Source organism: Centruroides vittatus, unplaced genomic scaffold (genome assembly GCF_030686945.1).
Source record: "Centruroides vittatus isolate TY-2023 unplaced genomic scaffold, ASM3068694v2 contig_3134, whole genome shotgun sequence".
NCBI classification, from domain to species: domain Eukaryota; kingdom Metazoa; phylum Arthropoda; class Arachnida; order Scorpiones; family Buthidae; genus Centruroides; species Centruroides vittatus.
This window is the reverse complement of record NW_027122020.1, coordinates 1-104741: the sequence shown is the minus strand read 5'-3', so window position 1 is coordinate 104741 and position 104741 is coordinate 1. Positions and strand designations below refer to the sequence as shown.

General features: G+C 31.6%; 2 protein-coding genes and 1 long non-coding RNA gene across 3 annotated transcripts; all 3 read right to left on the bottom strand.

Moving 5' to 3' along the window:
• Positions 1 to 17968: 17968 nt before the first annotated feature.
• Positions 17969 to 73552, bottom strand: LOC136973326 (mitochondrial potassium channel ATP-binding subunit-like). Its single transcript, XM_067268060.1, has 18 exons — positions 73399 to 73552; positions 68790 to 69117; positions 60255 to 60422; positions 59985 to 60130; positions 58237 to 58312; positions 57542 to 57682; positions 49455 to 49540; positions 47361 to 47458; positions 42143 to 42248; positions 41041 to 41113; positions 40842 to 40961; positions 34911 to 34983; positions 27474 to 27607; positions 24253 to 24324; positions 24004 to 24182; positions 22951 to 23009; positions 22485 to 22573; positions 17969 to 18246 (listed from the first exon to the last, which is right to left on the bottom strand). The coding sequence occupies exons 1-18, from the start codon at positions 73488 to 73490 to the stop codon at positions 18145 to 18147; spliced, it is 2142 nt and encodes a 713-aa protein (XP_067124161.1). The 5' UTR covers positions 73491 to 73552; the 3' UTR covers positions 17969 to 18144.
• Positions 73553 to 88043: 14491 nt separating this feature from the next.
• LOC136973327 (uncharacterized) lies at positions 88044 to 89297 on the bottom strand. The gene is made up of 4 exons (XR_010880473.1): positions 89266 to 89297; positions 88996 to 89190; positions 88600 to 88908; positions 88044 to 88106 (listed from the first exon to the last, which is right to left on the bottom strand). It is a non-coding gene; the product is annotated as an uncharacterized lncRNA (long non-coding RNA).
• Positions 89298 to 101816: 12519 nt separating this feature from the next.
• LOC136973325 (piggyBac transposable element-derived protein 4-like) lies at positions 101817 to 102944 on the bottom strand. The gene has a single exon (XM_067268058.1). The coding sequence runs from the start codon at positions 102942 to 102944 to the stop codon at positions 101817 to 101819; it is 1128 nt and encodes a 375-aa protein (XP_067124159.1).
• Between the last annotated feature and the right edge of the window lie 1797 nt (positions 102945 to 104741).

Below are 104741 nucleotides of genomic sequence, written 5' to 3'. Positions count from 1 at the left end.
AACAGTTATATCAAAAGTTCGCATGTTCTCTAGAACATTTAATATAACGGTTTTTTAATTCGATAGTACTTTTAATTCGAACGTAATTCTAATAATAAAATAATTCTTTTTTTATATTTAAAATTGAATTCTGTGCCCCAAAGGAAATTGTACATTGAAACTTTATATTGTATTCCTACATTTACTAGATTGAAATATGTAAATAAATTTCCTTTATTTTGCCTCGCTGTCTGAGTACTTTAATGCTAATCTGTTCGTATTTTGCCTTCAACTGTTTTGGTAACCCTACTTTTTCTAAAAATTCTTTCCGCTCTGTGGGCACTTAGAGGGCCTCTTCTAGCAGGCCTATTATGGGTTCACCGGGCCCACGATGGGGCGACCGGGTAGTGAGGGACGGGGCCCGACATATCCGAACGGACTACTCCCCGAATAATTCCTGGAGATTTCTCGACCCGTCCGGATATGATCCCGGATCCCCAGAGCGGTAGGTTGTCACCTTAACCGATCGGCCATCCGGCCGACTAGATAGAGTCTTTCGGCGATAGTTGCCAATTGATTCAATCGATTCAACACTGGTTGAAAAATCCCAATTTTCAAGGGACGATCCGTCCCGTATATGTCGAGCCTCCGTGCCTCGCCACACAGGTGAGTCACGGAGGCTCGATATAACACCTTTACAATGAGGCGTTATATAAATGGCTAGATTGCCATATTTACTTTTGATTCTTACCACTTGAGCGCTAAGAGCGCTAAGCAACGTTGCCAGATTTAACTACCAAAATGCTCTTGTTTTAGTTTGGTGTAAAAAAAATCATTCGGTGCATTGCCTGCTTTTTGGGGTTACAAAATTTTGACTTGGCTACATATGTTATTTAATCGTTTGTTTCGGTCTGGAAGAGCAAAACAATAATTGTCGTTTCAGTAACTATTAAAATTATTGCAAAAGGAAATTAATTTTTATAGTCCATGTTGGCAAGAACATTTCTTGCATAATTTATTGCATTCTTTGCCACCAGTGATAAAATTGTAAAAGACGTAGAAAATATTCACTGTGATATTTCATAACGAACATATCACACAGCTCTGATAATTTTATTAGTGAAAATACCTTTTATAACACAATAACCGCAGAAAATAATGAAAATTTATCACCTGATATAACCTGTCCAGTTTGTTAAAATGAAACCAGTGGAGCTCATCAGTGTAGTTCCTGCTTTAAACCTGTTCATCCTATTTGCGGATTGTCTGAAGGAAATGAAGGTTATGGGTCAAAGAATATCTGTTTTATATGCAAAAGCGAGCATTATACTGTATATAAATTAAAAGAGAAGAAGTGCATAAAGGAGTTAAACGGGCTGCAGAGAAGATGGTTGACGATACCGCTAAGAAACTTTTCCTATTAGATACTAGAAAAAGTATTCTTCTTAATGTATCAAAAATATTTGGGAAATATTTTTCATTTCAGAAACGGAGTTTACAAGGTAAGGACTAAATTCGGAATAATTAAAAATTGGGGTTCTGTCGTTACGAATTACAGGAGTCATCGAACGATTATAATGATGAAATACCAGTAGGATCAATATCTCTGTGAGAAAGCGTGACTAACTAATTATTATTTGGTGGTCAAGGATTTCAAAACTGCTTATGCAAACCTGCAAAAGTCAGTGCCATACTAATATGTGCGATCCTTTAAAGTTTGATGGGGACCGAAGTCCCCGCCAACCACCGGGGGGCAGAGCCCCCCACAAGGGGAAGATTGACCCCCTGATGGCCGCAGTTCCAAAAACATGCCGTATTGCTGCCGGCAAAGGCCCCAGCACGGACTTGATCGCAACCTTAATGGCTTCAATCAAACGGCAGTACCGTGTTCCTAAATGCTGCCGGCAAAGGCCCCAGCGAAGGAAAAAGTGCACAGAATACTACACATTTGATCTTAGCCATAAGGCCGAGAAGCGATATACTAATATGTGCGCCTGTTTTAAAAAAAAAGTTTTTTGAGGTTCTAAACATCAGTCTAGTTTATCTTGCATTAATAAATAATACATCTATTTTATACGTTTAACATTATTTTATAAGAAATTTAACGGTTTTAAAGTGTTTTCTCATTTTTTATAATTTAATTTTGCGCTGTTTATATGTCAAACTATCTCTTTTTGATTTTACAAAAGCGGCATATACATTACAGCAGGAAAATATCCTCGGAAAGGAAAATGTCAAGGTTATTTTTCAATGTGTTGTAGTTCCACTGAACCACATTAGATCAAAATACCTTGAAATTTTTAATGAAGTGTAACCAGGGCCGGATTATCGAATAGGCAAAGTAGGCAAATGTCTTTTTTTTTTTTTTTAAGCTCTTTCCGCCCTGTGGGCACTAAGAGGGCCTCTTTTAGTAAGCCCATTATGGGTTCGGCCAGGCCCACAATGGGGCGACCGGGTGGTGAGGGACGGGGCCCGACATATCCGAACGGACCATCCCCCCGAAAAATTCCTGGGGATTATTCGACCTGTTCGGATTCGATCCCGGGTCCCCCAGAGCGGTAGGCTGCCACCTTGACCGCTCAGGCAAATGTCTAGGGCCCGTAATCCGGAGGGGCCCGGCTTCAGTGCAGAAGATTTCTCTGTTTCGATTTAGAAACTTGAATCGAAATTCGATAGGACAGAAAATGCCGTATTTAACAATTCTTACTAAGCTCCGCCCGACTAGCCATTACCTAAAAAAAAAATCAACAGCCACTCGCGCGTCAGAAGTAATGTACGCCACGAGATCTCTCGCGTCACCTACAAATATTCCTAGGGCCGCGTCTCGTGGTAGTACTGATGTATGGATGGTTATGATTTATTTTCTAAATCTACACTTATACGTCGCGACATCGCATATTCGATATAGCGTTCAAGTTGCTCGAGTGCGAAGATATTACAATTCAATAGCGTTTTATAAAAGAGTTAAAAAGTTATGGGTGACACTACGATATCCGCACCGGGTGTCACCCATGCTAGCTACGCTAATGTCACATTATATAAGATTTGTTTAGATGCAACTTATTTAAATGGGGCCCCAATTTAAATTTTGTCTAGGGCCCGCTAGAGGCTTAATCCGGCGCTGAGTGTAACTCAACATAAAAAACTTCTGGGTTGGAAAATCAGAGTATCCTATTAGAGGCCTGACTAGAATGTTGGATAAATATTATTTATTATAATTGTGTTTCGCGTCAAATAAAAAATTCATCGAGATTAGCTAAGTAGAAATTGAAAAAAGTGAAATTGGAGATTTACCTAGAAGCGAGAGATATGCGGATGAAACATAGGAAATGCGGCTGCACTGCCCATGATAAACCCAACCGACAGTTTTCTTTATCGTCTTTATGTTATTCTTTATCTTTGCCTTCTCTTTTGAAATGTCGAGTTCAAAAGCAAAACAAACTTTTTTTTTCTATCACAATATGGCGGTTTGTTCTATAGTGACGCTACTTCCGGCTTTGTGTGATCCGATAGTAGCAACAAAGCACTGCCGCTCGAATTGGATATTATAGCTCCATGAAATTGTTGCAAGCTTTCTGACCTCATGGACCACTAAACTCACAATTTTGAATACCGCGGACCACTATCATAAATTTTCTTTTAAACGATACAAAGTCTGTAGAACAATGATCATAAAAGTTCAATTTTACTATATTAATATGAAACTCGCTTGTTTAATTATAACAAATAAATGCAAGCCTAAAGTTCATTGCTGCTTGTTTGAAATAAGTTTATGGATTCTTAGCGTTTTTCCACGAAGGACCGCAATCGCGCTCGCAATATTGTTTATTGTTTATTGATAACGGTCACTTCATATTTGGTTGTAGATTCGAATAAAAAACCCTCCCAATGAGTGAAAAAAAGCAATTAAACATTTTGCATTTCTTTCGTAGTACTTCGCGTAACCTTCAGTTGATCAATATCCAAATTTCTCATGGACCACCTAAATTTTCTCGCGGACCATTAATGGTCCATGGAACACCGGTTGCCAACCGCTGGTCGAGGTCACCGGCATTCGCGAAACTACAATGGTGCAAAGTTGTTCGGCCGAACCAGAACCCGGAAGCCAACAGCGGCCTGAACGTATCAAGCAAACAGACGATTCTTTTTCTCAGTCAAGGGTTATATGCTTTTTGGGAAATGCTGGGCTTGTCTTAGGTGGCGGAGGTAGAATTGGAGCCCACATTTTGAATCATGTCGCGAAGTGAAACCCTAATTCTGGTGAAACTAATACTCTATAAGTACGCCCAGGAATTTTTCGGGGGCGGTCTGTTCGGATATGTCCCTCATCACCTGGCCGCTCCCTTGTGGCCTGGCCGAACTTATAATGAGTTTGCTAAAAGAGGTCTTCTTAGTGTCCACTGGGCGGAAAGAATTTAAAAAGAAAAAAATACCTCTGTACACAGAAGAGTCCGTTTAACCTGGTATCATAAACGTCGACATTGGGATTTGAATGAATAGGGCAATGTTCTGTTTAAAGACGAGTCCAGGTACAGTCTACAGAATGACTCTTGGCGGATTAGAATCTTGAAAGAGTGGGGAACATAACATTTTCCCGTGATCATCGTGGAGACAGATCAGTTTGCAGGTTAATAGTATCATATTCTGGAGCGGAATTACACTTAATGGTCGCACTGAGCTCCATATTTCTGCTAAGAATGCCATTACTTCAAGAAAGTATTAAGATACCCCATCTGAGACTTTTCTGATGTGCTGTGGACGCAGATTTCATTTTCATAAGCGATTTTGCCAGCGAATATTTGGCTGCACTCATCAATAACTTTCTTGGCAGTGAAGACAAGACATTGCTGGACATACCATGCAACGAATACCTTCGGATATAAATCCCATAGAACATGCACAGGACGCTTAGGAAACGAATTGCATCCCGCCATAAGAGGAGGAACTTCAAGATACTCTTATTCGAAAACGGACTTTATTCCCAACAGAGCTGATAAACGATGTTTTATCCAGCATGAACAATCGCCATGAAGTTTGTACGCGTATAAGAAGCAACAAAATGATACGCTTTTGTTGTTTTTTGTTTAGCGTAATTTAGACTGAAATTTTTTCAATTGTTTTGTAGCGTAAAGAATACAATGTTTCGCTTGAATGTTAATAAGTTCCATGTTGGTCTGTTCGGTAGTTCCTGAGACCAAAGTAATGCTTATTTTTTTGAAGGTTGGATGATTTCAGTTTATTCACGCAAAAAAAAAACTGTGTGCAAAAAAAAATGTGTAAAATAACATTTTACACATTCTTTATGTCGGTATACCTTCTATACTGTATACTATAATTTATACTATCATTTACTATTCTGTATATACTACTTAAATAAATACAACTCTTTAATTTTAACGTTAATAATTGTAGTAAAATTACATATTTATTATATGGACTTATTTGATAAAATGAAATATAATAATTCGAATCTGTACATTATCTAGAATATAGTCCAGTAAATGCACCTATTAAATTTTATTCTCTATTTCCTGTAAGATAATCACCGGACAGTGACTTCGATATAATTCCATTGTAAAATGATATACTCTTGTTAAGAAAATATTCAAGATGTAATCAATGTTTTTTCAGTTTCAAAGAATATTTTTATTTCTTTTATATACACACGTCATTATATCCCGCATTTTTTAACACAAATGAAATTTTTAGTATATAAAATATTTAATATAAGCCTATTTATGTCTAGTGTTGTAAAATGATTTCTATAGCTGGATAAATTTTACTTAAATTTAATAGTTTAAATATAAAATATATACTTTTATAAACTTATACAGCTATAGAAATTCATATTACAATACTAAACATAAATAAAATGTTTTATCAATTCGTGTGATAATCCAAGAGATTAAAACAATCGAAATTGAGGAACAGCAGTGTGACTTGATTTGATAATCCTAATATCGAGAGATTATTACCTTAAAAAGAGCCTATGTCATGCAGATAGAAGTTCTATCAAAGTATAATAATGTATATTTATATATATTATACAAATTTATTATATTTATATATATTATAATATAATATATATCTATATATATAATCGAGACGAGTTAATAATAATAATAATAATAATCAGTGAAGAGCCCAAACGGTTAGGAGTTGAAAGTTGAACTTTGGTACACAGTTAGAGTACGTCACGAGGACGCACACTAAGAAGGGATTTTTCGAAATTCTTCCTCACGGGGAGAGAGACAGGATTAAGTCTTAACACTTCCATCAACAAAGTAAGAGTTAAGTAACAATGAAAGTGTTAAGTAACGATGGAAGTGTCAACAATGGAGGCGATAAGAATGGAAGTGTCAACAATGGAGGCGATAAGAATAGAAGAGTCAAAAATGGAGGCGATAAGAATAGAAGAGTCAACAATGGAAGTGTTACGTAACAATGGAAATGTTAAGAGCCCAAACGGTTAGGAGTTGAAAGTTGAAATTTGGTACATAGTTAGGGTGCGTCACGAAAACGCACACTAAGAAGGGATTTTTCGAAATTTCTCCCCAGGGGGAGAGAGACGGATTAAGTCTTAACACTTCCATTGTTGATGGAAGTGTTAAGTAACAATGGAAGTGTCAACAATGGTAGCGTTAAGCCGGATGCACACATGCGGCGCGGCAAGGAAAAGCGGCAGAATGACGTCACTTTTTCTCGCCGCAGAGGTCTATTTCGTGCCGCTTTTCTCATGCCGCGAAAGTTGGTCGAATTCTATCTTTCGCGGCGGCCGCCGCCAAGACGCATTTCTATCAGCCAATAACATTTCGTCTGGCAGTCACGTGAGAAAATACAATCACGTGGTGTTTTAATGGCGGAAAGTTCGACGTGGTTAACCGAGATAACTAACATCAGAATAATGAGGAAAGAATAATAAATTTAACACAAATTCTACACAGATACAGTAATCATATATCATTTAATTTAAAGAACAAAACAACCGAATCTTACTCGAAATAGTATTCTTTATCGAGAGATCTTAATCGAAGAATAAGCCTATTTTGTACATCAGTTCTTTACCGATCCAACAAAATATCTCGGCAAGATTCTTGCCAATACGATATCTCTAATCCAAAACATTCATTCGAATCTTCGACGAAATCTTCCAGCTAAATAAAACGAGCCGTACAAAACAAAATTTGTAAACACGTGGATAGCGGTGCGTCGATATCGTTCGCCATCTTGAATACTGAACGCATACGCCGAAATGTAAACGGATTGCCGCTTGTGTGGTCGTGATGCCGCGCGGCGAAGACGCGTTTGCGTCACCGCTTTTCCTTGCCGCGCCGCATGTGTGCATCCTCCTTTAAGAGAAAGCGACGTGCAAGACGCATATACAGTTTTTTCGTTTTTGTGGGAAATCGAACATATTTTTAGACCCATCTAAAAGTCTAATTAGTCTGGAAACAGGAGTCCCAATTCTTGCATTCTGTGAAAACGGGTAAGGTTGACTATAACGTAATAATCTTAATTTTCGCTAAAACGGTTAGGAGTTGAGAGTTGAAATTCGGTACACAGTGTACCAAATTTAAGTACCAAAGTGTTAAGTAACAATGGAGAACAAGAGAAAGTGACTGCAAGATTTACGGGCGCTGGAGAAAAAAAAATAAAATGTATAATATGTTAGAACATATTCGATTTTCAAATTTAAACAGATTATTTCGGTTTTTCTCGACTTTTCTTCTTTAGAATATTCGATGAAAATCGAACGATATAATCAGAGCACGTCGTGAAAATTGAACAATATTAGAATATTCGATTTTCAAATTCGACCTTTCTTTAGAAATATTTAGTTTGTTGATGAAATTACTCTTTTTCTTCTGTGACTATAACGTAATAATCATAATCTTCGCTATCGTTACTTTTGCCCGAGCAACGCCGGGCCTACCTGCTAGTAAATATATATTATTATACTTTGTAATAATTAATAGATATTTATTTATAGGCTCTATTTAAAAAAAATTGTAGACCTATAAATTCCCACTGTCGTCTGTCCATCTGTCTTTCCTTCATCTCGAGAACAATGACAATGTTAGATAAATTAAATCCAAAACCAGATACAGAAAGTTTAGGGGACCCGATCAAATATATGTGAACTTTCGATGCAAACCGGAAGTCACGTTATTTCAATTCAAAACTTTTCCCCCCGATAGCAGTTAATAGATGACCGGCACGACTCTATTGTTAACGGAAAAGTATGATATATAGGGGCAAGACACTACAATACTAATTTGAAGTGGAGAGCATGTATTTTAAATTAAATAAATTAAAAATATGATTAAAAATTTCAGCCCGTTATTGTGACTGAAGTTATCGTTCAACGGTTTATATATGACAGTTCAGATCAGGGGTCCCCAACCTTTTTGTACCTAAGAGCACATTCTAGAATACCGGCCGGACGACGGGCACCATTTATTTTTTCAAGGTAAATTTATACTTGGACATAGTTAATAATACATACACATAATGTACAGAAAACATTTAATTCCAAAAATGTAATAAAACATACACAAGACTATTAACAATAATTTTTACAAAACAAGTAATTACTAAACAATGCATACAAAATCTACAGAGTATAAAAATTCTTTATAAAAAATATAAATCTGAAAGTAAATGTGATTTTTGGCATTGCATTTCATTGGCCATTGCTTCGTAATTAGGAGAGTATGATGATATTCCTGCTCGTAAGCAATCGTCAAGGTGTTCATCTGTAAGTCGTGATCTGTACTTTGATTTTATGATATTCAGAACGGACCGGTTTATTTCACTTCAGGTGTGGGAAATTTGGTTGAAGAAGATTTGGCGGAGGGGAAAAAGAGATCGGTCGCATTTCGCTTTGTGCTTTTATCTGTGTTGGACGCCATTTCTACTTTTGAGTGGTTAATCATTAAAAACGAAAAAACTTTTACATAGCATTTTATTGAAAACCGAAATATTTTTATTTTTATCGTGGTCGCACAGCGGCGGGCACACGTAAAACGATCGGCGGGCGTTATTGTGACTGCAGTTATCGTTCAACGGTTTATATATGACAGTTCAGATGATGAAAATTTGCACATTGTAAGTAGATCTTTTCCTATAAAAATCGTGTGCGGATTAATACTGGCTCACAAGATTTATTTATTTATTTATCATTAAGTGCATTAGTAATAAAAGGTCGAGGAATCTTTAAAGAGTTCGACAGCGAAAAAAGTTTGAGGACCTTTGCTCTAGAGTGAAAACCTCTTAAGCTGTCAAATTTAGCGTTCGAAGTATGAGGCACCATTGAATATATTTAACACCTTTAAAGCTAAATATGCATACAATATGGCACGCAAACTAATAAAAGTTTACCATCCGTAGCATCTCTTCACGATAACGCCGGAAACTAGCGTTTGTCTAAAGAAAGATCACATTTTATTACTTAAATTCAAGTAATATTCTCAGAAGAGTATAAACAGTGACAAACCTCCGTACGCATCGACGTCTCTTTATAATATCTTGATCTTCTCTTCACGATAACGCCGGAAACGCCTGGGTAAAAGGACATGCAAACTTAGCTGGCAATGAGGCAGCTGATAAACAAGCAAAGTTAAGTGCAAATTCTTTTTCCCCTCCTGAGTTCAGCGACATTCCCTACACCAGTATCAAGAACACTGTTCATGCTACGGCTATCAGCCTTTGGCAGAGGAAATGGGAGAATGGTAACACTGGAAGGATAACATTTTCTTTCGTCCCCAACATAGAGACAAGACTTAAACTGAAGCATCTTTCCATCACATATATAAATACACAAATTTTTACAGGACATGGCAACCTTGAGGCCTATCTTCACCGGTTTGGTCACAGAGACACTCCCTTATGCGGCTGTAACAAGACCTCAATACAAGACGTTCATCATTATATATTTGACTGTGATAACTTCACACATGAACGAGAACCACTTCTAAGGACTGCACTCTTCCAAGGACTCAACTGACTATGCGAAATGGACAACTTCGTGACGGATCAAAAACTTTTTAAAAGTCTCATGGACTTCCTTGCTTCAACTGGAGTGTTGGAATCTGACTCTCGATCATCACGACAGTGAGTTCATTTGTGTAGTGTAAACTTTTCTTCAACAATTGATCACAAATGTATATAATGTAAATACTACCTAAGTCGCTTCCACAATGTGTAGTGAGCGTGTGTTAGGTACATTTTCAATGTTACTAATGTACTGTTTGTTATTTAATCTCTGTATTTTTTATTTTATTTTATTTTATTTTATTTTGGTTTAATAAATCCGATGAAGACGCCCTCTACCTCCCTTTTTTCCGCCCCTATCCTATTTTCTGTATTTTCACCTTCGCCTTCTGCCTTCTTTTCTTTATTATTTTTTAAATGTCTTGAAAAAATTTATCATTAATTTCATATTTTATATGCATTACGACATTATATAAAAGACTTAATATGATTTTACGTTGAATAAACATAAATTAACTTACTTAAATAACTCATAATGTAGAAAAATATTCGCATTCGCAAAATTCTCATAGAAAATCTTTGATAATTAACTCTCGACAATCGTCAATATTATTTACGCGTATTGTTAACTTAACAATAGAAAACGTAAATACGTGATGCTAACCACACAGCGCTTGTTTACAGTGACGTATGTTAGTGAATTACTCGTTAATATCGAAAAGCTACAGTCAGTTGAAAAATTTAAAATAATTTAACTGCAAGGCAATGTGCCGACTCTTAAATGACAATAACTTGAAAAACACACAAAAAAAAAAAAACTAAATAAGGAGCTATTTGGCCTGGTCTTTTAATATGAAAAGTTTAATGTAAACATTTGTTTCTAAATAAAGTGTTAAGAATTCATTTCATTTAATGCATATTTAGAGTATTTGAAATCGTGGTTATATACAACGTGATATTCTAATAGTTGCCTAATTCTTTTTTCTTATCGACGAGCAATTATTTATTTCCACGTCGTTACAATGCCGGGCTGCAATTTTTAATCATATTTTTAATATGTTTAATTTAAAATATATTCTTTGCACTTTAAATTAATCGTGTTTTGTCCGTGCACGTCGTACTTTTCCATTATTAATAGAGCAGTGCTTCCGTTTAAGGGAAAAGTTTAATTAAAATAACGTGACTTCCGTGCAAGGCGGAAGTTCGTATATGATTAATCGACGCATTCTGCCTCTAGTCTTTCTATATCTGCTATTGGCTTTCATCTGTCTGTCTGTAATTATATCAACACACCTGAATTTTTTTCCGAGCATAAATTATCTTATTTCTCAAACGTTTTCAACTTACTTATTATAGGCCATCATTATTATAGGCTTATCATTACCATTCCAAAATGGAACGCAACATTTTTCGAATACCTTTCATTTTAAATTTAAAAGATTTGCAATAATTGTGTATACTAAATAAATGAAAAATAAATAAATACAATAAATAAATAACAGTAAATAAAATAGGATAAAATAAATTAGCACAAATAAATAAACACTGTAAACAAGGCTACTACAAGCTTTAAGGATTTTTAATGCTTTCTTCCAGTGGCGTGCCGTCATTGGAAGCGATGGAAGCGCCGATTCCACCTTCCAATGACTCTTCCCTTGTATTTTATAAAATATAAATTTTCATATTTTAACGTACTTTGCATTAATTAAAATTAATATTTTATTATAACTGCATTATGTATCTTTTACAAATTTCTATACTACATGTGAAAAAACGATAAGATTGCTATTGTATATTCGAATGATTCGGTGGCGGAAGGAGTGTCGAAACCGGGTCAGTTTCCAATTAGCCAGATTATATTGGCATTGTCACATGCGGTTTACAGAGCACCAACCTCACCCGGTTTAGCTGGTAGAAGCAACACACGCATAAAGCTTCTAATTTTATATCCCGGACGGGTTGTGGGCTGTTAGCCATCTGCCTGCTAGATATTCGGCCGCCCTCGCCCGATTATGTGAATCGTGAGTACACTAGATCAACGGCGGGCAACCCCCGGCCCGCGGGCCAGCTACGGCTCGCGAAAAGTTTCTATCCGGCCCGCGAGATCTTTAATAGATTATTAAATTGGAAAAATAACTAATTAATAGTTATTTTTCCAATTCTTTGTAATTTTCGAAAACGATAAGAGAAATAAATGTAGTAATTAACTTTTTATTTATTTATTTCATATTTGCAGACTAAAAAAATTACGAGTCACAAGAAGGCGTCAATTAACTACTACGGCGCGGAAAAAAACGTAAAATTTATTCTGGCCCATGTTATAAAAAGGGTTGCCCACCCTAGACTAGATTTATAACTTAACCCAACCGATAGGAATTTACTGGCATGTTTTTATGATAGTTCTGATAGTTGACAGGAGTTTAAAAAAAAATCCATTAAAGTATTTGATATATTTATTCTGCGTTTATTCTGCTCCCCCATCTTATATTACTTACGGATTTCAATGTTAAACCGGTGATATTACGATTTAGTATGTCCCATCTGTAAGGGGATGCAGAAAAAACGTGTACAGTACAATTCTAATACAGTGTTAAAAAATTAACTGTTACTTTGACAGCATCATTTACAACCAAATTTAATGAATGAGACGTACAATGGTACAAAAAAAAGCTCTAGAATTTATTTTCCTTAAATTTACGATTTATGTATCCGTTGTCATAAAAATTTCTTTCCACTTCTTTCCCAAGACTACAGATATTCGAGTACAAAGTAACCGGTTTCGACTTATTTCTACTTAAGAAGTAGTTAAATAATTAAGCGATTAGGGAATTAGAAACATAATAAAACCCTGATGAAAGAGCCGAAATTTTACTTAAACAGAAGCTTAACCGAACCAATCTCTTGCCGAGTACAGTGGGGTCTGATCTCTTCGTAATATTAAATATAATAAAGACAGAAATTTTTCCAGTTCAATGAGAGTGACCGAAAAGTTGTAAATTTTGGAAATCTCCGTGAACACTTGGTCCTAAAACGAATTAGTTAGAAAACGAACGACGGACAATCTGTTAAGTTTAACATATTTGTAAGTCCGCCGACCTTTAGGGGGGAATCGTTAATCCCGCGTCAGGAGGGTCTAGAGGGTCGTTCGCGTGTGGGTGTGAGGGAGGTGACACAGACAACAAGTGTCTCACAAAAAGTCGTTTATTTAGACGTAAAGAAACTTACACCTAGTACAGACTTCTTCTCGAACGATAAAATTTTTCGAAAAGTCTCAGTCACGCCGGCATTTTTTTGACGTCTTCTACTGTAGGCCCCGGGGCAGCAACATGTGGAGATGTTCGCCTCTGGTCACTGGTGGTCTGTCCTTAGTGGCACTAATTAGCAGATCGGCATGATGCAGGAAAAATAAATTGTCTTTGTGCGCGTATTAGCCGTAAGCGGATTCACAGTTTTTGTCCGGCCTCTCCGCGCGTAGAAGGAAAAAGACCTCTCGTCCCCCTCGCTCGGCGATTATCTCTATCTCCCTTTTTCGTATTGTTCATGTTGATTGGCTCTACGTCCCTCCTTTCTCGCTTCTCGATTGGTCCCTCGTTTGTCTCCAAGCGAAAAACGAGAGTCACGAGAAAGAGCCGCCTCGACGAATCTACTTGACACCCTCCGTTTACTCAGGATGGAAAGAATTGATGGAACTTTGAAACTTGCGCTCATATTTTCCTCATTGTTGTCTAGTCTGAGAGATTTTTGAAAGTTAATGCTTTGATATGATGTTTCTTTTTATTGAAAACCTCTCTCTTTTTTCAAAGTTTGTTGATCTAAATTTCGTAAACGAGCGACTTATCAAAGGTCCATCTCTGCTGGAGGACGTTCGTCTACAATTATTAATCATTACAATTATTACGTTTTATTTTACATTAGGCCCTTTTTGCCTTTCGACATCTTTCTCCTTTTTTTTATGCGCCGCGGTTTCAAATGACTAACGCGTCTGTCTAAACCGATCTTTGATCGGCTTTTGTCCCCTATAACAATGGACGAATTTCTAAATTCGTTTTAACAATCTTCTAATATAAGTAATTAATGTTAACCCGTTTTTGGGACTTCGCATATTTAGATTTTTACAGCTATGGTGAGAAATGTTTAAAATTTACAACCACCCCGTCGCGTCCTTTGATATATACTAGTGATGCGACAAAAGAGGCATTTGACATTGACCGGTATCGGCATCCTCGGGATTTGGCACGCGCACACGTACCTGGACCGTCTCCGATTCCATTCATTAGCCACTCGTAGGGAGCTATTTCGCTAAGTGGATTGTTTTAAGATTTAAAAAGTAAAGAATATTTTGTTATTTTTATGTACGTTTCTTCACAAAGTTATATTTAATTATAAGTTTCTTTAAAAGTATATTCGTACAATTGAAGAATTTTTTGTACTAGGTATGTATATTCGTCACACATTTTGTTTTATCAAGTAAGCTTTTTTTATAATTTTAATTTTAGCCCTTATATCGTGGCTAGTGATTCAAAAATTTATTTTAGAAAAGTTTTGGCTCGAGACCGTATAATGAAAAAGAAAACATTATTAAAAGAGAAAGACAGATGCCTAAATTAAATATAAATACGTCGACAAAAAAATTTCGACATTTTGACGATAAAATTTATGACGAATGGCGATTCTTTCGTAAAATTGAAGCAATTTGGAAATCAAAATAGAATAGAATTTAACATTGGTAGACAATATAAAATAAATATTGAAAATTATAACAAGATAATTACGATTAATAGATATATCTAAATTAATAGACGTTATATGTTTTTTCTCAAAGCGAGAATTGGCATTTAGAGGGCGTAGGGAATTTATTGAATCTAATAACGGAGGTAATTATATTGAACTTTCTTATTTATTAAGTACGTCGGATTTACTGGCTTATCGAACAAACGAACACGAACGGGCCCTGACGCGCAATTGGTTGCCCCTGTAAGGCGGCTTCTTGCAGAAACACAGCTTCCCTATCATCAAATGTCTCGGCACGCCACTGAACTTTACGTAATTGACGTCATTTGACATGTCAATTATTTCTACCTGTGCTCCCATTTGTTTAAAATGGATTGCACTGTTGTACGATTTATTGGGGGGTGATAAGGATGACTCAGGGGGATTTTGTTTAGCTCTAAACTAAAAAACGTAATCTCTGCTCGTTTAATTGCTTATTTTTAAATAAAAATATGACTTTACTGCCATCAGAAAATACGATTATATCGTTTATTTATGCCCTTCTAACGTTCTTATGTTTACATTACTGTAATTCGATCCAAAAAAGCGAAACAAACATATCTAGTTTCACTTTCTTTTGAATTTTCTCAGGTTTCATTGCCTGGCACCGATGACAGGCAGTGAAACCCGCTTGTCTCCAATCCCTTTGTAATTCGAGAAAAGGTCGGGAGTAAATGTTGATTACCTTTACAAAAGAGTGTCAATCACACTCATTTTTAACGTAAACAAACCGATAAGTGCTCTATTACAGCGTCAATTATTTGAAGTTTCAGCGAGTGACATTGGCTTTCTTTGTAACTGGTGAAGGGGTAGAGTTGGGTGTCAGGGTCACAGTAGTAACTGTTTATTCTTTCACTGAAGAGATTCATTTCATCCACCCCATTGCTAATACCAACAACGTTCTATTACCCCGAGTTCCAGTAACTACTTTGATTCTGTCGTCTGCCCTTTGTTTCTCTTTTTCTCTGTGTCAGCACTCATTCTTCCAACATTTAACAAAACACTTATTCGTTTAAATAACGTCAATAAATATGAAAATGAGCTAAATAGAGCTGAAAAACTGTCAGCTTACTGCAAGTTTATGCAATACGTTTTTGTTTATTTGTTTTAAAAAAAGACAGAAAATTATGACCTTTAATAATTCAAGTTAAGTTCCAAACAAAGAATACAATCTCACACATCAGTGTCAACTAGTTGTTAAATTTATGCAAAATCTTTCTTTTCAACCCAATAGCAGGATCTGTAGCTACAGATTCTTGGTTTACAAACCTCTTATGTTGAAAAATGATCAATAAATTCTTCATCTTGCTTTCTTGAGTCTCAGAGATTGTAGTCCTTCGTTAAGATGACTGCTGCTAAGTCTCCAGGTTGTAGCCCTATATCCAACTCTCATCCTATAATGATCCTTGACACGAAGTTGGGGTACTCGGTGATCTGTTTGTGATGATCAGACTAGAACTATTATATCAGCCCAGCATTTGATGTGATAGTTCTGATCTTGAGTCAATAGACAGGGGACAAATTTGGCAGCAATAAGATGCACGTCCAGATTGCTTGTTATGATCACCAGCAGTAAATGAAATACCGACAATATTAATAACTTCCCAGAGGATTATTATTATAAATTTTCAAATTTCTCCAATATTTTTGGGAAATGTTTAGGGTATGATCATCCAGACTTTTCTTCATTCTCCAGGAATATTTGGCCCTTTCTAAAATGAAAATGCCACTCAAAACATTGACTTTAGCCTATTGCTTCATTGCGATAGGCTTTACTAAAGCATTTCGAGTCTTTGTGGTAGATTTTCCAAGTTTAATGAAAAATTTAACATTGACTTTTTGCTCAATTTTCAAGTTTAATCTCAAATTGTTACAACATTGCAAAATTGCATATAGCAAGCATTCAGTTTAAACTCCTCAACTCCATGTGACAGACTGACACTCAAATGCCTAAGGAAGCAAGAATGGCAATGACTATTTTGTGCTCTTGGCAAACAGCAGGAACATTCGGTTTCTTTTTGATCCCATCACATATAATAATGATTATTTAAGAATTAAATGCTTATTATGGCTTTACATTTTAGATTTATAAGGGTGGATCAATAAGTAACCAGTCAATAAGCATATTCCATTGCTGTTGCTTTTGGCTGGTTAGTTCTTATATATCCTTATATATTACATATTTTTTCAAAAAATTATATTTTTATTATGTTTTGTATAAATAATATTGACAAATAGTTTTAAAGAAAGAGCTCTGCACAACTTTTCCAGTAATCAAACAAGAGGTTAATGGGACCAAAAAAAAGTAATAACTTTCATTTAGAGTTTCTAAAAGTTAAAAAGAGGCAAAAGCCTTTTTGAGAATAAGGTTGTGTTTAAAAAAAAAAAGCTATAAATGCCAATGAGTAAAATTTTCATTAAGCCTGACTCCACTTGAATATAACTCCCTGGATTTTAATCTCCAAAACGTAAAAGCATCACTACCCTATTTGTATAGTATCACTTCCCTATTTGTATAGTATTCCCTATAGTATTCTTGCCAAATTTCAAAATTTTTGGTCAATGGGTCCTGAGTTATAAAGCAAAATACAGGACAACGAAAAAAACAAGGAACAAAATTTGTGTTATGTTTTTGAAATCAGGAAACCTCAAAATGTAAAGAAATGCAAAAACGTCCAGGTTTAACCAACTATATTTTTACTCTATTCTATAACAGCTGAGTAAGTAAAAATTCTAGAATTTCTAGTTCTTATTTAAATTTGTTCCGAAAACACGATGACTTTGTCTACTTCATTTTTTTCGACAGCAAACTTTTTTGAAATTGTCTTAAGTTTCTCTTCCTAATGACCACTTCCATAACAAGGATAATGACTCCAAGTCCATGCCACTCCTTAAACCTCCATAAATTCCCATCTTTTCTGCTAGATCTAAATCACCTCTGAATTCTAGAATCTTTACTCCCTCCCATTCTATTTCCATATTTCTCTCATACACAACTTGACCTAAAACTGTGATGACCCAGGCTTTCTCGATATCCTTCTTACATTCTCGGATCCTGGTCCTCGATGATCTTTTTGTCTCTCCAATGATTCTCTATGATATATAAAGTAAATTACATTGAATTGAAAAATTTTCATTTAAGTTTTATAGAAAAATGAACACTTATGATTGAGAAGTTGTTATTATTATTATTTTTTTTGAAAAAATGTTTTTTAAGAAAACAACGTGCTTTTTAAACAAGGTTTTATTTTTATGGAGAGTTTTATATAAAAATAATTCATTCCATAAATTTCTTAATGAATTAGAAAATTTTTTACATGAATAATTAAATGAAAATCTGAACAATTATATACATTTAAATTTCACTTCATCACTTGTCATCGATATTGTTAGCAAATTTCTTTAATTTTCAACCGAAGGAGGATTTTCTTTAAATTCGTGCTGCTGACGAATCAATTCCCAATACAGACCACGCTTCTTCCTTAACATTTTGTGTGATCCAAGCTAAAAATATAATATACAATTTTAAAATCATTATTATTATTATTATTATTATTATTATTATTTCAAATAAAAAATATTTGAATTTTCTATATTTTATCTTTATTACAAATAAATAAAAAGTAGATAGTTTGTTCTGCAATTTTCTTTATATCAATATTAATTTATCACTATAATTCTGTACAAAAATATTAAAATTTTTATACAGAATTAATTGAAAGTCATAAATAAATGATGATAATTTTAATGTTCAAAAATTGTAAATAATTTCTATTTTCCGATTAATTTACGTAATATAAGTTTACAGTATATTAGTTATTTCTTTGACAATCTGGCTGATAGTTAAAATTAAAAAATGATTTATAATTGCTGTCTTGTTTGCTTACTGATCCTTAACAGACATTTTAATATGATTTATATACTTATTTTTAGCTCAGTTCTTTCTTTTTTCCCAACTATAAGTGCAGCTACAGAATCTTTATCAACAGGCACATTCAATCCCAATTTAATTTCCTTATCTTCTTCAAAAAATTCAAATCTGTATCGACAACTATTCTTTCTCACTTATTTCCTCATATTTTAGAACAACATTTCATCCCCACACAATGGAGTTGATCCATAATTTCTGTCCTACCCAAAAAGATCCAGACTCATTTTGTCTATATTTCTCTAGACTTGAAATATTAAAGATTTTCAAAATTTGCATTTACCATTCTACTTGAATAACTGTTACATCCAGAATTAATATTGCAGAACACTGAAATCTCACATCATATCCACTACAAGTAATCTCGTAGAAATACAATCAGAAATATTGTCAAACTTTGATTCAAAACTTCCTACATTCATCATCTATAGGGTGTATCAGAATGACGTTTTAAAAATTTGGGGGATTGTAGAGGATGAAATTTTGAACGTTTTGATATAAGGAACCCATAGCCAGAAATGTGATATAAAGTTTCTACAGTGGTAGGAAGTGCTTGACCGCCCTTCACTTTGGTAGCTACCCTTCCGTCCATTGACGTCATGTTATTGTTCTTGACTTCTTCCTCTGAGGTTATGTAAAGTCTCTTGTGTACGCAACACCTGTAGGAACAGTTCATGAGCTTATGGAGCACATCTTTATAGTATTTAATATCATCAGAGGGGAGTGTGGCATCTTACAGAGAGTCAGACAAAACATGGTTCGTCATTGCATGTGATGTAACGAAGTTAGTGGTCGTCACATTGAACATTTACTCTAAAGTAGTGCAGCCACTGATTCGATGTACAGTTTGATTGTACTCTACCGTTTTTTCAATAAAACTTGTCATAAATACTGTATTCTGCTGTTTCATTCAGCATACTGACCGCAAAGTGCAAAGTGCTGTAGAAACTTTATATCACATTTCTGGTATGGGTTCCTTACATCAAAACGTTAAAAATTTCATCTTCTACAATCCCCAAATTTTTATAACGTTATTCTGATACACTCTGCATATTGATATGGCAAAGGCAATTGATTTTCTAAAATTCTACTTGAAATATCATATTCCAAATTTGTTATAAATAATTTCATTTTATTCTACATAAATAATTTCTAAATAATGCACACATTTAAATTAAAATATTTGATTATCAGTTTTATGACTTTTCTCCTTTACTAGGAATATCCCAAGTCTCAATTCTCAGAAACCTTTTTTTATAGTTTACATTAACAAATCACTTTCTCTTCCTGCCTAATTCATTAATGCCAACACTGATGACATCCAAATAAATTCATGCCAATTAACTTTACAATATGACATAAATAAACTAAATTAATCCTTTAAAACATTAAATCTTCTAATAAATATTAAAGAAAACTAATGTAATACTATTCAGTTTAGTCAAATCACTGTTTAAATAATATCAATATCCAAATCAATCAACAGGATGTATAACTCGTTTCCCAAATTCAGAATTTGAGTAATGTATAACTTTTGATTTAAAACTCATCTTCAATATAAACATAACTTAATCAAACAACTCTCCTCTTGAGAGGAATGATCTTACATAATTTTAAAAGTAATATTTAATTGTTAATTGACTATGCTTTATAATTTCAGACATCTACTTCTCCTTCTCTACTGAAAAATTTAAATACCAAAATTTTAAAAATAGATTTTCTTTTAAATAAATTATTCTATCTGCTGATTCATCTAATGTAGCTCAAAGTAATCGAGGACACCGATATGTTACATACTTCAATCAATTGTTCACAATGGCTTGCTTTCACAGTATATTAGTTTAAGAATTCCATCTGCTTATACTAAAAATATTTCATGTTTCTATGTTCCTTTTTGTCACTTTAATATTACAATCAGATCTTTCTTTTTCCATTTTTATAAATAAGCTTTTAATATAAAAAATATGCTGCAGAAATTTGAGTATCATTAATGCAAATCCAATTGCAAAGCAATATTATATGATGTTTAATTTTAATGTCTTTATTTTATGCTTTTCTTATGTATTTTTATGTTTTGCTATGGTTTCATATTACTTTTATTGGAAATTATTTGTACATTATTTGGATGGGGAGTGTAATATTGTTCTCATTATACCATCTTTGTATTAAATAAATAAATAAATAAGTAAAAATATATACAAAAAGAATGTTTCATCAAATAAAAAATTGTATACTGTATAAATTGCAAAATCGTTTAATATAAAGTTTAATTTAAAATGTTTATATTTTTTAAGTTATATTATTACTATTTTTATATATTAAAGTTTAATGCAAATTACAATACTTTTATGAAGAAAAGTTTTCTGTTAGATGTACAGAATTTTATGAGAATCCTGGGAAAAATGACTGGCAGCAACAATTCATATACCGTATTAGCCCGAATATAACGCGATATTTTTCGACCATTTATTTTCCGTTAAAAAATCAACTCGCGCTAAATTCGGGGTTTAAGTAATGGAATGTAATATAAACAAGGGCATTTTCCTACAGAGATTGAAACGCTACTGAACGTCAGACCTAGCTCGACCGACCACTTCAAAACAACCATGTGATCTAGTTAGTAGGCCTGCACTTTTGTTTGCATAGCGCTACTATAGTAAGGCTATGTCTCCGCTTGTTCGAAGTTCATTAGTCACGTGATTTTTCGACCGCCTTTTAGTCACGTGGGCTCTCACAGACTCCATTCTTTATCTTAAAATTGTGAAATTTTTGGCTTCGCTCGAAAAATTATTATTACATCTTTCTTTTCTTTCTTTTCTCTACTTTTAAACAATGTGAAATATTTCTATATTGACAAAAATGCTTTATTTGTGTCGAATTTAATGTAATTTGATACGTAAAATGCAAAAAATAAACATATCAAATTTCAACTCGCTGTAATTTATCTCATGTTTCACCGATTGCCATCAAGTTTGTTTGTAAATGGGGAAGAAATATGACTCATTCAAGTTAAGTCAGTAGAAATTTCGTACTACTGCGAGAAAATTTGTCAATAGACCTGCTTTACTTCCTAACGCGAAAGTCAATAAACGCTAATTGTTTTATAACGCTATTTTCAAATGCTTTTTTCTGAGTTGTAAATTGACCAATTGACTAAGTTTTTATTTTGTTTTACTCAGAAAAATGTTGTGTTTAAGATTAAACAGATATTTTCTTTACATTTTTACACATGAACTTTAATTTTAATTTTTTATGTGATATAGTCGTGTGTTAGGCTTAACTCTATCATTGACATGAATGTAACCTGTGTTATTAGCTATAAATACCTAAATAAATGCTTATCTAATTGAATTTTACTTTCTTTGAATTCTTTTATGAGTATTATTTTTTTTAAAAATATCTTTATGAAAATTTTGGAGTCGCGTTATATTCGGGCTAATACGGTAATAATTGTTGGTTCTAGTGTTAAAGGTTAAAGGCATTAAAATGGAATATTTCAAAAGATATGAAAATTATGTTAATATTAGTTTAGTGATAAATATGAATAAATTTTATAGTTAGACTACAACATAAAATAAGTTAGTTGAGGCAATGTTGCCAAAATACTTTATTGTATTACTACTAACTTGCACTATCGTACTATAAAAAATGGAAAATTAAACTACTTTGTAGTTGATATCAAATTTAATGAATTTTATAAATTTTTTTTTATGGGAAAAGTTTGCATAAGTTCAAATTTATATAAGTCAAAGAATGCTTAAATGTAATTTCTTTTTTACTGTTTATTTGAAAAGCAAAAAGACATTTAACTTACTTCTGCAATTATTCCATGAGATAATACAGCTATAATATTTGCATTTTGTATAGTACTTAGTCGATGAGCAATTACTAAGACTGTCCTTCCTGAATATAATACAAAGTTTTTTAAATATTATACAATTTAACAATGAGAGAAACTAAATTATTCTATTTTTAAGAAAAGTTTAAAATTATTTTAATTTAATAATCTCAAAAACAAAAAATTCTTTCAATATTTATAAAAGTTTATAAAACTTTTTCACAATTTTCTTTAATTTTTATTTTAAACTTAAATAGAATTTTCAACTAAAAATAAATTTAAAAATTCTATCAATCTTCTTTTTAAAAATTGGAAAAATACTGAAACTGAATAATAAACTTATTATCTTTTATAAATTTTACAATTTTAAACTATTTACAACAAGCATATTATAAATTTAAAATGTTTCTTAAAATATTTAAATTAAAGAAGAAAATACAACCTTTTATTACACGATCAAGTGTTTCTTGAACCACTTTTTCTGATTCAGCATCTAATGCACTAGAAAAATATTTATATTAGTTTTTGGGTATATTTTTAAGATATATCATAATAAATTTCCAGCAATGAAATTTACTAAATAATGTATTAGCTTATCACAACACACCTTTCCTGTTGCCAAGATAGTTTTATTGAAAACTAACATTTTCGCCCTACTCTATAGGCCATTCTCAGGCTTAACGAGAAATTTTTATTTGAACATATGTATTATATTTAATGAAATGCCAATGTTCTAATTCGCTCATTAAGCCTCTGGATGGCCTATAGCGTAAGCCTAAAACAGTAGTTTTCAATAAAACTATCTTGACAACAAGAAAAGCGCATTGTGATAAGCTAATTATTTGCTGAGCATGTTCTGTTTAATAATGTATTTACATTCTATTTTCACATAACCGTATTTTACCATAACTGAAGATGATCAGTTAAACTGATGCTTTCAATCAGTTAAACTGATCTAAAACATTATTATTTAGTAAATTTCATTGCTGGATTTTTTAAAGGTGTGTTTTTTTGATTTTTTCCATATAGTATGTAGAACTAAAATCAGTTATTGCCATTAAGCATAAACGACGAGTTGAACCTGTTATTCTGACAATTATCTTTCATAAATTGTTCTGATATAGTGTTATTACTAATCCTTGTGATTGTAATGATGTATTGGAGAGATTTACTAGATTAAAATTACAGTATTCAAACTCAATTATCAATAAAGCATCTATTGATTTTATATTCTTACTCAGTAAATATTGGGATTTTTTCATATATTTCTATTATCATCTTAGTTACATTCCAAAACATTTTCTATTTAATTTCATTTTTCACTCATATTAATAGATAATATTTTGGAAAATGTTCATTAACAGTAAGTGCAATATGAAATTATTATATAAATTTGATAAATATTTAAAAAAACAAATATAATCTAAACTTCATTTTGCCATTATTTTAAAATCATTTTTATTTGAAAAATAAAATAAATTTCATACAAATATACCTTGTAGCTTCATCCAAGATTAATATTTTAGGATCTTTTATCAATGCTCGAGCTATAGCAATTCTTTGTTTTTGGCCTCCTGAAACAGTTACGCCTCTCTCACCAAGAACTGTATGATAACCATGAGGAAAACTGCATATAAAATCGTCAGCATTAGCCAATTTAGCAGCATTCACTACCTGAAGAAAAAGAATGATAATCTAATATATTTATTAAAAAAATGTGTTATAAATGGTCACTTAGTTTTACCTCTTCATCTGTAGCATTAGGATGACCATAGCGAATATTTTCCATAATTGATGTTGCAAAAAGTACAGGTTCCTAAAATTAAAAAATCAATTTATACATCCACTTATAAATTAAAAAATTAAAATACAATAATCCAAAACAAATATTCATTTAGTCATAATACAATATTCTCATACTGATACAATCTCATACAATCCGGCACTGAAGACCATATACTACCAAATAGCGAAGAAAAAGGATATCCGCTTAGCTTTCAGGAGATGCCCAACAATTTTCGAGTGGCTTAGGAACGGAAAAGACGCTCCAGATAAAAACAGACTTCCGGGAATATACTCTATACCCATCGCCGACCACAGAGATAACAGCGAAGCCATCTACATCGGATCCACCAAACGCAACATACAGACGAGGATCAAGGAGCACAAAGCGGACATATTACACCATAGACAAAACACCGCCCTAGCAGTCTATTCATCCGATCCAGAAATAGAACCTCTTTTCACCCGTGCCGCAATCATTCACCCCACGTTTCGACAAGATCACCTCAAATGGCTTGAAGCTATATACATCTTACTCAACACCCGCAGTAACACGCACTGCATCAATTTTAAAAAGGAGGTCATCTTATCATCGGCTTGGGAAGCCTTTCTCAACAGATCCCTGATGTAGTGCTATACTCACATCGCGCAAGTCTAATATGACGACATCGGCTGCACGCAACAGCGTTCCAGAATGCAAATTTTTCTAAATCAACAGTCAACTTCAACGGGATATTTAAATTTTGTAGAACAGAATTCCATTACGCTTGAGGAAGAACCGACGAGGTTCGAAAACGTTTGCGTTTTACAGAGAAAGAGGAGAGAAGCACACCGGTCAAAGGCACTACAGTTGTTGGTTTTAATTTATTTTCACTCCGGTGTTGTTCCTTTATATATTCTCATACTATTTTGTGATTTAAAACAAATACAATTCATTATAGGAGTGTGCCACAATACTCTCGCCAACAGTATTAAAAAATCATAAGTAAACAAAATTATTAGAAGTGATTATTAAACAATTATTGTAATTGTATTAATTAATGTAATTAATTATTTATTGTAATTTAATATACTTAATGTGTTATCAAGAAAATACTCAGTTGTTTTATTTTCAATCTTTAAAAGTTCTGTTTTACAAGAAAAAATTTTAAATTAAAAAAGATACCTTTTCTAAAATTGCCAAATTATTAAAATTTATAATGATACCATATATTATTCATACATGCAATAAATTTTCTTTATTATAGATCACAAACATTAAAACATACTGTAGTTTTGAAAAGAAGAAAAATACTTTTTACTTATTAGTATTCATTAATAAATATTCTGTTTCTAAAGTGATAAGTTTGAATGTATGAAAATAATAAATACACTAGAACAGGAACAATTTATCAAAAATTAAATTTTTGTATTAGAACAATTGAAATTATAAACATTATAAAGATTGTAAAATGATAACCCTTATCATGAAATTATTTTTATATTTATTTTCAACGTTTTTATTTTATATTTCTTTAGACTACTTAATTAACAGCTATGTTGAAAATTAAGGACATGAAAATTAGAGAAAAAAGCCAGAAAAACTTTTTTGAAAATGAATTTATAAATTGGCAAATATGATTTTAAAATATAATATAGTTAAAAAAATAATATCAGTATATTGACAGTTTTAAACTCAATACATTCATTTTTAATCTGAAATTTGTTACTCAGCTGAATTATAAGATTGACTGCCTTATAATTTACAATATTCATTTGAATAAATAATTTTATTATTTTAGCTTTTTCTTCTTCAATGCATTAAATGTTTTAATCTGTTACAAGAATTAATTTCATTTATAGATTAATGGAACCTTTATCTTTCTTTTCTTATCTCTTATTCATTTTCATTTACATATCAGTATGTATTAAATCATTATTTTGACTATTTTTAATATTTTATATCTATTTAATTGTCCTGCTTGTTTGCTATTTGTCTAATGCTTGTATGTTACATTGTTTTCTTATTTCTTTACTCTTTATTTCATTTATTCTTAGCTTCCCTAACAATTTTTCTCAATACATTTATTTTGTTTGCTCAAGTCAATTGTTTGATTTTACTTGTTCTGTTTTTGTTTCATTGCATATGTCATAATAGGAATAATAACTGATTTGTAGATTCTCCTTTACATTTCTGAGATTAAATATTTATTTCTCCATATTGTCAAAATTGTTCACCAATATTTTCAAGAAAAAATGAATACAATTAAAATTTTTTCAGAATAATTTTCAAAAAAATATAATATTGGCATGAACCAAAAGTTGTGAGAGACATTTTCATCAATATTTACAGGAAAACATGAATACAATTAAATTTAGACAATTCTCCTACTTTATAATTAGTTAAGGGTATCATGAAGAAACTCTCTTGTCAAAACCATTTCTTGATGATGTTCATCAAATCATCATCCAATATGAAATGCTTTCTTTAGAGGCCTAAGATATTAGTCAAAAGGTCATCATCTTATTTATATGATATCTATCAAGTAAATAAGATGAGTGCTCCAGGCTTCAGAAGCTTGCACATCAATTTTCTTGAATGGTAGCCACATTTTTCAGCATATCAACCATTAGCACTGCACTGGACAGCCTAAATGCACTTGGTTGGTCATATCTTCATAACCTTTTCTGAACACTTGTAACACTTTTGATCAAAAAGCAGGCTCTGCAACCCTCCACAACAAAAAACTGGATCACAGCTCATTGATCAGTTTTGGACACATTCAGCATTGTTGTATTCTTTGTTTCCTTCCTGGTGCACTGCAAATTCACATCCAGACTAACATACATGTAAATCATAAAATGGACTGTGCCAACCATCAAGATCAAGGTTGCTATATTTTTGCAACAATTTGATTTCCTTATGCCAACTCTCATATTTTTTGGCTCAGGCCAATAAACTGATAAAATTAAATTTTATATTACACTTATTTTTCATATCTGATAACAAATATTCAAGATAATTAACAATGTTTATTAAAATTATGTGGCAAGCAATTGGCTTATACTGATATCAATACCAATTATCAATGTATTTTTAATATTTATCATAATTTATTTACCTTATGAAATAACATAATTAAGTGCGAATTTATAATTTGTAGAAACTTTTAAAAACTTTTAAATTTAAATAATGAAACATACTTGACTAATAAAGCCAATCACTTCTTCCCTTAGCCAACTAGGATCAAGAGTCTTTATATCATAACCATCTAATAAGATACTTCCTGAAGATACATCATAAAACCTTTCTAATAATGCAGCAACAGTTGATTTTCCTGAAATTAAATTCAAATTATTATTGTTAAATTTTATTTCTACAAGAAAAATATTTTCAGAAACTTCAAGTTTATTCAAATGTATATTTTATACTGAATACCGAATAAATTATTATTTGGAGAAATTATACAATCATTAAAAAATATATTATCGAGAGATAATAGAAATTTCAGAATTGTTAAAAACAACTGTTTTTGTATAAATAAATACTAATGATTTTTCCATTTGTTTAAATACATATTTATTTTTTAACTTTAAAACTTCCCACAAATAATAGAAATTAGTTTAAATAAAATTTACATGTTTTAGTTTCTACAATTTTCTACAGTTCATGGTAACTATTGTTATAACACGCACGTGGTGATTTGTGATCTAACAAAGAGATGACAAGAAATACAATAAAAACGTTTTTTATTTTCACCTGTGGTCTTTACAATAATCAGGATTCTTATAGATTCCGATGCTCCTTGTAGTCCGTTCGTGCTCTTGTACGATCAATTAACACTAAACCCATACAGAACGGTTGACGCGATTCCCGCGACAAAAAAATAAAAATAAACGATCAATATAAATCTACCGCGGTACAAAGAAGTCTTATATCTAAAGAACTAAAAACTACTTATGCTAACAAATAAAAAAGGGAAGAAGGAAAAGGATAGAGAATAGGACGAGTATATCAATAGAATAAGACAAGAAGGGGTACCCAAAATTGGTGAACACTCTGGTGGTGGTGGTGGCCGAAATATTTCTTTCGTGAGGGTTGAGGAAAAAATGACGTAAATATCTTCAATCAAAAACTTTCCTATAACTTTCCAGAATTCCTGAGATCAAAATATTCAGTCTTAGCTTGACTAATGTCTCTCCAACTGATGCTAAAACAGTCTGGAGAACACTACACTGCGTCTTCTTCCTTCGACGCCCCAGCTAAAAGTAGCTTATCCTTTCTTACTTTTGCCCTCAGGGTTACCACCTTTCTTTTGTGTTCGAAGTAGGTGACTCACCACCCATACTAAGAAGCTTCTAGAAATTGAAAGACAAAAGAATCGAGAACAAAGAAGGAAGAAAGTATAGAAATATATACATATATATTAGATATATACAAATAAATATTGGTGTACTACCACACTATTAAATAATTACTTATAAAATCTTAAACTTTTTCAAATTTATATCTTCTGTTTTATTTATATCATACCTATATTTTAACATAAAAATATATCAGAAAAAATAAATAAAAATTAAAGAGCTGAAAGAAAAAATTAAGGTATAATAATTCTTTTTCCTTGAATGTAAAGATAGAATGTAAAAGATAAAATAATGCTGTATTATAATGTCTCAACTAATCAGAATATCTCTTCTTACTAGCTAAAAAAATGTGATATGCGGTATTGTGGTTTCTAAGAATTTTGATTTGGAGCAGGAGTGTATCCAGGTGATGCTAATGGTGGTGCAGCATACTCTTGATACCAAAGCAATCAGTTTTGTTACTTTAAAATAAAAATCCAGCAATGAGTTGCTTAACTTTCCCAGCAACATTTAAAATTTTCGAAGCACCATCTGTTATCATATTTTATTTAAAAACTTTTTATATTTTAATTATTATAAAATGGCAAAAAGCCTAATTTTCAGGGTAGGGATGGGTTTCATAAACAATTGTAAATGCTAATAATGAGTAAAATCATCATTAAGTCTAACCTTACTTGAGATATGACACGACTCTCTTTAATAGCATCAATCCCAATACACAAACCTGTAAAATTTCAGAAATTTTCGACAAAAAGCACAGGCATTATTAAACTTCAAAGAGGGTGAACAAAATTGTGCCCCTCACACATCAATATCCATACATACAGAAAAACCCAAATTTTTTTGCATTTCTTTACATTTCAAAGTCCCAAGTCCAAAATGTAAAAATCTTAGGAAATTATTTTTGACTGATCACCATACTTTTCCTGCTCTGTTATATATAACAGAGCAGGAAAGTAAAAGTAAATATAATAATGCATACTGCATGACTTAAATTAAGTAAGATTAGGTAACTAAAATAATCCTAAGGTAATTGAGTAACATTCTTTGGAAACACCTTGTAAAAGTGCAGCCGTAATTTATTAGCAAATTCGAACGTTAAGGTGTTTTTGAGTGTTTACAGATGTTAAGAAATGCAGTCTAAAGAGAGATTTTTTGGAAATGACAGAAAATGCATGCCTTAGTCCCTCTTGAATCACTTTGAGCAGCATTCATATCCTCAAAATCTTAGACATGCTCCTCGCTTGGAGATATGATTATAATTTGTTAGAACAATTAAAATGAGTGCTTTTATCAGTATAATTTAAAATTGCATTAAAGTACATAGTTTAACTCAATAGTGATGAATTTTAGATTAATGTATTAATTAATATTCCTTTGGATTAGTTTTACATAAAATGTATTATGGAAAATGACATACTGTATCTCATTTTTATTTGTATAAGTGCATCATGTTTATTGTTTAAAGTTTATATGAATTTTTAATTTATGGCAGTAATCTATTTTTAAGAAAGATTATAGTTGGAATAATAATAATAATAATAAAGTAAATTTATAATAAATTAATATTAATTTTAAGAAAATTCAGTTTTAATATATATTACATTGCATTAACAAGGGGTTTGCCCAAAGTGTATTCAATAACTTTGATAAAAATTTAGTCACAAGTACTAACCAAAAGATAATTTTTTCATAAAAAAATTAATTGTTAATAAATACTTCTTTATGAGATACTACTGTGACTGGCCATCTAAGTACTCAATGGTAAGATGGTGCTGTGTGTAGCCATTGTTTCTTGGTGGATTCCATTGACATAGCATTGACCATGTGGTTTGTGCACAAAAATTTTTTAAATTCCAAAATTAATAGTCTTAATGTCACAAGAATGACATATGAATAATTTTATACATCAATAAAACAATTGACTCCAATAGTAGCTCAAGAAATTGAACTGAAATACCAGATTTTGGATAAATAAAAAGTCTCACTCTCTTTTTGACAATGATATTAGTCTAATCATTACTTTTAGATATAATATACATGTGCGTAATACCAATTATGAAATTGAAACTAAACAGAAATGGTTTAAGACAGAGTACAGCTCAATTCAAGCTCTGAAAAGACATTTGGGACCTTATAAGAGCTGTAGAGCATACCTATAGGAGCAAAAATGTCAAAGAAACCATACCTCTACAAGTGACCCTTTGCGAGATACAGCCCTCCCAAAATCAGAGTGTATGAGATTGTGAGTCACTCCACTAAAACTATCAAGTTTAACTACTTAGCCCACACACCCCTATGCCAGCTTTGAGTAGCCCAATTGACTGTTCATGGATTACTTGATGTTATATAGTTTTAGGGAGGCATGGGAGATTGCCTCACCCGGGCACTGAGATGTGAGCAATAGCAAGCACCAAAGTGCATGACTACATGCAGAGTGTCAGTCAAGGTGAGCAATAGCAAGTGTTGTGATGCAGAGCATGGAGAATAGGCAGTATACTGATACATGTTAAAAACTGATCGTTGGAGCAAATATCTTATGAAGAGTTGCATATACAGGTATGGTTCCTTTGACTTTTCTGTTTGTACAAGGAGGGTCTACAATTCAGGAGGTTGAAAAACCCCTCATTTGGAACTCAAATCTTACCCAGAGTATCTTAATAGAAGACCATCTCATCACAAAACTGTCAAATTCTCATTTTCTTCTAAGAGTGAAGATTATTTTGGAGACAATTTCAATTATTATTTAATTATTAGAATAAATTATTTAATTAAATAATTATAACAGTCATCTTTATATTGAAAATCCCTATTGTACTAACTTTGTCAGATAAAAATAAACAAAGCATTATTAGCAACTAATTTTTCGTGAAGAATTACCTTCTGGTTAATACTTGTGACTAAATTTCATCTGTGGGTACACTTTGTGTAGCCTCTTTTGTACGGTGAAAAAGAAAGTTATCAAGGAATAAAAATTTTAAAAATCATAAAAAATTGGTCTTTTTTATGGGTAACTAAGTAAATATTTTTATTGTAATATTACTGTTAAATAGGTATCCACTGGATTCCTCTTTGCATAGCTGTTTTCTAATAAGTCCAGTTGTGGTTCTAGCAACAAATGAAAAATCTCTATGCATTGTTTTTTCAATACATATTTATTATTCCATTTGTTGTTACAAAATGCATTTTCACTGTAAATAGCCCTCTTCAGTTGTAACTAATAGAATACAATGTCCATAAAGCTTCCATATAAACATCATAATTTCAAACATGTAGTGTTTTCATTACACCAGTTTTAGCTGCCAACAAATAATGAAATTCATTAACAATCAGTTTGTGCATTTATATGTATGAAACTATACCACCATTACACTAGTTGCATATCTGTATTTAAATTAATATCATTCAAATTTTTTATAGAATATTACTCAATTATAAAAAATATGAATGATATTAATTTAAATACAGATATGCAACTAGTGGAATGGTGGTATAGTTTCATACATATAAATGCACAAACTGATTGTTAATGAATTTCATTATTTGTTGGCAGCTAAAACTGGTGTAATGAAAACACTACATGTTTGAAATTATGATGTTTATATGGAAGCTTTATGGACATTGTATTCTATTAGTTACAACTGAAGAGGGCTATTTACAGTGAAAATGCATTTTGTAACAACAAATGGTATAATAAATATGTATTGAAAAAACAGTGCATCAAGGTTTTTAATTTGTCACTGGAACCACAACTGAACTTATTAGAAAATGACTACGAAAAAAGAAACCCTTGCAGATACCTATTTAATACAGTAATATTATGATAAAAATAAAGATTTTTTTTCTTCTAAAATTTATAGAATTTTCAGTAATTACACAAATTATTATTTTATTAAGTTTTACATAGTTGTATAAATTTACAAATTTTAATTTTAATTAAAATGGGCAACATAATTCTTAGTTATGAAAGATTTGGTATGTTTCATAATTGTTGACAGCTTCATTTTTTAAAGTTAACAGATGTATTTTGTATTACACAAATTCAATAAATACACATGTAACCTTCAACATATATGGTTAACTAGTTCCACAAATACATCACATATATTGAAAATACACATATCAAAGTTAACAATCAATGGAAAATAAATTAATATGTGATTTAATTTTTTGAAGAATTATTAATTAATTAAAAATTTTAGGCAAAATGAAGTTTCACATGAAAATAAAACAAATTATGGAAAATAACATTAATACAGAGTATAGTCTAAGTTTCCCAAAAAACAAAAATAAATAAAAAATTTTCAAAATTCCTGCTATGTAACAGTTAGCAGAAGTGGAAAGAAGGGACTGGTTCAATGTTGCCAGCTTTGAACTCTGTTAAGTTGGTAACATTGAACTTTCATCAGAACACATTTAAATTAACTGAACCCACATTGATTAAAACTAGTGATGCAACAAATATTCGGTTACTATTTGGCTGAATACCTAAAAACAGGAGTAAGAAATAACAAAAACACAGTAAATTAATCATTTTGGTAACTTTTATTAATGCTGAACATACATTTCAAGTTCAAGAAAGTGCAATTTTTTGCTTATTTATCTAAAAGATCAAAGAAAAAGTAATATAACTAAGTTATATTTTTAAGAGATCAAAAAAAAGTAACAAATCAAATGAAAAACTACTTATTTATTACGTAGTTTAGTCATCTATACGAGGTGTGGCTATTGAATAACAAGACTGACGCTGCTACAGAAGAAGCACGCATGTACCAAACGCCAGCAACCAACAGCCGTTTAGCATGAAGCCTTCTCTTTTGAATGCAGTACCTCTCGCTTCTGTAAACAAATCCGTATAGCCATAGCCTTCTTTTGCATTAGAGTTGTTTTTTTGTTTTGCCAGAAAAATGTTAAGTGTAACAATAGAGCAATGAATTGTTGTGAAATTTCACATGAAACTTGGAAAAACCGCTACTGAAACTTATAATTTATTGAAAGAAGTGTATGGCAATTAATGTTTATCGTGTGCACATGTTTTTGAGTGGTTTAAGTGTTTTCAAGTTGGCCAAGATGTTGAAGATGATTCACATCCAGGTCACCCTTCCACGTCAAAAACAGATGACAATATCAAAAAAAATTGGTAATCTGGTCAAACTATTAATCAACACGTGAAGGTTGATTAATCAACTATTTATCAACCTTCACGTTCTTGCTGAACTCCGTGAAAGAATAAGGAAAAAACAACCCAAACTGTGGAAGGACAAGTCATGGGTTCTCCACCAAGACAATGTGCCGGCTCATTCTGCATTGTCTCAAGAGGTTTCTAGCCAAATACAGCATCCCAGTGTTAGACCATCGGCCTTATTCGCCGGATTTTGCGCCATGCGACTTCTATTTGTTTTCTAAGGTGAAATCTGCATTAAAAGGAACAAGATTTGAGTCCGTTGAAGCTGTGAAAGAGAACGTGGCACTCATCCTGAAGGACAAGAAGACTTCCAGCACTGTTTCAAACGATGGAAGATTTACATGGAGCATTGTAGGGATAGAGGAGGGGTGTATATTGAAGGTAATAATAAGTAAATATGTATGAAATCAAAATAAAATGTTTTACAGCATCAGTCCCGTTATTTAATAGCCACACTTTGTATACTCGTATAAAAGAACAAGTCCCAATAAGATAATTAATGCAGAGCCAAAACTAGTAGTGCTAGAAACTTAAAAATTTGAGTGTGTGTCCCTTTTGTAAAGTTTAAGCATGCTAAGAAAAGATTTTACGAAATTCAACCCTAAAGGGGTGAAAAAAGAGTAAAAAATTTGTATGAAAAGTTTTACTGCGTGGGCACATTAATTAGACTGAAACTTAGGTCATAAAATGTGAAAAAAATAATAATTAATGATTTGTAAAGCATTTTTATGAAATCATCCCTTATTATAAATTTGAAAATTAAATTAACTTTTGTTTCATTGTACAAAATTATTTATCATAACTGAAGTTAATAAGTGGTAAGTTATGGTGCAGAAAAATCAACTTTTCCGCATTTTTGGGAAGTTTTCGTATGTGCGTTAATCAAGCCGAATATTCGGTATTTGGCCTCAGGCCGAATATACTATTTGTTGCAACATTAATTGAAACCATATATATCAAGGGTTACTGTATATTACAATGCTAAATTTTGTGTAATTCAATGATTTATGAGTTATGTCAAATTTTAATTATAATTCATTTTTATTTAAGAATAGAAAAATAATATAAAAATAACAAATTTAATTATTTACCTCCACCTGATAAGCCACATATTGCAACAATTTTTCCTGATGGTATATGGAGAGAAAAATCAGTCAATACATTCTAATAAAAAGAAATATTAATTATATATATATATTTCTCCTATATTTAAAACATATTTTACATTTAAATAGGCATATATTACGTATATATATAGGAGAAATTATCATGAAAATAATTGAAGATATGAGTGAATGAAGGTGTAATGTATTCATCTCTCATATACCACCATGAAGAGATTTCAGAAATTAAACATTGTAATACTCTCTGTAACACACTATTTTGTGAATATATTTATACCAAAATAATTACATAAAAAACTTGAGCATCAATTCACTCAAGATTCAAGACATTTTGTAACATAACACCTTCAACCATTCATGTCTTCAATTATTGCTTAATTATTTATTCTAATGTAATCATGAATTTTGGTTAATCAATTAAAAATAATTTATTACTGAATTATTTAATTCACTTAAACTAATAAACAGGTTAATGATCCAAAAAATATTCAGTATTAATTGTAATTGGTTTTTTTAAATTCATATTTAATTACTGTAATTATTGAGAAATGAAATGAAGCATGTAATGCAGTGGTTTCCAACCTGTGGGGCACGCCCCCTAGGGGGGCGAGACTGTTGCAAGGGGGGCATGCAGCTGTTTCCAAAATATCATTTTCGAATACAAACCAAAAAAGTCGAATAGGTGTCAAAAAAATGAATCAGCAAAATAGATATACGTAATCCACAATCCTCGCCGCGAATTTTTCGGGTACAAATGCTAAAACATCCATCTATACTCTTGCTGGAACGAGAACATCTCGCTTTTGCGTTTGGAGCTGAGCGCGCTTTGAGTATTTATGAAATTAGATTGTTAGAAAAATTAAGGGGGCGCAACAATTTTTTTTTTAAAGGGGAGCGCAGGTACAAAAAGGTTGGAAACCACTGATGTAATGTCATAATATTGTATATGCCAAAAAAAACAAACTTTTCAGGAGAGGTAAAAAACATACATATTTTCAAATTGACTTCTAAAGACATAACTTACAAGCTTTCCATAGGAAATTACAGTACTTAATTAAAAAAAAAAATCAGAAGTAGAATTCTGGTTCATTCTTAATTTAAACCTTGTAATTAAATTAAATTGAATTAAACATTAAAATTATAAAAAAGTGATAACATGCTTAGTTCCAGTAACAAATACTTCACAAAAAGCTAACCTACAGAACATAGATTTGTTAAACTTTTGATAATAAATGAGGCAGATCAAAACAATCTTGCTTGTCTTTAAAATAGATACAATCTTGGTGCCCAGTCATGAGAATTAGAAAATAACATGACATTTAAAAGCATAAACTTTGAATTTATAACAGCATTTTGTGATGACTTAATTGTTTTAAATTAAACAGAGTCAATGTTTTAATTATTTGTAAAGTAGAGAAAACTATTATCAAAATTTAATTTATTTAATCTAAACCTATAACAAATGACACAGAGTCAATTATAATTCATAGTGAAAGACAAACCTGCTAAATACTCTAGTAATTAGGATAACAATCTGTAGGCACCAAGTAGCTTTCTACTTTATTCATATTATATCCATATGATGAATTCTGTCAACTTTAATCGTCCTTTTCTTAAATTGTTTATAAATTATATTTTTTTTTCCTTTAAGATGTAGCAAATAAACTCTCTTAGATGCAAATAATCAGTCAAAAAGCAAATTTAAAAAGATTTCAACATAACGCACAAAAATTTTTGTTTGTCTTTAGTGAATTTATGCTAAACATTTTGAAGCTAAAAAATATTCCATTTAAAATATAACATGAAATTTAAATATATATATATGCAATGGAATTATGATCACTTGGGATTTTCAATTTTTGATAACAATAATTGGTTGATAACATTAAACAGAAGATAAAAAATTTTCATTATTAAATTAAATTTATTACCAACAATTATAATACGAATGTGTACACTTAATACAGCATTACATATTTATATTATATATGCTACGTTTCTTATAAACAACTGTTTTTAACTGAACAGATCACCAAATTAAACAAGAGAAATCATAACAGGAATGTTAATCCCCAAAGATACACTTCAAGTAAAGATCTACAATATATGAATTTTCTAAGAATTCTTGTCATGTCCTTACAGTATGTAAAAGAATGTATGCTTTGGTTAAAAGTAAGTTTTGAAGAAAAAGTCCATTTAGTATGAATTTTCTAAGAATCCTTATCATTTTCCTTAAGTGTAATTATCACAATTGATAACAATAGCCAAAGTTTGATTATAATACACAAATTATATAAAATTTGTTTAAGAAAATTTGCTTAATCTTTTCATTAGCATGCTTCTATGTCAAAAATAATAACATATATACCTATTCCTCTTTTTGCATGGTGGATATGTTCCAAAAAATGGTGCACAAAAAAGTACAGTACATATATCCTGTAAAAAATGCTTGATAGGATCCACAACTTCAATAGAATGAAAAAATAAGCAATTTAAAAAGAAACATGATTTTTTATTCTAACATCATTTATCATTATTATTATTTGGACATAAAAATGGTAAATACAAGATAGCATAAGAAACATAAAATCAACACAATATTCTCTGATGTACAGTACAGTACATAGAATACTGTAATAAGCTTAAAACAAATAAATGAACTGTTTAGAAATATGTATTTTTAAAACCAATCTTTCAACAAAAATAGTAACTTTTTTGACAACAACACAATTTTAACAAAAAGTTAAATTTAAAAGTTTGAAATAAACTATTTTTTCTGTGTAAAAAATTTATCATGTAAAAAGAGGATTAGTTTTGTTTTGTCAACTGCATTTTTTCAAAATTGCATAAAAATAGACTGTTTAAAAAAAGGGATAGATGTGTGTAAACACACACAGTCAAATGGTGGTTTTGCCATATATATAACAGTCATTGAAACTTCACAGGCAGGTACTGTCATGTCTTGTCTATTTTGTGTAATTTTTTCATCTGTTTGGGTTGTGGTACTACAAATAAAAAAATTTGGATTCATAAAACATCACTTTTATAAAATGGCCTGTTGTAAACAGCAGGCCATTTTGTATTATATGGCTGTAAATGCAATATAACAATACTTCATCTAAATACAGTATTATCAATTTTCAAAAAGATAAAATCAATTGTTTAATAAGTGTTTTATTCAGTTTTTTTATTTTTAACAATTTTTAAACTGGATCAACACCTCACTTTCAGAGAGCTAACATACAAATTTTAACTTACTGATCAAAAAATTAAGCAATCAGGATAAAGTCCCCTGGGAAAAGAAGTGACTCCAGGGAAAGAGATGCAATCATCCTCTGGTAATTAAATTAAAAATTTTGTTTTTGCTGGGATTTGAACTAACTTAGCATTTGAAAGACAAAATTTTTCTCTCAAAAATTTCATAAAGCCTGGCTCTCACATATATATATTTTAACTTGAATACAAGATTCTTAAAATTCACCAACTGAATTAAATGTAAAACACTAGTTTAAAAATTGCTTGAATACTCAAATTCAGCATTTAAAACTATTTTAATTTTGAATTTTGGCTAATCTTGGTCATTCATTAATAGTATAAATCACAAACTGAAATTAAAAAATAGAATATTACAACATAAATGTTAATACAGTAGAGCATCGATTATCCAACTTGACTGGGGTTGGTCGATAACTGAAAAAACGAATAACCGAAAAGTATGAAAAAATATATTATTAGTATATCCCATGTAATTTGTATATTAGTATATCACTATTAACCTACTTTGCGTTGAATTTTCATCGATGTTAAGCCTAACAAAATTTTTTTAAAATAATAATCATCACTATTGTATCGTTAAAAATGATTTCTTTGCTTTCCACAAAATAAAGAATTAAGCCCGGTTTAAATACTGTCTTCCCTTTTATGGTCAAGCCAGTGTTGCCAGCTAAAACACGCAAAAATTTAACAAAAATAATATTAAAGTAGCCAAATATTGTAGTGCCACATCACTAGCAGACATTTGAATTTGCTGACTAGAACGTGGTCGGTTAACCGATGTGACGGTTAATCGGGGGTCGAATAATCGATGCTCCACTGTATTCTATTTTAAAATTTTTAAAGATTAATATTTTAAAATAAGTCATTTTATTTCATCTTAATCATAAACAATAAACCTTCAAATTATAATTTTTTACTAGTAATAATATAATTTTTATATTTGTCTTATTAAGATTAATAAAAAAAAAAAACTAGACTTCTTTCAAAATACAGTAGAGACTCGTAAATCAGAACCCTGGTAATCGGAATCGCCGGTAATCGACACGATTTTCAGTCGGACTGTGTCGTGCTGAATCGAACGTTTTTGATACTAAATTTACTTCTAAAGTATAATTTTCATGTTTTTATATTCTTCAATATATTTATTTTGTTTGTACAAAATGCAGAAATAATTTTTAATGATACGATAGCCTCGATTATTATTATAAAAATTTTCGTTGAGCTTAAAATCGATGAAAATTCAACACGAAGCGACACGCAACGGAGAAAAATTCAACAGGAAGCGACACGCAACGGAGAAAAATTTGAACATTGGACAGGTTAATATATTTTTTCGTACATAAACCGTAATCGGAAAAAATCCCTAATCTGAACAACCCCAGTCCCCAATTGATTCCGATTTTCAGTTCACTACTGTATAAAAAACACTAATCTCATACAATAATATAATGTTTCATATTAATACAATACATCTCAAAAGCTACAATTTATTGATATAAATCAAAATCTAGGGTAGGCATTGGTAAATCCTGTCAATATTACAAAATTTTCACATCAAGAAATAATCAAACACAGTAAAAAATCAAAATCAGAACATCTCTGGCAAACCAAACTAAATAAAATACTGAATTCATTTGGAGTATCAGACCTACTGTTTAAAGATAATATTCAAGACTGGAAATACAGTTATACTTTGTTAATGGAATTTGCAATCTCTAACTCCATAAATAAAAATCAAACCAACCTAACTTGTAGTATTTACAATCCCTGTATCTACAAATTTTAAAAATTCCATCCTCTCAACTGTACATGAATAAATCAATTAATTTCAACGTAAAAAGATTAATAGCCCAACTATGTCTCAATAAATATTCTCTTTTCATCAATGACATCTATATTAATTTTTCGAACAACCATTGCACATGGTGTAAATCCAACAACTTCTCAATCCACCATTTACTACAGGATTGTCAAGAACTTGCAGATATATGAGACTCATACAATATTACGTGAATACTCCATTGTAATCCATCTTCTGACTTCAGAAATAATCTGAATAACCTCAACAAAAAAGACCTTAATAATCTATACAACTACTTCATCAAGATTGTAAAAATACTAGAAAACTAAGATACAAATTCATCACATACTAATATTGTAAAATTTATTATCTTTGCATTGTTACTTCTGTTAAAATGACTTTTTTGTTAATATCAACAACAGGCTGATATGAAAACCAATGTATAATAATTGTAAATAATTAAGTACTTGTAAGCTGTTCCAATACTTTGTACATTTTTAATTAAATTATGTACTACCCTCTGCAACAGGGATGCTTTCCCTTCTGCTAATAAAACTTCTTAGACCAATTTAAAAATTTTAAGCTGGTTTAAGAAATTTGATTAATTTTATTTAACATGATGCATAAACAATAATGATTATGAGAGAAAAACATTAAGAGTGACACTAAAAAAAATTAGTAAATATTTATAAACAACAACAAAGATTTTTCTTAAAAATTGTTTTGTATAATCAGCTTTGTGCTTAAGATGAGATAAACTATATTGTTCATATAATTTGACTCATCTCATTTGTCTCAAATAGCAGACACACAAAACAAACCTGATAGGGGCGAGTCGGATAGTGAAAAGTGACGTTATTAAATATGACATCTCCTTCCAATTCTTCTTTGGGAATTATTTTTCCTTTTCTTAATGGATGAGTTGGTTCCATATTCATATACTTAAATTAAATAATGAATGTTAATATTTACTACATTTAAATTATAATGTTACTTGCATAAATAAATTTTTTCCTTTACCTGAAAAATTCTACTACCTGCTGCAATACCTCTGATATAATATCCAAATAACTGTGAAAGTTGTGCTAAAGATCTATAATAATAAAAACTCAAAGCATTAATTTTCCATAAGTTGTTCTTAAAACATTATTCTGCCTAGTTTAAATTTAAAACAAAAATTATTAAATCAATCTGTCTAAAGAGGTAATTTATTTTGATTTTATTATTTTTAGAGTATTGCATATTTTTTTTCATATAAGCATTAAAGCATTTAACAGAAGCATTTAAGAATTTTCTAGTTGTGGAAAAATATTTATGTAGTCAATTGTTAACTTTCTAGCAACATCAAAATCAAAATAAATTAATCTTAAACTGATTAATTTTAAATTTTTTCCCCAATTAAAAAAAATACAATAGTTAATTAACAGTTCAATATATCAAATAAAAAATTAATTTCTTTAAATAGATTATAAAATATTTTATTAAAAAAACTCGGTAACAAATTAAGAATTAGAAAATTGTCATATATTTCTCAGTTATAAAACTTAAAAATTTAAGCTATTATTCATTTATTTGTATGAATTAAAGATATAAGTGTTAAATGATAAGAAAATGAATATTTAAGAAACTTTTAGTTTCTTACTTAAATATTGTAAATAGAAATAAAAGCAGATTGACAAAACAAAGAAATCTGTTTACAAATATCTCATAAAAATATGTCTAATTAAAAAACTGATGAAAATTAAGTTTCTTATTTTTGTGGGACTTTTTCAATTTCATAAAAATTAAGCCACCCCTTGCCTCCTTATAAGGATGGAGACAACTTTAGAATTTTTCATGGGATCCCCATTTATTCTACTTTCAGATTCTCAATTAAAGAATAATAAGGTTTTATTTAAAACGTTTTTCAAAAACAATAATTTCCAAAAATGTAAAGAGTTTGGGTTGCAATTTTCAAATTGCAGATTTATTTCTATGTACATAATAGTTTGTGGTTATGTACAAGCTTTTGGTGTATTTGCTATTTATATACAATAATGAATTTAACATTTATCATATTTTATAAATAAAATATTTATTTATTGACTATAAACTTTTAAATATATTAAAATTTAAAAATTACTTTTGTACTGTTTGAGTTGCAACAAGAAAAGACATTAAACTTCCTGGAGTAATTTCTTGTGAAGACATCATAAATCCACCAGTAAATAAAACTCCCAAAATTATTCCTATGCAAATTAATTTAAAATAATAAGCATAATAAATTTAAAATAAAAAATGTAAAATGATTTACTGTTTAAAAGAATAACAACATGAAAAATGAAAATGGTACATAACTAAACAACAGGACAATATCTAAAATCAAATATAATTTATTTAAACTCATCAAATATCATTTCGTGAATAAATTTTTAAAATATAACCAATTTAAACAAATCAAATTGTAAGATCAGAAGGAGTTGGCTATTAATATAATTGAATAACTATATAAATTAATGGGAAACACTTCATTTATCACAATAAAATTATATAGAAATAAATTTTGAAACCAATTTTAAATTTGAATCAAAATTTTATTTTAAAAGTTATTAATTAATTAAATATAATTCGTTATTAATAAATAGACATCTACAGCATTTTTAAAAATAAAAATCAATGTTTAATACCAGAAATGTATTCAACTACACAGAAGAAATTCAAATTTTATGCCATTTAAGAAATGAAAAGACAAACAGTTATCATAAAAAGCCAATGTTCACATAATCCTTTTCAGATATTTTTATATACTGTTTATGTTGTGTAGATAAACATAACAAAAACATTAGGTCAGTAACTTGTAATTATTCAGCACAGAAGTTTTTCTGAATTTACAATGAGAATACTAAGAATTAATCTCAGGTTAAGTGAGAAGTTCTCACTTGAGATTTTATAGAATAAAGCAGATAAACTCATGCTTTTATCTTTATTATTCCAGGAAGTATAAAAGTATTTTAAATCTGGACCAAGCAACTAATTCATGAACCTGGATATCAAGCAAATGATCAAAGGAAAGATTCAATCATTTTCAAATTAAAGCAAATATATTCTATACTTAACTTCTTTCAATTCATCGGCATTTATAAACACCAAGCAATATTTAATTTTTTCTACAGTCCCTATTTGTAATTTAGTTCTCACAGGCTCTTAGTATTATCTTCAGAATCCATGCTATATTTATGTAATATTTTGCTAGGTGTGAGATGGCAACACTAAGAACATTTTTTAAGATGGCAACTGAAAGAATTTTCTGAAGGAGATGAATTGAATTTCAGCTTGTGTTATTAGTTTATCAATTATTTGTTAATCATATCATGGTGGCTTTAATAATAATATATTATGTTGTCAGTGGTCACTGTAAATACTGTGAGGTCCTGGACAGGCCAGAACCTCACTAAAATTCAAATCAAAATTATTATTTTAAAAAGAGAAAAAAATAGAAACTAGAAAAAATCTGTTTTAAAGATGCGACACAATGTCATTAGTCCTAAGATCAACGATCTCCAGTTGGGAGATCAAATTCTCCTTTAAATTTGACCTCTCCCATAATCCAAGTTGGTATGTTGTTATGCTTAGTAACAAGTGAACAGCCACTCGGAGAGCAAGGATGAGGAAAAACGGCCAATCGGGATGGGCAATCAAAGGCAAAAAGTTATAAAAATCCCAATCTTGAAGAACATGTGGGCCATTGTCATCAATTGTTATTGTCATCATCATTGATCATTATCACCTTTGTCATCATCAGCAGCTCAGTTCAGCTCAGGACAGACAGTAACACCATACAGCCCAGCATACATAAAGCCAAGACAGTGTCAACACACTACAACAGTTTATCTTAACTGTACCTACAGACAGAATTGTGTAATCAGAGCGAACACAAGATTGCTTCTCAACAACTGTCAACTGTCTCATCAAAAATCATGTTTGTCAAACATCAAGCCAAGTTCTCAGTGAACAACTTGATATGGCCCCAGGCTATGCCATTACCAGTGCCAACACCACTGATACATCATGCAAGATTATACCCAGCTGTGAAAGAACTTTTGGACCTGTTTAGGTCAGTTTAAACAGAAACCCTCATACATTGATGTAAAAGACTTTCAGTTAAATAAACACATTGTATGTAAAAGTACTTGTTGTCTGTGCCTCTACAACCACCACCCATATACAAAAAAGACCCTTGACTATTTCTGATATGAAAGTAATGATTCCCCCATCAGATAATCTACAATACCATTGAGTTATAAGGAGAGTCATAGGCTTAGCATGATGCTTTTATACATACACAATGAAGGAAATATCACATTAATACTTTATAATAAAAATAATTGTTAATATTAGTACAGATATTTTAAAGGATTTTTTAGTACCAGTACTACTAATATTTACATATGCTTTTGTCGTAATAACATATACTAACTTTATGTTAGTTTGCACATATTCATTACAGGCACTCCCCTACTTATGAACAAGTTAGGTTTCCAAGGTTTTTGTCATACATTAAAAACTAACCTAAAAAGTACATCTGTACACAGAATAACCATTTATTGTTAGTGTTTGAACCTTCAATGTAATTAATAGAATATATTACATTCATTTACCCACTCACTACTGCTTACTAGCAGGTATTTCAAATATGGTTTTTTACCTAATGCACTTAGTTTTATAATTTCTTGTTTAGTTTCCACAGTAATAGAGTTTATCTCCACTGCTATATTTACTATTATGTCTTTAGTGTATTTTTAAAGCATTAGGGGGTCCACTAGTGGTTTAGTGGATAAAATCACTGAACACTAGTAGTTGGCCAACACTTGCACTTTAGCAATAGGCTGGACACACAGAGTTTTCCAAGTTTTCTTCACACTAGTAACACCAAAATAGGGGCCAGTTTCCAACAGAAAGTCAGGAGACATCCGAGCAGCAAAGGAGGCATCCCTCAGCAGATTGCCCACATGTCACATTGCTAAATACAAATAAACTTAAACCTAAATCTACAAGTTTTAATCATAAAAGTTTATAAAAATTGCAAATAGCAAAAAATGCCATTACTCCAATGTTAACAACTTCAATGCCATTTTACAAGTAAAACAATGGAAACTCAGAATTCCCACAAAAGCAAAAAATATGCAACAGAAATAAATCTACATTAATTATTTATTAAAAATTTATTATTTATTACTGGCCAAAGATTGACGTTCAATGACACCCATGAGAAACAAGAGAACTTCAGAATCTGTGCAAAATTAAAATTTTAGACATTTGGTCAAATTGTTCATAAGTCTGAAAGTTTGTAATATGAACATTGATAAGTAGGGAAGGACCTGTATTATTAAAAATTTTGGTTTATTTATTGCTACAGGAGACCATTACACATTACTGAAGCAATTATTATAGCAAAAGAAAGTGAGGACAATCTTGATGATGATGGATATCAGATGATTGTGATTAGAATGAGGAGGATTACCAAACCAGTAAATCAGATAGTTATGAAGTGAAGCAGATTCCCTCATTTAAGTGAAATGGCAGGTAAAAGATATTACTACTCCAAATAATGAATTGAAAGAAAAGAAAGTGCTTGCTTTAGAATAAAGAAGAAATTGTACTGTCTTTTGGCATTAGTATTTATTTGATGAATTAAATACATGCAAGTACTTTAGACATTGCTTGCTTTAGAAAACAGATTTGATCACAATAACAATTCTGCCATAATAAGAATTATTTTCAGCTGTTTTTTGATGATGAGTTCATCAGCATCATTATGTTTCAAATTAATTTGTATATAACACAGAAAAAAAGAAGCCTACAAAGCTCACTTGTGAAGAAATTATTTCTTTGGGAATAATTTTGTATATGAACATTGTGAGATTGTGATCAAACAAAAATATTGGACAAGAGGTACTACATATAATCATATGATAGGTGATGTGATAGGTTTACATTGTGATAAAAACTGATAAATCTTATCAATTTTTATCACAATGTAAAGAAGTATCTTTATTTAGCAATTCATATAGTATACGTGTGTGTTATAAATGCTTGGATTTTGAAGGAATTTGCAGGTGAGACATATTCACTTGACAATTTCAAAATGGAAATGCAAGGTCACTTTTAGTGACAGCAGATTATGGGAAGAAAATCTTGAAGATATACAGCCAATTTCCAATGGAAGTTTTGTTTCTCTTGATGTACCAGTAGCTGTCAGATTCAACAACTACAACTGGCCCAATTTTTGTGGATGATGGTCATCTAAGATAAAAATTTCCAGAATGTAACAGATAAACAAAATTCATTTGTTCTAAATGTCACATAAATCTGTGCATTAATAAATGATCTTGCTTTGTAAACTTTCGTCACAAATAAATGTTCCTTTTGTTAATAAATCTGAAGTAATTTTTTATTTATATGTGCCTAATAATTTTCTATTCATTCTACATATATATAAATATGAAATACATAGAAGTAACCATTAAGATCCATTTGAAATCAGTACAACACTCATAGCAAACAATGACAGAAAAATTTTTAATTTTATTAACTATGCAAAATCCATTTTTTGTATTCACTTTTATTGGCAAGTCTCCATGGAGCAAAGGAGAGTAAGGAGATAATTTATTGTAAAAAACATACTTTGAATAATTCAGTAAAACTAAATTATATGAGAGTTGCAGCTATTGAAAAGCAATAGTGTTTTAACAATGCAAAATTTAAACTATTTTCACTTTTAGGATTATTTTAATGATAATATGTAAGATCTTCACATTCTTTAATAATTAATGCAGAAGAAACAATTCTTAAGTTTAACTTTAGTCACTAAAAAATATTTTTTGTTGCTCTTAATTAATATAAAATGCAGTAATTTCAACATTTAACTTCTATATATATTTTACATTTATTTAATTAATTATGTTATTGCTTTTTTAATCATCTTTATTTTAGTTTCAAAATAAAGAGTTGTATTTTTGTTAATTGTGATATATAAATTTAAAAAAATTCAATACCTAACATTTGCTGTTCCTATATAGAATAGCATTGTCATTCTATTAAATGTTAGTTTTGATGAAAAAATTGATCATAAAAATTATGTTTAAGAAACATTTTCTGATACTAAATAATGATTTATATTTAAAAAAGTTATGGATGTTTGTTGTTTGTTCTTAAGAAATCATCAATACTGAAATGGATATTATGATTATCTGTACTTATATTAGAATATATTAATTCTAATTAAAAATTTTTGTTTTTTAAATATGCTAAATTTATTTATTAGCTGTATATCAATTATTTTTAAATTTTATTAAACATACCATTCAAAACAAGATTTGTAACTCCCTGAAATGCTCCAATTCCAACACCAAGTTGTGCATTTAATTTCTGAGCTTTCAATATTTCCTGATCATATAATCTGAAATAAAGTTTCATAAAATGCACTTCATATCTATGTTGGGTATTTCATAATTCCTACTAAAGAAATTAATATATAATCAAAAAACTTTTTCTTCTTGCTTACTGAATAAAAATACTGAACATGAAGAACATTAGTATTTTCATATTTTGATACAAAATATATACAGTAGAGCGTCGTTTATCTGAAAGCTGGTTAACCGAAATGTCAGTTAACTGAAAGCTTTCCAGTCAGACTGTGTCATGCTGAATCGAACGTTTTTGATACTAGATTAACTTCTAAAATATATATTTTTTTGTTTTTATATTTTTCAATATATTTATTTTGTTTGTGCAAAATAAAGAAATAATTTTTAATGATACAATAACCTCGATTATTATTATAAAAATTTTCGTTAGGCTTAAAATCAACGAAAATTCAACACAAAGCGACACGCAATGGAGAAATTTCAACATTGGATAGGTTAATATATTTTTTCGTACATAATCGGTTATCCAAACCACCCCAGTCCCCAATTGATTCGGATAAACGATGCTCTACTGTATATTAAAATAACACTGTAGTTGATAATTACATAAAATTACCTTTGTTCATTATACAAAAACTATTAATGAGATTTATTTTTATGTAAAGTATCAGTATAGAGAAGTTATTTTTCAATTTTAGATATTTAAAAGAATTTAATTTGCAATGATTAAAAAAATAAGTATAACATTCTACAAAGAAATTAAAATAAATTCTTATAGCTAAAACTTGGGGATGACAAAATTAAAATGACAACGTAGTAACAATGGTTAATAATACCATTTGTCTCTTATGATTAGCTTTACCTTGCCATTGTTATTCATTTTTTTTGTCAGGCTTCAGTTTTCCATTAATTCTCAAACTGTTTCCATCAATGTCTGTTTTGACATAATTTTTAGTTTGCAATATAAAATACATCTTTTACTGAGTTGTTCATATTTAATAAAAATAAGTTATTATACAAATGATTTTTCAACCCACAATCACTTGCAATAGCATTGATTTTCCATGCTTACTAGTTTTTCCATAGGTATTTTTCACCAAATTGACTTACTTAGTTGCACTTCCATGATATCTACATCCTACATGCTATCCAACTAACTGTGTAAAAATTTCAGTCAAAAAAAACTTTTCCTATTTGGCACAGGCCCTCAAAAAACTGTTGTAGAAATTTGCTACTTTGCACAATTTTTTCCCCACAATCACATGCATGCATGGCAATTTTGCACTCTGATATCATTTTTGGTAATCTGATGTCATCAAAAATAATGTCATGTAAATTTCTCACAATTGCTACAAGTAGTCATGACATAATGACATGACAATTTGAAAGTTGCTATGACCCTTGAATGCTTGGTTCTAAGATTTCCTGGGGCACCATGGACCTTCAACAAAGTGTTTTCAATCTTTATTTAATGCCTTAAAAGTACAGAAAAATCATTTTCTGGTCCTTCTGAGAAACATTTCAGCCCTCCTTTCATTTATTGTTTAATTAAATAGATCTGTAATAAAGGACCAATGAGGGCAGAAGGCTCAAAATGTATATTTTTGTATAATAAAGTTCCTATAGTCAATTACTGGTGTGTTCCCTGTGTGATTAGTTTCCTTCAGTGAAATTTATGCATATCACTAAGGAATCCATAAGAAAAATGTGTAATAATTAAACAACAAAAGTTATTACTTCTTCCAGCAAAATTTATTTTTATCAATCTTCCTTTTTCTATAGATTTTGAAATCTCTCATAGCTTAAAATGTGTAAATCTATTATTATATCTCTTCTCTGTCTGTTGTACTTCTGTCAATTCTAAATCAGTTCGTTTTTCATTCATAAAAATACAGAATATTACTAACCAGAAATAAGTATTCAAATTAAGAATCATTCTATTTACTGAACTGATAAACTTAACAACTAATTTTTAATTTATTTAATTATGCATATTAAAATAAATAAAAATTTTAAATATTAACTTACTCAATTTCTTTATCCTCCATAGCAAATGCTCTTACAGTTCTTACATTACCAATAGCTTCATCTGCAACTGCTGCAGCTCGAGCAACCTATTAATATGAATTAACTTAAATATGCAAGTCTCAAATAAGTCAATTAATTTTTAATAAATACAATATTTAAATCAGGCACATAAACAGGAGGGGGTTCATGGACTAAAGCCCCCCTGAATTTTGGTAGTAACAGTGTGGCCATCGGCCATAATATTGTATATATGTATTTATTAATTAAAGTTAGTTTTAGCCTATTTCTTCCTTCCTTTGTTCTAACTTCTAGAACTTTCCTTTCCAACCCTTTTTCCCCATGGGTTGGATTACCAATTCAGAGAAATCGGAAGAACAAAAGAAGAGATAAGGCCCTGGAATGGGTGAAAGAATTGGACAGGACATTCTTGGTTGAGCTCTTGAGGAGAACAAATGTGAGAAAGTAGTGCTCCTGGTCATGAGTAGAACAACTGGAGACTGCAATGAGTTGAGAGATTTATAAAGAAGAATTCCTGATGGTAACTGTGAAAGAAGATACTAAATTAGTACTGGATGAAAATCTACAAAAAAGGCAACAATCTCAGGGAAAAGTTCAAAGTGGTGTACCACCCAAGTTTGTGAAGGCAAGAAAAACCCTGGGTATTTCTATCTTCCTCTTATTCTATCAATCTTTGCCTACTACCCTTCCTATTCCTTAGTTATAAGTAGTATAAGTATTAGGTGTAAGTTTCGGCCTGCCTATAGTTGTTGCACTAATATATTTTATTGTTTGTTAAGCCAGTACTTAGCGCCTTTGTGAAAAGAAAGTATTTGTGGAGTTGAGATCCTAAAGAACCTGTTTGTAAGCGAAAATAAAATACTTTGTTTCGGGAAGTCTTTGAGTATTTATTGTACTATTCCACTCACTGGTCTACATACTTGTCGTTATGAACATCACACTATCTTTGGATTTTGAACTAAATTCAAGAAACTGTTCACATGTTTCAAATTTTTACATTTAAAAACTATTTTAAATACAAATTTAAAATAACACAAATTAAATAAATGAAAATATGAAAAATATAAGGTTAACAAAATAAAAATAAAACTAAGAAAATATAATATAAAAATAAAACCAAAGTTGATTGTAGGGGAACACATGACTGAAAGGTTTTTATGTCCTAATCTTTTTTCTATGATGTATTTCCATGCTGGAGGTAATGTGTTTGCATCTCTTGCATCCAGGCATTGTTCATTAATCTTGCTCTTGTCTATATGTATTTCTTCCATATCCATAGACATAAAAATGGTTAGAGAATGCACTGTTTTAATAATGTTTGCTTCATCCTACTTTATAACCAAGCCTTCTATTCATGACATTGCTGCTAAAATTGTATTACTATGACCTTTTTCCACATTGTATTTGTGTTCCTTGATATGCACCATGCAGTTTCTTTGTGTAATCCCAACGTAATATTTTTTGACCTCTAACTGTTGATTTTCATAGGATATTTCGTAAACTCCAAATGATTCCTTTTTGTTTAGTTTAGTCAACAGTGTTTTGGTATGTTAATGAAAACAAAAATATTAAGAAAAGATTTATTTTACATATATAAATGAAAACTAAGGTATATATTTCTTGTTTATTCATGTTAATGATATTTAGATTAGTTTAATTGTGGACAAAAATTAGTTGCTCAAACTTATGATGGGGCTGCTGTTTTGGCTAGAGAACATAATGGAGTGCAAGCAAAAATAAGAGAGATTTACAAAAATGCTATTTTTGTGCATTATTATGCTCACAGACTAAATTTAATCTTTTCCCAGTCAGCTAGTTTTAATAAAGAATGTAAAATATTCTTTCAATTTCTAAGTGCATTTTCATCTTTTTTTTAAAAAATTCACCAAAAGATCTTTTGCCTTGGATCAGACAATTAAGAAATGTTTTCCATCTGCAGTGCATACTAAATGGAAATATAATAGTAAAATTGTGAATATAAAGACTTAAAATTATTGCTACAAATCATAATCTAAATCAGAGCTGTAGCACCTCTTAACTTAGTCAACACTGTCCATATGCAGTATATGTAATAAATTAGAGTCCCACAAACTCAACTTAATGTAGACTGAGAAGATGATAAGTTATCAAAAGTGACAAGTTTTGTGGCATAGCATGATATCAGTCTAAATAGCCACATTTTCATAAAGATAATATATGTGCAAATTCATTTATGTATTAACTATGTACCAATCATCTCTATTTATATTTGTAGTTATATTTTAATTTAAAAAAATATATTGACTATTTGGTGGTTGCTTTTGAGTCAGTGGCATTCACATCATGGCATTTTGCAGTGGCACCTTAGAAAAAAGACTATATGCTTCGTGAACACATGGAATTTATTCTATTATCAAGTGTTGCCAGTGAATAACAATAATTTATTCTTCTAGTGTTAAGTTATGGAAGTAGAAATTGGATTATTTTTCTTTTTGAACAACACAATGAATTTTATAGTGTGTCAAGTTATCAAGAGTCAAATTTCTAGGACTCTACTGTATATGCTTTTGCTTTCATCACAAACTTATGCTACTGTTGCTTTTTACTACACTTGAACTGTAGATAACAGGCCTAGTGCCGGCTGGAACAGGTTGCTTTATACATAATCAAACACATGATCATATACATGTTTGAATATAGAGATTAATAAAAAAGTTACACAGATTGTAAATATTGATTACTTACAATTCCTGTTTTTATTAGATTGTAATAAGTTCAATGATTATAAAAAAAAAACATTTCTTGAAGAAAGTTTTAATTCTGTAAAACAATTCTATAGAAATATTTTTGATTTGCCAAAATTAAGTTATCTGTACTGATCTCCAGAATATGCTGACAAAACACTTAATTATATAAAAAAAATTCTATAACAAATGATGACTTAAAGATTGTCTTAAAAGAACTATATAATTTGATTATTTTAATTTGTACAATAACATCTACAAGTGTTTGTGCAGAGCATACACTTTCTACCGTGAAAAAAAATACATGCATACAGCTGAAACAAACAAAAAGAAGAAAAATTTTCACCAAAAAATACCTACTAACAACTTTGAAGAAATCAACAATATCTCACTTTTATGATAGAGTCACTGTCAAATTGAATTACTTTATAAAAATTATACAGTGAAATGTCAGTATAATAAACACCAGTTTAATGAAATTTTCAGTATAACATATATATCTTGAATCCCCCACCAATTTCCTATTCAGTTCAATGCAAAAATGTTTCAGTTTAATGAATGCCATTATAACGAAAATTCCAGTTTGATGTAATAAAAATGTGCAGCACTCTCCATCACCTCAGATAAGCTGAATAAAATGGCTGATCCACACAGTGCTTAAGAAAGTTGTAGATAAAACAAGTTATCAACCAGATATAGATATCTTGTATAGACTAGTTATTGGAAACCATGTGTTTATCACCATGGGCACATGTCCGAACATACCATATATCAGGGGTGGCCAACAAGTCGATCGCCAAGCCAATTTTGGTTGATCGCTAGCGATGTCTTGACTTAATGCATTATATTTGTAACCGAACGCAACTGTGTGCATGCAGTTATGACTCGACTCACAAGCAGTGAGTGCACTTTGTACTGAAACAGTGTATAAACATAGTATGTATTTCACACTTCCTCCTCCCCACTTAGGGAGTATGCCTCCCCACTGCCTATGACAACAAGTCGATCGCGACACATTTTTACGATAAAAAGTAGATCTTATGTGCACAAAAGTTGGCCACCCCTGCCATATATTATCAACAAGTTGAGCCAATTTCTCAAAGTTCCAACTGCAATTCATTTGAATGTGGCAAAGTGTGTGCTGTCTTAGTGACACTATTGATATTGGCATCAAGTTTTGTACAGTTAGTGGCAATCAAAATAAATTAGTTGCATTTTGTGATGCCAACAGTGGTGTGGTGCTTATGCTCAACAGAGATCCTGTTGTTTGGATTAGTCACAAGCAAAGTGTAGTAGCGACTTCAATGATTGATGCAGAATATATAGTGATAAATGACGTTGCCAAAGAGATTGTTTGGGTATGAGGAATTCTCAAGGATTGAGATTTCAAACAACACAGACTGACAGTGATTAAATGTGACATCAAAGCAGTGAAAAATTTGGCAAAAAATCCAGTATTTCTTTAACACACTACACACATCAATATTAAGTTTCATTACTCTCCAGGACAACTTGATAAAGCTGATTCACATTGATACTGGGCAGCAATTAGCAGATTTCTTTGCAAAACTGCTATCAAAAGAAACTTTCATTAATAATCGTGATAAAATTTTGAAACTGTAAATCTGATTTCATAATTATTGATTTTTTTTGCTATTTATGCCTTTATGTTTATTGTCATCAGAGCCATCACTGCAAGTGGGAGTGTTGAGGTGAATGTGCCTTGGTCTCATCCTGCAGCATGTCACTGTGTACAGTTGGCATTGTTTTTCAATGGTTGTCAAAAGGATCATGTGCAGAATGACCACGTAATTGTTCTGTTGAAGAATTTTGAACTTTTGTAGAGAGATCTTCTCTCTCCTTTTTAGTATTAAATTTCAGTTTGTTAATGTTAAATGCCACACATTTGTTCCAATACAACTCAACAAGTTTTAATTAGATTTGAGAATTACATAAATGCACAGGAATTTAACTATATCATTGTATACGTCTTTGATTATATTTTCTTTAAATGTTATTTGGTTAATGTTACCCTTGGTGGTAAGATGGCGGCCGGGGGAATTTTTCCCTACATTCTAGACGGCAACGGGAAAAATTTTTTTCCCTGCGTTCGATGTGGCGACCGTGTTTCCTGTAACCTCGAAACGGAGACGCGCGATTTCGCGTTTGTGACGTGTGAGAGAGAGGGAGCTCTTTGGAAATGTTGTGATGTAATGTGTTGGTGCCGAGATCGTCGAATTATGCAAATTTTGTTTGGTGGGAGTGTAGAAGACAGTGGTGTGGTGCATGTTCGTTGTTGGCATCAAATTTTTTTTTTTTACAATATCTGTTCTTTCCGAATTGCTAAAAAGGTAATTTATATTTTTTACGAGTAAAAACAAAAAGAAATTGCGTGCACGTCATGGGCGACGTTGATTTGAGTTCGAAGGAATTCTGGGCCAAATGTACTACCAGGAAGTTTTATAAAATGATGGAAACAGATTATTTGGAATTGGGATTGAACCCGGCAATTGATAAGGCATTCAAATTTGCGGTCAAATTAGGTATATAGCAGATAGAGTCGACGTGTTCTACGTGCGATAAGACATGCAAAATACATTACAGAAGCGAAAGAAATGAATGTCGTCTTACATGCAGTTCGTGTGCAGTTAAATATTCAGTGTATGAAGGAACTTTTAAAAGCAAATGTGGTCGTCTGTCCTGGGGATGTATCTTGTCATTCATATGGCACTACCTATGTATAGAATGTGGTGCTACGATTTCGGCTTTAGTATCCGGGATATCTCGAAAAGCTAGTGTGGATAGGTCGAATCACATACGTCTGGTAATGATGATATCACTAAGTGTAAGGCTGCCGACTTCCAGGGGAAAACAGTTAACCCCTTTCTGTCCGCAATCGAACTCAGTTCGATCGGTTTACATAGCGTTACAAAGAAAATGGTGTTTTAGACCCTCGGAGAAAAAAAATCGGCGAAAAAAAAATGTTTTTTTGGACTTTCGGATGTATTTTCAGTCCCAAATTTTTGAAAAATTTTTTCCCGCGCGAAAAAATTTTATTGCGATTTTAATTAACCCTTAATGAGGGCAATTAACGCTTAATTGTTTTTTTTATGGGATTTTTTTATAGAACTTTATTTATCCTTCTAAACTTCTAGCGCACCGATTTTACTTCGGTAAAGTTATTTAAAGCTATTTTCTGATGTAAAAAACAACATCCAATAGTTTTTTAATTTTTTTAATTAATAGATTTTTTTATAATTACGTGTAATTAAGTCGGGGGGGTCGGAAATTTCAATAAAAATCGTAATTAAAAAAAAAAGTTTTGAAATATCCGCCATCTAGTATTCACCCTACTTTTTACCCTTCTCCTCCCGAGAGTTTCATGAGAATGTCCCGCGAAACACGACACCAGCTGTTCTCAAGGTCATCCAGCTGTGTAAACAATGACTCATCAGTGTCAAGTTTCTCGCTAAGGCGAGAAAAAGGAAATTGTACTTTGAAGTGTTTTCTTCAAAATTAACACATTTCTTTCGTTTTTTTTTAGTTTTGACTATTTTTAATTATGATTTTATTATTAATTATGATTTTTTTTAAAATTCGCGCGGACGGGAAGGGGTTAATCAGCGTCAGGAAAACCTAGGGTCGAAAACGTATGTGGGTGGTGGCGGTAGGAGACAAAGATGACAAGTGTCTTACACAAAACCGTTTATTCTAACTACTAAGTTAACTTACATATTATTGGTACAAATTGCGATCTAGATCGACTCTTGTGGTGATAGAGATCTCCAGTTGTCGGTAGTCGGATGCGGTCCGTCTTCCAAAGATGCGTGCCCGGGGCTGGGATGACGAACTGTCTATTGTACTGGACGTGTGGCCTGGACGGGGGTCACCAGCTGGCAGACGTAGGTTCTGGCGTCTATGAGGTAACACTGGTCCAGAGGAGAACTGCCGCACTTCTTCCAAGAACGACGGAAGGAGGGTCCACACTTGACCTTGCGACTCGGGAGTTTTATATGATTTTCCCCCCTGAATCTCACCCTTTCAATTGGTTCTGTTCCCCCTCTCCCTCACCCCGATTGGTCATTTCTTTGTTTCTATGCGAGACCGGAGACCGATCTGGGTCGGGAGAGTTCCAAGAGGTGTTGACGGAGTCTTTGAAGTTCGTGCTTGTATTTTCCGCCGTTATGGCCCTCTCTTTGACGTTTTTGACCTCCCGCGGTCCGCCAGATGCTTCGGTGGCCATTACCCCCCTTTGTTTCCCGTTTCTGACACTCGTACGCGAGCACCTGGACAAAGCTCCCTCTCTCTCGGTTGACATCCCCTCGGTCGTTCATTATCGTGTCGCGTTTGTTTTAGGATAAGTTTTGGGAGAGTTTCTCTCGTGTCTGGTTTACATCACCAACATGTGTTCCTGACACGATTTGACTCTCGAAACTCCCCAACTTCGGAATTTTAAAATTATTCACCATTTTTACGCGTTTTTGCGATTCCTACACTAAGTAACATGATGACCAGCTTCAAAATAGGCGGCCCGAATAAGATCGTCGAGATCGACGAAACTGTCATTTGCAAAAGGAAGTACGAAAAAGGCAGGTTGTTGAAATCGACGAAATGGGTTGTGGGTGGCATATGTAGACAGGACAGGAACTGTTTTATTTGTCAGGTAAACGACAGATCCGAACAAACTCTAAATTAGATAATTTACAAATACGTCAATTCGGGAAGTTTGATAATAACCGACGAATGGAAGGGGTACAACCACATTGACGACATCAAAGGCGTGGATCGAAGATCTATACCAAACGAAGATCAAGGTTCGAAACTCGGAAAGAAATGTAAAAAAGGAAAATGACAGACAATCAATGTGAGTAAAAAAATGTTTTTATTTCTATTAAAATATGGTTTACATTAGCTTATTATAGTATAGGAGTTACTAGGTCGCGTTATTACGATACAGCGCGCAACGTGCAGTCTCCATAGAAGACCAAAATGGCGACCGGAAACACGTTAGTCACGTGACCACAGGGAAAAAATTTTCCCCGTAGCAGTCTCGAATGTAGGGAAAATTTTCCCCGTTGCCGTGTAGAATGTAGGGAAAAATCCCTCTGGCTACCATCTTGCCACCAAGGGTAACATTAACCTGTTATTTTCTTGAATTTTGATATTATATCAATCATTGATGTTTGAAATTATTTAAATATCCATTTTTATAATATTTCAGAATTTGTACTTTTTGACAAGTAAATTATTTTATTAAAATTTATTAATAAACTAATATAATAATTTGTTTTTTAAATTATAATAGTAAAATAACTTTCATTTTAAAATTTACTAAATACAACTTACTTGTTCTTGAGATAATTTTGACCATTTACGCAGAAAGGAAGCAATAACTGTTCCGCTACCAATAACAGTTGGCATCACAATGATCAATAAAGTTGTCAATTTTGGGGAAATAAAATATAACGAAACAACACAACCGAATGCCTGCAATAATAAAGTTGATTCATTTAAAACTTTCATCATTTTACAATGTTTTATTACATTTGATTCTATTCAAACCTTCTATGTAAATATGCATAATTTATTTGTAAACTGTGTAAACAAAATATAGTAAAAGTAAAAAACAAAATGAATTTATGTTTTAATAAGTTATATTGCAATCTTTTTTTTTCATTAATAATCCTATAAATATTTTGATTAAATTATTAGTCTTAAAATTTTAAATCGAAATTTAAAAAATTAAGTTGAAATGTTAATTTTTCTATTTGAATAGTTAATTAAACGTTTTTATGATGTAATTTATCATAGATTAAAAGAATTTTAAATAAGAAAATTTCATTTAAATAAATTTGAATTATGAAAATAAATATATTATTAATAATAAGAAATTCTTCAAAAAAAATCTTATAAATCTTAGAATAAAATAATGATTACAAAATTTTATATTACAATATTCCTATTGAAATTTTAATGTGTAAAAATAGAAATGGATAAAAAAAAATAATTATATATATATATATATAATTTTTAATTATTACCTGAGTTATACTTCTTAACCCATATGAAATACAAAGTTTTAATGAACTTTTAAACTCTTGTACATCTGAAGTTAATCTAAAAGTATATCAAATTAAAATGTCTTAAATTATGAGAATATTTACAAATTTTCTAACATAAGAAATATAGTTCATTACATTATATGTAGAATATAATAATAATTTTATTAAACTTTTTGGTTACAAATTCTTAGGTTTGGAGTAAATATAAGTTAAAAATATAATAATTTGCTTTTAAAGAACTCCAAGCTAGGTCATTACAAAATAATAATCTTACATCATTAATATTACTGCTAACAAACTTCAATTGTTTATTCTTACAATGGAAATTAATCACCAGACAATTAAATAATAAATGAGACAAGGAAAACTTTCCTAGGTTATAATAAATGCATATTTCATCTGAACATAATTTAAATATAGACCTTTTCCAAATGAATTTAAATTTATTTAGTCTTAATTGGCAAATTGACTTCTTAACATGGAAATTTGTCTTTTTATAATAAACAAAAAATATAACTGGCAACCAATAGAAACCCCCTCTCATTCATTCAGTGTTCTAGAAAATTCTAATAAATTTCAATTTTAACAGCTACCTAACAAGTCCACATGAAAATATGATTCATAAATATGTATTAGATTATATTTTTGATAGAATTTCTGTTAAATCTATAGAAAATATTATTTATGAGCATAAAAGTAATCTTTTGTTAAATATGCCATTGAAAAGTCACAAGCTATAATTTAGTAAATAGTTCAAAATTTAACTACCATAGATAAAATTAGAGACTGTTTCTCAATACAGTCAAACCTGTTTTTGTGCGGTCTTTTTCCGTGCGATTTTTTATTTGTACAATTTTTTTTGTGCAGTATATGAAAATTTCAATCAAATTGAAACATAATTGACTCCTGTAAAATTTTTTATAACTCTATTGGATGTTTTCTATGACATCAGCAGGTTTTTTTTCATTTTTTATTCAGTAAAATTTTTTTCTCATACTTTTTTTTGGTCCCTTCTTATTTTAATAGCATAAAAATCATAAATATTATGTTATATTTGAACAGATGCATAAGTTAGCTCCCCTCCAGCTTTAGACTGCAGGTGTGAAATTTCAGCCTTGTTAAATGAAATAACACTTCCTGCAGCTATATTTATCAAATAAAATCATTTTTTAACAATTATTTTTAACTTTTTAATGTTAGATTCCTATTTAAGTGAAAAAAATTAATTAACATAAAAAATAAAATTCTTACAACATTTTTTTCCTATTAGGGATTGCAGAAAAAAGCCCAAGGAGTTAAAAAAGCAATTCCTAATTATTTCCTATGGTTTTGAGTTATTTTCTACATGAGACTTTTTTTAATGCGGTCCCTATTCACTGCATAAAAAAATATTTTTTTAATTGTGTTGCGAAAACTATTTTTTATAGCCACTCGTGAAGTTTCATGCAATTTTTTTTATGCGTTTTCTTTTATGCAGTCCCTATCCACCGCACAAAAACAGGTTTGACTGTATTTGTAAATTTCAAACAATTCTGTATACATATTACTAATGATGGGTTATGGAGGGACTTATACAACATATTAATAGTAATATTAATCATTAAGTAAATTTATTAATTGATATTAGAAAAATAAACTAAACAAATTAAACTGATTAAAACAAATTGTAATATTATTACATAATATAAAATTTAATTTTACTACATAAAAATATTAATTAGGCCTACCTGCTAAGAATTTCTCCAGTTTTGTGTGCATCAAAAAATGCTATATCTTGTTTGATAACAGAATTAAATAATGATTTTTTTATATTATAAGCAATTCTTTCTCCACTATATGACAGCATTGATATATATAAAAAAGTGAAGAAACTCTATAAGTATATAAAATAAATTTATATATTAATTTTAAATTAATTAAATATAATTACATTGAAAATTTAATATATATTTATAAACAAATATTTAATTTCAAATAAAAAAGAAATTAGTCAATACCTGTGCCAAGTATATATGTAATAATCTTAAACTTGGATTTTTTATCTGTTGAAGAAAACTTCCAATTTCAGTTTGTCCAGAGCAACTAACAAATCTTGATACAACATTTACAACATCTCCTAATAATACGGGTATTTGGATATTATAATATGCAACAGCAATTGCACTCTGGAAAATTTTATATATAAAAATTTTAAAATCATTTAAGTTATTTAATTAAGTATGTATCTTAATTATTAAACTATTTAATTAAAAATACTTAATTATTTACTTCAAAATAAAATATTTTTTATTAAAACCTAAATTAAATTTACAAATATTAATTGAAACAATTCTGAATAAATTAAATACTCTTTCTAAAAATTTATATAAAAATGAACTAAAGAAAAATTTTATTTGTTAGTATTTATTAATAAATTTATTTTATGAAATTTTTAAGCACAAATTTACATGGTATTTAAATCAAATTTTTAAAATATAAATTCAACTTAATACAAAAATTAAAATCTATACTATAATTTATGAATATTTATAAATTTCAAAACAATGATAAACTTTTTTAGACATTTCCATCTCTTTCCATCTAGATCTGAAAAAATTTGGACCAAGGTTTATAGAAAACCAGGTTTTCAACCCATTTTAATTCTGTATAACTCAGTAAATCCTTGTCACATCAAGTTCTCAGCCTTTAAGGCATTGATAAGAAGAGCATCTACCCATTGTACCAGCTTCCACGACATCATAACGAAGCTGAATTACATCTTAAAAATCACAGAGCAGCATGAATAGTCAATAAAAGTAACACAAAATTTGATCGTGACCTTTCAGACATCAAAATGTAAACATACACTAGTAAACCAGAAAAGAAGGATTGTTTTAAAACTTTAAGAAAGATACATAAGAAAGCAGCCAACACTAACAATATCACATTAGTATATTGATGCAACCCAGCAATCTTCAAAATTCTCAGGAATGATAAAAAACCATATAACCACAATTCGGCTTCAGGGATTTACTCCATCCTGATAGATGAGCAATATTTCAGATCAAAACTAATCTATATGAGTGCTACTGGATATAATTTACAACAACTCAGAGAACATAAGTATGCATTTGAAAAAATCTCAATAACACAACACTGGCAGCTTACTCACAACACCAAGACATACAAGTAAACTGGGAGCAAGCAAAAATCATCAGATCCACATCTAATATGCATACTATAAGATATCTAGAAAGATTAAAAATTTATAAGGCTCATAAAAAATCCAGGTGCATCAACCATAGAGATGCAGACAATCTGTCTAACTCATGGCAGTCCATTTATGAAATTTAATTATTTTGTCATATTATTAACAGATAATTATTCTTTTATTTTTATTTTATTAATTTTGCATTTACTTATTGTTACTTATTTCATATATTTTATTAAGATAATGCACTTGAATTCAAATTCTTGTTCTTTTAAAGTTGTACTCACATTCTTTTAAATTTGTATTTACGTTCTTTTATTTTCCATTCCATTATATTCTGTAACTGAGAAAAATCAATGAAACTGAAAATGTTTGAAAATAATCTCTTGAAAAATCTTTAACCGGTGTGAAGTATGAAAAATTGTCCAAGCAAACATTTTCGGATCCCTCCTGGGTCCTTCTTCAAGCAATTTTTCATACTTCATGCCGGTTAAAGGTTTTTCGAGAGATTATTTTCATCTTACTCTGATGTGCGACAATTTCTTACTGAAAATGTTTTTACTTTTATTAAAATAGTTGCTGGATTTATAAAGGAGTAAGTTTTTAATGATATTTTTACAATTTATGAAACTATTTTTTAATCAAAAAATTAATCTAATGAGCAATTATTTATTGTGACATTGTCACAATGCTGGGCTGCAATTTTTAATCATATTTTTAATTTATTTAATTTAAAATATGTGCTTTCCACCTCAAATTAGTAGTGGCTTGCTCCTGTACATCATACTTTTCCTTTAACAATAGAGTTGTGCTAGTCATCTATTAACTGATTTCAGGGAAAAGTTTTGAATTGAAATAATGTAACTTCTGGTTTGCATCAGAAGTTTGTATATAGTTAATCTGGGCCTCCTGCCCCTGGTTTCCATATCTGATCTCATCTTTTATCTAACACCATTTCCAAGATTAAGAAAAGACAGACAGATAGACAACAGTGGAAATTTATAGGTCTACAAGTTTTTCAAACTGCAGCAAAAAGTTACTTTTATTTCATTAATGAAATTTTAAATACATATTTACTTATATCAATGAATCAAACAAGTACTGAATATTGACAAATTTGTTCTTAAGAAAATACATCAATTCTTCATAACAGACTTTTTTTGAATGACTCTTTATATCTGAGAGTCTTATCAAAGTCAATAGGTATACTGGTCTCTCAGCTATGTTCTAAAGTAGAGTTAATATGTCAGGTTGCCAATAGCTGGTACTCAAGTTGCTTTGCAATGAAAATAAGTTGGTTTATCCATTAGGTTAGTAGATAGTTTTGCCATTTCCAAGCATTTCTATAATTTTTTTACAAGGAAAAGAAACAATGGCATGCCAAATAAGTATCTTGTGACTGGGTATAAGTGTATGTACTGCAAATTGGTGAGAAGAGGTTTTTTTTTTCACTACTTCTTAACCAGTTAGATAAGTGGAAACACATATGTAAAGGTCGCCTTTGGCGGCCTGAGTCAAAGAAATTGCCCGACTGAGATAATTGCTCCCACCTGGAGCCGGGGCCATAAACGGCCGGAAGGATCAAAGGTGGAGCGTCCCCACTTAAGGGTCAATGCGTTGGCCACGTGCCGGCCAGCTTGAGAAAACAAAAATAAATAAAGCACGGACGCAAATGTGAGCTACGTCGGCGGGAGATAGGGCGGACGTCTTGGAAGGCTCTAAGAAGGGGAAGGAAGTGATTGGTCGCAGGAGGCAGTGCCAGAATCCCTTAAATTGGAAGGGTGGCAAAAAAGCGAGGAGAAAGGGCGAGGGACCTGGTACGTGGCGGTCTCTAACAACAGGCAGACCTTTGAGGCGGATAGAGAGAGTGTTCTCCTCTTGGAAAGTCCTCTGGAGAAAGGTTGTTGTAGAGACGGACGGCCACGAGGTTAAGCCATCTCTGGAAGAGTGACTCGTGTTCCCAGGCCAGCTAAGTCGACGTGCTGCATCACAGCTTCGATACTGTAGTGTACGTAATGCTATTGCATAGTGTATATCTTTGTAAATATTTGTAAATAAACTGTATATAACTAATCATTGAGTGTGGAGGTGTGACTTTCCGACGGACCTTCTAACGGAACATTTGTAAAGATCACGAGACGAGTAAGAAAGGATCTTCACTGGCGCAGTCGACAGGATATTCTTGCAAATCTTCAGGAGATTCTCGCAAGACGACAGGAAAGTACTGAGCCCACATTCGAGATTTGGATACTTACGGAAGGAAGAGTAGCCGGAAATCAAGGCGGAACAGAACCCAACATTGGTAAGTTGTTCTTGATTATTTGTATTCAGAATGCCGGGACGCGGAAGGACTCAAGGGTCAAAAAGGGGTATGCCATGTTCTGAGGATCAGGGAGGTCGGGCTGATCTTAGTCAATCCCAGGAAATGGATACGGAGCCGGAAAAGGAAATTTTGGATTCCGAGGTCGAGGTTATGGACAACCGGAATGAAATAGAGGGGCACGAGTCTGACGAGTTAGAGAAATTACGCTTACAGATCAGACTAGCCGAAATAGACTCTAGAAACAAAGAAAAAGAAATGGAAACGCAAATTAGACTAGCCGAAATAGAGTTAGAGAGAGATCGTCTACGAAGTGATTCTAGGACTAGTAATAGCTCTGAGCTGGGAGGTAACTTAGATAGCCTAGCTAGAAAACTCAGATGGGCTTTACCTAAAATGCCAGACAAGGAGGCGGAAGTACCATCGTGGTTTCGGGCCGTAGAAGTAGTTTTACAAACGTACGATGTGCCGGAAGAACTTCAGGGGCAGCTAGTTTTAACGGTGCTATCGGAGAAGTGTAAAACGGCGTTAAATAGGCTTACGGCAGTCGAAATCAGGGACTACCAGACTTTGAAACGGTTCTTATTAGACGAGCTGAGACTGTCTGCCGCTGAGTACCTCAAAGAGTTCACTTCCGCTGAAAAGGGAAGCAAAGAAACGTGGCCCCAATTTGCAGCTAGAATGGAGGATCTATATCGGTATTATCTAAATAGTAGAGGCGTAGATTCTTTTGAGCAGCTAACAAAATTAGTGGTCTCGGATCACCTTAAGACTAAGTTAGATGCTGACACTAAGCGTTACGTTTTATTGCAAGAAGGTAAAGGCTGGTTCCCACCGGAAGAGTTAGCCAGATACGCAGATAAGCATGCGGAGGCTGTGGAAAAGGGTAACGTTAGAGTTATATCTGAATTCGAAAGGGATAGAACAGTCACTAGAACTGGAGGTATGAGCGCGAACAATGGAGGATCAAGAATGAGATGCTATGTCTGTGACCAGATGGGTCATCTCAGAAGGGATTGTCCTCGGAGACATATTAAAGAGGAAGGACCGAAGTTTAAAGCAACGCGAGCGGTTAAAATAGACGAAACGGTAGAATCGGACGAGCAACTAGTAGCGAGGGTAAAGGTGAACAGGGAAACGATCAGCGGAAACGTACCCGTTAGTGTAAACAAAAATCTCCTGCTCGCTTATAAAGGTAATAAATTTTCTGCAATAGTGGACACGGGGGTAGATATGACGGTGATTAGGAAGTCTGTAGTGCCTGTTTACGTGTCGCGGGTAGCGAGAAAGGTTAAGTTAATCAGCGCATTTGGGCAGCAGATATCAGCAGTGTTAGCGACAATACCTGTAAGACTAGAAGGGAGGTCGAGTAAAAAGAAAAATGATTACGCTCCAGCCTTGATAACTTGCGCATTAACTGACGAACTTAGCTGCGGTACAGATGCTTTACTTTCGGCAGCTGATTATTGCGTTTTGAGGAGAGTCGAACGGACGAAAACGAACAGGCGACGGAAACCAGTCGTGAGGGTTACGGTTGCGAAAGAAAGCGGGGAAAATAGGACGAGCCCCACGACAAATAAAAGGAGCGATGCTAGAAAATATTGTAAGGCGGGTCATAGTCGGCAGGCAAGCGTTCCCCTTTGGCTAGTTGACCGCACGCCTCTTAAGGAACAATCGGTCCCTAGGGCATTGGTAGCGCGGGATAATAAGGCAAAAATCGCGCACAGAAGAGGGAAAAATCGTAATGAGATCGACGTACTATCCAGACGGGAAATCAGGAGCAATCCGGAACCCCCAGATCGTACAGACAAGGCAGTTTAATTTCGGTATTAAGTCCTTCGGATAGGTGTAATCAGTATCCACCAGGCGATTCTGAATGCAATGTGACGGGACAATTTGCCGAAGTTGGTATTGACTGTGTAAAATATCTTTTTCTGTAAAATATTAAATACTGTATATTGTTAGTATAGTTTATTATTTGTAGTAACTTAATCCTTGTAACAAGAAAGGAGGAAGTGTAGTGTAACAAAATAATTTGTACGGTAAAGATTGCTGTGTGTCGTGGCAGTATTGTTTAGGTCAAACCGGCTTTTGTTGAAGCGCAGTTTGAACCTTGTCGGTGGGAGGTGTAAAGGTCGCCTTTGGCGGCCTGAGTCAAAGAAATCGCCCGACTGAGATAATTGCTCCCACCTGGAGCCGGGGCCATAAACGGCCGGAAGGATCAAAGGTGGAGCGTCCCCACTTAAGGGTCAATGCGTTGGCCACGTGCCGGTCAGCTTGAGAAAACAAAAATAAATAAAGCACGGACGCAAATGTGAGCTACGTCGGCGGGAGATAGGGCGGACGTCTTGGAAGGCTCTAAGAAGGGGAAGGAAGTGATTGGTCGCAGGAGGCAGTGCCAGAATCCCTTAAATTGGAAGGGTGGCAAAAAAGCGAGGAGAAAGGGCGAGGGACCTGGTACGTGGCGGTCTCTAACAACAGGCAGACCTTTGAGGCGGATAGAGAGAGTGTTCTCCTCTTGGAAAGTTTTCTGGAGAAAGGTTGTTGTAGAGACGGACGGCCACGAGGTTAAGCCATCTCTGGAAGAGTGACTCGTGTTCCCAGGCCAGCTAAGTCGACGTGCTGCATCACAGCTTCGATACTGTAGTGTACGTAATGCTATTGCATAGTGTATATCTTTGTAAATATTTGTAAATAAACTGTATATAACTAATCATTGAGTGTGGAGGTGTGACTTTCCGACGGACCTTCTAACGGAACATTTGTAAAGATCACGAGACGAGTAAGAAAGTCTTTCACTACATAATTCCTCAAAAAAATTTATAACTGACAAGAAAATTGCAAATATGTGACTTGCAATTTGAAGAAAGATTTCTGATTAAGAATTATGTTCATATAATTGAAAGTAAGAGTTGAGATTCCCTGTGGAAAATACAACTAACACAGGATACTATCCTCATATTTTTCCAATTGCCTGTTATGTTTATCAGATAACGTTCTAGAACATTTTAAATTGTTTGCAGAATACTAGCATATCAGCTATTATTATCAGTCACTTTTCAGATTGGATAAATTAAATTTAAAATAAAAGCTTTTAAAAAATATTAAAAATTGAGATATTACATTAATTTTTATTTAGAGTTTTAAATTGAGTTAATTTTTTAAATGTCTCAATTTAAAACTATTATTTTGCTAAATATTATGTATACAAGTTTTGTACATAATTTTCTCTTTCTGTACACAGTATATCTGTTTAATAAATAGGTGCATTTGCATTTTTGTATATTGTATTTTATTGCATATCTGTGACAATATAATTAGACAAACTATAATTTATGCATTTTAACAGCCACAGAAATTTAATTAAGATAAAGGCAAACTTTATGTAGTATTAAAATTAATAACTTATTTGAAAAAATAAAGTACACAATTTTATTTGATTCAGTAATAATAAACAGTATTTGGAATATATATATGATTAAAATATCAAGTAACATATCTTTTAGATTCTGTATCATTGCTATCACTGTCAATATCTAAAAACACTGTTTGAGTTCTTGCTATCTTAGATTTATTCTATTTGTTAACCTCTAATTCATTACCTGCCTGTAAATATGAAAATTGACTTTTAATCCCTCTCTCTATGTTCCTAACCTTTTTTTTGACTCAACTTTAATTATTTTCCATCTCATTAATAAACACAATATCAATTGTAAATAACATTTACCATAGCTCCTTTGTCACAGCATCCTGCAATAATTCACCTATTATTAATAAAAAATATATGGGCAAAATGTTAAACCTTGATACACTCCAAAATCCACTCTAAATTCCCTTTTTGTAACACTTTAACCTATCCCAACAACATTTGTCTTAACATTTCTGTACATATCCATAATTAAATTTATTTAACTCTGATAAACCTCTTTTTTCCTGACTCAGAAAAAATTCACTGAGGGCATCCCATATTAACAATGTATAGATAGTAAAAAAAAATTATAATTAGCCTTATCTTTTCTTACCCATAATAAAAATCCCAAAAATATTAAAAAATGAATCCAAATTATAAAATGTTTAATATTCATTACAGTCAACCCTACAGGCAGTTCCAAAGAGTTTTACACTGGTGGGAATCTATTTTCTTTTAAATAAATTTAAATAAGTATTTTTGGTATCTAAATTTTAAAATAATATATTTCCTAAATTAAAAAAGCTAAATTTTTTAATATAAATATTTATTTTCTTTAAAATTAAAATGGCATTATAAATACTTTAATATAATTCATCTAATCATAAATCAAATAAAATACAGTTGAACCTGTCTATCTCAAATCTCACAGGAATGAGAAAAAATTCAAGGCAAACAGGTTTCAAGATTTAGAGGTTCCTACATAGTAAACAGTAGTAGGTTTGATTGGAATTACAGTATTTTATTAATACAATAGCAAGTACAGTACATACCTGTATTAGGTATAAATTAAATATTTTTGACATACTTTAACAGAAATAGTTTCTCAATAGTTTCTGATGGCTAACATTCTTCAACCAATAAGATGCAAGCCAAACTCGTAGCCAATCAGACAAAAGCAGCATTAAATGCAACTATGTACTGTATTTCAAAAGATGTTTCTCATCTAGAATTTATGCTATCAAAATGTAATTGCCAAGTTTTGAATTTCTAATTGACACTTCAGTCCAAAATTTTAGATATAGAGGTCTAGGTAGAAAATTATTTGAAATAAACATGTAAAGCATATTGAATTTAGGTTGAAAATGCAAGGGAAAAAATAAATTTCAAGTTAAACAGTTTTTTGAGATAGACAGGTTCAACTGTGTATTATAATAAAATATTTTAATACAGTAAAATCTGATATTATTAAATAAATATTATAATTATGAAATTAAGACTTTTTAAATAAGTATGCCTTTTAAAATATATACCAAAAAATAAAAATAATCACTGTCTCTAATACATAAATACAGTTCTCAACAATTTATATATTATAAATAATAAGAACTTACTAAAACTGCTATAATCATATGCCATATTTCAGGTTTTAACAAATCAAAAAATTGTTTCCAATCAAACTTTGTTTCTTGCATGATATCTTTATTATCTATGCCAAATAATCTAGATTTATGTGCAGCTTTAACTTCACAAGACACACTAATTCTTTGATTTACTAATTTCCATGTTATTAAAGTGCCGGAACTAAATTTAATCAAGAATTTACCATCTGCCTTTCGTTTCATAAAAATCCAAAATTTCTTTAAAACTCTATGATTTTCTTTATAACACCTTTGAAAATTAAAATTTTTTCTCTTTATTTGTTGAAATAAATTTTGTGATCTGAAAAATAAAAATAATTCATTTAATATGGATGATATTTAATATTTTTTGGAATTAAGCTATGGAGAACTTATCATACAAAAAGTGTTCCTATATGATAAGTTCTCCATAGCAAATTTATGCTTAATTCCAAAGAACATACAACCAAATAAGAGAACAGCAAACAATCAAGTACTATTTAATATTCTATTTGCTTTTAATCTGCTTAACTGTATGTATGATCATATATTTAGTTTATTTTGAATCAATCTAAGATTTTGTAATTGTTTTTAAGCAATTATTGAAAAAATTTCTTGCCATACAAATCATAAAAATTTTTATGCATGATTTTAGCATTTATAATTAAATATACTTTAGATAAATGGAAAAGGATAATACAATTAGATATATGAAATGTAGAAATTATTAAGCAGATTAATAAAATATTTAAAAAATAAAATAAAATAAAAAAATTAATTATCATTTATGAGAAATTAAAAAATTGAGTCTTATGAAAATCTTAAAACTTTTCAAAGTTTTTATACTTAATATCAACATAATTTACATCTTCTAATGAATAAAAAAGTAGTGAACTAAAAATAAATTTATACACATACATAGCTAAAGCATAGATGTAATCCATTCAAATGTAAGCATATTATCCATTGTTTAGATAGAGCAAAAAACAAACAGAAAAAAAATTTGTGTGATTGTTTCTAGACAATAATAATACTTAGAATGTAGTTGAATATTCCATTAAAAAAAAAAAACAACTTTTGGCAAAATATTCAAACTTCATAAATAAAGAATTACATGGCAAAATTAGTTTGTTATTGTTTTACCACATAATACTGACAGTGAAAATGTCACAAAGAAATCATATAGACAATTTTATGCAAAAATTATTGAAAGACTAAAAGCAGATTATTGCAGAGAGATTTCGCCAGTATTCTAAATGTACTGCAGTGCATCATAAACAGGTTTTGGGCAATATTTTAAAGAACAAAAGATGTTAGACATCAACCAGAAAGTGAACATCCAAGATCTACCATCGCTCAACAAACTATTACATATTAAAAGCACATCATAATAGAAGAATGTCTCTATAAAGCTGTCTACAGCCACTAGTATTCAAGTTTCACAATAAACCGCTTGCTGCTGCTGTTTGCTTCAGGCAAACAGTGTTTTTCCCAAATGCACCAAATATTGTGTTCACTTGATCCCTGTGCACAGAAGACTTGTTTTTAATGTGGTGTAAAGAACATCAAGATTAGACTTTGAGGAAAGTAACACTCTGCTCACGGAAAAGTCCAAGTAGAGTCTACAGGATGATTCTTATTGGATTAAAATTTAGAGAGAATGGGATATCTAATATAGTCGTAGAAACATTGCAGAAAGAGACCAATTTGCATATGACTGTATTTGGTCTGGAGCAGCATTATGCTTAATGGCTGCACTGAGCTCCATGTTTTTGCAAGGAGGTGCTATTATGTAAGAAGTTAAAAAAGATGAGGTCTGGAACCCCATGTGAAAAATTTCACATGGGTTCCAAGACCTTTGATGATACTATTGGTTTGGATTTCATTTTCATGTATGATGATGTCCAAAGACATCCCTAGGCAAAATTTATTTTTGAAATCCATGAAAAGAGTGGTAGGGGTAGAGAATAGATGTATTTAGGTCTACAATATGAACATTTTTAATATAGAAACAGACAGAAAAACATACAATAAAAGTAATAAAAAGTGTACAATAGTTTTATAACGAATTGGAAAATTCAACAAGAATATAGAAATTTGCCTTTAAAACTGCTCTCCCACTTTTAGCAAGATTGAATTAATAAATTACAGAAAAAAGTTTATTTCTGCAGCAATATCTCTTTCAATATACAAGAAAGTGAAAAAAGTTTCTCTTGACACATTTTTCATTAGAGATAGTTCTTGATCAATTTTAACTTTGAAAATATCATTCTATAGATTCAACACATATCAGTACAATTATATTTTCAATAATTACCAGTTTAACAATTTAAAAAGTAAAATATACTATCAAATTTGCAAAGCTTCTGAAAGTATGAAGCTCTAGGCATCATCTTTTTTCACCTTTATATTTGCTTGCCTGTAATAATGCCAGCTTGTATATAACCCTTATTCCATAAAACATATGTGGGAAGCTCTAGGGAGATAAGTTGAACCCTATCAGCCTAAACCAAGAACATTCCAGGAGCTCAATTCTTGAACAAGAACATCTTAAAGATGCTCTTGTTCAAGAATAGACTCTGCTCCTAATACCGTGTTTCCCCAAAAATAAGACATCCCCTAAAAATAAGACCTAGTAGAGGTTTTGCTGAATTGCTAAATAAAAGGCCTCCCCGGAAAGTAAAACCTAGCAAAGTTTTGTTTGGAAGCATGCCCACCAAACAGAACACCAGACCATGCAGCCTGCTGCATGGTCTGGTGTTCTGTTTGATGACACCAGACCTTTTCAGCCTGCTGCCGTTATCCCCTTCCTTCACCATTTGTTGCAGAGCAGCTGCATGCAGGACATGAAGACCGTCACCTACCACCAACCCTGATGTTCTCTTCCACGGCTGTCACTTGTAAATGTGCAGGCAAGGCATCAAGAGGCCCGTTGCCTGCCACCATACCATATGCTGTCCCTGCTATGCTGTACGAGTGTACTGTGGTGAGCTCCCCCTGGTGGCCGGAAGCCACCATACCACACAAAAAATAAGACATCCCCTGAAAATAAGACCTAGCACATCTTTGGGAGCAAAAATTAATATAAGACACTGTCTTATTTTTGGGGAAACAGGGTATAACTGATAAATAATGTATAACCATCATGAGCAATTGCTGTGCAATGTATGTTTATGTGCACAAAAGGTAACTATAAATCATATTAACCTTTCAGCAGTGGGAGAGTCAGGTATGGTTCTATCCCTTAGTAGTGGAGAATATACCCGAAAAATTTTTAAAGTATTTTTTCACTCAATTTTTCTCATTTCCGTTTTAGAAAAAGTATTTGTAAACAGTTATGTCTAGTAAAGAAAAGTCTTTTTTTATTGTTACATAATTCATTTTTTATGTGAATTTTTTTTTGCGGTAGTTTTTGGCTAGATTTTGGTGATACCCCCAAAAGAATTTAACGTATATATACGTCCCTCACCACTGCCACATGATCGCCCTCGACGTATATATACGTCCCTCACTGCTGAGTGGTTAATCATGTTCTGTGCAAAAAGATAATGCTTAATACTTTTCATGTTGATTTTGGCTTGATGTAATTTAGACTAAATTTTTGATTTGCAATTATTTTGTTGTATAAAGAATATAATGTTCTGCTTGTATGCTAAGTTTCACACTATTCTAATCAGTAATTTCCAAGATACAGACCAAATTAATCATTAAGATATTTCAGTCGTGTCACACAAAATTTAGTGCCAATTTCAGAAGCAAATAAATATATCTATATTAAAGTTTGACTGTATTTTGTAATGTGATTTAATTATATATATAAAAATGTAAAGTATGATTTTGTTTTACACAGGAGTTGGATATAAGCAGATATCTTGTAAAAAAAACTTTCACATAAATTTATGTCCTAAAAAGTTCCAGATGATTATGTAGACAGTTATGCAATCACTTACAATTAACAGTAAAATATTAAAATAAATTTTAAATGTTTCACTTATAACTTTATATGAATTCAGAACCTTTAAACACCAGTAACATAATTTTAATGAAAACATTTGTTCAAAGTTTTCATTAAAAATTATGTTACTGGAGTTTAAAGGTTCTGGATTTGTGTGATTAACTCCAGTAATTCGAGAAGAAAAGTGTTATAATTTTATATAATGAATAACATTTTAGTCAAATGTTTCTGAGTATAATGAGCAAAATTTTGTTGTACCATATTGAGTACACTACTTTAGAAAATACATGCAAACTAAGATAATCACCTCAGTGAATAGCATTCAGTAGTTCTCCAAAATTTAAAGTCAAATGATAGAGAAGTACAGTTTGCTGTGTTTCTCTAGCGAATGTTTTGCAGCCAAATTCAATAGCACTAGAAGTGAGTTAATCTAACCATTCACCATCCACAAAACATTAACCATATATATCAATCATGCATGAAACAAAACCCTACTGTATTTTCAATAAAGTATATATTTTGTGTCTTTTATTTATGCCCAATTTTGTAGTTTTTAGAATGTGGCAACCATATATTAAAATCTATAATATATTTTAAAAATCAATTTATCAAGTGTATTAGTAATAATTAAAAAAATATATTACAAACCTGATTAATGAATTTTTAATGTTTCTACTGTACATGATTGATAAATTTCCACATTTTATAGGATACATAAAGTTTAATAATATGTTTGACATTTTAATCAGTTTCAAACAAATTTCTTCAAAATATTTTCAAAAAATTTCTTTTATATATATTCCTGTAAGAAAAAAAAATATATATATATATATCAATACATGTTGTAATAATTATGATAAAAAATTTAAATAAAATAATAAATATATAGTGTTCATATATGAAAAAATAAACTTAATAATTTCCTTAACTCTCTAAACATGAGATCACACAAAATTCCCTTAATCCATTCAAGACAAAATCAGTCAGAGGAAAATTTGTTTGACTTTCCTCTTGTAGCCTGACAAATAAAAACAATTTAGTCTCCAGGTACAATACATAGAAAAAAAAAATTTTCAGAGCTTAAAGAGTTAATTTATAGAAACTAGTGCCTTTTCTTAACAGATTTTGAACACAAAAGAAAAAATATATAATTGTTTAATCTCCATTTCCAGACACCCAAGTACAAACAGCCACAACCTGAATATAAGAAGATAACAACGAACAGCAGCACACCGAGTGTATACAATAAATTGATATGTACAAAAAACCTTGCACAACATTCAACTCAATAAATGCTCCACTTCCTTATCAACTTACGCCTCTGATCCGGATATTACGGCGGACTTGTCGAAAACTAGATTGCTTGTCACCACAACGCATGTGGAGCATATCAAATGGTTGGAGCAGATGGAGATTTATAAGGCGTGTAGTACTTCCTCATCCATCAATTCTAGGAATGAGGTCACTCTTTCCTTGGCGTGGCAGGCTCTATTGAATGCGGACCTTTAACAGTACGTAACAAATGGTTTGTGGAGGGGCTGAGGAAGCGTTTACGATGTTTCCCGGAATGCCGTGTCTTATTGGCATTTTTACAATAATATTAGGTCTCATGATTTTTTGTCTCCCGTCATGCCTGGGGACATCCCTATTTTCAAAAATTAGTGTTTGTTTCCCATCATTCTCTTAAGACATTGACATTTTTAAAAATAGCATTTAATCTTATGTCGAAGATTTGTCGGTTTGTTTCCCATAATGCCTCAAGACATTGGTAGTTGTAAATTAGCATTCAATCGTATATTTAAATTTTGACGTTCGATGCTGTTCGGTACGTGATCTGGTTCCTTTTTTCGACTTCGAACATCATTCCAGTCAATTTTTCACCTGATGAAGAACCCAGGAGGAGTTGTGAAAATGTTTGTAGTGACTGACATTGTGTGTTTGCACGGTTAAAGGTTTTTTGTACATATCAATTTATAAGAAGATAGTTATGCTGAACTATTTACTTGATTTAAGAAAAATACATAGAGATGTAGCCAAATATAACAATGTCAACATTGTATATAAACATAACCCCCACAGTTTTCAAGTTTGTTATGAAATGACAAGGTCCAGTATGGTCACAATCGACAACCTACACTTTAACAAGAAGCTTACATGTATGGGGCTACCAACTGCACCCTGCTGCAAAGGATTAAGGAATTCCATCAAATACACCATTGATGGAAATCCATACAATACAACTTTAGCAGCTTAAAGTTGAAAGTGAAAGTGTAAATTAATTGGAAGGATGCTTTGGCTAAAGAACTTAACTAGTTTAGGCACTAGAAGATTTTGGAGATTTATACAGCTAGTTAAGATTCAAACTATATTAATTACCAAGATTAATTACTGACCCACTATCTATGTTATGGAGGTCTCTTTCTGAATTCTAACATTGAAATTAATAAAATTATAAAAATATTGGCTTACTCTTGTTAATTAGTTATTATTCATATATGTTTTTTTTAATTATTAATTACATTTACTTTCTGTTGTATTTAAACTTCATATTTGTTCTATTTTTTATTTTTATATTTATTTTGAATATTCTTTTCATTCAAAAATAGTCCATGTCAAATATTCAACTAACAAAGACTTATAAATTTACATAAAAAATGTTTTTGTTTCATTAAAATTTATTGCTGGAGTATATTTTAAGATATAAATTTTATTTCTGGCATTCCTTCTAGTTTATATTGAAAAAAATATATTTAAGAAATATTATAGCATTTTATAGATTAACTGTAATTAAACTATCCCTATTCAAACCTATCTACAAAGATATCTGATTGTATTTGGACTACTAAATAAGGTGACATTTTTGGATATTTAGAAGACATTTTCAAAATAAATTAGGACAGAAAGTCATCACTATAGCCCTTTTGGCTCTTACATATGTTCCATCCAAAGACAGTCCATCAATTGAATAAAAAATGTTAGCATTTTTTCAACCTTATCCATTGTTAAAGGTGTACTGTTTATTTCATCTATGGTTTACATTCAGTATATTATAATGATTTACATTTTTAATTATCTCTATATCAAAATCATTAATATAGTAATAATTTCATCTGGATGTTAAAAATTTGTTTTATAAATGTTCAAGGTATCTATATCATCATTTTATGTATATTACATATTTTTTATTATTTTATTTAAATTATTATTACTTATTAACTATTTTTAAAAATTATTTCTTTCATAGTTTCAATATTATAATTTTACATAGCCAAAGGATTGCCTTAAATACTCAGACTATAAATTTGCTGATTATATACCGAGCTTCGGTTGTTTAATACACTTATTATAATTTTATGATAAATTTCAAAAATTTCTTATAGGGAACTTAAATCAAAAGCATCATTCATAAAAGGTTTCAAGAATTTTCATTCTTGCTAAATATTTTCGATATTAACATTCTCATGTCAGAAGACAACACATTCATTTTGAGGAAGAATTTGTTTTTGAAGAGGCAATACAATTGTTTACTCCAAAAACATTTAAGAAGCATTGTTAATTTCAAACTATTTTATATTCTGATTTTACTTTATAATTAACAAATATTACCTCATAAGTTTCTGGTTCCATATTATTATCTGTATCAAATGCTTATTTCAGATAATACTTTATAATTAATTTGTAAATAATTTCATTTATATTTCAAAATGTTCTAACTCAATGGTTCTCAAAGTATGATCCACGGACCACCTGTGGTCCACGATCATACTTTCAGTCATCCAGGTAATCTAGTCATTTTTTCAAAATGAAATTCTATATGAAAGATGTTAAAATATCTACACCAGAGAACAGTAAAATTTCCACTTATCTAAAAGCCTTTTACTGGTGCATGTATCATCCCATTAAACAATGAAGTTACGTTCATTGTTTAGTGGGATGATACGCACATTGGTAAAAGGCTTTTAGATAAGTGGAAAATTTATTGAAATTCTACACTGTTTATCCAGAGAGAACAATGCTTTCATGCATTATATATCTCTTATGTTAGCTTATTAAATGGACAATATATTTTGGCACACACAGTCTATCATACCTACGATGATATTTACAGGATAAGAAGGCATAGGTGTACACAATTCATCTACTATTTAGTTTAAATGGTTAATGAATAAATAACTTTGATAATCATCATTCTAAACTATTAAATCATTGATTTTTATATACAAATCTCAAATTTATATATATAATGTCAATGCATTTTAATTAAAGTAACCATTCGTTATAGTTTTAATGTAACAGTTGAATTTTCTCTCTAATTTTTTTTACATACAAAAACCTATATTCCCCTGTATACTTCCCATATTTTATGCACAAAAAAAAATCATTTCTATGATTAAATTTAACAAATTATTGGCAAAATTTTAAATTACTAAAGCTAATAGTTACATTTTATAAAAAGAATACACTAAGAATTCACAAAATACATACACTAGTCATATTAATAAATCGCGAAATAAAACTAATTGAACTCTGTGGATATGACTTTAAACATGGCGTAATCCACCGCTTAGGACATAACCTTCGTAGTTTTCCTACGATGTATATCTCGTGTATTATTCCAATTTTACTCTGTAACAATTCACTTTTGATATTAAAAGAATCAACATCGATAACCTGCAAATATTAACTATCGACTGATCGATCGATCGATCCGTAGCAAACCACAACAGGAATTCTTACACTGCTATAAAACAAATAAATTAAATTGTCCAAGACTTTTCTTTACCTTTCGTGTTGTTTCTGTTGTGTTTTTAAAGCATTAAAAACGAAAAAAGTCCATAAATAAATAAAATAAATCAGGTCAATAGTAGAAAAATAATTTTAGAAGAGAGCATGCGCAGTAAGATGAGAAGGTTTAAGGAAGTAAAAGCAGACGACAAATTTTTGTAATTTATTATAATTTTTCACTGATATTAATTTAATTTAATAAAATTATATTTTAATTACATTAAATAATATTAAAATGTAATTCTAATTTATTATGAATGCATATCTAATACAATTAAAACTGATTTGAAATTATGTTAAACTGTAGATGGAACATTTTCATCTTCATTTTACAATCTTATTTTCTTTAATGCAACTAATTGTCTAGTTCTTGTCTTTTTTTCTTTGTATATCACTCCATATGTTCCTTTTAGGTTTATATTAATGAATTATTAATAATTTAATTTATGAATTTATATATAATTTAATACAACTTTAGCTTCGCCAATATTCTCTACTTTTATGTTATCATCCATTTCAAAATTCTTCCCGTTGCCAAACAAAATTTTTTACAAATAATAATCGTGGCTATTGTATCGTTAAAAATTATTTCTTGATTGGATTAAATGATTACCGCGAGATTGGATTGAATGATTAACAAAGAACATCCGTCTCCACTCTATTTCAGTGTAAGCATTAGTAGATTTCACTTCAACTTGGAAAGCACGAAAATGGGCCAATCGCGGCAAAATCCACAATGAGAGATTACGAATACTAGGTCCAGGATATGAAGGCAAGCTCGTGACCCGCTGCCGGTAATCTATTCGGCCCACGGGCGCGCTGCATCTGTATGGCTGAGGAAGGCAACATAATTGAGTCGTCATGAGCAGTGTTTTCCTCTGCCTCGCATGCCTGAATTATAAGTTCCGAAGTGTTTCTGGCATAGCGACGTGTCAGCTGGTGCGTAAAAAGGCAGACTACAACCAGCAAGGTCCGGGGATCATGTACAGTCCCAGGTAAGACAAAAATAATAATAATTAGTTGTATTTACAGACAACATATGGAAATTCAAGCATGGACGACTCAAGCAGGAGATGTGGCCTGTGGGCCGTGTGGAATAGGACACTGCAGCGGCAGCGATCACAGATCGTGGAAATGGAAGTAAAAAAACCTTGAAAAGAAAAGCCCGCTTTTCTTTTTCTTTTTGTTTTTGTGCGCTTTGTACGAAAATCGTGTAGGCGATTCATCACAGTAAACATGACAGGTCTATATTTTGTAAAGGGTCACGCATAAAGGTATGGTTTCTTTGACTTTTTTGAACCCACAGAGACGTCTACAACTTGGGATGTCGCTGACCCCCTCATTTGGAGCTTAAAGTGTGCTTTGTGTAGAATTTGTGTTAAATTTATTATCCTTTCTTCTTTAATATGATGTTAGTTATCTCGGTTAACCGCATCGAATTTTCTGCCATAAAAACACCACGTGATTGTATTTTTTCACGTGACTACCAGACGAATGGTTATTGGCTGATAGAAAGGCGTCTTGGCCACGGTCGCCGCAAAAACACAATTTAACCAACTTTTGCGGCAAAAAATCGATTTCTGCAGCGAGAAAAAGTGACGACATTCTGCCGCTTTTGACTTGTCGCATGCATGAGTGCATCCTCCTTAAAGCTTCCACAAGCTGTACCAGCGCTGGAAAACGATGTATCGTCGACCAAGAGGATTACTTTCAATGTGAGAGTGCATCGGTATTTTAAACTAATCGAAGAAAGGAACTATAAGCCGTCCTCCAACTTTAGGATCCTCCCACGTAGAAATACAATAGAAATGGCGTGATCACTTTTTATTCTGTATTTTTGCAATATGATGAAAATTGGCCGGATGGCCGCGAGGTCAAAGTGGCAGCCTACCGCTCTGGGGGATCGAATCCAAACGGGTCGAGAAATCCCCAGGAATTTTTTGGAGGGTGGTTTCTTCAGATATGTCGGGCCCTGTCCCTCACCACCCGGTCACCCCATTATGGCCTTCATGTTAAATTCTTGTCTATGGCTACCAAGAACACTTGATGGCTTTCCGGAGATGCAATAGGTTTAATTTAGGACCTGTTATTCATCCTATCATTACATATGAATGTAGCATTTAGGCTCGTTGAATTTATATCTCCTACAACATCCGAAAGCTGTTGTTAGCACGACGAGCCTTTTTTTAATACAGAAAGGTATAGTACAATTCTGTCCAGCTACTTTCTAATAAACCGCCAACAGATCTCGCCATTACTTAAAATATTTAGTCTAGTAGCAACTTCTCTTCGTCAGAATATGAAAAAAGAATATTTTATTGGAAATACCGCTCGCTTCCAGTCCGAATTGGCATTATCATCACAATGTATTCAAAACTCAGATATTAATATTTTTACTGATGACTTCAAACTTGATAGTAGTCTATGTTATACCCTAGTTCTGATTTTTGTTGCGTCTTAAACTTCTAAATTTCGCCTTCACAATGCAGTCATTGTGATGAAAAAATTAGAGCAGGATTAACTAGTTCAAAGAAATACGAACATGACCATTTTCACCGACAATACTACTGGCCTGGACACTTTTAACGAACTACCTTTAACGAACTACTTTTAACGAACTACCTTCACTATATTGCTACGAAACGTGCTTGGCTTTAAAAATTAACAATTATTCTCTAAATTGGATGATAGCTTACTGCAATTTACCTTTTATTAAAAGCGCTGATAAAGTAGGTATGTTTGCAGCACAACACAATCTTGACGTCAGCCAGCATACCAGGCCAATCTCCACCATAAAATACATATATTTTCTAGCATGAAATTTTAAACACTTGGCAGAACAGTTAAAACATTAATAAGGATTGCTTTCGTGCACAAAAAGGACTTTGAAGTTTTAATCCTTATTTGGAAAAATTAAATAAAGTATAATACAAAAAGTAAACTAAACTTATATTAATAATGTAGCCGTGCTTTTTAATTTAATGTTCAGAGTTATTTTAAGTAAAACAATATATATTGTAAAATCAATAAATTACGTTATAGAAAATAACGTGTTTAGTCATTTCCATCTTTTGAAAAAACCTGTACATTACACAATTTAATTGTTGAGCAAATTAGTGAAACTAATAAATCCTTAAAAGTAAAAACAATAACTCTTCTTTCAATAGAGTTGAAGCAATTAATGAATAACAAATGAATACCTTAAATGTTGAAGAATTTTAACAATTCTCTGAAAACACAAAGTTGGCGGAGAAACTTTATATTGGTTAACTATCGATCTGGTTCGTTGTTTCTTAAACACTTTAGGGCTTGGCTCAGAAAATCAGTTTTTAGATTAGCTCAAATAAAGCAGGTTTTTTTTCTTTGTTTTGACAGTAGTTATAATCGACATTTAATTGATACGAATATATTAACTTTTTTGTTTCGTAACATCGTTCTCATGCGAAAAAGCGAAAGACGTTAGTATGATTTTTACGGACAATGCTATTTTTAATTTATCTCAAACGCTGTTATTAAACCAATTTTGAATTGTTATAATATTAAATTAAGCGTCTTTTCTATACCAATAAGTTATTTTGCCATTTAGTTAAACCGCAAATATTCAGATTTTGATTACATTGCTTTTGCACACAAAAGTAACGTAAATTAAATGTATTGTCTTACGTAATAGTATATTGCATTTATGTCGAAGCAGGTTAATAACATGTTATTGTTAGCAGAAATAAATAAAACACCGCATTTTTCTACAGTGATTTAGCGCTCTCTCTTGTTTAATAATATCCATTTATCATTTAGTATAATGATTTATATAAAATTAACTTCACATAGTATTATTATTTTATTTTTTCTCAGAAATAACAGTGAAAAAATTATGAAATGTAGCCTTTCGAATATTTGACGCGTCTGCCCTTCATACAGCGAATTTTTTTATTTCAATGTGTAACTGCTTTCTAACAGAATTTGTGAACTTTTTTTTGGTTAATGTTACTTTAGGTTCCAAGATGGCGACGGGGAAATTTTACCCTAGAGTCGAGACGTCGACGACGGGGAAATTTTACCCTACATTCAAGATGGCCGCGTTTCCTGTAACTTCGAAACAGAAACGCGCGTGTGTTTGTGACGATAGAGGGAGCATTTTCGTAACGTTATGTGAAAGTGAAATCGGCGGGAAATAATATGTCGGTGTTACGAACGAATATGCAAATACATAATCTACCACGTAATTTCTGTTCTTTTCTGGGCAATTATGCAAATCGACTAATTTCCAGTTGGAATTTAGTGTTGCGACAAATTGTGTATTGGAATAATATTGATTTATTATTTACATTAACTAATTTTCACAATTTCTTATCGGTAAATATATATATATATTATTATTATTATTTATTTATTTTATTATTTTCAAATATTAGTAATTATTGATTCTATTTAAATTTAATCCTAAAAGTTAAAAAATTGATTAAAAATTTTTTTCCTCCCGTGTTTAGTTTATTGCTAATTCTTTGATAATGAGTAGTTTTGCCGATTTAAGTTCTGACGAATTTTGGTCGAGTTGCACCACCCGTAATTTCTATAAGTTAATGGAAAACGACTTTTTGGAGTTAGGTTTGCCTCCCGATATCGATAACGCATTTAAAATAGGAGGGCCGAATAAAACAGTCGAAATTGACGAGACTGTAATATGCAAAAGAAAGTATGGAAGGGGCGTATATTAAAAAGTACGAAATGGGTTGTCGGCAGAATATGCCGGGAAGATGATAAATGTTTTATATGTCAGGTAAACGATAGATCAGAAATTACTTTGAATTGGATTGTTTATAAATATGTAAATTCCGGTAGTACAATAATATCCTTTCCATTCGTCCGTTATAAGTATATAGACGACATAGAAGGAGTAGATGTGGAACATAGAACAGTAAACCATTCGAAAAATTTCGTCAACCCCCAAACTGGAGATCATACTCAAAACATCGAACGTTTATGGGGGTATTTAAAGAATAAGAAACACCTGCCAAAACATTACACAAGCGATCTTTCTGACTCCTACATGTACTACTTATTTATGTATAAGAAATTCATGAATTGGTCCAGCAGAAAACCAGGCGAAAGAGTCCAAATTTTTGCACAACATTTACGTAATATCTATCCCGGGATCGGGAAAAAAGCGATATAGCTCGAACCAGAAACTGTTCCTTCAGCGCCAGCGTCGAATACGAAAAAGAAGGAAAACAAGAAAAAATGCAACGAAAACGAAAAGCCAAGAAGCCGAATCGAAACGAACATGGAAGAAAAGACCCGCAACAAGCGAAAAGGAATGTATCGAGGCTGGTAAAAAGAAAGGATCGAAAAGGGAAAGAAAGAAAGAAAAAAAAGGGGGCAACCATTGACTTGAGTAAATGTTTTTTTTATCTTTATTTTACTTGATTAGTATATATTTCCGCACGGAAGTCACGCGGTCTCCGATCAAAAGAAAATAATTATTTTTTCCGCGCAGTCTCCAGAGAAATTCAAGATGGCGGCCGGAAACGCGGCCATGTCAAACTAGGGTAAAATTTTCCCGTCGCCGTCTCGAACGTAGGGTAAAATTTTCTTCGTCGCCATCTTGGATCCTAGGGTAACATTAACCAAAATGTTTTAATATTTGAATCGATGTATACATCGACAACTTCAAGTGGATGCTTATAAATCATTGATTCTTTTAAACAAAATGTAACTGATATGTATTAAAAGACTGAGCCGCCATTCTTTCTGACCATAAAAGATATAATCGGACTCGTGTAATTTTTAAAACATCGCTATTTTACGAGTCTGTTTTCCCGAATAACATTATCAATCGAGTATTTCAATCGCTGTTGTTATACGATAATTTTCAATAACACCAAAAAAATATAAAACTTGGTTTTTTTATTTATTTTGTAATTATTTACAAAAAGGACGAAGACGCCGTATTACATTTTTTCCATTACTATAGCGCTTTTATAATTTTGCGTTATCGCGATAACACTGTCAATTTTTTTTTCTTTTACATGTTATTGTACAGCGTTGTATAATTGACCAAAAGCCACTGTTCGACGAACATTCACATTAAAATCCCAATTCAAAAGACTTTACTCAAAATTACAGAACATACACTTAACTCTTGGTATTCGCCAGGGTTATATTTTTTAAAAATCTCGTGAAAACAAAATAAGTATGCCTAAGAAGAAAATTGAGTTTGGTTTCGTCGAACATTTTAAAGATAAACGTTAAATTATAAAATAAAATATTGGAAATTATCTAATATATAACGTTTAAATTATTTCTAAATAGCAAGAAATAATTTTTATAAGTAATACAAAAGAGAGAAGAAATTCTGACTAAGATTAAAAATTCAGCAGGAAAATTTTGTTATGTAAACTTTCCTTCTTAAATTCTTTTAATACAGTGAAACCTCGCTTGACGAGCATAATTCGTTCCAGAATCTTACTCGTAATGCGAAACACTCGTTAAGCGAAACATTTTTTCGATAGACATTAACGTAAAATGCGATAATGCGTCCCACGCCGAAAAAATGCTCAAATGTTTTATATATAACTTTTCTTCAAAAAAATTGTACAATATACACTGTTAAAGAGTGTAAATCATCATCGTCCTTTCTTCTAGCGTAGAAAGAACCATCCTGGAATGAAAAATTCGATTTGCAAAAACAAAAAAAAACCACAGCTAATATGTTTGATAAACACTCCAAGCGATATGCCGAATTCTTGGGTTATGTAAAAACTATAATTAAATATTAGAAATTAATTAATTTGACTAAAAGTAGGCAGTTATGTTTCCATCTCATATTAAATTTAATAATTTTAATAGTTAATTTTTAATTCAGACATTTCTAAAATTTAATTCGGAATCGGTCATTAAATTTAATGACCGAAGAATTTGGCATATCGTTTGGCGTGTTTATTATATAAACGGGCTATGGTTGTTGATGTTTATAAGTAATACATGTGAACACAAGTTTGGAAAAATATGTGATCACAAGCGACACAGATGCAAGCGGAAGGAGTGCTAAAACAGACTGATGGAGCATGCCGCATGCGCAGAATTCGGGACTTCCCCTCTCCTCATCACTCGTTGTGCGAAATGCTCGTTAAGCGAGGCTCCACTGTATTTCTTAAGAAAACCTTTATAATATGCTGTACAATGTTAAATATTCTGATAAAAATAATAAATAGTAGTCATCTTTTAAAGCTACGATATAAACATCGAATATTAGACAATAGACAGCTTTCCCGTACAAAAAACGAACAGTAGCAAATTTTGTTTGTAATAAGATAATTCAGACTGTAGTCTATTTATACCAGCGGTTCTTGACCAGTAGTCCGCAGACCACCAGTGGTCCGTAAGAGTTAAAATATGGTCCGCGAAAGATTTAAACATTTATTCATTTTAAATTATTATTCCCACATTAATACAAACTGAATTTAATATTTACTAACAATTTTATGTTTTCTATTATAATAGTACTGTTAAGACATGTTACTCTTGAGTTTAACGATTACTTATGTTAAAAGTTTTGATTAAAGTTTATTTTTAGATTGACACAGTTTATTTTTCTTAACCCTTATGGTCCTTGCTAACAACAATGAAATGAAAGTGGTCCCTGGTCAAAAAAAGGTTGGAAAACGCTGATCTACAGCCTTAAGAGAAATTTCACTGTTCAAAGAACTAAATCATAGCAGTATTGTTCGGTAAATCAGCTTAAAGTTAATATTTTTTCAATATTGTTTGTAAATTCAATAAAATCTAGTTTAATATAAAATATGAATTTAAATATGAATACAAGTTTAACGTGAAATGAGTTATATTTTAGTATTAAATACAAACGAATAAGGCCGAGAGTTTGTTGTAATTTATGAGAAAGTTTTTCGATAATTGTGAAATCTATTTTCATTGTATAGTGAAAAAAATAGATGAGTGTGTAAATGTATAAGTTTTAATAAATCAAATACAGCCTCTTCAACCTTCAAAATTACCTGTACACAACGACGAAAGTTAAAGAACTAACGTTTTCGATTCTTCACCGAAATCGTCAGGTTCATTGACGCTTGCAAAATGGAATGCGATGAATACAGAACGCTTTTGAAATTCAAAAAATTGAATATCTCCAGAGTGTAGTAACGATCAAAGATATAAAATAAATTTAGTAGACAAAAGATTTACAAGGCAACCAAATCGGGGAGATGTATTAATTTCAATGACAGTAACGTATTATCGTATGCGTGGCGCTATATCCTTGAGGTGCATCCACATTGGTAGTTATGTATTATTCCTAAATAGATAGACCGCGTCATTATTATGATAGACTCCTGTCTATTAAATTTATTTTATATCTCTGATCGTTACTACTCGCTGGAGATATTCAACTTTTTGAATTTCAAAAGCGTTCTGTATTCATCGCATTCCATTTTGCAAGCGTCAATGAACCTGACGATTTCGGTGAAGAATCGAAAACGTTAGTTCTTTAACTTTCGTCGTTGCGTACAGGTAATTGCAGCGTAAAAATCTAGTATAAAACAGAAAACGTAAAAATTTTTCTGAAATTTTGGCTGAAACAGAACTGAAAATAAAGTAGAGCGTGACGTTAATTTTTACGCCGTAAAATTTTTACGCCAAAATTCCTCCAATAAAGAGAAGTCTTTTCTGTGACGTCAAAGTAGACACGTGCTTTTTATTCTAACAATGGCGGCAACGAGGGTTAACCCTACAATTGTGACGGTCTCGAAAAAACAAAAAATAAATGAAATACAGGGATTTATCGAATCCGTTCGACCACATCAGTGTCATGCATAAAAACACTGTATTTAAACAACGTTTATGGATGGCTGTAAGTGCAAAATTTCAAACAACAGGTAGGTCTTGTAAAATCGATATATAGGCCTAGTATTTAGATCACAAGTTCTTTATTTGAATTCGGAATATAAGTCTATTAATTTAAATTTTCTATATTATAGCAGAGGAAGTGGAGAAAAAATGGAAAGTACAAAGGGATAGATAATCTATATGAGAGGAAAAATTAATAAAATTAGCACTGTTGGTGGTAGTGGTGTTTCCTATTCGGCCAGAATTTTTACGTATGTGTGTTCCTGGCCTTAGTTCGTTAACTTTCGTCGTTGTGTACCGGAAATTTTGAAGGTTGAAGAGGCTGCATTTGATCTTATATGTACCGGTGTGATACCGGTAGTGAAAATTGTTTGTTTTAATAAATTTCGATTAATAAAAATGAATAAAAATTTAAATTTTTCTTATATTTTAAAAGTAATAAATTAACAAGTTCTTTGAGAATTTTACATATATATCTGATTTAGTTAAGAAAATCCTTTACAAATATTCATTCGATAATTTTTTAAAATTTATTTTATTAATTTTCCGCCGAACGAACTTCGACTCGTACGGCATACTCTCTACCATTCTTTAGCCTGTCCGCACATGACGACACTCGCGTTGATCAATATGAATCGCATGCGAGTGATAGCATTTGAAGCATATATATATATATATAAGACATTGAACGCGCGTCCGTCCGTCCGAAGTCTGTCCATGTAACATTATGCCAAAAAGGCCACTAGAGGCGCCCCTGTCGTGTGTCGTATTTCGCGCATTTAAATTAACAATATAAATTATTATTTACATTAACAGTATAAATTATTATTATTCATTTGGTCAATAGCCAATAACAATATGAATAATTCAGTATACAGTATTTGTAATAGGAATTTATTATTGTCACGGAATGCCTGTAACGCTCACTAGGGGACGTCTTTCAACACGGTCGGCAATCGGTCAAACATTTAAGCCTCGATGCGGCTCTCTGGTACTTTTGTTATCCTGTTTCCATGCCAATTTGGCTCTTCTCACTTGACAAACTGCCGACCCTTGCTCTAGCCGAAAATGACGTAGGCGATTTTTTAGAAAGCTATATCTCGTGAAGGGTCGCGGATAGGGGTATCATTTGACTATTTTGTTCCCACATGCGGGTCTACAATTTAAGGGTGTCGCAGATCCTTCTATTACAAGCTTGAGTTGTGTGAAACAGGCGGTTATATGACCCGTAGTGTAATTTTTGCAGGCCTATATCTCGTGAAGGGTTGCGTGTAGAGTGACGTCATTACTATAACTAAAAAGATTTTATAAAACACTAAAATAGATATATAAAATTACTTTATTTGTAAAGAAAATCAAAAATTATATTTAAAAAATTACAATCTTAATCCTGACAATGAAAAAAACCGCAAAACCCACAAATCTTGAATCTAAAATATTACAATATATACATGGACGAAAGTTATGATGTAATCCCTAAAAAACAATAACATTCTTTACAAAAAAATTAGATAGTTATTATGAATAAAAGCTGTAAGAGAATTATTGCTTAAAATAAACGTAAATAATTTTAAAAATATACAAAATAATCAATAAAATCTGGAAAATTCAAATTTATATTAAAAAATAATAATATATATTTTAGATTTATTATAATCTAATATAATAAATATTTTGTAGAAATACTTATCCTCGAATCTTGCACTCTTATTCTCTGAAATTATATGTACAGGTATACCTCGTTTTACGTCGGTAATTGGTTCCAGGAGAGGCGACGTAAGTCGAATTTACTTGTGTAGTTACGACGTAAGTCGTAACTAAACGTCAATAATGGAGAAAACGCCAATAATGAGCACTTAAAGACAGCTAAATAAGACGACAACACAGAAACACAGATGTTTTTATGGTTCGTTCCCTAGGATTTATGATGATTATATTAACATTTACTGTAAATGTACATATTTTAATATGATTTTATGTGCTTTCAACGCTTTTTTAGTGATATTACGACTTCAATGTTTATGGCGGACGGATTTAAAGTCGAATAAACTGACTTAAACTTGATTTTTATTTTTCCATATACTTTTTTGACAAACGACATATAATAGGGAACGACGTAACTCGAGGTATACCTGTATACGTAAATTTAACATTTACTGTTTATATAATAGTGTAGAAAAAATAACGTGTCAAAAGTATATAGACATCAGAAATTTTCTTTCGTATGGTAAATTTCCATGCAAGGTTCTATACACAGGGGAACGCCACACTGTTTACAGGAATATGTTGATTCTTTCCTAGTTACTTTTTTGGAACAAACGATGCATCTCCTTGCTGCGCGCTTTTTCGTACTTGTCGGCGAATTCTCTCTCAGAAAATGCCTCTCCAGGAGTCTGTTTGGGGTAATTTCCTTCATGTGTTTTCTTGTAGGGACTGGTTTCGTAACTCCACCGACGTACTTCTCCGTAAGTTGGTCCACAAGCTGCAACCGGAAGTTCAGTTGAGAAAGCGTTCCTGTAAAATTATGCGTATTGGAATATATAAATATATAGCGAGTTACAATATATAACGCATAAAAGCGATTAAAATGAAAACATTTACCTCCACACTTTTTATACAAGATAAAAGAATTGAAGATTGTAATGTCCAGCAGGTGACGAAACATTTTCTGATAGTATTTTTTTAGGCGAGTCCTTGCAATCGAGTATGTTGTAATACAATGGTCCGCTAGATCTATTCTCCCCATTCCTTTACTGTACTCCACACAGACAAGTGGTTTTAATTTTTCTTCTCCACCTTAAAATTTAAAAATATATAAATTTTAAACTCAGCTAATATAAAATTACTTTCTAAATATAAGAATATACTTACTTGTGGTTTGTATTGGGACCACTTCGGCACCAGATATCGCAATTAACTTAACGCGTGGTAATCCGCGTAGAAAACCGATTACCTGGTGTCGGGAGTCTTGACAGGAGACAGGATTTTGCAATCCTTTATCTCCGCATTTACCATCTATAAATATAAAAGTCCCTCCGCACTCGATATTCTTAAGAACGAAGTTAGAAAACCATCCTTTTTTGACAACCCAAAGTTAGTCTTGCCGATTAAGTGGTGCCTAAGTAATTTCCCTACTTGGCACCCCGGCTGTCCTGACATTTGTATTGGTAGATTGATATTGAATGGCCATCTTGTCGACGATTGGATTTGAACTGATCTGACAACAGTGAGGTAGGAACGTGTATAGAATTCATGTATAATGTATATATGATCATCTGACAAAACTGTTTCGTCATGCAAATCTTAAGTTTCTATTTATAAATACAAATTCTTTTATTAAAAAAGTTCCTTTAAATCACATTTTTTATTTCATTCCAGTCAAAATTCAAGTAACAAGAGTTAAAAATGTTAAGACAAAGTTACAACATTCCGATTTCAAAAGACGAATCATAAGAAAAATCATATTCTTCTGCCTGTTCGTATGTGCCATTTTTAAAATGTGCAAAAAGGGACGTCGGAAACGAAACTTTATTCCTCACTAAAAATGATTTTGTCATTTATACACAGAAATGTAATGTCAACAAATTCTGCAAATTAGTCACTTTGCAGCAGAGAACCTGATTTTAGTCATATGATGAAAATGAGATCAAATGATGAAATATAGTAATATAATTAGTGCACAAAAAGTTAGTTCTTTGCATCATTTCTCATTTTGACCAATCTAGTGTAGGAGTCCAGTGTAGACATTTTGGATCGATCCGGTAGCACGACAGTGAACGATTGGTAGCACGTTGATATGCTTTCTAGAAAAGAAAAAAAACTTAATAATACAAAATAATTTTACTTGTAATTTCGCCAAAACTTAAAAAATTTAAGTTAATACTAACGAAAAAAGGGTTAATGTTACCTTAGGATCCAAGATGGCGACGGGGAAAATTTTTCCTTACGTTGGAGACTGCGACGGAGAAAAAATTTTTTTCCCTAGAGTCGAGACGTCGAGGACGTAGGAATTTTTTTTTTCTTTCGGTTTCTACCCTGCGTTCGACGTGGCTGAGTTTCCTGTAACCTCGAAACGGAGACGGTAGTGTATATTTGCGACGGTAGAGGGAGCTTTTTCGTAACGTCGTGTGAGGTAAATCGGCGGGAAATATGTAGGGGTGTTACGAACGAATATGCAAATACATAATCTACGACGTGATTTCTGTTCCTTTCTCGGCAATTTTATGCAAATCGACTAGTTTCCAGTTGGAATCGTTTACTGCAGTGTTGCGACGAATTGAGTATTGGAATAATTGCTGTTTTTTGGCAAGATTCTAGATGTTTATGAGGGGGTCGGGACCTTGACAGGGCGTTAGAGCATATTAATAGGAACAAAAAAAGTCTAATAAACTATGGGTGTACGGGCGACCCTTCGCGAGATATAGCCCTCGAAAGATGCGCCTACGTCAGTTCCGGCCTCACTATCGCGATCGGTAGTCGCGTCGCTTGCCGTTAAAATTGCCTTTAGAAGACGTTTCCCCCCTTTTTTTACTTCGTTCAAGAACTACCGTGAATCGATCACTAGTTTAGCACATGGCGGCGTGTGGTGGCGCCCGTACGAGAGGTCAGTCGGGCCGCCATGTTCGCTGCCATAAAGTAACATTTATTTTTCGTCTCCGGTCCAAAAATGGGGTACCGTTGAACTCGTCTCGGTCCCGAGTTCAAATATATAATCAAAGTCCTGAAATTCCATAGGGAGTAATCTATAGTACACTCAATAGGGCTTGCTGCCTGTTAAACGCGCGATAGGCTTAGCGGAGAAAGCGGAGTCAGTTCCGACGTCGATAGTCATTTTGGGGGGCCTATATCTCGCGAAGGGTCGCCCGTACACCCATGGTGTTATTAGACTTTTTTTGTTCCAGTTAATATGCTCTAACGCCCTGTCAAGGTCCGACCCCCTCATAAACATCTAGAATTGTGCCGTTTTTTTTCGTTACGATATTTCATTTTCACACAATTTATTATCGGTAAATAATATATATATATATATAATTATTATTATTATAATTACTTTTCTCCAGTATTAGTAATTATTGTTAGTTTAATCCTAAAAGTTAGAAAAAAATAAAGTAATTAGAAATTAAGAAAAAACAGTGTTTTTTCCCTCCCCACCTCCCCGCGTTTAGTGTATTGCCAATTGTTCGATAATGAGTAGTTTTGCCGATTTGAGTTGCAACGACGAATTTTTGGTCGAGTTGCACCACCCGTGATTTCTACAAGTTAATGGAAGACGACGTTTTGGAGCTAGGTTTGCCTCCCCGTATCGATAACGCATTGAAATTTGCTGTAAAATTAAGCATGCAGCCGACCGAGTCCGTTTGCATTCCGTGCGATTCTAAATGCAAATTATATTATCGGAGTAATAGAGAAAGCTGTTTCTTGCGATGTAGTTAGTGCGGAACGAAGACTTCTGCCTTTGAAGGAACATTTAAAAGTAAATTTGGCCACATTTCTTGGGTTGCATTCTGTCGTTTATATGGCACTATCTATGTCTGGAATGTACGGCGACGACGTCGGCGATTGCGGCGGGCATATCCAAAAAAACGGGAGTATATTGGTCCAATCACATACGGTTGGTAATGCTTATAGCTTTGAGTAATTTGACATCGTTTAAAATAGGAGGGCCGAATAAAACGGTGGAAATCGACGAGACCGTAATATGCGAAAGAAAGTACGAAAAAGGGCATATATTAAAAAGTACGAAATGGGTGGTCGGCGGAATCTGCCGGGAAGATAAAAATTGTTTCATATGTCAGGTGAACGACAGATCAGAAATCACTTTGAATTGGATAGTTTATAAATACGTGAATTCCGGCAGTACGATAATAACGGACGAATGGAAAGGATATAAGCATATAGACGACATATAAGGAGTAGAGGTGGAACATAGAACAGTTAACCATTCGAAAAATTTCGTCTACCCCCAAACAGGAGATCATACTCAGAACATCGAACGCCTATGGGGGTATTTAAGGAATAAGAAACACCTGCCGAAACACTAGACAAGCGATCTTTCAGACTCCTACATGTACTTATTTATGTACAAGAAATTCATGAATTGCGACCAGGCGAGAGATTCCAAAGTTTTGCGCAACATTTACGTAACATCTATCCCGGCACCGAAAAAGTAGCGACGTGGCTCGAACCAGAAACCATTCCTTAAGCGCCAGCGGCAAATACGAAAAAGAAGGGAAACAAGAAAGAGGAAGGGGAAAAAAGCAAAGAAAAGCCAAGTAGTAATAAATCGAACGGAGGGAAACGCCAATCGACCAATAAAAGAACAGCCGAATCGAAAAGAACAGGGAAGAAAAGAGCCGCACCAAGCGAAAAGGAAAGTATCGAGGCTGGCAAAACCGAAAAAAGAATGGATCGGAAAGGAAAAAAAGATAGGAAGAAGTAGGCACCACCATCGAAAAGTGAGTAAAAAAAATTCTTTTTATTGTTTATTTCGGTTAACATCCGCGGAGTCTGCAGAGAAATTCAAGATGGCGGCCGGAAACGCGACCATCTTGAATCGAGAGAAAAATTTTTTTCCCGTCGCAGTCTCCAACGTAGGGAAAAATTTCCCCCGTCGCCATCTTGGATCCTAGGGTAATATTAACCGATTTTAGTCTTATGATGAAAATGAGATCAAATGATGAAATATAGTAATATAATAAGTGCACAAAAAGTTCTTTGCATCATTTCTCATTTTGACCAATCCAGTGTAGGACTCCAGTGTAGACATTTTGGACCGATCCGGTAGCACGACGGTGAACGATTGGTAGCACGTTGATAATTTTTCTTTTTCTAGAAGCATATTTTGTATTATTAAGTTTTTTTACTTGTAATTTCTCCAAAACTTAAAAAACTTAAGTTAATACTAACGAAAAAAGATTATTATGGTAAAAAACATGCACTTTAAGTACTAAAAATATTGTCAATCCTTAATTTGTTGTCACCGATTATGTTGTCTCCAATAACTCCTATATGACGATAATCCTAAAGGTTTCTCTGGAGAACCTTTTTACCTTCGAATTTAGATAAAATTTTACAATTTTAGGTTACGAGTTTTAAGAGTACATATTGTTTAATTAACCAAACAATGTTCTTAATATTAAGAAACTAAAAGTTCTTACTAAAAATTTTACAAATTTCCCCATATCCTTCTCTTAGTGGGAGTCAGGATGTAGACTACATTGTAATCTTCAGTTGATTTTCTAATAAATGAGAAAGAATCAACATGAATAAATTTATAATTATTTGCTCTAGTAATTTAGTGCTTTTACTCACGAATTGTTTTCCTCAAGTGAAGAAATGTTTCGATCCTCAAGAGGCGATTATGAGTCTACTATAAATTAAAGTTAATATTACACGTGTATACAACATAAGCATTCGAAAACACATACTTATACATACAACAAGAAGTACTTATAAGATTCGACCCTGTTTAAGACGAAAGCAGCCTTCACGACGAAGAATAGCAGTACTAGGTTGAAAAGTTTGCCACTCTGCTACACTTTTCAACATTCATGGTGACATTAGGATAAAAAAGTGTATCCTAATGTCACCTGTAAATAGACATTTACATTAGAAAACTAACAACTTAAATCACTATTAACGAAAGCCTTGCATTAAAGTATAGTCGTTATAAGATTGAAATTTAAAAAGTAATCAATAACCGTCTTGATCGTACTTTTATACAATCCTCTTCCAACTAGACCGTGATGGTGGATGCAAAAATATGCGAAATAGAATTTTATAATCTGTATTATTTTAATTGCGTTTCATAATTAATTGTTGTGAAAATTAATACAATAAATTTTAAAAAATTATCGAATGAATATTTGTAAAGGATTTTTTTTAACTAAATCAGATATGTATGTAAAATTCTCAAAGAAACTTATATTTTTAAAAGTAATAGATTAATAAGAAAAATTTTAATTTGAATTTTTATTCATTTTTATTAATCGAAATTTATTAAAACTCCTACACCTACACACTTATCTAATTTTTTTTTTAGCAATATCCAATGAAAATAGATTTCACAATTATCAAAAAACTTTCTCATAAATTACCACAAACTCTTGGCCTTATTCGTTTGTAGTTAATAATAAAATCGAACTCGTTCCACGTAAAATATACTAATTTCTTTATTATTTAAATAGTTATGCATTTTTTCTAATTATTCCGATTTAATTAAACAGGAAATTCCAGTATATTTAATAAACTCTGTAACCTTTGAATCGGAGAAAGTACGTATTTACAATTGCTCGAATGACAATTTTCAATATAATTGGTTCTTCTTGGTAGATGAATCTCGTTGTTCAGAAAAGTGTCCAAACATGAACCATGAAAATGGAGACATTCGTTCGCTCTATTTACGATGGATGGAATTACAGGAAAGTACTTTTTCTAATTTTGAGTATTTTTACCAAATAATGCACCGTATTTACTCGCATGTAATACGAGGCTTTTATTCATTTTTTACTTCTTCAAAAACCCAGGTCGTCCTATAAGCGCGAGCGAAGGATTCTTTTCGTTTTTGCAATCATTTCTGTGAACCGTGTAGGTATAGTTCGTACTGTCATTGTAGGTCTACTGTCTATTTATCGTAAGTTGGTACTGTACCTACTGTAAACAAATTAAGGCACACTTTCCTTTGTTTATTGGTTTAATCTTACGTCTATTAATTAAAAAACAGCGTTGCATCTCATTCGTTGGCAGAAAATAGTTTCTAGTTATTTATAAAAACATCAATGAAATGCAGGTCAATTAGCAATAATTATAAATGTAGCTATTTTATATTATGTAAAGTGTTATTTTTAACGAATATTAGCACATTCTGAATCATAAAAAATAAACTTTTTTCGGTTATGCTCATTACAATGTTTTGGTTTTGATTTCCATTTATGGCGTATTTAGGCAAACGTTGTTGTTTGCCTTAATACGTGCATTTGATAATATTTTATTTGTGACTAAACGAGATTAAGATGATAGGCAAGCAATTCTGTTAAGAGCACTCGCACTGAACGTTTCGCTTCATGCAGTCTAATTTGCAACTTTTTTAAAATGATGTTAATCCCGAAAATCTGGGGATCAGGAAAACTTAATCCCGAAAATTTCAAGACTAAAAGTGGTCGGGATCCCGGGATCAAATCCTCTACTCAATGCTCGTAATTATTTGACAAGCGGATTTATTCGTCGTGATATTTTATTCGTAATGATTTAATTTTGTTTGTAGGAAAGGTACAGGTACAGTACGTATCTTCGTGTGAGACTTTCCATTACTGATAACATAACTGCGGTAATATAAAGATGAATGTAATTTTATATTTAGTCACATTTCAAGTTAAGTTGCATTTATAATTACCATTAAATTTTTTCTTTTGTCACTGTGGTTTCGTGTTGCGCAAGTCTCTAACTACCTATTATTACGATTAAATTAATTAGCCTAATAAATGTGGCTATAATAAATTGGAAAGCTTATCACATAAGGGACTGACTGGAGTAAAATAGACTAAACTTTTACAAAAATTAGCCTTTAACCATAATCAAATTTTTAGTAGAATGCGTTTCGGGCACAAAAACTCATTAGCTTACATACACCCATACAGTATAAACACAAATATCTATCAAGACCATCATAACATAAATAGCTATTTCAGACTAAATACATTCTGGAATTGGCTGATCAGGAGTTTTTGTGTAAAGGAGTTTCCAAATAATTTACCTTCTCTCCATGTTCTATAGTTGGTCACGTGGTTAATCGTTGGATGAAAAATCCGTTTGTTTCGTTTCTTATGGATCCAATTCAATAAAAGAAGTTTTCTCTTGTATTTTATCGAATCATTACCTTTTTAAATCGGCTGCAAAGCCAGTAAAATTCCTTTCTTCCACGTTGACGTAATAAAGCGATCAACCAATATGGCGATGATAGTTTTGTTGGGCGGAGCGATGACGTTTATCACGTGACTGCACCCCCTCTATAGTCATCTCTTAATTTAATTTTGAAATTCACCTTTTCTTAGATCAATATAATGTGGTAGAAGCGTTTTCCTTCTTAAACGTGAATCCTTAACCAAATCCGCAGCCAGATTAACGTTCTGCCAATCTCCTAGTGATTTATTTTGTTTTAACCTATTATAGTTCATCAGTATATTATTACGAATTTGTTTCTGGCTTTAGAGTTACACATTTGATATTGATACTAGGATTGGGTATATAGACGGCCGGATGGCCGAGCGGTCAAGGTGGCAGCCTACCGCTCTGGGGACCCGGGATCGAATCCGAACTGGGTCGAATAATCCCCAGGAATTTTTCGGGGGTGGCCCGTTCGGATATGTCGGGCCCCGTCCCTCACCACCCGGTCGCCCCATTGTGGGCCTGGCCGAACCCATAATGAGCCTACTAAAAGAGGCCCTCTTAGTGCCCACAGGGCGGAAAGAGTTTTAAAAAAAAAAGATTGGGTATATTATTAATAGATTTTATATCTTCTTTATCAATACATTGTATTTTTAAAACAAATGTATGGAAATCCAGAAGTTCTTTATGATTCTTGTCTATCATAGTATTTGTAAAATCATACATAATTAATTTATTATAATTAATAACGTTAGTCATAGCATCGAAATTAAAAAGCATTTGTTCTTTATAACTACGCAATTTAGTCAATTCCAGTTCCATTTCTTCATATTTATCATTCACCTCTTGTAGTTGTTTTTTAAAATCAATAATTTCTGTATGAATATTATTAATTTCATCCCGAATAAGCGCAAATTGGGTATCTATCTTTTGGTTACTCGTTTGAACGGTTGATAGGTGGTCTGCCTCTTTTTGTACGTGTTTTCTGTAGAGATCATGGGTTAGATTCTGTGCCGGATATTAATAGTAACAAAAGGATTAGTTCATAACTAATCATTATGACTCACAGAAATAAATATCTTCTTAAGATAAATTATTGAAAAAATAACTTTGTGACTTTTTTTCTCCATTTTATCAAACAGTCTTGGCGATTGAGTGCCCCCGTACTATCTGATTATTCCTAATGCATAGACTTGTCATTAATTAATTGGCAATAGTTTTCAGTAATCGAAATGGATAAAGAATAATTTGGAAACAAAATTAAAATTTATTTTTTATTCTATTTATCAAAATACAGAGACTATACTGTAGCAACTTGCGACACTGGTTTTCGTGTTCTTGTCGTGTCGTTCGGTCTTCGTGTTTTTCCGTCTAACGAAGAAATGTACTATACAAGTAGCATGAAAATGAATTATGTTGGCTCTAAGAGATATGCGGTGTTCCACTTTTAAACAGCCAACTTTGAGTTTTAACTCTCGTCCTCTAGTACATGTTCAGTTATCTTCCAGTAAATGCACGTCTCCGTTAACTCATTCTTCAGTGCTTGGTCCACGTACTCTTCTACGTTTAATTAATTAATTTATCCTTCAAAGAAGGTGTACAAACTTAACTTCCTTATGTCTATTAGCAGAGTTACAGCACCGTAATAGGGCTTTCTTGTATTAATGTTCCAGTGCATGTATCGCATTTTCCATGAATATTCTTTCGAACAATAAAGCAGTTTAATAACAGCGTTTGAAATAAATTACATATAGCATTGTTCATAAAAATCGTATTAACATGTTTCGCTTTTCTGCACGAGAACGATGTTCAAAATGAAAAAGTTAATATATTCGCATCAATTAAAGAATGTCGGTTATAACTAGTGTCAAAACAAAATAAAATTCTGCTTTATTTGAGTTAATATAAAAACTGATTTTCTCAGCCAAGCCCAAAAGCGTTTGAGAAACAATGAATCAACTCGATAGTTAATTTAACCAAAATGAAGTTTGTTCCGCTAACCGTGTCTTTTTCAGAGAATAATTGAAATTCTTTAACCTTTAAGGTATTCATTTGTTATTCATTAATTGCTTCAACTCTATTGAAAGAAGAGTTATTGTTTTTACTTCTAAGAATTTATTGGTTCCACAAATTGGCTTAACGGTTAAATTGTGTAATGTACAGATTTTTCCAAAAGATGGGGTTTTACTAAACACGTTATTTTCTATAGCATAATTTATTGTTTTTATAATATAAATTGCTCTACATTTACAAGAAACTTTGCCAGTCTCCTCCTCGGTAAGGTGGTGAAAAATGTGCGGATGTGCTATAAATAAAAAAATTAATATTACACGTGTATAAAACAAGCATTCGAAAACACATACTAGTAGTTACATCAGGAATTCTAATCTGTTTAAATACAGGGAAACGAAAACGAACAGGATCAATAGAAGAATATTGTTGTAAAGACCACTTCGCAAATGTCTTATAGTTGCGGGATAGTTGTATGTCAATACCATCGATCGATTAATATTATGACAATAAGTGATGATTGACAACAACCAGATTAGTATACTGTAACAGATAAAAAGTATTGTTCGGCTTTTTGCAACTTGCTATCCTCTCCTATTCCTATTTTCAGCGGTCAAAATTCGTCTTTTGGAGTATTTAAGTTCGGAAAGATTATTTAAACCGATCGTACGTAATTAACTCTTTTAGAATATTGAAGGCGGGACTTTACGTTTTCATAATGCTGTCTACGGACCATAGCGTCCGTTATTTAGAGTGTCTGCTATTTAGAAGTAAAAATGCCCGTTAAGTAGAGATGTCCGCTATTCCGGAGCGCAGTTTTACTGCATTATGACCTCTTGTTTACAGATCTGACATAACTTGGAAATTGTAGATGTTCGTAACCAGAAAAGATTTCCAGAAGCATTTTTACAGTTAGAAAATATCAACTTTTAAGTCGCCTTATACTTTATTTTATTCCCAATTCCACCTTTTAATCTCACGAGTTAGAGCATTCCGTTCCGAACAATGTAATTCATTCTCATTTTTAACTAAAAGTAATTACGAATAAAGCATTCGTAATTTGTAATTGTGACCAGAAAATACTACATAACGAGTTTCGGCTATTGGCGCTGTTTTATGAAGCGGCATAATTTAGAACTAATGCTCGCTAGAGTCTTGTAATTATTTAATATATTTTTATATCGGTAATTTTTATTCGATAAAAATTATAAATCTGGATTATTACCGTGCCAATTGAATTGGGAAGACATCTTAAATCGCATTATTAACCCTTCGTCACGCGCGCGCTCAGTCAAATCGAAATCACGCGCGCTCGGTCAATTCGGCACCAATTTAAAAAATTAATTAATAAAAATTTAACATCGGAAAACGGGTATTTTTACTTTAATCCAGTTTACTAATATGTTTGTAATCGAATTCAGTCAAAAAAGTTTTAATTTCATCATAATTTATTGATGATTTTAATTTTTTAATATTAGAAGGTAATTAGCATAAATTACAAAGTGTCGTGTTTCATCTTCGCTCCTGTTCAAGTTTATTGCTCTAGGCACGCGCCGATGTTTGTTTTTAGTTCTACTGGTGATTAGGCTTTTATTTCAACCTCGTCCGTTTTGGTTACAGAAGATGGGGAGACGGGCGTCACGTGATCGCTTACCTCACATTTTACCACAGAAATTACCTTACCTTGAAAGTTTTATTTTTTTTCTCAATTTTAATTATTATTAACTATCTTTTTTTGATGGATTCTCATACTTATATGTGTTATGAAGTTGTAGATATTTTTTTTATTAAGTTTTACAAATTTATTTTTTTTTCTTCGATTTTTATATATAAAATATACGAAAATTCAGATATTTATTAAAATTTATCAGAAATGCTAAACTATAAGTACAGTGTGTTTTACAATACTATTACGAACAGATATCGTCAATTATTTTATAAACATATTTATAATTTTAATTTTTATAAATTATTTAAATTGATGCAACGCGAAGCGCTCAGAATCAATTAATTACTGTCGCGCGTTATTAAAGATGGCGATGGGACTCGATTCAATTACTTCTTCATTTCAGATGTTAATTAAAAAGTGTTATTTTCATATAATATTAAATAGTGTATGTTTATTATAATTAATAAATCTATATAGGAATAATATATATTAATTACTGAGTGTATTTAAAAAATAAAAAAAACGGAACAAAAATATAATAGAAAAAAATGTTTATACTATACCAAAATGTTTTTTACATCTATTCTATTAGATCTATAATAATCCTGACGATGGTGGACTTCACGCCGATCTCTGAATAAGCAAGAGACGAGAAAATTGACATCCAGGCGACACTTAACGCCTAGATGTCAATTATCTCGTCTCTTGCTTACATCTATTCTACTTTCAATACAAGAGTTATATAAATAATAATTAAGATAAACAGCATAAATTGGTAATACAGATAAAATTATATTATATATTATTTATTTATACATTTAAATATTCATTTCTATTATTCGTTTATACATTTTACATTATACAATGCTAAAATTTTATGTACATCTTGTATTGCAAGAATTATAATTAACGTATGCAAAAAAAGTTAATTTTTTATTTTCTGGGTTAGGCATAAGGGGTTGCTTTCAGTGACTTGCAAACAGGATTTTTTAGATGCAGTATTCAACAAATAAACAATTTTTATTGATATATATATCTATAAATATCGTTCATTTGTTGGACAATATTCAAAAGGTCCTGTTTGCAAGTCACTGAAAGCAACCCCTTATGCCTAACCCAGAAAATAAAAGAAATACAGAAAAATAGGTAATATAAAAAATGAATACGTTCATATAGTATTAACTTTCTAATTCTATTGTTCTTTCTGAACTTTCTATACATGACTTACATAAATTATGTGAGTGCTCACCACAAATGTATTTATTACATCGAAAACATTTATTTGTCGTCTTTCTGCCTTTTTTATAACCGCAATCAGAACAGGATGATCGCTTCCGTGATGTTGATGCTGCAGATGTGGATGCCGCAGATGTGGATGCTACTGATGTTGATGCCGGTGATGTCCCTGTTGATGCTGTTGTTGATTCTGATTCCGATTCTGATGTTTCATGTTGCAATTTAGAGAATTGAAGGGCTGCCGTTCTAATGTTTCTGGGTAAATTTTCTTTTTGTGCACGTAATTTTAATTGCGGAGTCATTAGTTCGATCGATAGCAGTTTCATGAAGTGTCTTCTGCGTTGATTTTGTGGAAGTTTATTATTCAGATAATAAATGACATGAGAATTTACGGCCGAAATATTTAGCAAACTATAAAAAATAACAAGGGGCCAGCGTCGGCAGTATCTTGCGCAATTATAACGTGACGCCAGTTTATCAACAACGTCGACGCCTCCCTTTGTAAGATTGTAAAACGTTACGATTTCGGGTTTGTTTTTTTCCTCGGTTGAAGAATCAATGCTATTGTTGTGGTGTAAAGTTGATAGTAAGAGAGTTACTTTATTTCTTTTGGGAGAATATGAAACTAAAGTACACTTTTTTTGGAATCCAAACATGCTACTGAATACAGTTCTGTTTCTCGAAGTAATGAACTCTGGCGGTATTTCTCTTTTATTTTTTTTAAAGTACCGACTGACGTCAGCTTTATGTCTAATAATTTTAATGCAAGTTCGTAACTCGTAAACCAATTATCAAATGTTATATTCCTTCCAGAGCCTGCTACGGGTTTACATAATCTTAACACAACATCTTTAGGAGAATTACTTGTGAAATATTGGCCCTGCGGTTGCATTCCCGCATATACTTCTAAGTTGCTACTATAAAAAGTCCTTGAATCTGTCAAGGCAAAAATTTTTATCCCATATTTTGACGGCTTGCTTGGAATATATTGCCGGAATTGGCATCTGCCCTTAAATGCCTCCAACATCTCGTCTATAGTTAAATATTCCGATGGGTAATAATTCTTTTGGCAATTAGTAACAAATTTCTCAAAAAAATCTCGCACCGCAGCGAGTTTGTCAGTATTACGACGATCATTTCTAGTAGCTTTATCGTCAAATCTTAACGCTCTTATTAGAAAACTAAATCTTTTCTCTGACATCACAGGTTTTATAATTTCTATTCCGAAACCATCGGAGGTCCAAATATCTCGCAAATTTACTGTATTTAATTTCATCACCGCACATGCAAACAATATTCCTATAAAAGCTTTTATTTCACAAATATTTGTTGAGATGGCATCACGCTCGCGGCTAAATTTTTCTTTTATTCTCTCTATATACTTATTTGTATTTTCGACAATATGATTTAATATATCGTCATCAAAAAATAACTTCCAGCATTCCGAAGGTGTTTTGACGAACTTTGCTCTTCCATTTGGGCCAGGCAAATGAGTTATAATATTTTCTTTCTCTCTCCTCTGAGTTTGAAGGGGCATTTCCTTATTCCACCTAGTTACACGGTCTTTACCCATAAAAAATGAACCAGAAGTACTAACCTCGTCTAGGTCTGAACAAGATTGTTCAGATTCAGAGTCCGATTTTCGCTGCTCCAAAATATCATCCTCTTCCTCCGAAGAAAAAACATCATCATCATCTTCAATCATCTCTGTTATCTCCGAAGATGAAAGCAAGTAAAAATTACTTTTATCCATAGCGCTGTTTTAACACAATCGTAAAAAAGAAGAACTATACTCGAAACCAAAAACAGCAACAAAAACAATGACGAGCTAATGCGAAAAAACTGCACTTATATAGTATCAGAGTAAAAAGTCACGTGACAGAGAAGGGAGAGGACTAAAATTTACCAAATATGGAAATATGTGAATAGGGTTCCTTATTTGGTAAATTTTTTGTAAGCTCCCTTTTCTGTCACGTGACTCAATAATTACTGCCCTAGACCAAGCCTAACCTTGTTTGGGAATCGAAGTTTTAATTTAAAAAAATACAATTTGACAGGAGATTGATTTATTTTATTTATTTGTAGTTTGGTATCATCTTACGAAGTTTTATGACAGTAGTTCCAATAAAATTTTTATTTATTTAAGTAATTATAATTATTATTTTACCTATCATTCAGTGTTTTTACGGCAAAAATTGAAAATTTTAAAACATTCCATTTCTGGATTCATCTGAAGACAGGTACTAGAGTTATACCATTTATTTGAAAGTTTATTTACATTCTTAGAACAATAATACATATTTGAAAAGACGGCAAACAAAAAAAAAAACCCTCATAAAACCCATATGATCTATAAGTATTAAACCAACAGCAATAAAAGAATATTCCAATTCATGAAAGACAAAATATAGGGGAAAAAATGTATTTTATAAAACTTAACATTTTCGATGCTACATTTTTATGTGCATAGTTCATATGTATTTTACAAGCGATTTTTTATATCGTCTATTGAAATGTGTACTATTGTACATGTGAGATTCCAGACAGGGTCCAAATACCTCGCAAAACGTAAGAGAAATAGAAAAATTTCTCTAGAAAAAGGACTGTGTAACATCAATATGTCGTGAAGGTACGAAATAAACAACGTAAGTCGCAGGTGTGACTTGATCATAGGTGTTAAATGTCAAATAGAAAGATTGAACTTCGACTTGGACGCTTGTATCAACGACAAAATTTATATAAAACGCAAAAACAGCATGGCCGGGGAGAAGAAAAAACAATCGCGTGATGGTCATAAAAATGTCATTACATCCTCGATTTCTCTACTATCTAACAGAATAAAATACTCGTTGGTGTAATAAAAAATGAAATTTTTATTATATTTTCTGTAATTTGATTTGTAAATGCAAAAATTAAACTTAAAAAACATCAACTCACTATAAATAATTTTATTTATTGACATCAGATTTATTAAATTTCACGAAATTGTATTATTTTTAACCTCAGAGTAGTAAAGCTTGTTTTTTCTAGCAAAAATAATAGACTCGCTAGTCCTCAACTGTCAAAAAGAAGAAACTACTAATCGCTTTATTACTTTGTTTTCAAAAACTCCCCTTTCTATCAGCTGATAGTAAAATGGCTAACAAATTGTTTACTTTCACTTAGAAAAATGTGATGATGTCATAAAACTTTATAAAAACATTTAAAAATACCAATGGAAAAATTTAAATTATTTCTGATCAAATTTCAGTTTATTAGAAGTAATTCACTTTAAAATAACGCCATTATAAACAAAGAAGCGCGCGCGCGCGCCACCGCTGCGGCTATTTTTAGTAACAACAACTGGCGGGAAATTTGAAAATTGAAATCCGAGATAACGCGCGCCATAGTGCCGATTTGGCACCAATAATTAATTAAAAATAACGGAACGCTTTAAGCAAAAAATGAATAGCGCATCATAAAATTGAAGAAAAATTAGACAGGTAATAATTTTTTCAGATTTTTCGGACAATTAGAATTTTTACACGAACTAATTAAAAATCGATTGGTG

What these genes read in the sequence shown, in the direction of transcription:
- LOC136973326 (XM_067268060.1), bottom strand. Translation starts at nt 73,490, where the DNA reads ATGTCAAACATATTATTAAACTTTATGTATCCTATAAAATGTGGAAAT. An exon ending in ATATGATTATAGCAGTTTTA is followed by an intron (nt 60,423 to 68,789) that starts GTAAGTTCTTAT and finishes AAAATTTTCCAG; the next exon opens with AGTGCAATTGCTGTTGCATA. An exon ending in CAGGTAGTAGAATTTTTCAG is followed by an intron (nt 40,962 to 41,040) that starts GTAAAGGAAAAA and finishes ATTTAATTTAAG; the next exon opens with TATATGAATATGGAACCAAC.
- LOC136973325 (XM_067268058.1), bottom strand. Translation starts at nt 102,944, where the DNA reads ATGGATAAAAGTAATTTTTACTTGCTTTCATCTTCGGAGATAACAGAG.